General features: G+C 41.4%; 3 protein-coding genes and 1 pseudogene across 11 annotated transcripts in view; 3 read left to right on the top strand and 1 right to left on the bottom strand.

The window, feature by feature from the left end:
- Positions 1-12960, top strand: part of FAM89A (family with sequence similarity 89 member A) — an 18768-nt gene extending 5808 nt beyond the window's left edge. Inside the window, exon 2 of the mRNA XM_003893771.4 lies at positions 11783-12960. Within this exon, the coding sequence (XP_003893820.1) occupies positions 11783-12046 (264 nt within the window). The 3' untranslated portion in view covers positions 12047-12960. The remainder of the gene's footprint in view (positions 1-11782) is intronic.
- Positions 12961-31372: 18412 nt separating this feature from the next.
- On the bottom strand, positions 31373-52030 carry ARV1 (ARV1 homolog, fatty acid homeostasis modulator). Its single transcript, XM_003893772.2, has 6 exons — positions 51805-52030; positions 43429-43548; positions 41627-41780; positions 35951-36175; positions 34684-34830; positions 31373-31830 (listed from the first exon to the last, which is right to left on the bottom strand). Exons 1-5 carry the CDS (start codon positions 51976-51978, stop codon positions 34688-34690), a joined length of 816 nt encoding a protein of 271 aa, XP_003893821.1. The 5' UTR covers positions 51979-52030; the 3' UTR covers positions 31373-31830; positions 34684-34687.
- Positions 52031-52204: 174 nt separating this feature from the next.
- On the top strand, positions 52205-127274 carry TTC13 (tetratricopeptide repeat domain 13). 9 transcript variants are annotated; one of them, XM_031659252.1, is made up of 23 exons: positions 52205-52524; positions 70835-70929; positions 73781-73856; positions 77691-77761; positions 86688-86753; positions 88250-88342; positions 91204-91320; positions 92589-92699; positions 98254-98336; positions 100334-100475; positions 100739-100913; positions 103347-103503; positions 106862-106992; positions 107534-107666; positions 108562-108654; positions 111292-111375; positions 112207-112291; positions 116456-116562; positions 120345-120480; positions 121556-121635; positions 124413-124491; positions 124641-124720; positions 126498-127274. In XM_031659252.1, the coding sequence occupies exons 1-23, from the start codon at positions 52254-52256 to the stop codon at positions 126610-126612; spliced, it is 2580 nt and encodes an 859-aa protein (XP_031515112.1). In that variant the 5' UTR covers positions 52205-52253; the 3' UTR covers positions 126613-127274. The 9 variants fall into 9 exon arrangements, with proteins under 9 accessions (XP_031515112.1, XP_021787010.2, XP_031515113.1 ...); XM_021931318.2 differs by having other exon boundaries at positions 52206-52524; positions 116453-116562; XM_031659253.1 differs by lacking the exon at positions 88250-88342 and having other exon boundaries at positions 52206-52524; positions 116453-116562.
- Positions 127275-138325: 11051 nt separating this feature from the next.
- Positions 138326-138435, top strand: LOC116272516 (annotated as a pseudogene).
- Positions 138436-144179: the final 5744 nt, after the last annotated feature.

The raw sequence follows: 144179 nt of genomic DNA, 5'->3' as shown, positions 1-144179 counted from the left end.
GAGTTTCGTTCTTGTTGCCCCGGCTGGAGGGCTGGAGTACAATGACGCGATCTCGGCTCACTGCAACCTCTGCCTCCCGAGTTCAAGTGATTCTCCTACCTTAGCCTCCTGAGTAGCTGGGATTACAGACACGCGCCACCACACCCAGCTCTTTATGAATTTTTAGTGGAGACGGGTTTCTCCATGTTGGTGAGGCTGGTCTCGAACTCCTGACCTCAGGTGATCTGCCCGCCTCAGCCTCCCAAAGTGCTGGGATTACAGGCGTGAGCCACTGTGCTTGGCAGGAATCCACATTTTTAGCAAGCCCTTTAAGACTAGAGAAGCACATGAATCAGGGATCAAAAGCTCGAATTTGGTGTTAATAAACTGTGTGATATAGTTCTGATAAGCCACTTCACTTTTTTGGGCTAAAATCTCTTATTGGGAAAATGAGAATTAAATGCCATAAAGGGTCCTTTTGGCCATGGCAGTATTCTTTCTTTCTTTTTTTGAGATGGAGCCTCGCTCTGTCGCCCAGGCTGGAGTGTAGTGGCGCGATCTCGGCTCACTGCAAGCTCCGCCTCCCGGGTTCACGCCATTCTCCTGCCTCAGCCTCCCGAGTAGCTGGGACCACAGGCGCCCGCCACCACACCTGGCTAATTTTTTGTATTTTTATTAGAGACGGTGTTTCACCGTGTTAGCCGGGATGGTCTTGATCCGCCCGCCTCGACCTCCCATGGGATTACAGGCGTGAGCCACCGCGCCTGGCTGGCAATATTCTTTACCCCTCATGCCCCTGTGGTTCTTTCTGGTGCCTATAGAAGAAATTTGCTCTGTCATAACTTTTGGGCACAGGTGCGGGGCCTGTCACCAAGCAATATGCTTGGTGTCCCCAAGGACTTCACAGCTATACCTAGTTGCTGTGAATTCCTTGAATGCAGAGAATGGGAAGCAGGAAAGGAAGAAGGGTACAAGTTTGCTATTCTTGGGCTCAGTTCATCAAAAATTAGGCTGTCTGCAGCAGTTATTAAGATTTTCAAGCCACTGCTACCCTGTACTTTTCCTGACCCCATCCCAGTATCCACCCTATAAAAGCAAAACCTAAAAAAAGAATATCTAATGGTCTGTGTGTATGAAAGCTTGCCCATGTCTTTGGTGTGAGGTGGGGGACAGTAAGGGCAGTGTGTGGGTCGCTGCCTGGCTTTGTTCACTTGGTGCTATCTCCAAGTGAGGTTAGAGTTCTCGTCCCAAGATTTGAAGATATGAAGGATTGAAAGTTTTTTTTTTAATACCACTTTAAACTTTGCTTTATTACAGTACCTACCTGTAAAGTACTATAAATTGATATTTTTCGTAACTCACAAGTATCTTACAACTCTTCTCCTTTTTTCCCTTTTGTTTAAAGGTATGCATCTGTTCAGTGTAAATGTAAATGTGCCCCAATAATTGGCAGTGTGGGCACCTCTTCATCTGCAGATAGCCTCAAGTGAGCTGTAGGCCCGGCATTTCTGTGCCTGGCAGACACTGGTGCCTCCCCTGCTCTGGGTCCTGGTCTCACCGACACGGCTGTAGTCCCCTGAGACCAGGTGGGCAAGGATGTTTAGGGAGGGTTCAAGAAGGGGACCATGCCCCCGTTGCAGTTCACTCCCACCAAGCTGCAGATGGAAGTTTCACAGTTTTGCCCTGGGATTGGCTGCAGGAACTCCATGGAAACTTTACCCCCAACTTTGAAAAACCAAGCTTTTCGTAATCCCGTGGAGGAAACCAGACAGACCACAGACTCCATGCTCAGGAAGCGAGCCCCGAGGCTGGCTGCTCAGATATTTGCCCCCCTTGCCAATGTCATTCCCCATATGGAGCCCTGGCCTCCTGGCCGCCTTGGCCTTTGCCCACACGCTCCTGATGTTTGGAAGTGATGATTAGACAGGATTCGTAAAGGCTGCCCGTGGCTTCCTGTGGCTCGTTCCCCACAGACACTTAACACAGATGGTCACCGTCTCCCAGGAACTCTGGAGACAGAAAAACCTTTAGCCTGCTTTAGAAGTCTACAGAAATTCATTAAGACATGTGGCCTTTCCCGTTTTGGTGGGCACTCTCTGTTCACTTCCTTGATTGGCCCTGACAGCCATCAGCTGGCCTAGTTTTGCAGGTGTGCGCTTTCTGAGTCTCAAGGATTCGGGAGGGAGGCACCATCTTTGACCAGAGGAGGGATCTGGGGAGAAAGGAGGGCCTCTGTCCTCTGCCCAGGGCTCTCTAGTCAGGGGGTAATTGTTGGGGAACCCCAGGCCTGTCCCAGCCAGGAGAGCCTAGGCTGAGGAATAAGGTGACTGAGATGCACGTGAAAGTGAGTGTATTCTTAGGTCGGTGACTTGGTTCACCTAAATGGATTAATAAAGTTTCTCAGCTTTCATTTCCAATAAGGTAAATATTGACAGGTATAACTCACATAAACAAAAGCTCTTTGGGACTCTCAGTTGCAATTAAAATTGGATATAAAATATCCAAGTTAAACGCTGTTAAAAGAGAAGTGGCAAGGTGTTTAACATCCCTTATAACCACAGATGTGTGCATTAAGACAATAAGGTATCATGTTGTACCTCTAAGACCGATGAAGATAGAAAAGCATGATCCTGTCACAGTGAGGGTTTGGAGAAGTAAACCTTCTCATGCATTGCTGGGGGGTGGGGTGGGCCTAAAGTGCTGCAGGGTTTTTTTGAGCGCAGTTTGGTAATACCTCTGAAATTGAATATGTATGCCTGTCTTTTGACCCTGTAATTGCATTTTTTAAAAACTCCAAAATGGCCTTGTATTAAATAGCAAAGCAGAATTGCAATATAGTTTTAAGATATGTGTAACTTAGGTCACAAAAGCGATGTAAAATGTTTGCAGTATGACTGTTAAATCTTCATACAGCTAAAGCCAATTATTGACTTTTTTTATACCAATACAAACATAAAATCATTTTGTGATGAATAGTAGTCCAAATTGAATCACTTTGTTGGTAAATATCTTTCTTCCCATTACATTTTCCCATTGCTTTGGATCTGAGGCCCGGGATTGGGGAGGATTGGAAATGCGCCTCGGGCATTCTTCTCCTCTTGTCCTCCTTGTCCCCCACAATTTCATATTCACAAGTATATCTTAAAGAAGCATCCACACAAGTGGATAACAGCACTTGTACATGGATGCGTATTGCAGGATTTTTTTAAATAATAGTGATAGAATACTGTACAGTTGTTGAAAAGAATATGGTAACTATATATGTATATAGAAAGATGTTCACAGTGTAAAGTTACAAAACAGTATTTACCTGACTTTGTGTATGTGGTAACAGTAGAGAAGAAACCATATGGGTGTGCATAGTGCCTTGAGGAATATATGCTAAACTACTACAAGTGGATATCTGAAGAACCACAGTTTCAAAGTGTGGTCTGGGGACCCCTAGGGGCCCCCGAGATTCTTTCAGAGGGTCCATAATTATATGATGGTGATATTGACACATGTGACTTTTTGGTTATTGTGTAAGAAAATGTACCAACATTTGGAAGATCCTGCATAATTTATTGAATCCATTTTCCACCTTTTTCATATGACTAACGCTTGATATTAAAAGATCCATTCAAAGTGCAAGACTGATGGGTTTTAATGTAATAGAGTGTGAACATTTCATTGGTATAGTTCCAAATTCCACACTAAACAACAATCAACTAAAGGGCAGTAGCAAAGAGGAATATCCACGATTGTCTGAAAAGGCTATCGAAATACTCCTTCCTTTCCCAGTTATACAGCTGTGTGAGGCCAGATTTTCTTCGTTTACTTCAACCAAAACAGCACGTCACAAAGGACCAAACGCAGAACCAGATAAGCCAGACATGTAAAAAGATTTATGAAAATATTATTTGTGTTAACATGTAATGGGCTTCTTCTTCTTCTTCTTCTTCTTCTTCTTCTTCTTCTTCTTCTTCTTCTTATTATTATTATTATTATTATTGAGACAGAACCTCACTCTGTTGCCCAGGCTGGAGTGCAATGACAAGATCTTGGCTCACTGTAGCCTCTGCCTCCTAGGCTCAGGTGATCCTCCCACCTCAGCCTCCCGAGTAGCTGGGACCACAGGCAAATGCCTCCATACCCAGCTGATTTTTGTATTTTTTGTGGAGATAGAGTTTTACCATGTTGTCCAGGCTGGTCTTGAACTCCTGGGGTCAAGTGCTCCACCTGTCTTGGCCTCCCAAAGTGCTGGAATTACAGGTGTAAGCCACCATGCCTGACTCAGTTTTAATTTCTCAGTTTTAATTTCTAGTAATGTAAATATTCATAGGTATAACCCACATAAACCAAAGCTCTTTGGGACCTTCAGTAATTTTTAAGAGTGTTTGGAGACCAAAACATTTGAGGTCTGCTGTTTTATAACAGGGAATTAAGGAGAACTGGTTCATATGATTATGAACCATTTGAATTTTTAATACAATTAGAATACAATTAGAGTGTTTATTTTTACAATCAGAAAAAAAAAAAAAGAATGTACGAAGACATTTCTTAAAGAAAATGATCAATTGCTTTTCTTCATCTGTTCCCAGGACAGAACAAGCGGAAATGGGCTTAGTTTGTACAAATGTTAGTTTAGGTTAGAGATAAACAAGAATGTCCTTCTGAGAATTGTTAAATTGCAGAACTGGCTCCGTGTCAATGTGGATGCCCTCACTTGTAAGTTAGCAGAAAATCCAACCCAAACCGCTTTACCTGGTAGAGGAGTTTCCTGAAAAGTGTAGAGGTGGGATGTGCTTTGGGTTTAATGGGGCTTAATCTGGAGGCACAGTCATGCAATCTGGTTTATCTTCTGTGTCTGAATCCTGATGGCTCTTTAGAGTCTAGTCCTCAGCTTGGCAGGTCTGAAATATTAACAGGGGATGAAGCTGACCAAATGACATGAGTGTGTTTCTGCCCATTGGGAGGAGAAGGCTACATAGGAGACCACGTCATCAGAAGCTGTTTAGTGAGCACAGAGCTGGAACCCACCAGGAAGCTGAGAGTCCTTCAGGGTGTTTCTGTCAAGCTGGGTAGCTGAGCTCATAGGCCGTCTCCAACTGCATCAACACTGATGAAGTCTCTCTTTGGCTTTTTCTAAGCAGTATGAAGGGCAGCATCCTTCAGTCAACACATCCTTTATCAGAAATCAGGTTATAATCGATTAGATCTCTGCTTTCTTCAATTACAGCCCAGGCTTGTAGATATAAACTAGACATTGTGATTAGATTTGGGGCATTTACCAAGTCTTTAAAATAAATTTGTGAGCCATCTGTATATGCTTACTCATTCATTGTGTTTCTAAAAGATAACTGAAAGTTTTCTCATTGTTAATACATTTTCATAATAGAAAACTTAGAAAATTCAGAAAAGCCAGAAATAAAAATTGCCTGTGATCCAAGCAGCCTGCGATACCACTGCTGAGTCTGGGGCCTCTCTCTTCATCTTCCCTGCATAGGCAGTGCAGGGTGATGGTCAAAGCACCCGTTTCAGAGTCCTGCAGACCTGGTGTCACTCTGCCACTGACTAGATGGTCTTAGGCAAAGGCCTTTGTCATCTCTTTTCTTTTCCTTTCTTTTCTTTTCTTTTGAGATAGGGTCTTGCTCTGTTGCCCAGATTGGAATGCAGTGGTGCGATCACAGCTCACTGCAGCCTCAACTTCCTGGACTCAAGTGATCCTCCCACCTCAGCCTCCCAAGTAGCTGGGACCACAGGCATGTACCACCATGCCCAGGCAAATTTTAAAATATTTTTGTAGAAATGAGGGTCTTGTCATCTTGCCCAGGCTGGCCTGGAACTCCTGGGCTCAAGCAGATCCTCCTGCCTCAGGCTCCCAAAGTGATGGAATTACAGGCGTGAGCCTATAATCTGCACCTGCCGGTTTTTTGGTTTCTAAAAAAACTTAACATTTTTCATGATGTTTTGGTTTAAATCGACACAAATTTCCTTTGAAAGGTTCCTCTCATCTTTTAAGCCTTGTTTCCTAGTGGTCATGTTTCTATTGTCCTTTCTTTAAGTTAGGAAGAACTCTCTCTCCCATGCAGCCTCCAGAGACATTCAGAGGCTTTCAGTGACCTAACACCCAGCTGGGAGCCACCGCCCTGTCTGAAGTGTATTTGTATGTGGAGCCTACTGTTTTGAAAATTCCAAGTGAAAGGAAGCAGTTTCAAGGGTGGTTTGGGCTTGTTTGGTCCCATTGTTGGGAATGCTGTGGCTTGCGGGGCCACCTGCGTGTGTTGCGGGAGGGGTGGAGGGGAGCTCTGGGCATGGGAGAAGAGGATTGAATGATCAGGAAGGAAGCAGGAAGCCTGCACAGAGAGCGGAAGGACCTGCACTCGCAGTTTACAGCCATGGAAGCTGCTGATTGTTCTTGAATTTAAAGTAGAGAATAAAGGACCACAAATTGCAGGGTTTGAGCATTCCGTGTTTTTCTTAAATGAGCCTGTCTGCATTTTCAAAACGTGTGCTTTCAAAAGAGAGCTGTATTTTCTGAATCCAGCTGTGAATGTGGAGACTAGCCGTCCTCCCACGACATGCGGAACGCACCATTAGATGCAGGCTGCTTCTGCTCCGAGGGTGGCTTGCACGGTGGCTCCCCAGCCACTCCTTTTTCTGGAAGGGTGAGAGGTTCTTGTTCATGGTGACTTAACCTTGTCTTACAATCAAGTCCTTTTGGATGGTCACTCTCTCCCCTTCCTGCAACCAAGACCCACATGCCTTCGGCGTAGAGAGATTGACCGCCAGGTCTGCTCTCTGAAGAGCGCTCCTGGAGGAAACTTGGTTGGGTGTCTTTGGCCCTCAATGTGGTGGGAGGCACGCGAGGACTCTGTAGTCTGGTGCTTCCCACGGGGACACCTGGTGGTGTGCAGGGCACTCGGCGGCTGCCCATTCAGCCTGCACCTCTGTGACTGCCTGAGGGATGCAGCCGGAGATCTGTGGGTGCCAGCACCACCCCACTGCCAGGCCACTTCTGCAGCTACGTGTTCTCTGGGAGGGTGTCGGAGATCTCTGCAGCCAGGCGTTGTCACTGATTCACCAAATATCTGCCTGTCTGCTCTGTAAGTTTCTGGGCTGGGTACTGAGAGATCCAAAAGGGAAATGGTGTTTGCCTTCATGGAGCTTGTCCCGTGTCAGGAGAGAGAAGACCCGTGTGCACACTGATCACAGAAAGAGGAGTAAATGCCCTAAGACAGATGGAGAGGGCGAGGGGAAGGGGTGAACGAACTGGCTGAACCAATCACAGTCTGAAGAGTGGAGGGAATCAGGTACAGGGCGGGTGGTTGAGGAGCATTGACAGATGCAGTGGGGATGGGGGTGTAGTGGGGGACAGTCTGGGCTGTGCAGGTTGGGAGTCAAGGGCATAAGCCTGAAGAACAGTCAGACCAGATGGTGGAGTGCTGGCTACGGATCTTCCGCCTCCCTCTAGAAAACGTAAGTGTTGCTGTGTAAACCGCCACAGCTGAGGAAGAGGGGCCCGGGCTAGGAAGTCTTGGTTTACTGTGCAGCGACTTACCTCATGTCCTCCGAGCTGATTTAGAGGATTTCTGGTAAATCAGGAAGTTTAGTCTGGTGCCTGAAGGCAGTGGCATTGAGAGGCTGGGACGTGTGTAGGCGTGTGTGTGCGCGTGCATATGTATGTGTGTGCGTCTAATCCTTGTTAAATCCGTCTGAACTTTTGCCATGTGTTGGGTTGGGTAATAGGTGTGTGCGGGGCTGCGCTGTATTCCTAGGCGGGTCAGAATTCCTTTCGAGGCCAGTGTTCCACCTGATGACAAGGCAGCTTTGTGAGTCATCTGGGTGCTACAGTGCAGAAGTGTCCAGGGAGAGATCCTCTTTGCTTTCGACTCCTTGCCGGGTGCGTCACCTCGGTGGGCCTGGGAATAACTTGGAAATGGCACTGTCAGGAGAAAAGCCTGGAGCCAGGTGTCTGGCTGGAATGGAGTCATGGGAGAGTCAGAGCCTTTGAAACCTAGAAGCGTTCAAGCTCCTGTGTTTACCTGGGCCGACCTCAAACCATCCTAGGAAGGAGAAAATCAGACCTGCTCTGATACCAGGGTGCCTACTGCTACTTAGGTGTTTTTCAGTGATTCATTCCTGGGGTGAGAAACTGAGTCTTGGATTTACCCACTCTGCTGGTGTCAGAGGGGCTCAGCAGGGAAGTAGGTCTAGGATTCCAGATGAACTTCTTCCATGATTTTTGAGCACGTACTGATGTGACCCCCAAGAGGACATGGCTTTCTTGATTAAAGTTAATATTTCTTTTATTAAATCCTAGAAAAGATAGGGACGTCAGAGCTGGCCGAGTCAGACTCCTGGGGCATGTTGATGGTATCCAGATGCAATTCTGCAGAGGAATCCTGGAAGACAGGAGCAAGTCTAGAGGAAAGGCCACGGGTGGTTAGTGGGCAAGAGGTCATAATGAAAATAGTGGAAGAGCCTGAGATATTTAGCTTGGAGAGAAGACAGGGTTGGGTTTTGTTTTAGGGCATAGGGGTGGTGGAAAGTAAATGACCTTCAGATTAAAGGGTAGTTAGGAAAGAATGAAACTAGATCTGTTTGGATGCCCAGCCATCACACCCAGCATCAGGCGCTCTGTGGGGCCTCCAGGCTGGGAGGCTTTGACTTGGTATAAAATAATTGTATTGGTTTGGAGAGGAGCGCACTGGTTTGGAAGGTCCTCCTTTTGGGGTTTGAGGTAAGATATCCCAAGTCCTTTCCTAATTGAGAGTTTCCCCTTCCTCACGAGGCAGTGTCACTGGCACGTTGTCACCCTGCCTGACTGTGCTGGCTGTCTTCTGAGTGAAGGTGACCATCTGGCTCCTTCTCATGTACCACCTCAGTGCTGGATTGGGAGAGGAGCGGGAGGAACACAGTGGGACGGGGCGCTTCTGTTTTCAGAGCCTGGCTGCACCTACGGCTCCTTCCTGAGGCGAGTCTGCCCGCTAGCAGAGTGGAAGAGAAACCGTGGAAATAATAACAACAATGAGAATAGAGGCTATTGATTTTTTTTTTTTTAGTAGCTGAGCAATTTATCCACGGTTTCTCAGCTGGTGAGTGGCGGAGCCAAGATCTGAACCCAGGCAGGGAGGTAAGCAGGTTCCGAGCCTGCACTTTTAATTCCGTGCTCTTCTGCTTGGCTGGCCTGAAATTCCAAACTTACAGGATAATAAATATAAGTGGCTCGGGAAAATCAGAAAGATATTTGTGTCAAGATCACTGGTTCTTTGCTGGAACTGGGCATCAGTATCATCTGGGTACTTTTTGTGTTGTTTATTTATTTTTTCAATAGAAAATTCCTAAACTAACTGACTTTTCTTTCCCTCCCTCTCTCCCTTCCTTCCTTTCTTCCTTCTTTCTTTCCCTGTCTCTCCTTTTTTCAATAGAAAATTCCCAAACTATGGATAATTTTTAAAACACAAATGACAGATGTGCCGTTTCCCTCCCTCTTGACAGACACACATCCTATCGAACTCTAATCAAGAAAAAAAGCAAGCAGTGGTGTCTGCCCTAGGGTGTGGTGGCCTGGGCATCTCTTAAGTTGCCCATTGCTTGCCTATTCAAGGTATGTTTTTGAGATGCCATTGAATGAAGTTTGCCCTCTGAGTACAGCCCTGGAAACTGTCTCTCTTTTGCTTGCAGTTCATTTAGGACAGAGAAGCAACAGTTTATATAGGGTCACAAAGTGTTTGAGCTAGCCATAGATGAGCCAGCCCAAATCCCCCATTTTATAGGCTGGCAGAGGGTCGGGACCTCAACCAAGCCACAGAGGATGGCAAAGCTGGGCCTGGAGACCACGCTCCTGACCTGTGACTGAGGTCTCTTCCTAAGAAAGTTTAGAAATTCTAGTGTCATGAGTAGTTGTGGTAACAACAGAACCCACCTCTCTATCTGGAAGTCTTCTCGAGTGTCTTAGCGAAAGGTGTTCTGAAGGCTGGGCACAGTGGCTCACGCCTGTAATACCAGCACTTTGGGAGGCCAGGGCAAATCACTTGAGCCCAGGAGTTTGAGACCAGCCTGGGCAAGATGGCAAGACCCCATCTCTACAAAGAATTTCTTCAAAAAATTAGCCAGGGATGGTGGTATGCACCTGTAGTCCCAGCAGCTTGGGAAGTTGAGGCAGGAGGATCCCTTGAGCCCAGGAGTTTGAGGTGGCAGTGAGCTATATGGTCATACCACCGCACTCCAGCCTGGTTGACAAAGCAAGACCCCATCTCTAAATGTGTGTGTGTGTGTGTGTGTGTGTGTGTATGCTATGTAATAAAACATAGTTCTGATTTTTATGGTTTATTCAGGCCGTAGGAGAGAGACAGCCAGTGTTCACTTGGCAATTTAGAGTAGTTGGAGGATTTGAAGAATAAACCTGGAATTTAACACCCAATCTGTTTACAAGATGAACACTTTTTACCAGGCCTCAGCTTCCTTTTGTGAAAGCCCTGCTGTCTTATGTGTAAAATCTTACTGCTAGGTAAATGAGTCATTTTGGTAATTATAAAATCTGTAAATCCTCTGACACTTTCTGTGTGCTTTTCTACATGCACATACCCATGTATCTTTAGTGCTTTAGCCCAGGAGGCATTAGCCCTGTTTATTGAATGGATTGATACTGAATCTCCCTAGTAGCTCCATAAGAGAAATTATTGTTCCATTTTGCCATCAACCAAGGCACTGAGATGAAGGTGATAAATGCCTTGCTCAGTGGCCAAGAAGTTGAAGGCAGGTCCCCTGGTGTCTTCTTGAGTTTCTTCCCGTTGCCATTCAGAGCAGGGTCTGTGGAACAGCAGCATTGCACGGGATCACCATAGGGGCTTGGTGGAAGCACAGCCATCCAGTGGCACCAGACCCACTGAATCAGAGTCTGCTTGTTGAACAAGATCCCTGGGTGGTTCTCATTCACTTTAAAGGTTAAGAGGTGCTGATGCTGTTCTATGCTGCATTTCCAAGCGGCTTAACTGTTCTCTCTTTGGTATTGGTGTAAATGATGCATTTCCTGTTCTGATCCTGCTCTTTTCTCTGGGATGGGTGGTGGGGAAGGGAGGAACTGGAAGATAAACAAGTATATGACTTTTATAAATGTTCCTTGTTCTTTTGCTGCTTGTTTTTGTGGGGCTAGTTTTCAGGAGGCACTGTAGAGCCCTTCATCTTCCAGGGCTTTCTCGTACTCAGTCAGTTACTCTGGGGAGGGATCCCAGAACCATCTGGGATAAGACTGACCCTGCCTGGAGGAGAGGGAGGCAGTGTAACCTCTGACCACTGAGCTGCACAGAGGTGGGTACTCCAGGGGGATGTCACATTGGCCAGCTGCTGTCGCCGGCAAGGGGCATTCTGTTGCCCCTGGGAGTTGAGAATGACTGCATCGTTCAGATCCTAACACAGTAGCAGGGAAGGCCAATGTGGGTCTTCTCCGAGTCTAATTGGGAGAGAAGGTGACACACTCGTTTCTTGGCGTCCAAAGTGAAAGCAGGTGGGGCCACTAGAATGTGCAATGCTGTTGCTTCATCAGGCGCGCTCAGGAGGGCCAGGGTAAATTCTGCAGGCTCACCTAGTTGCCCCACAGATGCGATCCTCCCTGGACTCATTGAGTAACGTCTGAGGTGTGGGCATAACACAATTAAGGTGTTCTCAAAGCTGGAAATCCAAAGCATCCGAGTGATGCTCTGAATCATTCGCCGTGTGGAAGGAATGTGCTGGCAGGCGCAGATTGCCGGCTGAGTGTTCCACCGAAATGAAACTCAAGTGCTGACTTCTTGTTTTTTACCTCCCCACCCCTTCCCTCAAGGTTGGTCTCCGCCAGCTGGACATGTCCTTGCTCTGCCAACTGTACAGTCTCTACGAGTCGATTCAGGAATACAAGGGGGCGTGCCAGGCAGCCTCCAGCCCAGACTGCACTTATGCTCTGGAGAACGGCTTCTTCGATGAAGAGGAGGAATATTTCCAGGAGCAGAACTCCCTGCACGGCAGGAGGGACCGAGGCCCTCCTCGGGACTTGTCACTGCCTGTCTCCTCCCTCTCCAGCGGCGACTGGATTCTGGAGTCCATCTAGAGGGTCTTGGGAGGGATGTGACTGTTGGGAAGCCCTTCGTACTGGGCACACTGTCAGCATTTGCTGCTTCTCTTGCAAGAAAGCACCTCCGTTTTGGATGGTCCTCGGGCACAGGGGATGAGTGCTACCAGTTTCATTTGTAGGCAGGGAGTTCTCCGCGGACGCATGGTGGCAGTCTGCTTTGGTGGCAGCAGTTTTTGCTTAGGTGACCTAGAGGTCCTCAGCAGTATCCTCCACACCTTTCTATTGAGGTGCACCTGCTGGGGATTCATAGTGAGAATATAACAAGAGGATCTCGGTGAAAGGCCTCAGTGGGTGTTTTGTGTGAGGTGGCTTGTAGCTAGCTACTTCCTTGTGGATGGTAGGGTATTCCAATCCTCTTTGTGCTAGGGTTCTTGCTTCCAGTTTGGGATGTGTTAGAACCACGATTTCACTGCTTCCCTTCCTCAATATGCTCTGCAGCTTTTCTTGCTGTTTAATGAGCTTTTAAGCCTTTCGCTTCAGCTTTATTTATTTGTAAGCTGCATTACTAACTGCCCAGTGATTCGGTGAAGGCTTTTTACTGAAAAAGTTCACATTTCTAGTCACCCCAATCAACTGGCTTTTTTCAACCAAAAATTTATATCATTCTTTGTCTGTGAGGTACAAGAGGAAGGAAGATAATACAAAGACATGTTGAATAGTGAAAAAAAAAAAAAAAAAAAAAACTGGGGCAAGCCAATGTTCTGTAAAACTCACTGTAAGATGGCAAATGTTTTCATTTTTAAGATTCTGAATGTAAACTAGTATGCTAGAAAGCAAACCACCCTCCACTCAAACCAGTAATTACCTTAAGCCTTAATATATTTATTAAAATACTTTATGAGAACATTATACTTTGTAGGTTAAAAATGAGGATAAAATGCTAAACTATCTGTTGTCGTGTGTTATTTTATTCTGAGTTTGAAATCATCAACTTTCATGACTTGAATGCATTGAGTCCAAATAATGAAAGAAAATTACAGTTTGTTTTTCTGCCACTAAATGCATTTGAAAGAAGGTTGATCTGTTGAGCTTAAGGAATCATTTTAGCAAGAGTAGATCACCATTTACAGCTGGTTCTCAGTGCTCTCTTTTTTTTTTTTGTGAGACGGAGTCTAGCTCTGTCGCCTAGGCTGGAGTGCAGTGGCACGATCTTGGCTCACTGCAACCTCTGCCTACCTGGGTTCAAGCAGTTCTCCTACCTCAGCCTTCCGAGTAGCTGGGATTACAGGCGCCCACCACCATGCCCAGCTAATTTTTGTATTTTTAGTAGAGACGGAGTTTCACTGTGTCGGCCAAGCTGGTCTCAAACTACTGACCTTGTGATCCACCCGCCTTGTAATCCCAAAGTGCTGGGATTACAAGCGTGAGCCACCATGCCTGGCCACTCTTCTGTCTTTGAATGCTGCAGACTCCTTCATCTTTCTTTTGGTGCGATAATTGCTCACTAGAGCCTCCTTCAGGTTAAGGAGAGGAAGACATCTCAACGTCATGCATCGCCCAGTGTTAACCTGTCAAGTACACCCTGTGTCAGGAACTGGGGTGATATACAGGGAAGGAAGAATACGCCTGCTTATTTCCTCTGTTGAAAGGAGGTAAAATGAAAGGTGGCAATTAATTGCCTTCAGCACATAACTGGTCAGTGGGGACAAGAAAATTGAAAGCAGTTAAGACCAACAGAGTTAAGTTTGGGTCACTTGCAGGAACCTGTTCTTTGAGGCTGTTCCATGGTTACAGTGAGTTGAACCCTTAGATCAGCTGTTCTTGAACCTGACCACTTTAAGAATCACCTGGGGAATGTTTAGGAAAATACTGATGCCTAGGGCTGGGCGTGGTGGCCCATGCCTGTAATTCCAGCACTTTGGGAGGCCAAGGCAGGCGCATCAGAAGGTCAGGAGACTGAGACCATCCTGGCCAACATTGTGAAACTCTGTCTCTACTAAAAATACAAAAATTAGCCGGGCGTGGTGGCACTTGCCTGTAGTCCCAGCTACTGGGGAGGCTGAGGCAGGAGAATCGCTTGAACGCAGGAGGCAGAAGTTGCAGTGAACCGAGATCATGCCTCTGCACTGCAGCCTGGCGACAGAGTGAGACTCCATCTCAAAAAAAAAAAAAAAAAAAAAAAGAGAAAAGAAAGAAAAGAAAAATACTGATGCCTGAGCTCCAGCACCCCGCATCCCTAGTCTGGATTTAATTAGGAGTGAGGTGTGGGCACCTCTGTGGAGCGAGGAAGCCTCCCAGGTGATTTTAATGTGCAGAAATGTTGAGATACAGTCCTTCAGCTACATAGTGTTCAAAGCACTGTGTTCAAAACACTACAAAGTGTTGTGTAGATCAGACATGCAGAATCTCAAAGCACCCTGGCCCTGCTGAATCAGCCCCTGCCTCTTAACAAGATGCCTCTGATGATTCCTCTGCACAAAGCTTGGGAAGCAGCTTTCTGTCGGCTCAGTGCGTAGCACTTGGAGACCACTGCTTCGTAGAGGGCTACCAGGATCTCCTTCAGCACTGAGGAAGAGCGGGCCCCAGGGCATCGTCAGGAGACCCCAGTCCTCTCAGAATGGGTCAACAATAGCAAGGGAGCGAAGCTCCAAGGACAAGTTCAGGCTTGGGGGAACTCATGGTTCAGAATGGCTCCCTTCCCTGGGTTGCTGCCTCTGGGCTGTTCTGGAACTGCAGTGATTCATTGTGCTTTTGAGTTTTGGGGCTTTCTTCTCACTATTGCTGGATAGTCTGTCAGAGTTAGACGCGGAATGAGTTGAGGCAGGCCAGGGGCCTCTGCCTTGCTGCTGGGAAGGGCCAGCACATTCCTCGTTCCTATGATGAAGATGCACGTGTATACAATAACCACCACACTTCTTTATACTCCACTTAAAACACGTAAATAACCCCAAACTGTTACTCCAAGTATAATGTGAATACAGCTTGGCAAGGAATTTAATATTTACAAAACTATAAAAGGTTTTGTAGTATAATTTCTTTACAAAAGGTGTCACAAGGGATTAGAAAATAAATTCAACGATTGTCCTTTATTGCCACCTGGTATAAATCATATCGTTAAGCCCAGAGTGGGACTTTCTCTGCTATTCTTGAGGTTATACTCAGTGCCCAACAGAGAGATGTTAAGGCCATCCCACATTAACTGATGAAAGCTGAAAAAAACATGATTTATTATGTGAGGCAAAGTACATAGTAGTCAAAGCAAAGATTCTGTAGCTTTCTACAGCATGTGTGCAGTGAACCCAGAATTGTTAATAATTCAAGCCTTGCAATCCACAGATAAGGTGCAGTTCCTCTATGTCCCTAGTAGAATTCATATTCAACTAATCGACTTGACTTGTCGCTTTCATTTGTCCCAACCTAGGCTGATACCATTTTTTCAACTAATATTTAATTTAGCACTTCTCCGGGTCACATTGGTCCAGGCACCAAGAATAACATGAAGAGCCTTGGGCAGATGTGACAGTTACACAAACACCCCAACCCATATGGTTAAGTGTTACCATAATAACATCTGAGTCAGCTTTGAAGATGGATAAGTTCTTTACGAGGAAGAGTGAGAAGGTTGACAGAGTGGCATAATCAAACTCCCCTTCACAGACTTTTATGTCTAGTGTTGTATTTCATAAAACATTTTCATTGCTTTTTTTTTTTTTTTTGAGATGGAGTCTCACTCTGTTGCCAGGCTGGAGTGCAGTGGTGCGAACTTGGCTCACTGCAGCCTCCATCTCCCGGGTTCAAGCGGACATTTTCATTTCTATCATGAAAACACAGGTTAAATGATTTGCCGAAGGTCATGGCTAAATACAGGCAGAGCTAGAGTTCCTTCTCAGATGCAGTTTGTGCTCCGTGTACATAAGGCACAGGCAAGTGCTGCAATATGACAAATCTAGAGAGATTGTCGGGTATAACCCTTTAATCTTATGTGACAATGCTTTACTATTTAATGATTTATTGTGTAATTTTTAAGAAATCAAATCTTGCTCTGACTTCTATGCGGACAGGCCTAGTTTCTTTCAGAGCCTGTTGTCAGCAGTATATGCCAAGCGTGTGGATAATGGGGAGGCTCTATAGCATCTTAAGTCACCTCGCTGTGGGTGGGGTGGCCATTTCATGTCAACTTCCTGCCCAAAGAAAACTTTAGAAATCGAAACCTCCAAGCACGTACAGTCTTCTTGTCTTCATGATTGAGTATACTTTCAGCTCAGAGAGATTTATTCTATTAGGAGGTAGTAAAGGTTATGATAACCTCTGGAAGATAACATCTGGAAGTTGCCCCTGATGAACAGCTGACCCCTGCTTGATGACGATTTCATGGGTGAAAAAGCTACAGGAGTGTGGGTCTTCCGGCCACCTAGTGTGAGCCTTGGAAACAGCTTCACCAAACAGCCTGGCTGATGCCTCTCTTCTAGCCAATTGTGATAGGAATGCATTACTTTTCCACCGTGCCTCAGTCCTCCCAACTTCTCTGGCCACTGGTAAAGTAAGGACAAGTTCCGAAAACCCAGCTTCCTACCTAATTCTCCTGACTGCCATGGAGAACTTACACAAGCTCAGCATCTATAGAATGTTGAGCAAGGGTCGGGTGCGGTGGCTCACACCTGTAATCCCAGCACTTTGGGAGGCCGAGGCGGGCAGATCACAAGGTCAGGAGTTCGAGACCAGCCTGGCCACTATGGTGAAAACCTGTATCTACTAAAAATACAAAAATTAGCTGGGCAGGGTGGCAGGTGCTTGCAGTCCCAGCTACTCGGGAAGCTGAGGCAGGAGAATCGCCTGAACCCGGGACGCGGAGGTTGCAGTGAGCCAAGATCATGCCACTGCACTCCAGACTGGGCGATAGAGCAAGACTCCATCTCAAAAAAAGAAACAACCACAACAAAAAATGTTGAGCAAGGCCAGCAAAGCAATCTTAGCAAAAATAAAAGCATGAAACAATAGTAAGGAAGATGTTATAGCCTAGGATGCAGATGCCCGAGGCGAGGAGAGGACGGGGTAAATGCTAACTGGAAAATTATGTGTCCTCAATTTCAGGCAGCAGCTCAATGGCTCCATCTTCCTGTTTCCCATTCTGTCTCCAAGATAGAGAATCTCTAATAAGCTCAGTGAGGAATGGAGCCCCAGAAACCATTATATCAGGAAAGTAGATTTTGGTGGGAGGGATACTTTCATTAGAAAGAGGCACGGTAAAAGGAACAGTCACCATACAGTCAGACAACTCTCCCCAGTTCCCCCAGGGCACATTCTAAGATAAGGGAAATTAGGATTCAACAACTTTGATCAGTTCTGTTCTAGTTAAGGAAAAATAACCTCACCTTTCATTTTATTTCTTTTCCTGCCCTTAGGATGATGAGATGTCGGAGTAGGGCTTAGGGAGAAAGGGTGAAAGAGGAGACCATTTAAGATGGCATCTAAGCCTGGGCAACATGGCAAAACACCTTCTCTACAAAATATACAAAAATTAGCCAGGGATGGTGGTGCATGCCTCTAGTCCCAGCTACTCAGGAGGCTGAGGTGGGAGGATCTCTTGAGCCCCAGAAGGTGGAGGTGGCAGTGAGCCAACATTGTGCCGCTGCACTCCAACCTGGGCAACAGAGAGAGACACTGACTCTATATATATATATATTTTTAAGATGGAATCTTGCTTTGCCACCCAGGCTGGAGTGCAGCGGCGTGATCTTGGCTCACTGCAATCTCTGCCTGCTGGGTTCATGCGATCCTCCTGCATCAGCCTCCTGAGTAGCTAGGATTACAAGCACATGTCACCATGACCGGCTAAGTTTTTCTCCATTTTTAGTAGAGATGGAGTTTTGCCATGTTGGCCAGGTTGGTCTCGAACTCCTGACCTGAAGTGATCCACCCGCCTTGGCCTCTCAAAGTGCTGGAATTACAGGCGTGAGCCACTGCACCCGGCCTAAATAATTTTTTTTTTTAAGATGGTGTGTTAAAGTGGAAAGAAAGCTCGTTTGAAATTCCTAAGTCCAGCACAATGGTAGGAAGGCCACGGGGATCTGAGGTTGCAGGGCAAGCTAGCAATCCTGCCCATTTGTTTGGTGTGTCCCTGTGCATACATGCTTCAGGAATCTAGATGGAGAGGTCTGGAGACTGAGGGTGGGTGCTCGCTAACCAGGCTTAACTCACAGGTACTGTGATTACAAGCATGTCATGACCAGCAACCTCTCAACTGGGCACTCGTCCCTTTTGAGACTGTTCCCCAAAGTTCTTGCTCTGTTTGCCTTTTCTGGCAGAAACATGAGGAAAGGCAGGCTCAGCTCAATCCACCTCCAGTCATACACCATCACTAAGTGACTTCTCTTGACATGCTTCTATCAGACACACCCTGAATGACTGTCTCATTGGTCAGAAACCTGTACAGACTCAGCCACCCTTACCAACTTATTTTCATGTGCAGAAAGCTCGAATTGGAAGGAGCTCCAACATAAGACCTGGAAGTTGCACTTGTCTCCACTTGGTGCTGAAGAGAGAGTCCAAAAATGCCCCTATAGGGTAGGAACATGTTCTAGACCAGAGCTATGTTTTATCATACATTTATTAAATGCATTGATATTATTTATATACCCTTTGTTCCCAAACTTATTCCAGGATGCATTATAAAATTCACATAGCACAAAATGCAATTTTAAGAACTGGTTTTAGAATTGGGACAAAGGGAATACAAGGGCAGGACAGATAAGATGAAACTAGTTATAAAATCGTATAAGCAGCACTCACTGTGAGAAGGACAAGTAGTCGTATTTGTTTGCAGGACGTAAATGAGTCAGGTACTGACCTTGAATGCAAATTAAGGACCGTAGATAGATGGTAAATGCTCAGCTCTAGAGCAGGTGTTTGCTTGGTTTCTCTGCCAAAGGCATTCGAGTAAGGTGACTTCTGGAAAACAGGGAAGCGTTCGAGTGGCTTTCTTTAAATGTTGCAAGGGAATCTTTAGCATGGTATCAAATCCACCTCTTGACCAGTGTGGGGATCTCCATCACAGACATCCGGCCATAGCTCTGAGGGCAACTGGCTCCTGCATTTTGAGGCGCCTTTCAAAAACTTCCTGCAATGCCGTGAGATCTGCCTTTCTGTAACTTTGATGAAGCTGCAGATAAAGTGTTCTGCTCCTTGCAGAATCTTGCTCAAATTTGGGAGGGTGTGGATGGATAGGTTGGCAGGGATACTACTAGCCAGATGATTTTGTGAAAGGCTGAAAAATGCAGCTCCCCCAAAGCTCTCTGGGATTTGTAAGTGTGACCTTGCTTGAAAAAATGGTCTTTGCAGAGGTGATTAAGGATCTTGAGTTAGAAAGATTATTCTGAATTATCCAGGTGGGTCCTAAATGCTATCACAAATGTCCTTATAAGAAAGAAGCAGAGGGAGGCTGGGTGTGGTGGCTCACACCTGTAATCTTAGCACTTTGTGAGGCTGAGTGGGGAGGATGCTTGAGCCCAGCAGTTCAAGACCAGCCTGGGCAACATGGTGAAACCCCATCTCTTTTAAAAAAAAGGATTAGCTGGACATGGTTGGTGCATGCCTGTAGTCCCAGTTACTCAGGAGGCTGAGGTGGGAGGATCACTTGAAACTGGGAGGTCGAAGCTGCCACAGTAAGCCATGATCACACCACTGCACTCCAATCTGGGTGAGAGAGCAAGACCCTGTCTCAAGAGAAAGAGAGAGAGAGAGATTTGACTCACACAGAGATGATGTGAAGATGGAAGAGAGATTAGAATGATGTGGCCACAAGCCAAGCAATGGCAGCAGCCACAGAAAGCTGGAAGAGGTAAGGAATGAATTCTGCCCTAGAGCCTCCAGTGGGGAGTGTGGCCCCACCAACAACTTGATTTGGGCCCAGTGAAACTGATTTTTTACTTCTTGCCTCCATAACTGATGAGAATGAATGTGCTGTTTTAATTCACCCAGTGTGAGATCATTTACTTCAGCAGCTATAGGAATCTCATGCAGATTTCTGGGCACCTGTATGTTCTCTCCCCTCAGTCCTTCATCTGCCATGATGGCCATCATCACTCAGTTTGCACCATAGTCACTCAATCTACATCATCATCTTTCAATCTGCACCATCACCACTCAGTCTACACAATCATCACTCAGTCTACACAATCTTCACTCAGTCTACACCATCATCACTCAGTCTGCACCATCGTCACTCAATCTACATCATCATCTTTCAATCTGTGCCATCATCACTCAGTCTATGCAATCATCACTCAGTCTACACAATCTTCACTCAGTCTACACCATCGTCACTCAGTCTACACCATTATCACTCAGTCTACACCATCGTCACTCAATCTACATCACCATCTTTCAATCTGCATCAGCATCACTCAGTCTATGCAATCATCACTCAGTCTACACCATCATCACTCAGTCTGCACCACCATCACTCAGTCTACACAACCACTCAGTTTATGCTATCATCACTCAGTCTGCACTATCATCCCTCAATCTCTGCTATCATCACTCTGTATGCCACCATCACTCATTCTGTGCTATAATCACTCAATGTGCACCATCGTCACTCGATCTACATGATCATCACTCAGTCTGCACTATCATCACTCAATCTGTGCTATCATCACTCAATCTGTGCTATCATCACTGAATGTATGCCATCATCACTCAGTCTACATGATCATCACTCCATCTGCACAATCATCACTTAGTCTGCATTATCATCACTCAGTCTGTGCTATCATCACGGAATGTATGCCGTTATCACTCAACCTACACGATCATCACTCAGTGTACACCATCATCACTCAATCTGCACTATCATCACTCAGTCTGTGCTATCATCACTGAATGTATGCCATCATCACTCAATCTACACGGTCATCACTCAATCTGCACCAGTCACTCAGCCTATGCCATCATCACTCAGTCTGCACCATTATCACTCAATCTACACCATCATCACTCTGTCTACACCAACATCACTCAATCTACAGACCCAGCACATTATTCAAACTCCTCCAGTACTCTCAGAAAACTTCCTGATGCGTTCTTCTAGCTGACAAGCATCTTCTAGGGATACTGTGGGGATTAAACAAACTAATACTTTTAAAGCCCTTAAAACGGTGCCTGGCACAAAGTAGATAGTATTTATAAATATTTGTTAAATTGGATAAAGAAATAGAATCCTGTTTTGCCTACCAAGGTTCTTGCTTTTATAATGCTCTTCCTCTGTTGGATGTTCAGGAGTGAGGGAATATTTTACATTTAGTCTTGGCTTAAGAAGACTAAATGTAAAAATTCGCCTTCAGAACGTTCCCAATTTTATAACTAAAGGTTGTGGTTAGAAATGTTAGAGCCATGAGGTCTCATGAAGTCTCACAGGTGTTCCACTAAGGAAAGAATACAGGAAAATGCTTGTTTCCTACCACAGCTTCTTCCCTTGGAGAAAAAAGGCTAAGATTTAAAACCAGGTTCTGGTCATTTGAGTTCCTATTGATTTAAAATTCTTTTGTTCCCTATTCCCTGTATTTGAAGAACAGGATATTATCCTCTTTCTCAGTAAAGGAAGACAGACCCCGCCCCAACCCCGCACCCGCAGGGATCCATCATTAGAATACAAATAGGGACCCTCCATTAGACTAGGAGTGGAGACCAAGACAGACCCAATTTTGTCACTACTTGTGTGACCTTGAGCAAAGCCTTTAACCGTTTTTATTTTATTTTAATATAAAGTCTTACTCTCTTACCCAGGCTGGAGTGCAGTGGTATGATCATGGCTTATTGTAGCCTCCAACTCCCAGGCTCGAGCAACCCTCCCACTTTAGCCTCCCAAGTAGCTGGTACCACAGGTGGAGGCCACCACTCCTGGCTAATTTTTTTTTTTTTTTTTTTTTTTTGAGATGGAATGTCACTCTGTCACGCAGGCTGGAGTGCAGTGGCATGATCTCAGCTCACTGCAATCTCCGTCTCTTGGGCTCAAGCAATTCTCCTGCTTCAGCGTCCTGAGTAGCTGGGATTACAGGAGTGCACCACCCCGCCTGGCTAATTTTTGTATTTTTAGTAGAGACGGGTTTTTGCCATGTTGGCCAGACTGGTCTTGAACTCTTGACCTCAAGTGATCCCCCTGCCTTAGCCTCCCAAAGTGCTAGGATTACAGGTGTGAGCCACTGCGCCCCACCTCCTAGCTAATTTTAAAAATTCATTTGTTGAGATAGGGTCTTGAACTCCTGTGCTAAAGCGATCTTCCTGCCTCAGCCTCCCAGAGTGCAGGGATTACAGCATGAGCCACTGTATCCGGCCCTTAACCATTCTAAGACTGTGATTTTAAAAATGTCTTTTAACTTTTCTGGTTAATGCTTTTTGTCTTGCTGTAAACATCTAAAAATACCCTTTCTTTGGCTCACTATGATGTTTTCTTCCCAATTCGGTTCAAATGACTTCAAACACTCTGGTAGAAAATCTTTTAACAAAAGACCACTTGTCTATTTTCTATGTGACTTATTAGTCTATATTGTGCTCTCATAAATTGAGTACTTTTTCTACTGTGGCTCTTTGCTGTGTTGAAAACTCAAGAGCCAGCAGTGGGCTCTGTCAAAGCGTAACCACAGTGTGAAGAAAACTGATACATAATTGTGATTCCAAGACAGGTTTTCTAGGAAGGTTGGAGTGCATGTACTTTTCAATAAAGATAGGGCACCTAAAAGTGATTTAATTTTTATTACTTCAAGTGGATTTTCATAGAAATACATTTTGTTGTTGTTAGACTGCATCTCAATGTAGGAGGGTGGTCAGGAGGGGTGGTTTGGGAAATATAGACATCATTCTAAGGCACCAAGCATTCCCACCACCTTCTAACTTCCCGACATAACCAAATGGGCAGTTCTGCCTAATCTCAGGAATCATCTTTAAAACAAGCTGTAAAACGAAGTCAGGGCAAAATTAACAACTGTAAAATTTAGGTGGTAGACATGTGTTTTCATTGTACCATTCTTTCAACTTTTCCGTATCTTTGAAATTTTACATTAAAAGTGTTGAAAAGATTTAGGGCCATGAGTTCACAGTGTAGAGATGAGATGAACTCTCCAGGCTTGGGTGTGGGGAAGACTGTGGGGAGGTAATAATGAGTTACTTTCTCTTGCAGTCTACCTAGTAGGCCACTTGAAGGCAGCCTCTCTGCCTTCTTCCTGGGGTCTTACTCTTTCTTTCCCCACTTCAACGAGTGATATAAGAAATAATATGCTGAATGGAGTCTAACATTAGTGATGAATCAGATGGGCTTCCTTTGCAACTAGTGGGTCTAGGCCAGTCCTCTACCACATTCCACAGCCCTTAGCTGAACACTGCTCACAAACATCTTGCTGTTATTAGGGAAAGGGGTTCTAATACTTTTTAAAAATTTTATAATTTAATTTCAATAGTTTTTGGGAAAACAGGTGGTTTTTGGTTACACGGATAAGTTCTTTAGTGGTGATTCCCAAGATTTTGGCATGTTCGTCACTGGAGCAGTACATGCTGTACCCAACGTGTAGTCTTTTATCCTTCACTTCCCTCCCACCCTTCCCCCCAGTCTCCAAAGTCCCTTATATCATTTTTACACCTTTGTGTCCTCATAGCTTAGCTCCCACTTATAAGTGATAAGATATGATATTTGGTTTTCCATTCCTGAGTTACTTCACTTAGAATAATGGTCTCCAACTCCATCCAGGTTGCAGCAAATGCCATTATTTCATTTCTTTATATGGCTGAGTAGTATTTCCTTGTATATCACATTTTCTTGTAGATTATATATATGTAATCACTTTTTTTATTCACTTATTGGTTGATGGGAATTTAGGCTGGTTCCATATTCTTGCAATTGTGAATTGTGCCTCTATAAACATGCATATGCAAGTGTCTTTTTCATATAATGACTTCTTTTCCTCTGGGTAGATACACAGTATTGGGATTGCTGGATCAAATGGTTGTTCTACTTTTAGTTCTTTAAGGAATTTCCATACTGTTTTCCATAGTGGTTTCACTAGTTTACCTTCCCACCAGCAGTGTAAACGTGTTCTCTTTTCACCACATTCATGCCAACATTTATTATTGTTTGATTTTTTAATTATGGCCATTCTTGCAGGAGTAAGGTGGTATCTCATTGTGATTTTAATTTGCATTTCCCTGATAGTGATGTTGAGCATTTTTTTCATATGTTTGTTGGCCATTAGTATATCTTCTTTTGAGAATTGTCTATTCATACCTTTTGCCCATTTTTGATGGATTTTTTTTCTTATTTGTTTGAGTTCCTTGTAGATTCTGGATATTAGTCCTTTGTTGGGTGAAGGAGCTTTTTAGTTTAATTAGGTCTCATCTATTTATTTTTGTTTTTGCTGCATTTGCTTTTAGGTTCTTGGTCATTAACTCTGCCTAAGCCAATGTCCGGAAGAGTTTTTCCAATGTTATATTCTAGAATTTTTATGGTTTCAGGTCTTAAAGTCTTTGATCCATGTTAATATTTTTTATAAGGTGAGAGATGAGGATCCAGTTTCATTCTTCTACATGTGTCTTGCCAATTATCCCAGTACCATTTGTTGAATAGGGTGTTTTTCTCTACTTTATGTTTTTGTTTGCTTTGTTGAAGATCAGTTGACTGTAAGTATTTGGCTTTATATCTGGGTTCTCTATTCTGTTCCATTGGTCTACATGCCTGCTTTTATACCAGTACCATACTGTTTTGGTAACTGTGGCCTTGAACTATAGTTTGAAGTCAGGTAATATGATACCTCCAGATTTGTTCTTTTTGCTTAGGCTTACTTTGGCTATGCAGGCTGTTTTTAGGTTCCATATGAGTTTTGGGATTGTTTTTTCCAGTTCTATGAAGAATGATGATGGTATTTTGATGGCAATTGCATTGAATTTGTAGATTGCTTTTGGCAGTGTGGTCATTTTCACAATATTGATTCCTCTCATCCATGAGCATGGAATGTGTTTGCATTTGTTTGTGTTGTTGATGATTTCTTTTAGGAGTGTTTTGTAGTTTTTCTTGTAGAGATCTTTCACCTCCTTGGTTAGGTGTATTCCTGAGTGTTTTATTTTTTGCAGCTGTTGTAAAAGAGATTGAGTTATTGATTTGATTCTCAGCTTAATTGTTGTTCATGTATAGTGGTGCTACTGATTTGTGTACATTGATTTTGTATCCTGAAACTTCACTGAATTCATTTATTGAATTTAGGAGCTTTTTGGATGAGTCTTTAGGGTTTTCTGGGTATATGATCATATCATTGATAAGCAGTGACAGTTTAACTTCCTCTTTACTGATTTGGATGCTCTTTATTTTTTTCTCTTGTCTGATTGCTCTGGCTAGGACTTCCAGTACTGTGTTGTATAGAAGTGGTGAAAGTGGGTATCCTTGTCTAGTTGCAGTTCTCAGGGGGAATGCTTTCAACTTTTCTCTGTTCAGTATAATGTTGGCTGTGGGCTTCTTATGGATGGTTTTTATTACCCTGAGGTATGTCCCTTCTATGTCAACTTTGTTGAGGGTTTTAATCATAAATGGATACTGGATTTTGTCAAATGCTTTTTCTGAGTCTATTGAGATGATCATATGATTTTGTTTTTAATTCTGATTATGTGGCATATTACATTTATTTGTTTATTGACTTGCATACATTAAACCATCCCTGCATCCCTGAAGCCCACTTGACCACGGTGGATTATCTTTCTGATATGCTGTTGGATTTGGTTAGCTAGTATTTTGTTGAGGAGTTTTGCATCTATGTTCATTAAGGATATTGATCTGTAGTTTTCTTTTTTTGTTGTTTGTCCTTTCCTCATTTTGGTATTAGGGTGATACTCGCTTCATAGAATGATTTAGGGAGGATTCCTTCTTTCTCTATCTTTTGGAATCATTTCAGTAAGATTAGTACCAGTTCTTCTTTGAATGTCTGGTAGAAATCAGCTGTGAATCCATCTGGCCCTGGACTTTTTTTGTTGAAATTTATTTCTGTTTCAATGTTGCTACTTTTAATTGGTCTGTTCAGAGATTCTATTTCTTCTTGATTTAATCTAGGAGGGTTGTATATTTCTAGACATTTATCTGTCTCCTCAAGGTTTTCTAGTTTGTGCATGTAAAGGTGTTCATAGTAACCATGGACGTTCTTTTGTATTTCTGCAGTATCAGTTGTAATATCTCCTGTTTTGTTTCTAATTGAGCTTATTTGGATCTTCTCTCTTCTTTCCTTGGTTAATCTCACTAATAATCTATTAATTTTGTTTATCTTTTTGAAGACCAGCTTTTTGTTTCATTTATCTTTTGTATATTTTTGTTTAAATTTCATTTAGTTCTGCTCTGATGTTTGTTATTTCTTTTCTTCTGCTGAGGTTGGGTTTGGTTTGTTCTTGTTTCTCTAGTTCCTTGAGGTGTGACCTTAGATTGTCTGTTTGTGCTCTTTCAGACTTTTCGATGTAGACATTTAATGATATGAACTTTCCTCTTAGCATTGCTTTTGCTGTATCCCAGTGGTTTTAATAGGTTATGTCACTATTACTGTTTGGTTCAAATAACTTTTTAAATTTCCATCTTGATTTTATTGTTGACCTAAAGATCATTAAGAGCAGGTTATTTAATTTCCATATATTTGTAGAGTTTCAAGAGTTCCTTTTGGAGTTAATTTCCAGTTTTATTCCACTGTGATCTGAGAGGATATTAGATATAATTTTGATTTCCTTAAATGTATCGAGACTTGTTTTGTGACCTATCATGGTCTATCTTGGACAGTGTTCCATGTGCTAATGAAAAGAATGTATATACTGCAGTTGCTGGGTAAATGTTCTGTAAATATCTGTTATGTCCATTTGTTCTAAGGGATACTTTGAGTCCATTGTTTCTTTGTTGACTTTCTGTCTTGATGACCAGTTTAGTGCTGTCAGTGGAGTACTGAATTCCCCTACTACTATTGTGTTGCTATCTCATTTCTTAGGTCTAGTAGTAGTTGTTTAATGAATTTGGGAGCTCCAATGTTAGGTGCACATATATTTAGGATTGTGATATTTTCCTGTTGGACTAATCCTTTTATCATTATATAATGCCCACTTCATCTTTTTGTTGTTGTTGTTGTTTTAAAGTCTCTTTTGTCGGATGTAAGAATAGCTACTTGGGCTTGCTTTTGGTTTCCATTTGCATGGAATATATTTTTCCACCCCTTTACCTTAAGTTTATGAGTCCTTATGTGTTAGGTGAGTCTCTTGAAGAGAGCAGATACTTGGTTGGTGGATTTTTATCCATTCTGCCATTCTGTATCTTTTAAGAGGAGCATTTAGGCCATTTACATTCAACATTAGTATTAAGATGTGAGGCATTGTTCTATTCATTATGCTAGTTGTTACCTAAATACCTTTTTTCCCCATTTTGTGTGTGTGTTTGTGTGTGTGTGTGTTTTCTAGGCCCTGTGAGATTTATGTTTTAAGAAGGTTCTATTTTGGTGTATTTCAAGGTTTTGTTTCAAGATTTAGAACTCCTTTTAGCATTTGTTGTAGTGCTGGTTTGGCATTGGTGAATTCTCTCAGTATTTGTTTCTCTGAAAAAGATTTTTTCTCGTCTTCATTTGTGAAGCTTAGTTTTTCTGGATACAGAATTCTTGGTTGACAATCATTTTGTTTCAGGAGGCTAAAATATAGGACCCTAATCCCTTCTGGCTTTTAAGGTTTCTGCTGAGAAATTGCTGTTAATCTGACAGGTTTTCCTTTATAGGTTCCCTGATCCTTTTGTCTCACTGCTCTTAAGATTCTTCTTTCATCTTGACTTTAGATAACCTGATGACTGTGTGCTCAGGTGATGATCTTTTTTGTGTTGCATTTTCCAGGTGTTCTTTGAGTTTCTTGTATTTGGATATCTAGATCTTTAGCAAGGCCAGGGAAGTTTTTCTCACTTATTTCCTCAAATAAGTTTTCCAAACTTTTAGATTTCTTTTCTTTCTCAAGAACACCAATTATTCTTAGGTTTGGCCATTTATCATAATCCCAAATTTCTTGGAGGCTTGTTCATTTTTAAAAAATCTTTTTTCTTTGTCTCTGTCAGATTGAGTTAATTTGAAAGACCTGTCTTCGAGCTCTTTAGTTCTTTCTTCTACTTGTTCTATTGTCGAAACGTTCCGGTGCATTTTGTATTTCTCTAAGTGTCTTTCATTTCTAGAAATTGTGATTGTTTTTTCCTTATATTTATTTCTCTGGAGAATTTTTCATCCATATCCTGTATTGTTTTTTAAATTTCTTTAAGTTGGTTTTCAAGTTTCTCTGGTATATCCTTGAGTAGCTTAATAATCAACCTTCTGAATTCTTTTTCTGGCAATTCAGAGATTTCTTCGTTTGGATCCATTGCTAGGGAGCTAGTGTGATCTTTTGGGGGTGTTATAGAACCCTGTTTTGTCATATTACCAGAATTACTTTTCTGGTTCCTTCTTATTTGGGTAGACTATTTCAGTGGAAAGGCCTAGAACTCAAGGCCTGTTGTTCAGATTCTTTTGTGCCATGGGTTCTTCCCTTGATGTGGGGCGCTCCCCTTTTCCCTTGGGATGGAGCTTCCTGAGAGCTGGACTGCAGTGATTGTTATTGTTCTTCTGGGCGTATCCACTCAGTGGGTCCACCAGGCTCTGGGCTGATGCTGGAGACTGTCTGCAGAGTCTCCTGATGTGATCCATCTTCAGGTCTTCAAGCCATGGATACCAGTTCCTGCTCTGGTGGAGGTGGCAGGGAGTGAAATAGACTGTGAGAGTCCTTGGTTGTAGATATGCTTAGTGTGCTGGCTTTCTTGAATGCTGGTTATGCCAGTAGTGAAGTTGTCATGTGGACAGATTCAGGACCTCTGGTTAGCCAGGATGTTGCAGACAGTGGAATTAGCTGTTGTTTTCTCCTTCCTGGGAACAGGGTTATTCTGCAATGAGTTGCTGTAATGTCCTGAGTTGGCTGGCCTCTAGCCAGGAGGTGGTGGTTTCAAGAGAACACCAGCTGTGGTAGTAGAAGGGGGCTATAAGCTTGTCGTAAGTTGGCGAGGATAAATATTCAGGTTTCTCGGATGATAGGTGAGGCCATAAAACTCCCAAGAATTTATGTCTTTCGTGATCAGTTATCAGGGTGGGTAGAGAAATACCATGGTGGGGTTGGGCAGGGATAGGTAGGTCTAGGCTCAGACTCTCCTTGGGTAGGGCTTTCCATTACCATTGTTAAGGATGAGGGGGGGTTCTCAGGCCAATGGGGTTACGTTCCAGAAGGGATCATGGCTGCCTCTGCTGTGTCATCTAGTTCACCAGGGAAGTGGGAAATAGCTGGTAGTGAGAGGCCTCCCCATGCAGTTGGTGAGGCTGGTCTCACTCCTGCAGTGCCCACTCAGCCCTTGCCCCAGGCTGTAAGCTTCCCCACTAAGAAACTAAGCACAAGTTTCAGGCCTTACCCCTCCATGTCTGCCCACATTGTTGGTGGCAGCTCCTGAGCTCATATCTGCAGCAGTTACCATTTACCCACTGGATTCTGCTCAAGAAAATTCATGCCTTGTAAAAATTATTACAAATTTCAGTTGGAAGCTTCTTTCACCCTGTTTAAGACCTCCCTAATTCTGCTGTCTGCCTTCCCTGAGGGCTCCTGTGAGATGTAGTCAGGGATGGCTTTCCTGGGCTTGAACTGGAGACTGGGAGTGCCTACAAGGCTCTTCCCACTGCTGCTTCTACTTTTGTATTTCGTGCGGTTCCCTAAATCTGTTCCAGCTCTAGGTAGGGTTAAATCCTTCTTCTGTGATCTGGATTTTCAGATTCTCCAGTGGGGATGTGTGTTCAGAGGTAAGTTTTCCCTCTTTCACACATTGAGAACTCACAATTTTTTGCCTGTCTTGCAGAATTTGCAGTGGTGTGCTGCTTCTTTCAAAGGATTTGTAAATTATTTTGGCTTGCCTGGCATGTTCCTATGGTGGTCTTTGGAGCAAAAGTCCATGGTGAGTCTCCACACTGTTCTGTCTGTCCAAGAGGGAGTTGCATGTTAGCCCTGTCTCCCTGTCTCCTATCCATCTTCCTCCAGATCTACCTTTTTTTTTTAATGACTAATAAACACTTCTGTGGTGATAAAAAAAATGAGATTTATTAATTTATAAATGGAAGATGTGTTTATCTTCACTTGTCTAACAGATTAGACAGATTTGCAAAGCTATAATCATTGATGTATTACAGTTTTGGTCCTTTTTCTGACACTTTTTTTTTTTTGAGACGAGTCTTTTTCTGTCACCCAGGCTGGAGTGCAGTGGCACGATCTTGGCTTACCATAACCTCTGCCTCCCAGGCTCAAGTGATCTTCCCACCTCAGCCTCCTGAGTAGCTTGGACTATAGCTGTGTGCCACCACGCCTGGATATTTTTTTTTTTTTTTTTTTTTGTAGAGACAGGACTTTGCAATGTTTCCCAGACTGGTCTCAAACTCCTGGGTGCAAGTGATCTGCCCACCTCAGCCTCCCCAAGTGCTGGGATCATGGGCATGAGGCACCGTGGATGGCCTCCGACACTTGTTTTTAACTGACCTTTTCCTTTTGGTTGTATGCCTTTGAATCCTGTTCTCCCTCTCTCCCCTTAACACTTACAGATGGTCAACAGCCCTCTCTGTCCTGTGGCTGTTTTGAGATGTTACCCCAATTAATTTTTTCTAATCTTTGGATTCTTCTGTTTAACTAGCTGTGCTGGTTTCACAGTCCTTGGGGACAAATTACAAAAGGTTCTTCATAAACCATTTATATGACTTCCTAGTGTCACTGTGAAGCCCCCACTGCCGAGCCTCGTCCAGGTGTCTATGTACTTTCAGGCCCTGCACAATCTCCAACACACTCTCCACCCTCTAATTCAACATGTGTTCTTGTTCTCTCTAGCAGGGATACTGGAAAGTTCCTTTCCTTTCCCCTTCCTCTCCAAAGCCCTTCCAACTTCAAATGCTGCAATAGGTGTTGCTACTCTGTACTGCCCAAGCACCCTGTCCCACCTCTTCATTGCACTGCACTGTGATTCTCTACTCATACTTCTGAGTCCAGCACTGCCCAGTAAGCTTCAAGGGGACCATGTCTTATTCACTCCTGTAACCACAGGGTCTGCCACAGAGACAGCAGGTGCTCAGTAAGTATCTGTGGCATGAATAATAATGAAAGAACAAATGAATGAAACAGGGAGAGTGGAAAGGGGAGAGGTGTTATTTGTTTTTAATCACAGCTTTATTCAGATGTAATTTACCCTTGTAAAGTATATAACTCAGTGGTTTTCATTATCATTTATTTTTGGATCACCCAATTTTAAAGATTACCTTAATTACTGAATTGAAAATTTATAAAAACTCGGTTTATTCTGAAATACTTTATTAAAAGCGTTTCTACTGTAAGAACACAAAATATTTTAAGCCAGTAACAACATTTAAATTAAAAAGATACAAACATGTCAAAGGAATGAAACCTAGATGTTTTATTATGTGTGAATTGTGAGTGCTTACCTGGGCTTGTGTATAACATATACATCTTCACCTGTTGCATGTCATTTAGTCTCTGCAGCAACATTCTTTGTGTCCGTGTGGGTGTTTCTATATGTGACTGTGAATATCTGTATGTAAATGGCTTGTCTCTTGGGTGCATCTGTGGGGGTGGGTATCCACTGCTATTATCATTGCTTTCTTTTTCAGAAAGTGTTTCCAATCTTTGCTTCATTTTACTCAACAGAAATGAGGAGGTTGGTTTATATTTCATGTCTTTTCTCTTTCAGATACAGCTGGTCATGCCACAGATAGTAAAGATGAATAAAACTGTGAAAAATAAAGGATGTATTTAGAATGGCACATTCTGCTGAAAAATCAAACTGACAGACACTTACTAGGGCAAGTCCTGAGTTAAGGTGGATACAAAGGAACCCAAGGCATGCCTCTCCCAGCACCAGACTTCTGAGCAGGCTGGGGGAGTGAGGCATAAACACATGAAATTTTAATGCCAGACACAGATAAGTATAAAACATGAGATCATAAAAACCAGTGTAATGGCTTTCAAGTGATTGAAGATATATGACCTTATTTTCCTAACTATAAATTATAATTGACTGTTGGACAAGCAGATGCACTTATGAAAGCAGAAACAAAAGATCTGACCCTGGGGCAATGTCAGAAGTTCTTGGGCAAGTGACTGCTCTAGGTGTTAAGTTGAGCACTAGGAAGTAAACGGAAAAAGCACTGCAAACTGGAGTTTTTGGAAAGTCTTCACTTATTCCATGGAGAGGCAAAGCTGACCATATTTGGTTAGGTGGAGACGAGGGCCCTGCAGGACCCAAGGAGAGCATAAGGCAAGTTTGGAGAAGAGAGGACCTGTGGTGGATGTGGAACGTAAGTAGGAACATGCCTGGGGAGATCAATTAGGATGACATTATGGAGGGCCACGCTAATGCTCAGAGAAAACTAAAGACATTCTTCGGAAAGAGACAAGAAACTCCTATGTCAGCAATCAGAAATGATGGAAAAATTGAGAAGGCCCCAGGAATGGTGCTCCCTGAAGACTTACATGGCAGCAGTATGGGTTGCAGGCTGGTTTGGAGGTGTTAGAACCTTTAGGCAGGAGAGGGTGAGGTCTGAGTGAAAAGAGATGAGGAGCATTTCAAGAGAAACACTATCAGAAAAGGACTCTGCTTCAACAGGAGAGTGCAGGTGACACTGAATTCCATATCAGACCTGTGGACACTTGAGGTAATGGCAGGACCGTCCTGGTAGCAGGCAGGGGACCTGGCAGAGAGGGGAAGCTGGAGGTATGAGGCCTGGAAGGAAAGTGCACAGTTATGTGCACAGTGAGCGGGGAAGGAATAGGGCTGAGGACAGAATCCTGGCACAAGCAAAGAAGTCAGTAAAGAAAGATCTAACAGGAAGGGACTGGGTGTTCTATTTCAGGAGGAGCCAGGAGCCAGAGGTTTCTGGAGCAGAGCTGAGGGAGGAGGAGGACTCAGAAAACAAGTGGGAATTGGCTTCCTTGTGTTTTTTTTTTTTGAGACGGGATCTTGTTCTGTCACCCAGGCTGGAGTGCAGTGGTGCAATCACAGCTCACTGTAGCCTTAACTTCACGGGCTTAAGCAATCCTCCTACCTCAGCTTCCTGAGTAGCTGGGAGTACAGGTGTATGCCACCATGCCCAGCTATTGTTTTTTTTTTTTTTCTCCCTGTAAAGATGGGGTCTCACTATGTTGCCCAGGCTGGTCTTGATCTCCTGGGCTCAAGCCATCTTCCTGACTCGGCCTCCCAAAGTGCTGGGATTACTGACATGAGCTATTGTGCCCTGCTCTCCTTGTGAATTTTAGGAGCATAGGTTCAGGAGACTCTGGGTGAAAGTATGTTTTATAAAGAGAAAAGGTAGTGAAGAAGGAGGGGAAGCAGGCTTACATCAACTGTTCTGGAATGAAGAGCTTGCATGTACACAGGCAGAGGGAGAGAGCTGCTATACAAGAGAGAGGGTCAATGAAGCAGCAATATGTCTGAAGACCCAAAAAGGAGGATTAGCTGGGCATGAAGAGAGATTGAGGCAACAGGAGTGGAGGAGTGGAGGATGGCGTGTTAGAAGAAGCTTTACAGCCGCTACTTGCAAGGAGGATGTAACAGAGCAAGGAGGGAGAGACCAAAGCGCAGCCTCAACTCTGTCCCTCTGCTCCAGTGTTTTCCTCACTCTCTGGCCCAGCCTTCCGGGATCCTGCCTAAGGTCCTGCTTCCTAACACAGAGGCTGCCATCCACAGTCTGGCTGTGACTGGAGAGAGGGGGACACCCACAGGTCAGAAACAGCCCCAGAGAGGAAGCTGAGCACAACATGAGATAGGAAGGAGAGAAGGAGGAAAGAACGAGGGAGATCGAAGAGGACCTGAAGTAAAGAGGGAAGCTTAAGGAACTTGCGAAGGTCTCACTTCTCAGCAAAGTCAGAGCAGACACAGGGGACGACCAGAACAAAACAACTAAGGTATGGCCCTCTGATGGAAGGGTCACTGGAGGTGACTATGAAGGCACAGGAGCAGCATGACATCTTCTGAGGTTCTGTGCACTGGCAGAGGTGGCTGCGCAGGAAACACTGCAAGGCTCTCTAGGAGACAGGTGGCAAGACCCACCCAAACAGCCTTAGCAAAGGGTGTATGATGGAAGGCAAAAGGCTGATAGATGCCAAGGTACTAACAGAGAAGAGCACAATGCAGCCTACAGGTTCCAGGTGTGGTTAAAAAAGAGGCAAGGCGGGTCAGAAGCAGAGGAAAGTGAGAGGTCAAGAGACTAGAGGTGAGAAAGGCAGCAAAAAGCTGGCATGGGGGAAGGGAGGGTGGAGAATGGCTGGGAAGGGTAGGAGACAGTTTTAGAGTCTACAATCCTAGTAGAATGGGTGGGAGTGGAGGTGTTAGAAAAATTGTGAGGATAGGACCCTAGAAGCAACAAAAACATGGATGTTGATGTCCCAGAGGGTGACAAAAGGAACTAAAGAGAAGACCCCTGGGAGTCATGTACTAAAGTCCTCGAGGAAGATGAGGGTGACCTAGAGGCAATTAGACGCTAGAGAATGGGTTATGTAAGGGCACCGACTTCTTTTACAATGACATCTGTCTAATTTGAGAAGGCTATATGTCTGAATGCATGAACACCACATGCTTTCAGTACCTCTTCAGAAGTCCTGAGATTTATAGATGGCACAATCACTTCCAACATCCCATTCCATACTCTGGAAGAAGTAGACCATGATGCTTTCCAGCAGTAAGCCACTCACCATGGCCAAGAAGGAGAGCTTTCGGTTGATGTTGAGGGTCACTGGAAAAAAGAAGGCAGCCAATAAGTCCAGAATTAATGAAACGATATTGATATGTGAATTTTGGTGTAGTATGAATTGTTCTGTAAAGCTGTTTTTAGAAAAATCTATTTTTGTTCTTATTAATCTGTGCTGTTACCTTCTCCCACTTTTCCATCTACATGTTTTTAGAGAACCAAAGCCTCTGCTTACAACAAAACACTAAGCCCCTCCTCCTCAAATCAAGTGGCAGATTCCCATGAATATCAAAGGAGAAAACAAAAAATTCTAAGGCTATAAGAGAATAACGACAACAAAAAAATGATACTTCCAGTGTCACAGTTTGCAAGATGACAAGCGTTCTGATAAAAAGTATCAGGTAATAAGTGCATTTAAAAGAGGAATTCGGCCAGGCACAGTGGCTCATGCCTGTTCCCAGCACTTTGGGAGGCCAAGGTGGGCAGACTGCTCGAACCCAGGAGTTCAAGACCAGACTGGCAACATGTTGAAACCCTGTCTCTACAAAAAATTAGCGGGGTGTGGTGGCATATACCTGTGGCCAGCTTTTCAGGAGGCTGAGGTGGGAGGATCACTTGAGCTCAGGAAGTAGAGGCTGTAGTGAGCTGTGATCATATCACTGTACTCTAGCCTGGGTGACAGAGTGACACCCTGTCTCAAAAAAATAAATAAAATAAAAGTAAATAAAATAGCAGTGTGTACAATATATGGGGAAAATGAAGGCACACAGGGCTGCTCTTCCTGGTATAGCAGAAATTGTCCTGGATTGAGAGGCAGATACTCAGCATTCTCTCCTGACTTGATAACTGCCCAGCCATGTAACTTTGGACAAGTCACTTAACCCTCAGAGTCCCAGGAGCTCATTCATAAAATCAAATAATGGCTGTTCTACTAACCTCACAGGACACAGATGATGCATATGAGAGCATTTTGAAAACTATAAAGTATTACATGGGTAAATGTAACAAAACACTGAGTATCTGCTATAGAAGTGTTAGGTATTGTCACTATGTGATGAAGAATTCCAGTGTTCAACAGGTCATATAAAAACTGCACCCTAGAAACAAGGCTTTAAGCTTTTTATGGGTTGAAAGCTGAGAAGGCAGAATAAACACATAAACATACCTCTAATTGCCTGAAAATTTGATGTTAGAACAAATACTTTAATGAGTTTGAGGCACAGAGGTGTGTAGTCATGTTCCCAAATGACAGCTGGAATCAGCAAGAGTTTTCCGTAGCTAGATAATAATAATGCTTTCAGCAGCAAAATGAAGTTGGGCTTTTTTTTCGCCGTCATGGGCCGTTCTACCCACAGGAAGGTAAAAATGCCAATAAAATAGGCAGTCTGTTCTAAAGAAGAAATGGAAAATAAAAGTATGAATGTCCCCATCCAAAATATATCACCCTAAAAACAAATAAACCACAGTTCCAAATTACAGCTTAGCAGCTGACTTCATAAGAAATACTTTCTCAAGATCACAATCTCTTTTTCTTCTTCTTTTTTTTTAAATAAACTTCTGGCTTTTGTGTCAGATCCTGCTGGTATAATTTCAGAAACATTATCCACTGAAGAAAAAGTAACTCATTAGAATTGTAATCATCAACTTTCTGAAGTTCCTTGAAGGAAGTAAGATTCGGCTTAAACATCTTCAGTGTAAGAGCTCTCCAAAGAATAAAACAGGAGAATGGTGGCTTTTCAGCCTGAAAGATGGGACCCATCCTAAGAATGGGATAACACAGGAAGACATTTTTCTTTGTGCATTCTTCCACTATTTAAGTGCCTATTATCCACATGATTTTTAATATTGTTTTTGTTTGTTTGTTTGTTTTTGAGACGGAGTCTTGCTCTGTCGCCCAGGCTGGAGTGCGGTGGCCGGATCTCGGCTCACTGCAAGCTCCGCCTCCCGGGTTTACGCCATTCTCCTGCCTCAGCCTCCCGAGTAACTGGGACTACAGGTGCCCGCCACCTCACCCGGCTAGTTTTTTTGTATTTTTTAGTAGAGACGGGGTTTCACCGTGTTAGCCAGGATGGTCTGGATCTCCTGACCTCGTGATCCGTCCGTCTCGGCCTCCCAAAGTGCTGGGATTACAGGCTTGAGCCACCGCGCCCAGCCTAATATTGTTAATTGAGACTTCCTTTACTCATTTTAACGACATTTTAAAATGCAATTCCTTACACTTCCAGAAAGTATTCACAGGACAGAGTCCAGAGTAGCAGCAGCAATAGTTCCACTGTCCCCTACGGTCAGAACACAGCACAATCTGTTCAGCTTCTGCTAACTAGGAATTTAACATCTCTTTTAACTGTGCTGTAATTTTTATTAGGATTGTTAGTCATCTGATTACCCAACTGTATCCATTCTGAGTGGCCGGTCCCTCATTTTTTTTTTTCCCATATAAGCTATGTTATTAGCAGTTTAGGTGTCTGCAGAATTAGGTTTCTCTGGACACATGTATTATATTACAGCAGAAACAACTATCCTCTTTTTTGAACTTAATAAAACCAAACTAAAGAGGTTCCAAATGTAGGTGGATTAGGATCAATAAAAATAATTTAGGATGGTTAACCTCCATGAAATAGGATGTATTTCATGCTATCTCCCTTCAAAATAACTAAAAGGCTTGTCAGCTACAAGAATCTACTCAGGTAGATTGTAAAGCTTGGATTTTGGATAAAAATAATAAATAATTCCTTGAATGAATACATAGTGAATGAATAGCAAATAACAAGAACCATCTAACAATGGTAGGTTGACTCCTGTCACTGGAGACATTCAAAGCTACAACCTCTCTCAGGAATCTAGACGGAAAGATTTCTTGCACCAGACAAGCTAGACTAGATAACCTCCACATCTTTTAAATGTAGGATTTATGAGATTTACGGAACTACACCAGCCCTCAGGCTCTCATCAGTCAGGTCAGTTCAGTAGGAGCTGCTACCTACCTATAGAATACTCCAGTGTGGAAAACACTGAAGGGGGTCGGGAGACTTTCCTCAGTCTCAGCACTGATAGTGACCCACTGTGAGGCTTCGGGAAAATCTATACATCTATATTTCCGCAGCTATAGATGGGGGAACCCCTAACCTACCTACTTACCTCAGAGGATGATTGTGAAAATTAAATAATTCCTGTAAAAGCAGTTTTTAAATTATAAAATGCTTTATTTATGTAAGATATTCTTTTATTTTTTTGAGACAGAGTCTTACTTTGTCGTCCAGGCAAGAGTGCAGTGGCATGAACGTGACTCACTGCAGCTTTGATCTCTTGGGTTCAAGTGATCCTCCTGTCTCTGCCCCTCAAGTAGCTGGGACTACAGGCACATGCCACCATGCCCAGCTAAGTTTTGTAATTTTTATAGAGACAGAGTATTGCCATGTTGCCCAGGCTGGTTTCCAACTTCTGAGCTCAAGCAATCCACCTGTCTTGGCCTCCCAAAGTGCTGGTATTACAGGCGTGAGGTACCACGCCCAGCTAAGAAATTCTTTTGGACTATACAGTCTAATTAGGGATTAGACTGAGACACATAAAAAAAAGTTAAGTAACAGTAGAAAGAAACTTCTGATTAAGCATCAAAACGTCTACTACAGAGTAGTTGCTATAGGAATTCTAACCCATTTAAAAACAAGCCTGGTTTTTAATACTATATACAAAATATGGACATATAACAGTTTATCTTTAGAAATTTTAAGAAGGGCCAGAAGCAGTGGCTGATGCCTGCAGTCTCAGCACTTTGGGAGGCCCATATGGGAGGACTGTTTGAGCCCAGGAGATCAAGACCAACCTGGGCAACAGAGTAAGATACTGTCTTTACATAATTTTTTTTTAAAATTAGCCAGGCACAGTAGCATGTACCTGTAGTCCCAGCTACTCAGGAGACAGAGGCAGGGGGATCCCTTGAGCCCAGGAGCTCCAGGCTGCAGTGAGCTATGACTGTGCCACCGCACTCTAGCCTTGGTGACAGAGCAAGACCTTGACTCTTAAAAAAATAAAAATTAAAAAAAAATTTTAAGAGGCTTTGCTTTAAAGTTTAAAATCATATTAGGTTCTAATTCTTGGGCTAGATGATGTGCTCAAGGATGTTTTTAGTAGTATTATGCTTCATAAGATAAAAAGGCTAACATATTCTTTTGTATATTTCAAATATTTTAAATTGCCGCAAAGTCCAAATTGTATATAAAATTATCGATAGACTGGACATCATGGCGGTTAAGCTGTCATAAGCCTTAGTAATTAAATAATAATGGATGCGGAGATTTTTCTATGTATTTTCCATGGATATATCTCTAGTACCTAAAGTAGTAACTGGCACCTAATAAGTATTTTAAAAATATTTATTAAGGGAATGAATAATAATGAATAGTGAATGAATAATCACCGAGTGTAACTGATGGTGACTTGCTCAAGTTAGAGTGCGTACATGAATGTAGTATGCAATAATTCATTCAATCGGCTGAGCAAATATTTATTAAGCACCTACTATGGGCCAGGCACCTAAGTGCTTGAGCTACAACCATGAGTAAAACAAAGAGCTCTGACCTCATTCAATTGATATGTTAGTGGAGAAAGGCACTAACAAAAGATAATAACTTCTGTGATATGTTAAATGGTAAGTACCATAAGAAAAACAAAGTAGAGCATGAACAGGAGATCAGGAGTGCCAGGGGAGGTGGTAGCACTGATCAGGGTACACTTAATTGAGAAAGTGTCATTTCAGCAAACTCTTGAGGGGTGTGCAGGAGTCAGACATCTGGGCATTAGGGGGACAGGCATTCCAGGCACAGGAAGAGCCACTTCAAAGGCCTTAAGGTGGAAGTTTTCCAGTGTTTCTGAAGCAAGTTAAGTAGATGGGGAGGGTCAGAGTAGACATGGGAGACGACAGCTGTGGATAAAAAGAGAGACGTACTGGGAGGGGCAGATTCCAGTACAAGGCCCGCTGTAAAGACTTCAGCTTGCACTCTGAGTGCAACGGGGGGCTACTGTGTTCTAGCACAACAGTGACATGATCTGATTTGGTTGAAAAGGACTACTCCGTGTTCGTGCAAATACAAGCTGGCTACTGTAGTCACGTAGGTGAAGGATGAGGGTGGCCTGCATCAGGGTGGCAGCCCTGGAGGGAATGGAGAGTAGTAGTAGTGTGGCTGGGCGCAGTGGCTTATGCCTGTAATCCTAGCACTTTGGGAGGCAGAGGCAGGCGGATCATGAGGTCAGAAGCTCAAAACCAGCCTGACCAACATGGTGAACCCCTGTCTCTACTAAAAATACAAAAATTAGCTAGGCATGGTGGTGCACGCCTGTAATCCCAGCTACTCGGGAGGCTAAGGCAGGAGAATAGATTGAACCCGGGAGGCAGAGGTTGCAGTGAGTCAAGACGGTGCCACTGCATTCCAGCCTGGGTGACAGAGTGAGACTCCATGTCAAAAAAAAAAAAAAAAAAAGTAGAAGTACTTTGAAGGTGGAGCCAACGAGATTTCCTGATGACCTGACTATGGGGTATCAAAGAAAGAGGCACCAGGGATGACTGCAAGGCTTTCTGGTTAATGCAACTAAAAGAATGGAGTTACAACTGAGAAGGGAGAGGCTGTGGTAGAGGCAGAGAGATGAGGAGCTTAATTACGGGTATGGTGATTTATTAGATATCCAAGTGGTGATGTTGAGAAGGCAGATGGATGCAGAGTCTAGAGGTCTGGAGAAAGATCTAGATTAGAGATGGACATTTGAGAGTTCTCAGCAGACAGGTTATATGACCAAGAGAGCGAGGGCAGATAGAGAAAAAAAGAGGACAAAAGAAGACACACAGACCAGAAATGTGATATTGGAGTGGACTGGAGACTCAGTATTACTAAAGTAAGATTTCATTATAATCAAAGAGTTGAGAAGCAGAGGAGCATGGAACTAGCAACAAAATAGTCACAGAAATTAGCTCAACACAATTCTGACAATAGGAAAACAATAACTTATGAAGTCAAATTCTGAAAAGCACTTCCTGAACTTAAGGAATTTTGAGAAGTAGCCAAATTCCCTGCATGCAGTCAGATAAGTAACAAGTAACAAAAAATAACGAACCCTATAAAATACACTGCATTAGTATAATGGAATTAGTACAATACATTGCGTAATGTCTGGCAATTATCTCTATTAATAAAGATAGGACCTAGGTAACTTTCAGACTGGATAATCAAAACTTAAACATTAAGAATTTTATTGGCCAGGCACAGGGGCTCACACCTGTAATCCCATTGGGAGGCTGAGGTGGGAGGACTGCTTGAGCCCAGGAGTTCAAGACCAGCCTGGGCAACACGGAGACCCCCATCTCAACAAAAAATATAAAAATTAGCTGCAGGTGGTGCATGGTGTGGTGGTGCATATCTGTGGTTCCAGCTACCTGGGGGGCTGAGGCAGGAGGATTGCTTGAGCCCAGGAGGTCAGGACTGCAGTGAGCTGTAACTGTGCCACTGCACTCCAGCCTAGGCAAGAGTGAGACCCTGTCTCAAAAAATATATAATAATAAAAATAAAAGAATTTTTATCAACAATATTGTGCTTCAAAATATTTTATGAAACTTTCTAATCTGATAAGCACAACTATTTCCATACCATATATGTTGTAACAGATTTTTAAAAAGCAGGTGATTCAAACATACTCACTTCGTAGGTTAGTAGTGGTGGAGCTGAAAATTCCATCTCAAGTCCCATATTAACTAGCTCTTCTTACCAACGATTAAGACTACATGTCTTAGTTTTAACCAGATTAGTTAAGTAAGAATAGTTAACTAAGAATGGAAAGCGTGGCATCTCCTTACCTAAAGCAGCAACCGCAAACATTCTATAGAAATCCCATTCCTTAGCATATCTGATCAAGTCGTCAGGGGCAGTATTCTGGTTGGAATCTTGAAGCTGCCACCACCTCAGGTATGCTTCACAAAGCAAACAAAATATGCAGAGTTTTCCATGGATCTGATAGTCAAAGACATTGCCATTCAATTAGGTAACGAAACAGTTGCACTAATATCAACAGGTACAGAGTATTTGTGGCATCCCACCTAGTCACTTTTCAAATTCAGAACTGCCCAACTAAGTGGCTAATTGTAGTCATTTTGTAATCAGTGGGTTTTAATCAGCAATGTCCCCCAGAAGCACATGGGGAGATTTCTTCAAAAATTTAAATGTCTAAGCCCCAGTCCTGATTCAGAATCTTTGTAGTAAAACACAGACATCCATATTTTGCAACAGTTCTGGGGGGATTCTAATGTGCACCCCTAGTTAAGAATGACTGCTTTAAATAATAGTTCATCTTTCATTACACATTTTTTACTTCTGTCCTTTCCACAGAATCAAGCAAAAAACTTATGTGATTCATGTATATGTGGGAACAGCAATAAGAGAACAGATTTAATCTGAAGATTCTATGATATTGAATAAGCAACTATTAGTCTGAACATCAATTTTTAAAAAATACCTCTGCCTGGATGAGTATGATTCAATATATTAAAAGAGAACAAATAAAATCTGGAAGTTCTTAAGAGTCTGAAATTTTGGCTAAAATAAAAAATACTAAGCAACAAAAATTGTATTTTTTCTATGTAGTCCTCCTTCAGGTTGAACTTTCTCCATCAAAATAAAGTGAGGAAGAGGCTGGGCACAGTGGCTCATGCCTGTAATCCCAATACTTTGGGAGGCAGAGGTGGGCGGATCACTTGAGGTCAGGAGTTCCAGACTAGCCTGGTCAACATGACGAAACCCCATCTTTACTGAAAATACAAAAATTAGCTGGGCATGGTGATACATGCCTGTAATCCCAGCAACTTGGGAGGCTGAGGTAGGAGAATCACTTGAACCCAGGAGGTGGAGGCTGCAGTGAGCCGAGATTACACCACTGCACTCCAGCCTGGGTGACAGAGCAAGACTCTGTCTCAAAAATAAATAAATAAATAAAATAACAGGATGCCCAGTTAAATTTGAGTTCCATATACAGCACAAATAAATTTTTATTGTGTAAGTACGTTCTATGAAATATTAAGGATATTCTTATACTAAAAAATTAATTCGTGGTGTATATGAAACTCAAATTTAATTGACTGTCCTCTATGTTATCTGTCAACTCTACCCAAACTATTAAAGAGTTCACAATTCTATTCAACTTTATAAATCAGGATTAAACTTTGATTAAACTGAAAGTTATTTATCTTATACATTCCTTTAATAGCAAAGTATAAAATGCAATAAATTATGTTTTTAAAAACATTTTTCTTTTAATGTTTGCTTACCTCATTTAGGTATAATTCTCTCCCTACTTGGATATGTCTAATTGTATTCTGTTAAAAACCAGTGATGATTGTTTCTATTTACTAGCAGGTAATTCAGATTATGACTTGTCAGTTTCCTGCCAGTGACCACATTCTTAAACACTCATTGAGCATTATGCACCTTTTAAAATCAACATCTGTTATTTCTAGAAACTTCCAGATACGTTGCAATAAAAGACCCTCTTAAGTTAGAATTTCTTTTTCTCTTTTATAATATTCTTTAGTTCTGCTTAAAATTCTTATTTTTCAAAATGCAACAGCATCAAATAAAATTAAAAAATAAAATGATCACAACTTACATTTATTTGAGTATTGAAAAGAATATGTCTGTAGGCCTGAGCTTTGCACAATATAGCATTAATCAAGATGATAACAGGATCATACTCGATGTATTTGTCCACAGGTTTCTGGCAGGATTTCTGAAATAATGCAGGATAATATTAGAACAAGCAAATGTATACTTTCTGGAATCCTCAAGGATTTCAAAACAGCAGGGTCTATTTTGGACACATATAGCAATATTGCCATATTAGCAATTATTTATATAAACTTCCATTCAGATATAAAATGTTCGTCTACATAAGAAAGGGTTTCAGAAAGGACTAAATATAATCTTCTAGGCTAGGAATATTAATATTTTAACCTCATATTCAAGAAGCTAAAAATATATCTAATTTAAAGACTGAGTTTAGGCAGGAAAGTATTGTAGAAGATTTTACTTTCAATCTATACAGACTCTATGTCCAATTCTACTTTCAATTTGTAGGAATTATTATAAAATAAATACATTTATAATGCACTTTCATTGATAAATTATTGCCTCTTGGCTAGATGCCCCTGACTTTGTGGTTCTTGGCATATGATTTGGAGAAAAGTACTCAGTAAAGTTACCTTGTCCCCAGAACTACTGAGAACTGCAAGCAGGTAAAGAACGGGGCACAATTCCAAAGATCCTGAGGTGGCTGGTAACAGGGGAAGCCTGGGATTTTCTCCAGTAACATCAAGGATATGGAAAGAAAATGGTTTTTCTCTGCTAGAGTAGAGGCAATGGAGAGTGCTGGGCTGTGTAAGGAACTAGGTTGTGCAGCCTAGATCTAGGTTCCAAAATCAAGGCTCCCTTGGCTCTTAGCAGTTCACATTAAATGGCTTTCTTCCCCCCTGAAGGGTCACCAATTTAGAGTTCAGATTCTCTAGACACATGTGATTACAATGTTACCAAATTCCCACACCATTAGAACATAAAAAATGCAGGTATACACAAACAAGCTCATTAGAAATGTGACCTCTAAAGCAGTACTAGTCACAAAGTTGCATCAAAGCTACTATTCACTTTATAAAACTAGAGCAGTACTCCCATAGCCACAGTTTTGCTTTCTGCAGTTTGTAACCTGAGGTCAACAACATTCTGAAAATTAAATGGAAAAATCCAGAAATAATCCTAAGTTTTAAATTGCATGCTGTCCTGCTCTACTGCCCGGGATGTGAATCATCCCTTTGTCTAGTGTGTCCACGTTGCAGATGCTCCCCGCCTGTTAGCCATCTAGTTGCTGTCCAGGTTAACAGGATTAAGGATCGTCGTATTGCAGTGCTTGTGGTTCAAGTCACCCTTCTTTGACTCAACATTGGCCCAAAAGCACGAGAGTAGTGATGCTGGCAATTTTACAGCCAAAGAGAAGCTGTAAAATGCTTTAAGTGAAAAGGTGAAAGTTCTCGGCTAATAAGGAAAAAAACAATCTTATGCTGAGGTTAAGATCTATGGTAAGAATGAATCTTCTACCTGTGCAACTGTAAAGAAAATAAATTGTGCTAGTTTTGCTGTGGCGTTTCATACTGCAAAAATTAAGGCCATAGTATGTGAGAAGTGCTAAGATGGAAAAGGCAGGGCCAGGTGCCATGGTTCACATCTGTAATACCAGCACTTTGGGAGTCCGAGGTGAGAGAATCACTTGAAGCCAGAAGTTCGAGCCCATCCTGGGCAACAAAGCAAGACTGTCTCTGTCTCTCTCTCAAAAAAAAAAAAAAAAAAAAAAAGAAAGAAAGATGGGAAAAGTATTACATTTGTGGGTGGAAGGCATGAACAGAAATGTGTTCCAACTGATGGTAATCGGGTTCCGTACTACCTATGGTTTCAGGCACTCATTGTGGGTCCTGGAATTTATCCCCCAAAGAGAATGGGGACTACTGGAATGGCTACAATTCACACGCATAACATTTGGAAACTTTGAGGAGATAAAATAGAAGGGTTGCGAGTATAAAAACAGTCTAGGCTGGCCTTTTAACTACATTAAAGTGCTGGAAGAAAAATGAAGTGCACTGAAGAATACTGACCCTGCAATTCAAATGTAATAAAAAATTGGATGTGTTCCCAATTTACATAGTTTCTCCACTTCATTTGCGTCATTACAGGAATAGGTATGTTTTCCAGTTACCAAGTGATCCAATGACGGGAGATGTGCTGTTACCTCAAACTTAATTCTGCTTAATCAGGGCCAGGCGCTGTGGCTCATGCCTGTAATCCCAGCACTTTGGGAGGCCAAGGTGGGCAGATCACGAGGTCACAAGATTGAGATCATCCTGGCTAACATGGTGAAACCCCATCTTTACTAAAAAAAAAAAATACAAAAAATTAGCCGTGTGTGGTGGCAGGTGCCTGTAGTCCCAGCTACTTGGGAGGCTGAGGCAGGAAAATGGGGTGTGAACCCGGGAGGTGGAGCTTGCAGTGAGCCGAGTTCGGGCCACTGCACTCCAGTCTGGGCGACAGAGCAAAATTCCGTCTCAAAAAAAAGAAAAAAAATCTGCTTAATCAAACTGAGGCATAAGGAGTTAATATTTTTGCAGTTCTTTATCTGAGCAGGGAATAAGCCAGCATCTAAACAGAAGCCGCAGAATCAGAAATTCCATGTCCATGACAAAGAGCTGTTTGATAGGTCTTCCTTGGCTACTCACGGGGAGCATATCTCCTTCCTTTCTACGTGCAATATTGGGACACCAGAGAGGCTGCTTCATGTTAAAATGGAAACCCTAAGAAGTCAGGGGTCCTCTCTGTCCTTTAAATGTTCTCTAAAACCCATTTTTGGACAGCATCACAAGTCTAAGGCTGGGGATTTGGACAATACTTGGAAGGAGGCAGGCAGAAACCAACACCAAGAGACACAGCAGCTGTTATTCCTTTTGCATTCATCTGTTTGAAAAAAGTCTTTGGAGCTGCTATCGCATGCATAACAATCGCTCTCTTTTCTTGGCCATTGTATGGACCAGGAACTTGCAAGGTGCTGGATACTCACCTTCAGCCACAGTTTCTATCCTCAAGGACCTAACAGTTTAGAAGCAGAAGACAAACATGCCTCTATGATATGGTCTGATGACCACAGTTCATCAGACTGTGTAGCATCCAACGGCTACAATGGGATGAGCACAGGGTGATATGAAATCAAACAGAGGAGGCAGCTTCTGGTAGTATGTGATATCCTATGTGCTTTGCCCATTTCCCTTCTTAGCATTCAGCGTGTTTTATAAATGCTGAGAAGTCATTAGAATTCGCTGGTTCCCTCTCAGTTTACACCTCACTTTCCTTGTTCTCCCTCTGTTATTTGCTTTTCCCTTAAGTGCTGCTTGCAACTTCCTTTCCCTCTGCCTTCACCTTGAATGTAAAGAGAAAAACTACACACACACACACACACACACACACACACACACACACGCACACACGAAACAAACAAATGTAGATATCCCAAAACAGACCACTGGGAGTCGTATTTATTCAATTTAGTATATATGCTTCTTTTCTTTTCTTTCCTTTTTGAGACAAGGTCTCACTCTGTCGCCCAGGCCTGGAGTGCAGTGGCGGGATCTTGTCTCATTACAGTCTCTGCCTCCCGGGCTCAAGCGAACCTCCCACCTCAGCCTCCTGAGTAGTTGGGGCTACAGGCATGTGCCACCATGCCCAGCTGATTTTTGTAGTTTAGTATAGATGGGTTGGGGGCAGGGGGTGGTCTCACCATGTTGCCAAAGCTGGTCTTGAACTCCTGACCTCAAGTGATCTGCCATTTAGTCTCCCAGTGCTGGGATTATAGATGTGAACCATCATGCCTGCCCAGATTTAGCAACTATGTTTCTTATTTTGGCAAAATTGTTTCATTTGCTACTTTATAGGCAAGTATCCTGAAAAGAGAAAAATCTTCCTCTAAAGAATCCCTACAGCACAAGGACCAAGCATACTCTGGGAATTCAGGCTGCTTCCACTGCCTGTCTCAATATGGATATGACTTCCTCTGTCCTGCTGTGTTCTCCAATGCCTGACGAATCAGATCTCTTTTAGAATATAAATCAGCCAAACCAAATTTGTTCTTAAATATTCCTGCTGTTTCCTTCCTGTCATCTCTAGGAGCATTCCCTTCCCTTCTTTAAGTCTTTAAGCTCCTCAAGGATAGGGCCATGTCTTATTCATCTTCACATCTAGGATCCCAAGGGTGGGAGCCGAATGCTGTAGTGCTGAAGGAAATGGAAACTTAGGAGAATCTTATAGGAGTTTTGTTTTGTTAACATAATAATGAATGTATTAAATATCTGTGCACTTAAAATAAGCCAAGCCCTATAGTAAATACAGAGTACTGTATCTTTTTTTTTTTTTGAGACAGAATCTCACTCTGTCGTCCAGGCTGGAGTGCAATGGCGCAATCTCAGCTTCACTGCAAACTCTGCCTCCTGGGTTCAAGCAATTCTCCTGCCTCAGCCTCCCAAGTGGCTGGATTACAAGCACGCACCACCACGCCTGGCTAATTTTTGTACTTTAGAGAGACGGGCTTTCACCGTGTTGGTCAGGCTGGTCTTGAACTCCTGACCTCGTGATCCGCCTGCCTTGGCCTCCCAAAGTGCTGGGATTACAGGTATAAGCCACCGTGCTTGGCCAAAAGTACTGTATCTTTAAGCATACTTATAATAAATTGTGAAGAGCTGAAGCAGCAGGATTGGCTAAAAGCAAGGGACACATGATACATTAGACAGAAGAAAGAGAAACACAGAAAGGCAAGCTGGGAGGAATGGCAGTGAAAAAACAAGCAGAGCAAAAGGAGAGGAGACTGGGATGAAAAATACAGGTGAGCAATCAGGCTGAGTACCTTGCTGACTCCAAGTTTGGTAGGGAAGAGACCAAAGTATGTATGAGTAAGCACTTAGAAACTCTGGAGATTATGTCATAACAAATGGTCTAATGTCTAAAAACTTCTTACTTTTTGTATCTCAGAGGTTGGAGAGCCTTTAAAATAATTCGTCGCTTCATGGTTTAATTTTTTAGTCTGGCATTAACGAAACGATTTTTCCTGAGTGGTGCTATTATCGTCTAAAGTTTAGTATGCATTAGTATGATAGTGACAAGGCTATTACAAACTCTGTCTCATTATGGAATGACTGTGGACAATAACGAATCCATAAAGTACTGTGCCACCATTCAATACTCCAAATATAACTCCAAAATCCATCTCCTGGGAGAAAGAGTATGATGTTAGGGAACAAAGGGGAGGGGGGAAGTGAATGTTGACCTAAACAGCTATCCAATAATTATTTTGCCTTTCCATAAACAAAACAAATACCTGTTGTTTAGCAAAGGGATTTTGTTAGCTTAATGCCAACAAAAAAGAGATTTTTTGTATTTTTAAAGACTCCTAAAATGCATATACAAATACTAGCTTTTCTTCAGACCATATTCAGTTATGTGGTTATCATCTTCCAAATGAACCATTTAATTGGACCAGTCCAAAAGTTATTAAGTTTAGACCACGTATAAGATCTTGTTCTCTTCCTCCTACCTGGATGGCCAAGCATGTGCTAATCTAAAAACCTGGAAGGGATACATTTATTCAACAGATATTTACTGAGTGGCATCCACATGTCAGTCGCTGTTCTGAGTGATACAGCTACATTAATGAATAAAACAGACAGAATGTCTGTCCTTGTGTAAATTACTTTCCAGTAGGAGAAGATACACAACACTAAGTCAATTATATACAAGATTACTAGAAGATAGGCGTTATAGAGAAAGACAAAGCTGGGAAGCCTATCATACTTTTCAATAGGGTAGTCAGAGTAGACTCTCTGAGATGTTTGAAGGAGGTAAGGGAATTAGTCACGCAGATACCTGATAGAAGAGTGCTCCAGGCATTGTGCAAAGGCCCTGAGAAAGGAACCTGCCTAGTTTGAGAAACACCAGGAGGCCAGTGGGACTGCTGTAAAATAAGGAAGGGAAAGAGTAGCAGGAGACTACATAGGGCCTCATAAGCCAGTTCAGGGATTCTGGCCTTAACTCTGAGATGGAAAACCATCAGAAAGTTTTGGTCAAAGGAATGATATGATCTAAATTATATTTTTCAAGGATCAGTCCCTGGCTACTGCGTGGAGAGAAGACTGAAGAAGTGCAACGGTGATGTAGGGAGACCAGATAGGAGTTACAACAATAGTTCGGGTAGACATGATGGTGGCTTGGATGAGGATTGTAGCTGCAGGAGTAGTGAGAAGTAGTGGATTCTGAACATAATTTGAAGACAGAACAGGATTTGCTGAATAACTGAATATGGGATGTGAGAGGAAGAGTAGAAATAGGGATGACACCAAGGTTTCTTGGTTTTAGGAGTTAAAATGGTAAAGTTGCCACTAACTGTGATGGGTATATGTGAGCTGTCTATTGAAATCCAAGTGGACAAGTCAAGTAGGTAGTTGGACATTTAAATCTGGAGTTTAGGGAAGAGGTTCAGGGTAGAAATATAAATTTGGAAATTGTCCAAATGTTGATGGTATATAAAGCCATGAGACAGAATGAGCTCTTCCAGGGAAAGCATGCAGACAGAAGGAGGCCCAATGACTACGCCTTGGAATACACCATGATTAAGAGCTAAGGGAGGTGAAGCAAAAGCAGAAAGGAGATTGAGGGGTAATAGCCAGTGAAGTAAGAAGACAATAAGAAGAGCACTGAGTCCTGAGAAGCGCACACAGCATTTCAAGGAGGAGAAAGTCATGAGGTAAAATGCTGCTGATCATTAACCGAGAATCGACTACTGGATTTAGCAAAGTGGAAGTGGTGATCTTAACAAGAACAGTTTCTAATGAAATGTGGGTGCGAATGTGACTAAAGCAGGTTCAAGAGAAACTAGGAAAGGAAATAGACAGTACAAACATATCTTAGAAGGCCTGCTTTCTAACTAAGAAGAAAAAGAGCAGAAGCTAAAGGGGGAAGTGGCAGCAAGCGTATTTTGTTGGTGGTGTTGGTTTTATTTTTATTTTTTTGATGGAAGACGTAATAGTATGCATGCTGCTGGGCATGATCCAGCAGAAGGCAGAAGAAGACAAGAATACAGTAAAGAAATAACAAATGCCAGTATTGTGTTTATATTGGTTTATGTTGTTGCAAACCTGGTGGAAGTTCTCTTCTGTTTTCGCGGTGGCTCACGCCTGTAACCCTAGCACTTTGGGAGGCTGAGGTGCGTGGATCATTTGAGGTCAGGAGTTCGAGACCAGCCTGGTCAACACGGTGAAACCTGGTCTCTACTAAAAATACAAAAATTAGCCCGTTGTGGTAGGGCGGGCCTGTAATCCCAGCTACTCGGGAGGCTGAGACAGGAGAATCGCTTGAACTCGGGAGGCAGAGGTTGTAGTGGGCTGAGATTGCCCCACTGCACTCCAGCCTGGGTGACAGAGGGAGACCCCATCTCAAAAAAAAAAAAAAAAAAAAAAAAGAAGAACAAAAACGAAATAAGATTGCCAGACAGCATGAAAGGCCCACATGAGGTTAATGGTCACAAATTTGTTTCCCCCAGCAACGTACTGCTGCATGGGTACAGGGACAAGACCGGGCAATATGTTGGATTTAACAAGGGTTGACATTTTGACAAAGGAGGGAAAGCATTTGAGAGAGGAACAGGAAATTGAGGGTGTATGCACCAAAACGTTATGTGGTTGACAGATTATATAGGTATACACTCAGTTTGTCTATTCTCTTGTATATTACTACAGACCATAATTTACTAAAGAGATTATTAGAAAATCACAAGATCTAAAATGGGACAAAAATGTACTCTCTATTCTGTGACATGTTCTTTGCTAATTAATACCCCCAAAGAACCTCCAACTTTGTAGACTCTTTAAACATAGGATTATTCTCTCTTAATAAACTACGAACACCTTGAAATGAGAATTTTTACTTCCTCACTTTTGGGTTTTGTACCACCAACGTCTAGCATAGTGCTTTATACACAGCAGACATTCAATAACTACAACTGACGAAACCTTAAAAAGCATCGTAGGGGGATTCAACACGAGTTGTGGAGGGTAAGGATGGTGCCATCTCTCTGTCAAAGGGAGAAGAGCTACAAGGAAGTAGCTTTGGCATGAACCAAAATGTCAACCGAATTGATCTTTACATTTCTCTGCAAAATGCCCACATCTACCTCTGCCTGGCGGTCCGGTCCGTTCGCCAGCTTAGGTCGTACCACCCAAATATGCCCCAGGATGAGAAAAGCACTGTCGGGTAGCTGAGTTCTCTATCAGTACAGATATTCATGCAAAGACCCCGGGCAGGAATATCAACTACCGAACTAAAGACTGTATCAGAGGACCCTGCTCCTCGCGGTCCCCAAATCCCGCCGCGCCATTTTCTTCTCAAGGACACCCCACATCTGACAACTCACACAGATGGTTATCTTCAGCACACCGTGGTTATAGTCTCGGTACAACTCTTTGGCCTCCTGGTTGCATTCGATGCACCTGTACTGGCAGGAGGCCGAGGCAGCAGTAGGAGTCGCTGCCACCCCATCCACATTCCCTTTCCCCTGCTGCAGCCCGCTCCGCCCGCCGTTGCCCATTTCCACTCAACTGCAGCCCAGAACTTCCGATTCTGTGGCGGGTAAGACGTCAGACGCCAGACCGGAAGATTTGCGCCGCGCGGGGCTTTTGGGATTCGTAGTCCCAGCACCGGCAAGGTGGCCAAGGGCTGGTCGAGCTGGGACTACCATTCCCAGCACACAATGCTTCTCCCTTTGCCCCACCCCCTTGCCACGGTCCACCTGCCCGCCGTGGGTTAGAGGCGGGGAGGCCTGAGAGCCGGGCAAGGGCTGTCGCACATGCGCCTTGAGGGAAGATGGCACCTGCCGGCTGCTGCTGCTGCTGCTGCTTCTGGGGCGGCGCTGTGGCCGCCGCGGGCGCCGCCCGGCGTGTCCTGCTGCTGCTGCTGCTGGGGGTCCTGTCCGCCGTGCCGCGGCCGGGAGCCCTGGCCACCGAGCACTACTCGCCGCTCTCCCTGCTGAAGCAGGAGCTGCAGCACCGGCAGCAGCAGGAGGCCCCGGCGGGCGGCGGCGGCTGCAGCCCGCAGTCCGGGGACTGGGGGGACCAGTACTCTGCCGAGTGCGGCGGTGAGTGGGCGGCGGCGGGCGTCTAAGTCGGCCGGGGCCACGGGGCGGCGGGGCTGGGGTCCGGGGCCGGGGTACGGGCCGCCCGGGCCTCACGCCTCCGGCTGCGGCGCGCGATCCGCGGGAGCCGGCTCCGCCAGGGGTCCTGTCGGGCTGCTTCCCGCCGCTGCCACCCACGCCGCCGCTTGCCCTCCTGCAACCGCCTCTGGTCAGGGCGGCGAGTCGAGAAAAGAGCTGACGGCATGCTCCCGGGGCCAGGGCGGCCTCTCCTGAGTCTGAAGCGACTGTTGGAAGAGTGGCAGGGGAGACGGCAGGTGGCCCGGGACAGCCCTGTTCCCGCCGCCGGCCTCCCGAGGATACCAAGGGGGCGAGGGAGGGGCGGACGGATGAGCACCCAGCCCGGCGTCTTGCGGAGCCCGCCCCAGGAGGGAGACGCCTGGCCCATCTTAGGCCTGGAAATCAGGTTTCCTGATCTCCTGGGTTAATGTCTCGTATAAAACAGTTCCTAAAAATTCGATCCCTGGAATGGAAAAAAAGAGCAAGCCCTTCTTATCTGCTCGTTGACATCTTGCTTCCAGTTGTTTAAGATTAACCTGCGATCTGTCAGGTATCTCCCAGAGTGAAAGAAGGCCCCTGCAGGCCTTGAGCCTGGGTGTCAGTGCCGTGTGTGTATTGGAGCTACGCCAGCTCATTCATTGAGAATGGGCGCTATTAGCTTCAGTTTAATAAATAATAGCAGATGCCTCTGGAACGAAATACATGTGTACATTTTTTTTTGTTTTGAAGTTTTGTCGTGGGTCTTTTTACCCATCAATCCCCTCCCTTTCTCTTTCCCCATTCTCTATGTGAGTTCCCTTATAGTTTGCTTTGGGAAAGGCCTGGGTCTACCAAACTCACTAGGAGATGGTTGCTTTTAAGACTTGGCAGCGGTTTTCTTTAGCATTGTGTACCTGGGAAAACAATACCTTTTTTTTTTTTTTTAGTTGAGATGAGACATCAAGATTAGCACAATCTGATTTCCTTTTAGCACAATCTGACTTCCTTGAGGAAGTGTCACTCACTGAGAGGTATGTGACTTTTTTTATTTTACAGTAGGCGGTAGCTGGTAACAGCATAACACGGCTAGCCTTGCACAGTGGAAAACGAATGGCGTTTACTTGCCTCTGTCACTTTCTGTATCTCTGAGCTAGTGAATTACCTGTCTTTGTAAAATGCCTCCTCTGTAAGTGGAAAGCACTGTTCACCTAATTGTGGGGTTTTATTTTCCTCACGAGGGTGCTGTGAGGGAAATGAGAAGTAGCCGACATATATTGAGTGCTTGCTGTATGCCAGGTGCTGTTCTAAGTGCTTTAGGTCTATGAGCCTAGTATATTAGTCTGTCAGAAAAACAGTAACCACCTCATTAGATGGTGGCTCATTTTCTCAGATGAACAAACTGAAACATAGTGAAATTGTCATCTTCTTGAGATCCCACAGCTGCCAAAGGAGGAACCCATGTAGTCGGGCTCCAGACAAAACCTTTGTCTTCACTAAGTTGTTGTAGGTAGGCAAACCACATCTGTAGTATTTACTTGCATATGGTGCATGTTGGGTAAATTTCCGTTTCTCCCTTGGTCATGTGGTGCTTACTGGCTAAAGGAGCCCCAGCGTTTAGACAGTAGAAGGTATATATTGATTAATACTATGAAATCTATTGGTATTATTGATGTCAGTGCCTCATTTGATTCTTTGGTGTCAGGCTAACCACCAGTATTTAAGAACCCTTGTTCAAGCCAGCTCTGACTTGTATTATGATTTTTCCCTGGAGGATGAACATTGTATCATGAAGCTTTACACATAATTTATTTAGATGTTTCTACCTTCTTTTTCTCTCTCCCATGTAGTACTTATTTTTTCTAGCTTGGAATTTAAAATGTACTGTTGCAAATGAACGACCTGAGTCTTTCAGATCACCTCCTCTGGCTGTGTGAGTAGCTGCCAACAGGTGCTAAACGCGGGCAGCTGCCGCTGTGGTCACCCAAGAAGTCATTTCCAGAATCAACTACTTGGAGCTCCAGCTGTTTCCCTCAGCTTTCCTGGCTGCAGTATGTGACAAAAGCCATCTCTGTTGTTGTAGGGGCTACTGAAATACTTCTCATTTCTCCCTCTTCGCCCTGGACAACTGTGTAGAAGCTGGACCCTATGAAACCTGCTTCATTTCTTCTCTGTCCTAGGATGTGGGGATGAATTCAGGATTTACAACTAACCATGCCATAGCCTGAGGGGCAGCTGATGCTCTGTATCTGGAAACTCATTTGAGCAACATGAGGGTCTAGACAAATGTCAGGATCCAGAACTAGTCAGTTCTTCAGAATCATACAGACTTGGCTTTACTAAGCATTGATCATGCCATCGTCTCTTGCTTGCCTGTCCAGCCACAAACCTGTTCATATCAATCCAGCACATATACTGAGGACAAGCACAGCAGCACAACCACTTTTCAGAATCTTTCCCACAGCTTTCAGGTTCAAATGGCTGAGCTGATGCCTGCTTGGGTCTAAATTTAAATCTGCATAGCTCCTTACAAGCAGTATGTTTATTCCCTTGAGACAGAACTGCCAGTGATTGTACATACAAGGACAATGGCTGGTGGGAGCCCACCAGTCCAAAAACAACAGACTGGCAATGGCTGGCCCAGCTATACACACCACCATCACATGGAATCCAGGTCCCAGGGAACAGCCTAATTGTTCAGTGGGCTGAGTCCTACCCAGATCCACTGCAGAGGTTACAGGCATGGATGCCCCTCTGGTGCCATATGTCTCAGCCTGAGCTTTGCATGTTTCCCGTTCCCCCTTTTAACATTTTCTACTCCACATTTTTACCGTTACCTTTTTGATTTTTGATTTTATTTATTTTTACCTTTTTACTTGAAAAGCATATATAACCACAAATTTGTCTTCTCTGTTTACTTGTAGAGAAAATAATATTTTTAAAAAAGGAACACTGTATTGTACATATTTTAAAAATAAAAGTAAAATTCCTGTTGCCAAAGCCCTATCTTTAATTTGTAACTGTAGAAGGAAATAATGAACAGAAGTATTTTTCCAATTCTTTCCTCACTTTTTTAGTTATATCATCATAAACACTCTGCAATCTTTTTTAATCCTTTTGATAGTGAAGTAGGTGCTGTTGTTTTTTTCTATTTTTTTAGAGACAGGGTCTTGCTCTGTTTCCCCGGAGGTAGTTCAGTGGTGCTATCATAGCTCACAGCCTCGAATTGCTGGTTTGAAGCCATCCACCTGCCTCAGCTTCCCAAGTAGCTAGGACTACAGATGTGTACCACCATGCCCAGCTATTTTTTTTTTTTTCTGTAGAGACAGCGTCTGGCTATGTTGTGCCTAGGTTGGTCAAACTCCTGGACTCAAGCAGTCCTTCCACCTCAGCCTCCCAAAGTGTTGGGATTACAGGCGTGAGCCACCATGCCTGGCCAATGCTGTTTTTAATTCCCATTTTACAAACTGAGACAGAGAAGTTAAGGTTACACAGTGAAGAGTGGAGCCAGGATTTGAACCTGACCTGGCCATTTGTGTGTTATCTTCAGTAATTGTTGCATATTAGTGTAATTTCTTACTAATATTAATGATAAAGTCCTATACCTTCAAGCTTTGTTGAAAGTTACATTCTTAAATCACTGTTAGAATTTTGTATTTGACTACAAATACAAGGATGCTTCACCGAACCTAGTATTTTGAACTGCATGACTAGAATGGGTTTGTTCTTTCATTGAAAAAGTATTTGTATACCTACTAGATGCTACTTAGTATTCTGGACCCTGGTGATGCAGCACAGCTGACTGAGTTCCTAGTGTGGATCCTGTGTCTTGATGAGGGAAGAAATAAGTACAGTTACATAACATTTAACAACAGAATATGTTTTGAGAAATGTGTCGTTAGGCGATTTCATCATGGTGCAAACATCAAAGAGTGTTTACACAGACCTAGATGGAATAGCCCATTACACACCTTGGTTGTATGGTATAGCCTGTTGCTCCCAGGCTACAGACCTGTAGCATATTACTGTACTGAATACTATAGGCAGTTGTAACGTAGTGACAAGTGTTTGTATATCTAAATATAGAAAATGTACAGTAAAAATATGGTATTACTGTCTTATGGGACCATTCTCATAGATATGTGGTCCATCATTGGCCAAATCATTATGTGGCCCGTGACTCTATATAGTAGGGCCTGGTAATACATGCCTTGAAAATAAAGCAGTGTGACAGGATAAAGAGCAGTGTGCAGGTGCTACTTTAAGAGGTGGCCTGGGATGGCTTCTGGTAAGGAGACATTTGAGCTGAGACTTGGATAGAGTGAGATTTGGAGTGATCTTAGAAATATCTTAATTTGCCACTCTAATTTTATAGATCTAGTGAATTAAGGTCTTGTGAAATTGTAACTTGTTCATTGATTTAAAAATTCAGGTTCTCTGCTCTTCTTTTTTTTTTTTGAGATGGAGTCTTGCCCTGTCACCCAGGCTGGAGTGCAGTGGTGTGATCTCAGCTCACTGCAACCTCCGCCTCCCGGGTTCAAGTGATTCTCCTGCCTCAGCCTCCCAAGTAGCTGGAATTACAGGCGCCTGCCACCAAGCCCAACTAATTTTTTGTATTTTTAGTAGAGACGGAGTTTCACCATGTTGGCCAGGCTGGTCTGGAACTCCTGACCTCGTGATCCGCCCACCTTGGCCTCCTAAAAGGCTGGGATTACAGGCGTGAGCCACCACACCTGGCCCCTCTGCTCTTCTTACCAAAGCTAAACTATATCTCTTTCAAATGTAGTATGCATCATGTATTAAATTATATCTTTATACTCTTTACAGACAGTATAAGGTATATTTTATGGTTCAAGCATATGCATTTCTATAAGTTGTTTTAAAAATACTTTTTTTCTCCTTTTGTCTTGAAAATGTAGTAGTAACAAGAACAGTGAGTTTGTGAGAATCTTTTTTCCAATGCCTTCAGCTTTTTTTCACTGCTCTTGAGTGATGCAGCCCTGTACTTGATGTCTTAATTTTCTTTAGTTTGTTGAAATTAATGAACCCAGAATTGTGTTTGTTCTATTTTTTCCGCAGTTCTTTATGGGAAAAGGCATTTAGAGTCTGTCTGTCCAATTTGGGAATTATGAGCTGCCAGAAAAATAAGGAAGTAGCTGTGAACCTAGCTCTGTGTTTTTGACAAAATTGGTAACACTGAGATTGTCGGTGTATGTGGTAGCTTTCTTAATTAAGGAATTGGCCATTTAAATACGTGAAGTCAGTCTTTTCGCTCACGGCACATAGATCATTGCTATGCCTAGAGATGGGAGAGAATCAACAGAAGGAAACTTACGATATGAGAGCTATTTCCTTTTTTGCTCTATGAGGAAGTTGAGAACCACATTTTGTGCTCAGTCATAGCAACTGTGGTAACCATTATTGTGAGTGTATTTGGTCAATCCTTTCGTCTCCTGGCTCTGATTTTCTGTGTTTGTCATCGTACATAGTTTCATGGCAGACCTCTTCATGTCTTGTTTTTCAAGGCGTACCTGAGTAAATTTGCCAGGGCAACGTCGCTGTGCTCAGAGACTGAGGCACAGAGTGATGAAGAGATTGTGATCTTGCCACATCCTGGCCCCTGTGCCATTGCCAGAGGGTGTTTCCCTTTTACTCACTGAACGGCATCTTTCAGAAAATCCTCTGGTTTAGAAGTAGCATTTTATAGCTTAAGCCCTATGATGATGGCAGCCTATCATTCACTTTTTCACATATATCTGTTGTCATTAAGACTTACATCTACCTTTTAAAAGATCTACACATTGCTAAACCTGTTCAGCTTCAGGTGATAAGGGTTAATTATTATTTTCTAATCTCTGGGTGGAGGCAGAGGTTACGTGGCTTGGGTTTTAGAACCTACTTGGAGCATGACTGTAGGAAAGTCAAGGCCCTTCAATGTGCACCACTCAATGTACAGACAGCTTAGCTTCCTTGCACTCGATAAATACATGACTAACTTTTAAAACTTCTCCCTTTCACAATGGGTTGTTTTAAAGAGGTCATTTTATTTGGGCTCATCTTATCTTGCAGATAGAATAAATACACGATTTATCAAAGTAGCAGAATTTTAATACTTTTAACTTTGGGTGAATGCTTTCTGACATTTTCCTTTTCTTATGTTTTGGTTTTACTTTTTTATCGAAATACAACATATATACAGGAAAGTACATATGTCCTAAGTGTAGATAACTCAATATATTTTCATAAGCTGAACAACTTATGTAATCAGAAAGAACCGAAATCAATAGCTGTCTGTTTTTAAGATTGCCGATAGTCTCATTCCATGCTAACCCTGGTTTCATTTGGGAACTGTTTCGCCTTTCTTTATATCTGATTTAGGGTCCAGCACCATGCAGTGGACTTACACTGCACATGTGCTGGCATTCTTTCCATAGACTTTCACTTAGGAATCAGTTGGTGCATGTCAGGACCACCTCTACAAGAGAGGACCAGTTGTCTTCTCTTGCACCTTTTCCCTGCTGGTGTTTGCGATGTTCTCAGTGACTCTGTATTCCCTTGTCACTAATCTTTTCATGTCAGTGCCTGGCTCTGCTTCAGCATTCCCTGTGGAGTTGATGTTGTCTGCCAGTATGTGTGGGCTTATGAGAAAGCTTTTAGCTCTTAAAAGTATGTGTCACTTTGAGCATCTGATGCATCTTCAGTCTAGTGTATAAACTTACGCTAAGTAACTGCCCTTTGTAGGGAAGGCCTGGCCACCCGGTTTGTTGGTTAAGGCATCCTTCTTCTGTTCTGCTCGTGTAATTTGCTACTGTGCCTTTTTTTCCATCCTGTGCAGTGAATTCCTTTTCTTTTGATTCTTTACATGTGTTAATATTTGTATGTGGGTTAAGATACCTTTGATTCGATTACATTCAAGCTTTATTAAAAAACAAAACAAAACAAAACTTCTGTCTCTTTAAGATGGCTTTTGTGGATCCTTGGTTCCAATGGATTAATTATATGTTTACTTTATAATTTAATACTCAGCAGGCAGTCTCTATTTTCAGTTTGCTTTACGATAACACATCTCAGGTACTGATGAATATTTCATTTCATTAAATGAAGCATATAAATTCTTCAGAGCATTTTGTCTGTTATTACACTCTAAAAGGAATTTACCCCTTGGGACCATATTTCGGGGCCATTGAGCAATGTAGTATATGATGTCAACTGTGGTTGTATGTTTTTTTTTTTTTTTTTTGAGATGGAGTCTTGCTCTGTCGCCCAGGCTGGAGTGCAGTGGCGCGATCTCCGTTCACTGCAAGCTCTGCCTCCTGGGTCCACACCATTCGCCTGCCTCAGCCTCCCAAGTAGCTGGGGCTACAGGCGCCTGCCACCACGCCTGGCTAATTTTTTTGTATTTTTAGTAGAGACGGGGTTTCACCGTGTTAGCCAGAATGGTCCCGATCTCCTGACCTCGTGATCTGCCTGCCTCGGCCTCCCAAAGTGCTGGGATTACAGGCGTGAGCCACCATGCCTGGCCACCTGTGGTTGTCTTATATGTGCAAAAATTGATAAAAGCAAAAGACACTACAAGTTGATACCACATAGCCACCTGGCCTTCAGGTAGTTCTTCCAGCCACAAGAATTCTGCCTTCTCTTCCCAGGTTTACCCTGTACCTGGGATTAGGATTGTCGATAAATAAGTTGTAGCCTATCCAAGGGAAAAGCCCAGTCATCCTTGTATTCAAGTAGCTCAGTGTACAGTCTGTTATAACTAGGTGGTTGAGTGATAAGTGCTACCCAGCAGCTATTGATTTCCTTCTAAATTGGCCATGGGTTTGCTGCTTATAAGCTTTCAGTCAGTTTTCTCACACACATGGATGTGTGAGAAATACATGCTACTGCCAGTGCCACCTTCTCTCCTGCCTTGGAGGTGATGACTGTCATCTTATTTGACTAAGAAAGAAGCAGTGAGAAAACAACTTCCTTGCTCCCCACCACCCCAGCTGCTGGCCTGCTGGCAGATGGACTGGTCGATTTTGCTTTCTGTGCTGTTGTGGTGGCTGAGTGGCCGGCGCCTCTGCCTAGTTCAGCTCTCTGTTCACTGGCTGTCATTTCCTCTTGTCTTCCATCAGCATATAGATGGTCTTAATAACTACCATCCTGAAAAGACAAGCAACCAAGATGACCACACATCCCTCCAGCTGCTGCCCCATCCATCTACCTCCTTTTACAGCAGAATTCCTCAAAGGAGATGTTCATATGGACTGCCTCCACCACTCCACTCTCTCTTGGACCTTCTATGGTTAGCTTTTGTCCTCGTCACTGTGCCAAAACTGCTCTTCTTAAGGTCAGTTGTGTGTGAGGTTTAGGAGGAGAGGAAAGAAGTTTCAAGACACTGCTATACCTAAATTGTTCTTACTAGGACCCAGCATTGGCAGAAAGAGTTGTGACAAATGTACCGTGTTCTTCATTGCTGTGGCAAGACCTGGCTGTGCTATGTCTTTGTTTTGTGACTTTCAACATGTTCATTAACCTTGAGTTTATTTCCCCATGTGTACAGTGGGCATAGTGTGCCCTGTACCTACCTTGGAAGATGGAGAATCAAAAGAAATAAGGTTTGTGGAGGCATTTGGAAGCTGGGAAGTACTGTGAAGGCCAAGATAAGCTTAAAGAAAGTAGATAGAAAAATTTAACAGAAAAACTCTACGATTTTAGCCTATAAGCATATACTAACATTTAACAATCCTTTTCTATGCACAGGGCTTTATACCTTTATTCTTTACAGTAGCCCTGTGAAGGTACCTGGGGGTGGTTATTTCTGTTTTACAGATGAAGGAGCTGAGGCTAAGACGTACTAAAGGACTTGCTGTAAGTCAAACAGCCAGGGAAGCATCCGATCTGGGTTAGTCTGACTCCATAGCCCTGCCCTGAACCACTGTTACATTGCCTTCAAACTAATTAATTACATTTGAAGTCAGGGAAATACTAGAATTAATTATAAGACCTAGTTCTTTGAAAATACAGCTTAAGATTAGACAGTTATCTAGCAAGCCTAATCAAGAAAAGTGAGAAGAAACAAGTGTTTGGCTTGAGGAATAAGCAAGTAAATAAATATGAAAATCATTACAATAACTATGTCCAGCTTTATGGCCCAGATGTAGAACCTTTCAAAGAAATGGATAGTTCTTTTAACAAAAGATAAATTGCTAAGTTGATTCTCCCACTATCTCTTAAATGTTCATCTTCACCAGGGTCAGCTCTTCTCTTATTTATTTTTTTGAGACAGAGTCTCGCTCTGTCACCCAGGCTGGAGTGCAGTGGCCGGATCTCAGCTCACTGCAAGCTCCGCCTCCCGGGTTTACGCCATTCTCCTGCCTCAGCCTCCCGAGTAGCTGGGACTACAGGCGCCCGCCACCTCGCCCAGCTAGTTTTTTGTATTTTTTAGTAGAGACGGAGTTTCACCGTGTTAGCCAGGATGGTCTCGATCTCCTGAGCTCGTGATCCGCCCGTCTCGGCCGCCCAAAGTGCTGGGATTACAGGCTTGAGCCTCTGCACCCGGCCTAACTCTTCTCTTATTAAACGTAAGCTTCCTACGCTTTCTTAGAGATTGTACTTACAGTCTCAGCTTATCATCCACTGTAAGTTAATGATTATCCAATCATCACATCCATATCTGTAGCATTTACCTTTCTCTGGACTTTCTTAACTACATGCTAGACAGCCTCCAGCATAATCACTTGACTCAAACCCAAAGTTAGCTCTTGATTTCCCTCTAAAACCTCTCTTCCTCTTAAACTCCCTGTTTCCGTTGATGGCACCACTTCTTCCCTCATTGCACAAACTGGAAACCTGTGTCTTTTCCCTCTTTCTGTGCCTAACTCTTTCTCAAGGCCTTGTGCTTTTTACTTGCTGTATCCTTTAGACTGTGACCCTCTGTTTCAACTTGATGGCTGCTGCCGCCGTTCAGACTTTGCTCATTTTTACTGGCCATGGCCTCCCACCTGCGCCCTGCTCCCCTTGCCCCTTCTCTCCTCAGACACCTGTTAGTGATGTCACCTCCTGCTTAAACCCACCCTGCCTTCTTAGTTTAATACTAAGAAGAAAGGGAATAAATGAACTAGATACTGAACTTGAGCTGCGAGAAGAGGTAATAAGGGAAATTAGAAGGCCTGAATACAGCAAAGCTGGTATAAGTGAATTAGAAATAGAGCAGCAGTGGAATTGAGAAATAGACCCTAGAGTTGTTTTTTTAAAAAAGGATGTTTAAGAAGTTCTGGAGGTCTGTTTCACATCAGTGCACATATACCTAGTACTACTGAACCATACCACCTAAAAATGGCTAACGTGGTTGCTTTTATCTGATATGTGTGTGTGTGTGTGTGTGTGTTTTAACCACAATTTTAAAAAGCCCCTTCCCCCCGCAGGAGAACAAATTCTTAAGTGATTAAATAAAACAAAAAAGAAGAATAAAATAGATAAGTCTGATGAGGTGACCACAGAAAGAGGGAGCAGGTGCAAGCGTCATTTGTGAACGAGAGGCATGTGCGGAGCTCTAGAGGCCGTGAGAATGAAGAGACAACTGTGCAGAAATCTCTGCTAAGGAGTTAAACTCTGACGCAATGAAGAAATGTCCGGAGATGATGTAGAAGAACAAGATAGAATTCTGTGATGCATTTTCACATGGTTTCTGTAGTAATCAGCACTAATTTTACTTGTACAACGTAAGCAAGGAAGAAAACTAATGCTTTTCCTATCCAAGGAAATTTATACAATTTACGTACAGCTGGTTGAGCTGTAATTATTTATTATATTATGTAGTTATTCTTTAATATAATCATGTATGATAGTAATTAAAGCCATTGTGAGTATATATTTTAAGATTGAAGAACAAATTTAACCTCCTGTTGCAAACAACTATAGTTATAACTGTAGCAACTATTTCTCTATTGCAGACCTTAGAAGATGCATACATAGTTATAAAAATTTTAAGTAAAATATTAGTAAATTGAAACCAGCAAGCAATTAAAAGAATAATCTACCTCAATCAGAGTTTGTTTTAGAAGTACACAGATGGTTCAACTTGAAAAAATTAATTGGTTCATAAGCCAAAAGAGAAAAATCATAGAAACATCTAAATAAATCTCAAAAGGTGCTTGATAAAGGTCAGCAAGCTCTCCTGATTTAAAGTTTCTGTTAAAAAAAAAAAAAAAAGAATAGTTCTTTTAATACAGTGAAGTATATCAGTCTCAACTCATAGCCACCACAGAGCAACTTTCCACTGGATGTGGAGAAATGTTAGATGAAAAAGTTTTATCAAACGTTGATGAAATCTTAGTTATTAAATGAAGTATTAATGTCAGGAATAAGCAGGGGTGCCTGTTAATCACTGGCGTTATTGAGCACTTTTTGGAAGTTTCATCTAGTATAATAAGATGCTAAATGAATATAAATATTTTAAAAGACCTTGATAAAATTACATACAGATAATACAGTTATCAACTGAATAAATGGAGACATTAATAGGGCTGTAAAGAGTTCAATAATGTGGGCAGATAAAATATTCAGCACTAGGCAGTTAGACAAAGGATTTACCACGTGCTGGTATTTCTGCCTGACTGCTCTCCCAGTGCCGTAGCCTCCTATGGTGAAATTCTTAATTTCCTTCAGGTCGCCTTCCACTTATTCATGGCTAAGAGCACAGACTCCAGAACCAGACTGCCTCGGTTCAGGGAGGCCTCCACTGCTTTGCTAGAGGGTAGTCGCAGGAAGATTACTGTAAGTTCCTCGGGTTCATTTTCCTCATCTTTGAAATGGGGATTTGAAGGTTGCCTGTACAAGGTAACTATGTGTTAGCTGATATTATTCACATCCGCGGGAAGCTGACCAGGCCACGTCTTCCTACTGTGCTGTCATATGTAGCTTTCACACTGTTGTTGGTTTACGTTTCTTTGTGTACTTTGATTGCTATCAGTTTTCCCACAGGGAACTATAATCTCTATGTAGAAGAAGGGTCATTTCTGGTTTTGCTCAGTAGAGGCTAACACAGTGATAGGAACATAGTAGATGCTCAACAAATATGTATTGAATCAATGGTTATCAACCCAATTAAAAAAAATCACATGTAAATCCTATATAAAATGTATGAAGTGTCATGTAGTTTAATAAAATATTTTAAAAGATAAAATTTTATAAAGAAGTATTTATTCTCCTATTAATCTACAATTTTAATGCCATCCTAACACAAATCATAGAGAGATTTTTTGTTTTGGAACTTAAAAAACTGAAGTTTATCTGAAGGAATAATGTTTATATAAATAGCCAAGAAAGTTTTGGAATAAAATTGATAATAGCTTTGCTTTATATTAAAATGTATGTATTGTGTATCAAGATATCACCCTCTACCCCATATGTACAATTATTTTGTATCAATTAAAAATAATAAAAACCAAAAAACATTTATTGTGAGGCTACAATAATTGAAACAATGTGATACTGAAATCAAAGCAAACAGATCATTATAAGGGATTAGAAAGTGTAGAAACAAAAGTTTCTTATAGAGAACTAAAAATTTATTTTAAAAATATTAAATGAAAAGTGATATATAATCGTAAGTTTAAGTAATTAGGAGAAAATTTAAGTCAGGTGCAGTGATTCATGACTGTAATCCCAGTATTCTTTGGGAAGTTGAGGCGAGAGGATTGCTTGAGCCCAAGTGTCCGAGACCATTCTGGGCAACACAGTGGGACCCTGTCTTCACAAAAAATAAAAATGAAAAATTAGCCAGGTGTGGTGGTGCACGCCTGTGTTCCCAGCTACTAGGGATGCTGAAGTCAATGCTGCAGTTAGCCGAGATTGTGCCATTGCACTCTAGCCTGGGTGTCAGAGTGAGACCCTGTCTCAAAAAAAGGAAAATAAAATTTAATCAAATGGGAAAACATTTACATTATATTACTAAGTTAAGAGGACAGGTTACTAAGCAATGTATCTCATTCCATTCTCACATTATCCTAATGACGATAGTGGTAGGTAACATTTTTTTTGAGCTCTTTCTGTGTGTCAGAAACTGTACCATATGCTTTTCATATATTTCCTTATTTAAATATTACAACCACCCTGAGAAGTTGATACTATTATTGACCGTATTTTGCAAATGAAACTGGAAGATTACAATGGCTGAGAGCCAGGAAGTAGTAGCAGAGAGCAGGAATTCAAATCCAGACTGTCTGATTTCAGAATTACCACTTTTTATTACGTATACCAAAATTTTCAGTGGTTCTCAATGAATGATGCCATTCTAAATGATTTTTACTTATGTTCTGCAATTTCTGTATATTTCATATTTTCTACAATGAACATGAACGTGAAATACTACTGTAATTTTTAAAAACGTAAATATCCATGCAGAGATTGGACATTTGTTAGAGCTGTTGCTGAAGTTGCACTTAAATCTTAAAAAAATGTTTTTTAACTTATTCAAAAAAAATTTATGGGTACATGAATATTAGTTGTATGTATTTATGGAATACATGAGATGTTTTGATACCAGCATGTAATGTGAAGTAAGCATATCATGAAGAATTAGGGGGGTGTGCATCCCCTCAAGCATTTATCTTTTGAGTTGCAATCCAAATACATTCTTTAAGTTATTTTAAAATATACAATTAAGTTGTTATTGACTATAGTCATCCTTTTGTGCTATCAAATAGGAGGTCTTATTCATTCTTTCTGGGGTTTTTTGTAACCATCTCCACCTCCCCGCCATTCCCCTACTCTACTTCCCAGCCTCTGATAACTATCCTTCCACTCTCTATGTCCATGAGTTCAATTGATTTGATTTTTAGATCCTACAAATAAGTGAGAACATGCAGTTTGTCTTTCTGTGCTTGGGGTATTCCACTTAACATAGTGATCTCCAGTTCCATCTATGTTGTTGCAAATGACTGGATCTCATTGTTTTTTGTTTTTTAGACGGAGTCTTGTTCTTGTCGCTTAGGCTGGCATGCAATGGTGTGATTTTGGCTCACTGCAACCCCTGCCTCCTGGGTTCGAGCGATTCTCCTGTCTCAGCCTCCTGAGTAGCTGGGATTACGGGTGCCTGCCACCAGGCCCAGCTAATTTTTGTATTTTTAGTAAGGACGGGGTTTCACCTTGTTGGCCAGGCTGGTCTTGAACTCCTGACCTCAGGTGATCCACCCACCTCGGCCTCCCAAAGTGCTGGGATTACAGGCTGATCTCATTGTTTTTTATGGCTGAATAGTACTCCACATTTTCTTTATCCATTCATCTGTTGATAAACACTTAGGTTGCTAACAAATCTTAGCTATTGTAAACAGTGCTGCAGCAAATATAGGATTGCAGATATCTCTTCCATATACTGATTTCCTGTTTTTTGGGTATATACCCAGCAGCGGGATTGCTGGATCATATGGTAGCTCAATTTTTAGTTTTTTGGGGAAACTCCAAACTATTCTCTATTGTGGTTCTGCTAATTTACATTCTCACTGCAGTGTGCAAGGGTTCCCCTTTCTCCATATCCTCACCAGCATTTGTTATTGCCTGTCTTTTGCAATATACACCATTTTAACTGGGGTGAGATGATATCTCATTGTCATTTTGATTTGCATTTTTTGATGATCAGTGATGTTGAGCACTTTTTCATATGCCTGTTTGCCTTTTGTATGTCTTCTTTTGAGAAATGTCTATTCAAATCTTTCCCCATTTTTTCTTTGGATTATTAAATTTTTTCCTATAGAGTTGTTTGTGCTCCTTATATATTCTGGTTATTAATTGCTTGTCAGAGGGGTAGTTTGCAAATATTTTCTCTCATTCTGTGGGTTGTCTCTTCACTTTGTTGCTTGTATCTTTTGCTGTGGAGAAGCTTTTTTTAACTTGATGTGATCCCATTTGTCCCTGTTTGCTTTGGTTGCCTGTGTTTGTGGGTGTTGCTCAAGAGATCTTTGCCCAGACGAATATCATGGAGAGCTTCCCCAATGTTTTCTTGTAGTAGTCTCATAGTTTGAGGTCTTGGATTTAAGTCTTTAATCCATTTGGATTTCATTTTGTATATGGTGAGAGATAGGAGTCTAGTTTCATTCTTTTGCATATGGATATTCAGTTTTCTCAGCACCATTTATTGAAGAGACTGCCTTCCCCAGTGTGTATTCTTGGCACCTTTGTCAAAAATGAGTTCACTGTAGGCGTGTGGATTTGTTTCTGGGTTCTCTATTTTGTTCTGTTAGTCTGTGTGTCTGTTTTTATGCCAGTACCATGCTGTTTTGGTTACTATAGCTGGATTTAAATACTCTTAAAGATTTCCTTTAAAAGAAAGTATAGAAACAGATCCTAATGTCTGTAATGTATTATAAAGGTGGCATTCAAATTGATAATTTAACAAGTGGTGCTGGGACAACTGGCTAACCATTTGGAAAATAGATAATTAGGAATTTTTTTCAATACCTTATGCATGGATAGGTTTAGATGACTTAAAAATGAGCAAAGGATATAAGCGATTTACAAAAGAGGAGATACAAATGGCCAATAAACCAAAAGTTTAACTTTATTAGTGCTATGTTCAGATTGGGAAAGACAAAAAGAATGTCAGTACTCTGGAGGGAAATGGACCTTCTCAAACTGCTAGTGGGAATGAAATTGTTATTATATGCTAGGAAGGAAATGGGGCAATATATATGAAAAATATTAAAATTGTGTACACCCTTTGACTTGACAATTTTATTTGTTGGAATCTATTGTAAGTGGGTACATTTTCAAAATTATAGGTCAAGAATACTTACTGAAATACTGTTCATATTGAGAAAAAAGTAGGGACATCCTAAGTATCCAATGATAAAAGTATGGTTAAGTTCCATATTATGGAATGCTGTGCAGCCTTTTAAAATTATGTAGGTGTATATTTATTGAAACTGAAATGGATTCCACAAAAGAGAGGGATTGTTAGAATAAGGCCATGTATACACATTGCTTAGCACAGTGCCTGACATATAGTAAGTAAGCTAAGTTTTCTTAGCTTAGAAAAGGCAGGAGAAAAAGGTTATAAATGTGTAAGTTTCCAAAATATCTTTCGAGTCATTATTCTCCAACCGTCTGCCAGGAACCATTACTACCTTCATTCTTGTGGGACTAAAACCTTTCCCTGGGGTTCAGATCAGACTTTCTGCAGTCTGACCCCTCACCTTCCAAACTCATACTTTTTCTTTTCCAACACAAACTCCCTGCTCTAGCCAGGGAGTAGAAGTAGGAGTCTCCTCGCTGCCCTTTGCATTTCCTTGCCTTTGCACCTTCGTGTGTAACACTCGTCATCCTATCCAGAATACCCCTTCCCTTTCTCTGCCCCAGTCTAAATCCATCCATTCTCTTTTCTTTTCTTTACTTTTCTGTTCCTTTCTTTTCTTTTCTTTTCTTTTCTTTTCTTTTCTTTACTTTTCTTTTCCTTTCTTTTCTTTTCTTTTCTTTTTTCTTTTCTTTTCTTTTCTTTTCTTTCTTTCTTTCTTCCTTTCTTCCTTTCTTCCTTTCTTCCTTTCTTTCCTTTCTTTCTTGACAGAGTCTTACTCTGTCATCCAGATTGGAGTGCAGTGGCATGATCATGGTTCACTACAGCTTCGACCTCCTGGACTCAGGTGATCCTCCCACCTTAGCCTCTGGGTAGCTGGGACTACAGGCATGTACTACTACACCCAGCTAATTTTTTCTTTTGTAGAGATGGTGTTTTGCCATGTTGCCCAGGTTGGTCTCAAGCTCCTGAGCTCAAGGGATCGGCCTGCCTCAGCCTCCCGTGCTGGAATTACAGGCGTGAGTCACCGCGCCCAGCCTCCATCCATTCTTTTAAACCCTGCTTATACCTTGTGAAATTTAACATTGCAGCTTCAGTAATTATTCACCACCCCAGGGCTTCTTTGCCATATCATGTCTTGCTTCTTATTGTTAAGATGTACAACATGTGAGAATTTAGCTGAATTATACGTTCTTTGAGGACACAGACTGATTTTGATATTATAATTTATTCTCTCCCTCAGATGGTTCCTTGAACATAATTTAATGTTCTTTAATGACTGCTGAATTAGAACATATCTTTTTTTGCAATAATCTATCAAGGTGAGATGTTTTAATATAAAATTAACCATTTTAGAGCAAACAATTCAGTGGCATTCACCACGTGCAACCATCTAAAGTTGTTTTCAACACACCAAAGTAAAACCCCTTATCCATTAAGCAGTTTCTCCCATTCCCTCTTTCCCCTGACCCCAGCAATCACCAATCTGCATTCTGTCTCTATGGATTCACCTATTCTGGACATTTCATATAGATGGAGTCATATGATAAGTGACCCTTTGTGTCTGGCTTCTTCCATTTAGCATAATATTTTGGAAGTTCTTCCACTTTGCAGTGTGTATCAGTAGTTCATTTTTTGATGGTTGAATAGTATTCTACTCTGTATATACCACGATTTGTTTATTCATTCATCTGTTGATGGACACTTGGACCGTTTCTACCTTTTGGCTACTGTGATTAGGGCTACTATGAACATGAATACACAACACTTGTTTGAGTCCCTTTTCAATTTTGGGGTATATACCTAGGAGAAGAATTGCTGCATCATATGGAAATTCTGATTCACTTTTTAAGGAACTGTTTTCCATAACCGGTGTACCATTTTACATTCCCACCAGCAATGCACAAGGGTTCCAAGTTTTCTACATTCTTGCTATCACTTGTTATTTTCTGCTGTTTGGTTATAGCCATCCCAGTGTGTGTGTGAAGAGGTACCTTATTGTGGTTTGATTTACATTTCCCTAATTCGTAATTAGTAATGATGTTCAGCAGCTTTTCATGTGCTCAATGGCCCATACAGGTCCTTTGCCTGTAAATTGTGTTGTCTTAGTTGGGTTGTAAGAGTTGTTTATATATGTTGCATACTGGACTCATAGTGTGTATCTTTTTTTTTTTTTTTTTTTTTTTGAGTCAGAGTTTTGCTCTTGTTGTCCAGGCTAGAGTGCAATGGTGCGGTCTCGGCTCACTGCGACCTCTGTCTCCCGGGTTCAAGCGATTCTCCTGCCTTAGCCTCCCAAGTAGCTGAGACTACAGGCGCCTGCCACCATGCCTGGCTAGTTTTTGCTGGGATTACAGGTGTGAGGCACCGTGCCCAGCTGGTTGCCACTTTTAGTGTTGTTCACACCTATTCTTATTTTGGTTTTGTGGATTCATAGTTTCTGATTCATAATTAAGCACCTAAGAGCATAAATTAAGGTGTAGAGAATAACCAAGAATGCTTGCCTTTCAGAGTCATCCTTTTTGAACTTCCATGACTCAGACTGCGAACCCAAGGGATCACCACCCTGTGACTCCTTGCTTTCCCTCAACACTGAAAAGATTCTGGTATGTATCTTCTCTCTATGTTCTGTTTTTGTGACCTGAAGCCCAGTAATACTAGTTCCAAAAAGTGGAAGTCGCCTCTGTCAACTGGAAGTTGGGCCTCATTGAGTCTATATGCATAGGATAAAGATAGGTCGTCTGATATTTTGTCACATTGAATTATTATGACTTAGGCATTGGACGGTTGATCATTCAGGACATAGAACTTTTAATTTGCAAGTCTCAAGAAATAAAGGGGACATTATAGTTCAACCTTATTTCTAGCAGCCTTGTGTATTTGGAGGTATAGTAGACTCTTACTTTTCCAACCTTTGCATATGTGGGTATCTTTTGTATCTATGTTTTCTATCAGTACCAACTGAACTATACAGTGGACCTCTCCATTTCAGGGGTGAATACTTGACGGTAGGTAATGTTTGCGTCTGCCCTATCCATGTTAGTGTGTCTCCTCCTCCAGCCTGGCTGCCTCAAGGGGGATGGGTCTTCTTTTTGTTCACACTCAACTCTATGAAGCTGATTGTTCTTTCCGTGTACAAGTTTAATATATTTTTTTCTCCAGGCCTTTTCCTTCAACATCTGCATAGATACTCTTTGCATCTTCAGTTTAAAATTTCCTTTTAAGATTTTTTTTTTTTTCCAAACAAAGCCTTGCCTTTTCATGTCAGAACTACTGAAGATGGATTGAAACTGCAAACTAGAGATCGGCTGCTTTTACCTAACTCGCTGCATAGTAATCAACTTGATATATGGAACACTCTTGAATTAGACTTGCCTGAAACCAGAAGGGGCCATCTTGTAAAGCAGTGAGTTGGTCATCTCTGAAAGTGTTTAAGTAGAAGTTGGATAATCCCATCTTGTATAGGCAGTTAGATTCTTAGAGTTATGAAAGTCTTCTTACTGAGAGTAGTTAAAATATTTTCTACTAGTTGCATTTCCAGTTTAAGCTAGCACTAGCTAGTGTCCTATGGGAGAAAGCTCATTAGTCTTGGCCTTTCCTTTTCCTGAGGTTGAAATACGGGACTTAGACTATTCATTTATTGATCCAGTCTCCCAGTATTTATTTTGTACCTATTATGTGCCAGGCATTGCACTAGGTGAGTATTAGGAATACAGCAGTAAGCCAGATATTGTTGGTCTCTGCATTATGTACAAGGCATTGTGCTAGGTGAGTAATAGGAATACAGCAACAAGCCAGATAGCGTTGGTCTCTGCGCCATGACTTCTATAGTCACCAACCAAATCATTATGCAAATAAACATAAAAGTGTGATTGTACACATCATATGAAGGAATAGCAAAGGGTCAACATAATCTCCCTTTATTTAGGGGCATCGGGCAATTCAGCTTTCAGGAACTGAAACGTAAGCAGGGATGAGAAAGTTGGATTGAAATTAGTCTACTAGTGATGTTGAGCTGTGTGTTCAAACTTACTTGAGCATAGCTTCTCAACTCTGTCCAGAGGAGATACTATAGATGCAATATTAGAAATAGGAAAAATTCTTTTTCATCAAGAATTTGATTTGTTGTTTGGCCAGGCACGGTGTCTCATGCCTGTAATCCCAGAACTTTGGGAGGCTGAGGCGGGTGGATCACCTGAGGTCGGGAGTTCAAGACCAGCCTGACCAACATGGAGAAACCCCCATCTCTACTAAAAAAATACAAAATTAGCTGGGGTGGTGGTGCAAGCCTGTAATCCCAGATACTCAGGAGGCTGAGGCAGGAGAATCATTTGAACCTGGGAGGCAGAGGTTGCGGTGAGCCAAGATCGTGCCATTGCACTCAGCCTGGGCAAAAAGAGTGAAACTCCATTTCAGAAAAAAAGAATTTGATTTGTTTGTACTATCCTTCTCCTGCCCACTTTCTAATGAATACAAACAACTTGAAATCAAATATATTCTTCAGTGTACTCTTCAGGTTGCTTAGCAAACAATTTGTGGAATTTTATTTCTGTCCTCGTCCCAGTATCTTTTTGCAGAAAGGCTTGGCAAATGGTAGACTCTCCTCAAATATGAAATAAAGCAATATTTACAGACTCTTTTTCTTGGCTCTAAGCAATTTACTTGCTTTTTTCCCCAGCTTCACTGAGGTGTAATTGACAAATAAAAATTATATATTTACAGTGTATAATACGATTTTATATACATATATATAGTGAAATGATTGCCACAATCAAGCCATCTAAGCAATTATTTGGGGTGCAGTGGCACAAGCAGGGCTCCCTGCAGGCTCGACCTCCCAGGCTCAAGCCATCTTCCTGCCTCAGCCCCAACAAAGTAGCTGGGGCTATCGGTGTACATCACCATGCCCAGCTAATGTTTTTTGAACTTTAGTAGAGACGAAGTCTCACTGTGTTGCCCAGGCTGATCTCGAAATTCTGGAGCTCAAGTGATCTTCCTGCCTTGATCTCCCAAAGTGCTGGAATTAAAGGCGTGAGCCACCATGCCCCATCTATCTAAGCAATTTATTAAGGAGAAAAATCTTTTGCATCTGTGAACTTGTCCATAAACACTTGACAAAGAGGAAGGACTCATATTCTGATCACACCCAGCTGTATACCATCAGTAACACCCTTACGCGTTGTTCAATCTGCCACATCTTGAAGCTTTACCGGGTTCCATGTGTGGAAGCTCCCAGCTGCCTAGCAAAACTGGAAGGAGTTGATAAGAGTTTCCCTCTCGTCATCAAGGTTTTACTGAAAGCCATAAAGTGTAAAACATTCCCACAATAGTGGCATTTTCTTGCTTCCACTTAAATCAAATGTAGCCATAATTTTTTAAAATACAGATTTTAATACAAGTTTCCCTTCATTTGTGATAAGCTAAAATGTATGTTTCTTTTTTTTTTTTTTTTCCCAGAGCCAGGCCAAGTCTATTGCAGAACAGAAGAGATTTCCATTTGCCACTGATAATGACAGCACAAATGAAGAGTTAGGTAAGATTTGAATCTGGTAATATTCCTGTAATATTTGCCTCAAATTTTTGGTTAGATGCATAGCAGGAAGACAGGATGGTAAGGTGTGGAGAGACTGGCTTTGCCAATTTGAGCTGTTTGATCTTGCATGGAGCATTCAGCCCTTGTGACATTCCATTTATTATATGTCAAAAAAAAAAAAAAAGGTTTGGATGGAATAATCTGTTTCAGCTCTCCATTTCTATGGAAATTAATAATTATGGCAGTGAGCTCTTATGAGCTGTTCTGATTCAGTAAAAGGTTATTTGTGTGCTGTCATCAGATGTGAGCAATGAAGAAGTGAAAGCAGAATAGAATCTCAGACTACCTACTTTTCTGTGTAGTGAAATAGCAATGTTGAAGTTATTTTAACTTAAACTTTAAGTTATTTTACTCATTTGGCTAGTCATTTATTTTTGGGTCTAAGAATGTGGGTGTAGAAAAATTGAATTCATTCATATCTGCATGAGTCACATAGTTTGGTGTGTTCATTGCATGTTTTAAAACAGGCTGATTTTGTCAGTGTCAGATATGCACTGGGTGTGTTTCCCTTACTGTCTAGTGAGTTTACATTTGAAGAAGTGGAGACAAAATTGAATATAGGGCTGAGCAGTGCAACTGGGCAGTCTACTGAAGCACATGTTCTCGCATGGGGCCCAGTCACCCAAAGCACCTGCAGGAATTCTTCTCTATCTAATTTAGGCATAATTATTTTATGCTTACCATGGCCATACATGTTTGATATTAAGATTAAGTGCTCCTTATACTGGCTTCTTTCCTGTTAGTGTAGGGTCTTCCTCTGTGGCCCAGGCTGGAGTGCAGTGGTGCAATCATAGCTCACTACAACTTTGAACTGGGCTCGAATGATCTTCTTGCCTCAGGCTCCTGAATAAGTAGGATTACAGGTACACGCCACAGTGCCTGGCTAATCTTTTTTTATTTTTTGTGGAGACCAGGACCCCCCATGTTGCCCAGGCTGGTATCAAACTCTTGGGCTCCAGGGATCTCCTGCCTTGGCCTCCCAGAGTGCTATTTTGAAAATGCTGATTACTTTGTGGTGATATTCTTTGAGGAGGCTTTGATGACTGCCCTTTAAGACATCAGATCTAGTCTTTTCTGAAGTCCTTGGATTCTACTTAGAGTAGTATTTATTTATTAAATAATGAGTTGCCAGGTCTGTTTTGTTCTCCAAGAATAATCCTAGTAGACCCTGGGATAGTATAGCTCCTGAGCTGGCCTACGATCTTTTGTACCCAGTATTTTGTCTTGAAAAAATGGCATCTGTGAACATATACATTGCTCGGAGATGTGGGGTTGCTGGTGAGTAGAGATTTCTGAGAGAAGTCCAGTTATATACCAGCTTTTCCTTTATGTCTTTAGATTCCTACAGCAAAATTTAGATCCTAATAGTTATTTGTATTTGCACAAGATTTGGATTATGATTATTCTTTTTTTTTTTTTTTTTTTTTTTGAGACAGTCTTGCTGTGTCACCCAGGCTGGAGTGCAGTGGCCCAATCTCAGCTCACTGCAAGCTCCGCCTTCCAGGTTCATGCCATTCTCCTGGCTCAGCCTCCTGAGTAGCTGGGACTACAGGCGCCCACCACCAAGCCCGGCTAATTTTTTTGTATTTTTAGTAGAGACGGGGTTTCACTGTGTTAGCTAGGATGGTCTCGATCTCTTGACCTTGTGATCTGCCTGCCTCGGCCTCCCAAAGTGCTGGGACTATAGGCGTAAGCCACTGCGCCCGGCCGATTATTCTTTTATTAATAGATACTTCTGGTTTTGTTCACAAAATGTTGAGTTTTAGGTGGAGAGATCTGAAAACTGCATTTGATTTGAAGTGGAATTCAATCACTTCGATGTGGACAGCCATTTAAATATGTTCCTAAAGTACAAAATTTATCTCTGAAAATCATATTTATTTTTATGGCTCATTGATTGATTTGTTCATTCAACAGATATTTACTGATTATAGGATAATAAATAGGAAATAAAAATTTAGATTTGAAAGGAATCTTTAAGAAAATTTTCTACAGGCATATTAAGCAAGACCCAGACAGTTATGAGACGTGACTGAGGTCCCCATGATCACACGGCTGGTGAGTGGCAGAGCCAGAATCCGAGCTCAGATCTTGGCTTTCTGTGCAATCGTCATCTTCCTGCATTCAAAGAAGTACAAGTTTATGTTTTTATCCATGTTCATCTGACCATTAAGGAATTTCAGCACTTGGCCATCCCTCCAGTGCACAGTGGTTTGGGAACTGCCTTGAATTTTCTCAGCGTACCAGGCTCCCTGGGAGGTTAGGCTCCGGAGCCAGGCAGCTTGCTGCCTTCCTCTCACTCTCTGCTTATGGTCCTTGGACAGCTTGTTTAACCACTTTCTGCTTTATTTCCTTGTCTGCAAAATGGGGTTAATAATTGTACCTACCTCATTGCAGTGGAAGAGCAAATGAGTTAATGCTGGTAAAGGATATTACTATGCCTGTCACATATTAAGAATGCAATGCCTGTAACCACTGTGATTCTTGCTGCTGTTTTCACTGCTAATATTACTGCCCCCATCCCCTGCAACCCCTGCCAAAACTAAAGGTATCCTCTGGTTACCCAGAGGTTAGCTAACTGAATGGTATCCATTGTCAGCATTCTGAACATGTATTTGGGCTTAATTTATCTTTCCAAAGAAAGTAGGGCAAAAGGGCTCTCTTTTTATTTTGAAGAGTGCCCCCAGAAGTGCTTATATTATTATGGTGTTCAATTTGAACTTTATTTTTACTTTATTGATTTATGAATATATTTTAAACTCTTTCTGCATTTCATATCTATTTCTGCTTTGTTTAATGTTTTTACTACTTTTAACTGTCAGGAAATATAAGCTCTTAATGACAGTAAAAGTTTTCGTTGCCCGTCTTCTTGAACACTAATTTGGTCCTAAAGGGTATTGCAGTAAAGTTTTACAGAAAAGCTTTTTTGCAAATAAATGTTATCAAAATAGTTATGTTGAGTGATGAATAAAATGTTTTTCAAGGATTTTGGGGGGCCTAAGGGTTAAGCAGTCAGGGCAAATTTTATAGATGGTAATGTAATCTAGAATATTCAAAGATTGTTTTTTGGATGGGTGGCAGAATTTAGTCAGAATATTGCTGTGTTTTCAGAGATTGTCCTGGCTCTAATTTCAAAATACCACTCTCCTAAACAATGTGATACAAAATGATTCATCTTTAGTGTATATTCTGAGTAGTGTTTTCACTATATTTTGAATGGAAGAAGTAGGAAAAAGACTGTCATTGCATTATGGTGGTTTGTATTATCCACAGTTAAGCATTATGTTAATATATTTGAGTCCCTGTTTTTGTTCTTACTAGGTAATTGGCAGTAAATTCAGCACTCTCAGGAATTGAAATTTGTGATGCTGTTTGGGTATTTCTCATAACATTCACAGTAAATATCACATTGCCATGTTATGTGGACATTATTTAGGCTTATTACTAGCTTTTGTGATAGCTAGGAGACATCACAAAGGTTATTTGGGATCTGAAAATGAATGATGGGCTTAGAAAAAGATAAGTATCTCTTGTAGGCAGTTATTTTATAGATGACTTTAACAATTTAAATCTAAATGGAATTGGAAGGCTGATTAGCAAGTGCAGAGTGGTGAAAGTGGAAGAATTCAGTGACACCTTATTAACTTCTAGGTTTTCTTTAACTGCTTCCAGTGCTTGGAGCTGCTTTTGGAGATTTACCAAAGAAGTTAGTTATTGATTCTAGTTTGAGCTACTTTATTCTTTCCTTTAATATTTTTGTATTTTGTTTCATAGCTATTGCTTACGTCTTGATTGGCAGTGGTCTCTATGATGAAGCAATACGGCATTTTTCAACAATGCTTCAGGTAATTTTTCTTCTTATTTATGGAATTTCGAGTTTATGGTCATGCCAAAAATATGGACTAATGCACAGCTGAAGTGCTGTAATACAACGTGTTTTTAAATTATACAAGAAAGCGAAAGAAATTGGTATGGACTGAGCACTTTCTTGGTGCCAGGCCTTGTGACATGCTTTCATTTAATCTTTGAAAGATTTTAAATAAAACTTCATTTTAAATGAGAAAAAGGGAATCTAATCAGGTCAAGCAATTTACTCATAGTCTCCCGACCATCAAGTTGCAGAGATGGGATTCAAATGCAAGCTTTAAAAAAACATTAGCATCAGTTCACTTTCCTCTCTACCACAGTATCTCCCATGAGATATGGACACTGGAAATTCTTGAAATTCCAACTTATTTTCACACAGGAGTTGATCTTCATGATTAACTTAATTTCTACTCATACATATGTTTCTCACCTTAAAGTATAATTATGAGACTCCTTAATGAAGTATTCGGTCTTTACTGATTGGTGGCTGTGCTAAAGTCTAGTTAAGATAAAACATGCAAGCACTACATGTGTAAGAGTTGCAGAGAAGGCTGGTAGCTGCCCAACATCATTGGCCTTATATCTTGTATCATTATTTAACTGTATGCACTGTTGGTGCCTAACCATTTATTGATTGTTGATGTGTCTTTCCAGTAAAGTACAGTGAAGAAGACGTGGATTTTAGAGCTAGAGATGCCTTAATTCTAATCCACTGTGCTTCCTGCTACCAAGTTATTTAAACTCCTGAGTAATGGAGATAATAATAACTACCTCCAAAAAAATTCTTTTTTGGTTTAAATGAAATATCCTATTAAAGTACTTAGTACCTAGTGCCTGGCACATAGTAAATGCTTAGTAAATTTTGGCTAGTCAAAGTACTGTTCTGGTATATTCATCTGTGTTAATCATAGCAAGGGCCAACAAATACCTTACAGTCTAGCAGGCAGACTTAATTTAAATGATCCACTTTGAAATGTTAGCTCTGCTTTTGTTTTCTCTTTAAAAGTAAGGTTAATTATATTGATAACATCTTCATTCTCAAACAATTGATGAGATATTTTTAGTTATTACTTTGAGGTCTTTGGATCCAAGGAGCAGTGTATTTGGGTGGTCATGTGGAACACTATTCTTCAGTGGAATTTAAAGTACAAAGGGTAGATTATAGATAGTTTTAAAAATCACATTTCTATTAAGTATTGGCAATGTTATAAAAGGTAAGCAAACACTTTTACACAGTTAACACTTGATCCTGGCTTGAAAGGGAGGTTTTGATGCATTTATAGGAGCAAATATCAGTTAATTTAAGGCAACCAGGCTGGAGTGTAGAATCCAGCAGAAAATAGGAATTTGCAGATGTATTATTTTATTCAACTTTTTGAAAATGTTATTACCATTGTGGTTGAAGACAATATAATACTGTTAAAGAAAATATTTTAAATAATAAAAAATTTTCGAATTCTGCCACTTTAACATGTTTAAATTTTTTATTTATGCTTTTTCAAGGTATGCAGTTGTTTTATAATCTGAATATATGTACTGTTTTGTATTACTTTTTCACTTAATTCTATGCTATAAATGTTTTTCAGTATTTTTCTACAATCTTATTTTTAATGGCTCTATAATATGCCTTTGTTTTGTCCATTTATAGTTGTAAGACATTTCTCTAGCAGTTATGTTCAGAAAGTATATTAGCATTTTTCTCTTGGTGCAAAGAAGATAATGTATTGAAATGTGATACCGCATTTTCATCAATCTGTGATACAATGGGTTGCTTTCAGCTGGGAAATCTCTCTTTGAGAGTGTGTGGATTATAAGGTTGGACTGCTTTACTGGCATTTCAGACTATCGATGGGGCAGGGATGAAGGCAGTGGAAAGTTCAAATGCAGAAGAATGAACTGGGTGGTCATGTATAACATATTTTTATATAGCAGCAAGAATGCCCTTGGCTTTCCTGCTGGTGCTTTCCTCAGTGATTTCTCTTCCCTTACCCTTTACCTCAGTGCTTCCCAGCTCTTTCCACATCATGGCACATGTGGAAATAATATTTGCATGGCACATGGGTAAGCAAGAATAATTTGGAGGCATCCAGATAAAGCTTTGTGAAAATCTGTCACATTTTCTTTATATTTTATGACTGATAAGAAATAGAAAATTCGAAGATTCTACACTCCAGCTAGAGAGCAAGAACCTGTCTCTGAAAAAAAGAAAGGAAATACCAAGATTCGATGTTAAATGCTAACATTGTTTTCAAAAATTTTAATAAGAAACTTGATCCTACTTTTCTGGACAAAACTTTTCTATATTCGAGTTTATGTTTGAAAGTGATGCACACAGTCTCTGTTTGAGTTTTCTGTTGATTTCATCAAATTCTCGATAGCTAGTGTCATCAAGACACTATAAAAGTAGGTGGTAGCAAATGTCCAAAGAATAGTTCTTGCTTCTTCTCCAATTGACTGAAACTCCTTTTTTCATCATGAATCATAATTTGCATAAATCAGTCTCTTTAAATTATATATTACACATATGATTATTCTCTAAATCTAATTACTCTTTTCTTTTTTGTTTTGTTTGTTTTTTCTTTTGTTGGCAAACGTAGTGATAAAATTTCTTGCAGTATGAAATACATTTTTATCTCAATCATACTTTTTCATATCCAATATTTCAGAATAGTGATAAAGCTTTTCTTCAAGTATATACAGATGTTGCTGTACTACTTTTCATTCTTCAGGTTGTTCCTGAACTAAATATCACTTGAGAACCATTTTTCTCTGTATATGCTAATACATTTTTACCTGTTCCTTGCAGGACCTTCTAGATATGCAAAAATTCAGTATTTTTAAGCCAGTAAATGTCTTTTAACAGATCTACAAAGTGGTAGCTATTCATGTACAGATTTTTTGTTTTTTTTGAGTTCATTAACTCTTGGCAAATTTTTTTTTTTTTTAAATGAGACAGCTCATGAACTCCAGTATGAAGCAGCAGAGCATGGAATATGATTCTGTTTATAGAATCAGGCAACAAATGGGGACTCGGGGGCTTGGATTTTATTAGAATTGCTATTTTGATAAGCTCATTTAATATGAATTTCAAATCTACATATAAAGGGTACTTTAACTCCAGAATGACTTTTTGATATAAAGCTCTTATACCTTTCCTGTTGTCTTGGTTTCACCAGCAGGTGACAAACCTGGGAAATATTTCCATAATCCTCGGTGTTTCAAAGTGTTTATTGGAATGTGTATTCCCTGTGGTTTGATTTTCCTTTACAGAAGTATCAAGGTTTCTAACTGAGCACAATGACAGGGTTTAATAGATGTCGGTCTGCATTGGAAACTCTTGATTTTTAAAGCTTATAAGTTAGTGTTGCCTCTATGCCAATGCCCTGAAGTCACTTCCACGTGTGTCAATGCATCAATAATAGTGTTCTTGAGTTGAAAAGTAGAACTTTTTCCTGATTTCTGTGTTGCTTTGGTCCCCATGCAGGGATGGGTATAACATAAATGCTTCAACAATTTTATGAGGCAATTTGGCCTTTGCTTCATTGTGTGATCTTGAGCTCATCTGATTTTGATCTGATTCCAGTGGAACTGAACTTGTAAAAGAACATTATTTCTTATTTTACATTAGCATACAAAATTGAAAACATTCCTCTGCACAGAATTTTTAATAACATCCTTTATGCAGATACATGTGTTCATCACTTAGGTGAAATCTAATCCTCTTTACATTGCTTATCTACTGACTGTTTCGACTTGTTTGTTTTTAGATCCAGTGACTTTCCAGTTTTAATAAAAAGCCGGCCTTATAGTGGTAAATACAGTAAATACTGTAAAATTTAAAGTCACTATATAAGTAATAAAATGAGAATAATATATTAGACTTTTTTTTTGAGAATTGAGACATCTAAGTAGACACAACACCATTTAGGCAACTGTTATACCATGATTTTGCAGTTGCATAAAGTAAAATTGGAAGATTGAAGTATTCATTTTCATTTCACTCTTTTTAAGTTTAAGAGTATAGAAACTTTTTAAAGAAACTTTTGAAAAAGTTTCTGAAAACTTTATAAAGTATAAATATTATAAAAATATTTTGAAAAATTGCTCTTCAGAGCCTAATTTGTTTTTAGAAATAAACATTGGTTTTTATTTGGAAAAACCCAGAAATTTACTATGGCATTCCATAAAGAAAAGTTTTTGGCTTTTTAGCTAATGATAGAAAAAATAATAAATAAAGTATCAACTTTTAAAAGTAATAAAATCTGTTACTTAAATTTAGGAACGCTTGATACTGGACTGTAGATATAACAGCCACAGTAAGTATATGTCCTTCTTGACTGTTAGGAAAAAATTCTAAAAAGAAAGAATAAATTGGGCCGGGCGCGGTGGCTCAGGCCTGTAATCTCATCTCTTTGGGAGGATGAAGTGGGCGGATCATGAGGTCAGGAGATCAAGACCATCCTGGCTAACACGGTGAAACCCCGTTTCTACTAAAAATACCAAAACAGAACTAGCCGGGCGTGGTGGCGGGTGCCTGTAGTCCCAGCTACTTGGGAGGCTGAAGCGGGAGAATAGTGTGAACCCGGAAGGCAGAGCTTGCAGTGAGCCGAGATCGCGCCACTGCAGTGGGCCACAGAGTAAGACTCCGTCTCAAAAATAAATAAATAAATAAATAAATAAATAAACAAACAGAAAGCATAAATTGAATACAGAAAACCTAAATACTTTACAGATAAGCACAGTAATCAATTCAGTGCTGTAGTAATGATGAGACCATGGGGTGACTTGAGGGGAGGCCCATGCGAGGGGCTCTGTTGTGGGGCACACATCCAATCCTGCAGTCAAGATGATGATGGCTACCTTTAGGAAGTTGTCAGTGTTCGGATATTTCAGTTGTTGCAAACTTGAATGACTGGGTTTTTTTTGGTTTGTTTCTTTTTTGTTATTGTTTTAAGTTTAAAATTTTTATTGCTACAAAAATGTTCTAGCTGCAAGAGCTGGAGGCCCACCATACGTTAATCACTGTGGTATATCTGTCATAGAGCTTTGCCTTCCTGTTATCCTGGATCGGGCTCTTGTTTTCCATTGACTGTACCCCACTATTATTAGCCATGTTGTCCTGCTTGCTTCCCCTTTGGGAAGAACAGGCTTAACAGAGCTGACTTTGATCTGGTAGGTGAATCTCTTGTCTTCTGTGTTGGTTTTTGCTTGCTATTCCTAGTAGGTGGCAAGAATAGCATGGCTTTGTGTGGTATTCCTAGTGCATGGAACCTGAGGTAGCTAACAGTAGGCCCTTAGTAAATAATCGTGGAATGAGTGGCTGACATCCATACAATGTACAGTGGGATAAAGGAGAAGGAGCATATTTATTTTCTAGGGGAGTCTGCAAGGAATCCACAGGTGGTGTTTGAGCTTAGACTTAAGGGATGAAAGGAATTTCACGGGGACCAAGGCAATGGGTGAGTGTTTCAGACAGAGGGGATAGCATTTGCAAATGCACTGCATTTGGGAAAGCATCTTGTATGTAGGGAATTATTAAATAGTTCTGATTTCTGGGGTATGAAATGAAGCTGGGTGTGGTGGCTCATGCCTGTAACCCCAGCATGTTGGGAGGTTGAAGCAGGAGGATCGCTTGAGCCCAGGAGTTTGAGACCAGCCTGGGCAACAAAGTGAGACCTCCATCTCTACAAAAAAATTCTAAACTAGCCTGAGGTGGGAGCATCACCTGAGCCCAGGAGTTTGAGGCTGTAGTGAGTTAGGCTTGCACCACGGCACTCTAGCATAGGTGACAGAGTGAGACCCTGTCTTTATGAAAAAAAAAGAAAAAAAAAAAGAGGAAGGAGATGAGACTGAACAGTAAGGCAGGAAAATGATTAATATTTTCTGCAGAGCCATTTAGATGTTAATTTTTTTTTTTTTTTTTTTTTTTTTTTTTTGTGGGTTGCTGCCCTTTAGTGGGTCCTGAAATTAATTGACAAGTTAAGATTAACACTTTTTTTTTTTTTAAGTGAAATATGCTGGACTAGAGAATATCAGATTCCATAGTGTACAGTAAGTCCTAGGTGTAACCTAGTGAAACTGTTTTCTAATACGTGTGTGTATATATCGTGCACATGTGTATGTGTGTCCTGGGTTGTAATGTAAAATGTATTTCAGTGATTTGGAGTTGAAAAAGTTTGAATGTCACAGTATTAGGTGTTGGGGAGTCACTGAATAATTTCAATTAGGGAAGTGATATGATGAGACCTTAGTGTTAGATAACTCTTGGTGTGTATCTGGAGAATAGATGGGAAGAAATGAGAACAGGTAAGGTGATCACAATATCCTAGGTGAGAGAAGAAGGCTTAGAATAGAGTAGTGGCTGATGGAGTGGGCGGGTGGATGCTGATCTGTTCAGGAGGTGAGATGGCCAGGATTTAGTGAGGGGTGTGTGAGCTGAAGAGCAGGAGGATACCAGAGCACCAGCCCCGGCCTTGGGTGTGCGGGGATGCCAGTCGTATTAGTAGAATAACTGCTTATTTACATATTTTTCTGTTTCACCTCTTGGTCATCTGGAGTAAAGTTTTTTCTCAGTTAGGAGAAAGCAGCTCAGATAATATATTTTGAACCATAACAAATCTGAGCATAGGTTTGGTTCTTCCTGGAGATCAATGTTACCTTAAGCAAGCTTGTCCAACCCATGGGCCAGATGCAGCCCAGGATGGCTTTGAATGTGGCTCAACACAGCTTTGTAAAGTTTCTTAAAACATTATGAGATCTTTTTTTTTTTTTTTTTTTTTAGCTCATTAGCTATCATTAGTGTTAAAGTATTTTATGTGTGACCTAAGACAATTCTTCTTCCAATGTGGCCCAGGGAAGCTAAAAGATTGGACACCCCTGCTCTAGAGGATGAGCTCCCTGGGCTCACTGACTCCCACACCAGCCTGGCCAGAGTTCTGTTCAACCATTGACTGTTCTGTCTTCTGGCTTTTTTGCTACAGAAAAGCATGAAGCCAGTATTACTTTTAATTCCTCAATAGGTTCCCTTTTTTCCTGCTCCCCTTTTCCCCCTGACACCTGTATCCTTTCTCCATCCAAACAACTTATTCTGCCTTCCTTTAAGCCAGGAAAAATATTTCAGCGTTTAAAGTGCTTATCTCTAGGGGGCAGGCTTATAGGGCTCCTTTACTTTCTGCTTGGTACTTTTCTTCATTTTCTGAAATTTTTACAGTGAAACATGTATTACTTAAAACATATTTTTTTCTGATTATAAATGAGCATGTCTGTTTTAAACAATTAACAGGAATATAACAATGTATTAAGTACAATGGGAATATATCTAGTAATCTCACTCCCCAGAGGAAATTCCTGGTAGCATTTTGGAGAGTTTCTTTCTGTGCACATAATGGCTCATACAATCATGTATAAGTATGATTTATGAAATGTAAATACCATCTTTCTATAGGTCTATAACATGTACTGTTCCCCGCCCCACTTAGCAAATAGCATGGCGACCTCTATGCCAGTTACGTATAAGCTATAACCTATAAATCCAGAACTTTGTAGGGGCCAGGGAGGTAACATGAGCAAAGAGAGTTGGCACAGTGTGGCTGCGATGGGTAGGCCCTGTGGTGAACTGATGGACTTGTACCTCTCATCTAAAGAGACAGCCAGTGCTTAGCTCTAGTCAAGTATTTATTGCTGTGTGAGAATGCCAACATGTGGGCCTATGTTTGTTGAATCTTTTAATGTTCTAAGAGAAGCTAGAAACCTAAAATTGTTTAGTTTAAATTTTGCAATTTTTCATCCACCATGTAGTCCAATCTGCTGTCTGGGTTGTGGCTAGTGATATGCCAGTTTACCACTGGATATAGATGCATCTCATTCTATTTGAGTAGCTTTTAAGAAAATTTAAGTGAGTGTTATCTTCTCCTTTATTTTTTCCCATTTACTCATCATTGAAGTGGATGTGTTCATTTTCTACAATACTGGCAGATACCCTAGCTCAGATATGAAACTGAACAATAGATTAATCTATCAAGTTTTTGCAAAGTTTCTTTCTGGAGAATCCAGTGCTGTTCTATGAAATCCCTTAGCAGTGCAATACTTCCACCCAGGACCTTATAGCCAGAGGTGGCTGTTTATTCTTCTTTCTTAACTGGATAGCAAACCATTCAGAGAAGTAAAAATTGTAGAGGCTAAATGTAGATGAGAGGCAATTTCATTCACTCACCAACTAACCTGTATGTAAGGACTCAATGGCCAGGGTCAACAGATGTTTTGTCCTTGGTCCTAATAGGTGTTTCTTCCACCTATTCTGCAATCTGGATTGCAGAATAACCAGAGAAAGCATGGGAGCAGGCTACAAAAAGAGTCTGGTTTTTTATTTTGACCCATTAGTATGAAGGGTTGGATTAATTTCCAACAGATTTCAGCGCAGCCTCATTTCTAGTTCGTCATTGTATTGGCACTGAGTGGTTCTTTCCTCTTCAGGTTATTTCATGGATATATGAAAGGAAACACACTAGTTACAGGCATTACCCAATCCTTTGCTCACATCTCTTTACCCCTCTGAGCCGCCGCCTTCTCTGTAAGACATGATTGCTGATGCTGCCAGAGTTGTTGAGAGGATTGCATTTTAAATAGGATGACTCTGTGAAAGAAACCAGCATATTGCTCTGTAATGTTGGTTCCCTTCTCCTTTCTTTATTATTTCTTCCAACATGAAACTTTTATCACATTTCATTCAAATGAGCTTTAAGAGTATAGACTTTTCAGGTTGGAGACTGCATATTGACTTATGAGTGGTGGTAGCATAACGAAGTAGAGCTGTCACTTGTGGCATTAACGTGCTTTAAGCAGAAACTGATTTTTTGTTTTGTTTTGTTTATGGTTTTTGACGTGTTTCTGTTTTGGTCTGACTAGGAGGAGCCTGATCTGGTTAGTGCAATTTATGGCCGAGGGATAGCCTATGGAAAGAAGGGACTACATGTGAGTATGTAATAGTTACGATTGCCATAGCGCCTACATGACCTGACACAGACCAGGGTTTTGCTAGAACTGCTACTGTTCATTGACCCTTGATGGCATGTGGAGTGGTATCTATCGTTCCAGTTCACAGATGAGAAAATGGCAGCTAGTAAGTGGTGGACTGGGGATTTCCACCCAGATCTTCTGAAGTAAACTTTGATAAACTGGATAGACTAAGAAAAGCATGAGAACCTGCTTGCATTCCTAAGAGATATTCAATGGTCCAAGTGGAGACTGGGCATCAATAGTGAACTAGGACTTAGAGTTTGAGTTCCTTTCACAATTATTAAAGGTTGATGAAAGAACAAAAGGTTTTTTTTAAGTGTGTAAAATTTATTTTTATTTGTTATATTTTATACTTTTTGCACATAGGTATAATATATTTGTAGCTGTAATCAAATTATTCCCCTTATTTCTTTGAGGAAGGCTGGAGGAGGACTATAATAATCATATTTTACACAAGCAAAGGTACTACGGTATAAAAATGAAGACTCCTGAAATTATATAGTAAATCACGAAATGGTGTAAGTTCAGTTTTCCAAATTTTTAGTCTAGGACATTATATGCAAACTTTTTCTATTGTCTTATTGTATACTAAAAATATTTGTGTGAAATTGTGCTTTGAGAGAGCAATACAACTTTTGCAACTTTTACATTAAAAATATTAAATGTTTAACATGTTTATTTTATTACAATTTATAACATATTACAATTAATATTGTACTAACCTTGTGCTGGCCCACTGGAGAAACTTTGTGTATCTGTATACTTCTGAGACATAGAGGACTGAGAATGAATTCAGAATTGGGAATGATGGAAGTGCTTAGGGAGGAAACGATATTTTACTCAGAGCATCAATAAATGACCAGGTTGAAGTTGCACTAGTAAAGTTCAGAGCTGCCTCTTCCTAATTCACATCTTTTAAAATTATACATCTTGAGATTAAATTTGCGTGTATATTTAATAAAAAGTTACACATGCATTTTTAATGTAAAAGTAACATGCAAATGTTAAAGAGAATTTACCTAAACTTCTTAAGATATAGATTTATAGGCTTATGTTTTTGATAGATACTATCTTGACCCATTTCTGTTCCCCCATTGCCACTGGTCAGCATCATTTCACGTGCTGGTATCCACATACTCATCCACTGAGATTTGTTGATTCCATGTTTAAGTAGATTAAGTTTAGATAATATCCTGCCATCTGTGGAACTTGTGATAGGTAGCCGGGTCTAACATGTTATTGTTGTGAGTAAGTAGATAGACTTGAGTGAGTTAAATAATTGTAATATCATGACTGATTTGACACGGCACATCTCTTACACAGAAGTGAAGTTCATATTTATTTTTAAACAATTGGTTATATCGTTACTAAATTATTAGTTTTCTCAGAAAATCTTTTCAGCCTGGTTTTGAGTAACAGTATGTCTCATACTAAGCTAATGCCTTTTCAAGGACATTAAGAATGCTGAGCTTGCTCTGTTCGAACTGAGCCGAGTAATTACCTTGGAACCAGATCGTCCAGAGGTATTTGAGCAGCGAGCAGAAGTGAGTGTGGTTTTCTTTTTCCCTCTGTCGTTATTGGAATAGTTGAATCTCAATATTTTTCCTATCATTTTATTACTTGTAAATTTTAATGCTCCCTTAAAACTCTTATGTTTTTCTATGTAGGTACTTAATGCCTTTAAGCATGGTTGAAATTACTAGAAAACTATGGACCGAGTGATATTCCTGAACTAACACAGAAGAGTAATATTTAGTATGAAAATATGTGGTTATGATGTGTACTACTTCTATAGATATTCATTGAAAAACATAACACATATTTACTGTATATGTGACCTACTCTAGCAAAACTTGATATGACTGTTTGTCAAACTAGAATTCACAGCCCTTGGAAGTGTTCATTCTGCTGATGTGTATGTGTGTAAGCACTTACCTGTAATTCTTATGAGATAGACCTAGCTGCGTGGACACATAGATCAAGTGGATGATTACAGCCACATCTTAATGGAACTTGACATAGAGACAGATAACATGTGGTGAAGATGCCGCGTAGTACTGGCTCAAGTAGACACAGGAGGTGCTTCTTTGAGAAGAGAAGAAGGGGAATGTTAGGAGTGTTTGCTGAGGCCATCAGAGGAAGCGAGGCTAGAGCTGATGCAATCCCATGGTGTAGTGGGGACAAGATGGAGGAGAGTGTTCAGCGCAGGGAAGAGAGTCTGTACAAAGGCATTCTGTTTTATGTTTTTAAGTGAAATGTGTTTATTTTACTTTCTGAAAATAATAAGCTATCTAGGCTTGATATGTGTTACTGTATTTGGTCTGAATAAAACAACTTTTAATCACCTGATATGATCTCATGGTTGAACTAAAGAAAAAATTACTTTTTATTTTCTCTTTTGGGAGAGAAAACTAGTAAAGGAAGTGCTAAGGGTGTAAGAATTTAAAAACTGTATTTATGATATTTTTGTTCTCAAGATTATTGTGTCTTACAGTTCAGTCTCTTAAAGTGAATTTTTGTTTTGTTGGGGATTTGGCTTGAATAAAATCTTTCTCAATGAAAGATTTCATTTCTTACATCTTACCTATTTTGAATTGTAACCCTAAGGGTTAAGTGACTATAGTTTATCACTGCTTGAGACTTGCTGGTATTTAGTTGGTGTTTAGTGGCTAATTTGGTGACAACTTTGGTGATCATCTGCTTCTGGGAGAGGGGACTGATGCTTTTTCCCCTATATTACTCTGGTTTGTGTTAAAATCTGGTAAATCATGAATTAAATTAAGTATATTTAGGTAAGAATTATTTAACAGGTCTTTACAATTCGCATATCTAATAAAAAGCTACTGTTTATCAGAATGGCATTGGTAATTAGAAAAATACTTTTTAATTGTCTTATGTATAATAATATTCTCTTTTTCTGGCATTATTGGGCAATAATGTTACTACATACTGAATTTTCCAGCTAAATTATAACATACCATTTATATATGTCAGAAGTCATTTTATGAGAAATCTTTCACTTTCATGCTTTCTGAAATATTCTATATTTGATGAACATAAGTTAACTTTTTAAAGTTACTCATTATTATGCATATTGATTGTTGTGCTGGGATATGATAATTCAGTTATGTACCTAGGGGTTGATAAACTCAGGAGGGATGATTTTCCTTCCAAAATACAACCCCAGCCCACTGTGCTTTTTGAATTCTCAGGCTTATATTCAATTTCTTTCCTCTTTCTGAACTATCATGCTTACTACTGGTGGTAGGCCTGCCCGAATCCTCTCTCTCACTGATTTTAGAGTAGGAAATTATAAAATTTGGTAGAAATAACCTGTCTAATAAGGATAGAATAGGCTGGGCGTAGTGGTTTATGCCTGTAATCCCAAAATTTTGGGAGGCCAACACAGGAGGATTGCTCAAGGCCAAGAGTTTAAGACGAGCCTGGTCAATGTAGTGAGACCCCTACCTCTGCAAACAAATTTTAAAAAATAAATTAGCAGGGCATGATGGCATGACCCTGTAGCCTAAACTACTCAAGAGGCTGAGGTAGGAGGATTGCATGAGTCCAGGAGTCCGAGGTTACAGTGAGCTGTGATTGTTCCACTACATTCCAGCTTGGGTGACAGAGTGAGACCCTGTCTCTAAAACAACAACAAAATAAACCCTAATTTAAGGACGTTTATTCAGGATAAAGTGCTGGGACTTGATTGCATGAACACTGATACCCACTTTGGATTTTCTTATGTCTTTTTGGTTTACTTTTGCATTCTGAACTGTCTTCTGTATTTTCATGTTGCCTGAATACAACTGATTGCTGGCTCAAAAGAGCTTTTCCAAACAGGCTTGCAGATATTTTTCCTCCTACTCTGCAGATCATGACTCATGAGTTAAAAGTTGTTACACAAAAGGGCTTAAAGAGCATCTGGAATCTTAGAAGTTGTCATTCAGCTTTTCTTACCATAGAGGACAGAGCTAAAGTCCATGGAGGACTCTAATCTGTGTCCAATAATTTGTCTATTTTAATGGTTCAAAGTTATCTTTCAGGTTAATTTTGACATCTTTGTGTATATATGCCAAATTTTGATTTAAAAGGTAAAGTCAAGAAAAAAAAAAATCACATTGTAAGAAAAGTAACATCTGGTACAACCCAGAATGTGAAATAGTGACAAGGCAGTTGCTGCAGTCATAGTTCATCAGCCTCCTGCTTGACTGGACAAAGACTAGTGGCACCTCAGGTGGTTGACTTTGAACACCACCACATAGTATATGGGGTCAAGGATTGCAGCCTGCTGAGAGTAATTTTGTGAGTGGAGTAGGGTGAAGTGGAATTGAAGAGTCAAAAACATTGGGATTTTAGGGTTGGTCATTGGTATTTTTCCTGATTACATGTTTGGGATTTCTAGATTCTGTCCCCTCTGGGACGAATTAATGAAGCAGTGAATGACCTCACTAAAGCTATCCAACTGCAGCCTTCAGCACGGCTGTACAGACATCGGGGAACCTTGTACTTCATATCAGAGGTGACTTGTTTTTGTCTTGAAGTATTTCTTTTTATGATGATGAAAATTTCATTTTTCCCTTGACCTCAGAAAGTGACTCTTTGATAGATTTGGGCTTTGGCTGTTTAGTAATATATCTGTGTCATAAGAGTTATAGGCTGGGCGCGGTGGCTTACACCTGTAATTCCAGCACTTTGGGAGGCCGAGGCAGGAAGATCGGGAGGTCAGGAGATCGAGACCATCCTGGCTAACACAGTGAAACCTAGACTCTATTAAAAATACAAAAAAATTAGCCGGGCGAGGTGGTGGGCGCCTGTAGTCCCAGCTACTCGGGAGGCTGAGGCAGGAGAATGGTGTGAACCCGGGAGGCGGAGCTTGCAGTGAGCAAAGATCCTGCCACTGCACTCCTGCCTGGGCGACAGAGTGAGACTCCGTCTCAAAAAAATAAATAAATAAATAAATAAAAGTAAAGAATTATGAAAGCATTTTCTGTAGCTGAAATTAAACCCAGTGGAGCACATTAACTACTAAAAACATTTTCTTGTTTGAGCTGTCAGCAATAACTAATTCTGGACTGGCATTAAAAAAAGAGAAAGATAAATTTAGTTTGTGGATTGTATGTCAATCTTTCTTGCAAATGTCATCATAGAGAAGCAGGTGTGCATGTTGTCAATGTGATTATTAAACTTAGAGGTACAATTTGAATTTCTTTGGGTTTCACAACCCAAGAAACATACCCTGAACTAGCATGGCTTTCCAGACTCTAGCTTCTCTATGTAAGTGACCCAAGCCTAACAAGGTTGTCTTTTATCATCAGAGTGACATTTATGATTGCCACAATTATTTCTGTGGCTTGTAGTACTTTAAATAACAATTTTCTGTGCCAAAGAAAATATATTAAAAGAGTCTCAGCATAACACATTTTAATGTTAATCTGTGGCACAATTATTTTGGAACTATCCAGTATGATAAAATGCTAGTACCAGAAATTTCTCTAACAGATTATTACTATAATACTATTTGAGATAAATTTTTTTGTAGTTAAGACAGAGTGCTTAATTAAACCTTTGTGAGTTTTTCTCACAGTTGCTTTTCTTAAAAAGCTCCCAACTATTTGAATGAGTAGCATAAGCATTTAACCAATATATAGTATCATAAAATGTTTCCTTTGAAGCCAGAAAGGGTGGAGGATAAATTGAGATATTTTTTCTCTACCAGCCAAAAATTAGGAAATGTTCACATATCTAATAAATACTATTTTATTTTTCCCCCCACTCTCCTTTTTGTAGGACTATGCAACAGCCCATGAAGACTTTCAGCAGTCCTTAGAACTGAACAAAAACCAGCCTATAGCTATGCTATACAAAGGTTTAACTTTCTTTCACAGAGGACTTCTGAAGGTGAAAGTGTTGTGCATATGTGTACCATATGATGACTCTGCTTCTCTTTTGTGGGTGGGAGGAATTTCTTTTGCTTGATGGCTGATCTGATGTAGAAGGTAGTCTGAATCAGCATATTTATTATTTATTGAGCTTCTACTCTTTGCTGGGTTCCTGGAGGGAGATACAGAAAGAGAAAGGACCAAAGGTTAATAAGTGGGAGAAATGAACTTTACCTTTATAGAGGATACAGTTTGCAAAGCTTTTTCCACATATAATTTATCATATGGTAAACATACTCAAGAACATAATATAAACAAAGTGCTTCGAAAATGTAGATAAGAAAGATTCACTGGAACTGCAGAGTTAGAGAAAGTTCCAAAGAACTGGTGGACTTTGTCCTGGAGCTGGAAGACTGAGTAGGATTAGGGGGTGGAAGTGGGAGAAGAAAAGCCCATCAGGCAGAGAGGAAAGCGTGGGTGAAGACTTGGGGAGATGGAAATATGGGCAGTTCACAGAGTGGGAAGTAGTTGGGTGTGGTTTAAGGGAGATGAAGCTGGAAGGTCGGTGGAGGGCAGGTCCTTATCCTGGAGTACTGTGCTAAGCATTTTGACTCAAATTTGCAGGCCAGAGGAGCTATAAATTCTAGATTGCCAAAATGCATAGGTTCCAGCACTGAGACCAAATCTGTAATTTAGAAAGTCGATTCTGACAGCATGGTGGCTGAGGAGATGGGGGACAGAAGGACTGACCGGGTGACATTGTTTGGGTCTAGGTCAGTGGGCATGAAACTTGACCCAGCTCCTTGAGAGACCACAGGGACAGGTTGGGAGACCCTTCTGAGATTCACTGTATTGGTATCACTTGAGGACTGCCTCTCTGGGCAGAGGAGGTAGAGGGAAACAAGAAAGCTATCTGAACTGACTGAAAGTTTGGGCAGAAATGTGGCCTGTAGCCTGGCCCTTCCTCCTGCCCAGGCACTCAGTTCCATGTTCTGAGTCTGTGCGGGGAACCCACCATGAGAAGGCTTGTGCCAGAAGCCGGGGGCCTGGAACCTGATGAGGAGCTGCCTCTCTCACCTGGGCTTCCTTAGTGCCACTCAAGGCCTGCCACATAGTAGGTGCTCTCACAAAGGACACATCCAAGCTACCTGATGGAAGACAGACAGGCCTGAGAACGAAATAGAGTCAGCCTGCACAACTGAAAAGCGATTCGTTCTGATAGGAGCCCCAGAAGGTGGTACTTAACGAGAACTTTGAAGGCTGTGAAGAAATTCAGTAGTGTGTGGCAGGGATGTGTATTCTGACAGAAAGAACAGACATTTTATTATTGAAAGTGGTTTGAGGATCTGACATACATATATTTGGGTTGTGGGGAGAGTGTTTACCTGTGAAAAGGCTGCACATTGCAAATCCTCAGTGTTAAGGACAATGCCTGTCACATAGGAGGTGCTCAATACGTATTAGTGGAATAATGAATTTCAAGGACAGAGCACTGAAGTTGGTGTTAAAAGGTCTTGGTTTGAGCTCTTGCTCCAGGCTCCATGGGCAATCAGTTTCTCCTTCCACGTCTGTAAAGTGGAAACAATTCTACTTTCTGCCTCTTGGAGTGATCACGAGGATTCAATAAAATACTCCATGTGAAAAGTACTTTGTAAGCTTTAAACAGGAATCGAATATTAATTATTATAGATTATTTTATCTGTGAAAATTAAAAATTTTACAGATTCTAAAAGAAAACTCCCATTCCACTAAAAGCCAAACCAAAGGAATTTTGCAGATTCTATTTCATAAACCTCACATTCCTTTTGGAAGTATGTGGAGGATGCTCCTAATAAAGACCTCTCTCTCCCCTCAGGATTCAGACTGGCAGCCGTAGACTTTGAGAGCAATTTCTTAAAACATGCTTTGAGCAGCTGCCAGATAGACTTGTCCAGTTTATTTTGTATCTACCCTCTGTTCCTCTCATCTTCTCTGACAGTCACCTTAAATTTAAAAAATTCAGAACCTCAGTACTCTATTCAAATATCTCATGGAGGAGAAAAAGATTACAAATACAAAAAAAATACCAAACTATTCATATTAAGAGGTTGAAAATATTTTTAAAAGTAAGCAAATGCAAACGATTTCACTTTTAATGTTGTTACTGTAGAGCCAGGTTTTGGAACGTGGACGGGGCTCTTTGGGGTATTTGAAAATGAGAATTTTTCAGAAAAGAGAAACTAACCACAGTTCAGCACAAGAACTGAAATTCACTTTGATTTACTTTAGATCTGCGTGATAAGAACCTAGAAACAGTGCTTTCATTTTGAGCGTTAGAAGCCCCTCAGCAAACTAGTCCTACCAAGTTATTTGGTGCTCTGTCGTTTTCACCAGGCTCATAAGCGCAGCATCAGCAAGTATAATAGATGGGAACTCTTGCTTTGCGTTTTTATCGATCTGCTGTCTGAGGAGGTTAGAGTGGTTACTTACTGTCTCCTTCATCCCAACGGCATCCCCATGAGGTATAGGAGGAGTGGAAGGTGTCCCCGTTACACAGATTGGAAAACTGAGTTCATAGTGAAATGGCTGAATTAATAAATGAACTTTGCTTAGATTTTTTTGTTTCTCTTGTTAACCTTAGAGACAAGTATTAAATGGACCAATAAGTTTGAGCTATTTTTATATCCTAAAGGTGGTCTCTCTTGGCCAACAGCAATTTAAAAATTAATTAAGTGGGTGATTGCTTATTTACTATATGATGTCATACGTTAGAAGTATATTAGGCAATATTGCGAATTTTATGACTATCCAATTCAGGGGTTATATGAGGCATTTTGGATCTTCCTAGGGAAACAACAAAAGCTTTTCTATTGAATCCCATTGTTTTATCTATGTTATAAGGATATTTCACAAACCATGTGTCCCAAGCACCATCAGCCTTCACTTTGAGAGTTTTCTGAGAGTGTTCTCTTAGTTAACAAGGAACAGCCCTAGGGTGGTGGTTGCCTGTCAACTAGTAAGAAAGATGGGGACTGAAAATGGTGGGATGGCATTTGCCAAGCAAATTAATTCAGAGCCAGTTCATGTGCTTAGAGATTGATTCATTCAAACGTAGTTTCTTTGTTCCCAACGCCTTAAAATCTTGATTCTACTATGTCCCCTCTTTGGCAGAATGAGGTAGAGAGCTGTGCAGTGATTAGACAGGAACCCTGAAACCAAAGACTCTTAAAAGCTGAAGAGAAATCAGACTTTGAAGAACTGTGGCGTCCAAGCATGCTGTAAGTGGAGTGGGCAGCCCCCTGGGCGTCTCCACCTAGCTGTCCACAAGCACTCCAGACTTAACACGCCCCGATGGGCTCGTTATTCCCTCCTGCCCCACCCCATCCCCACCTGCAGCTGCCCTTTCTCTTGTACTTCCTTACTTGGTTAATGCTCTCGCCACCCACCCGAGCTCTTCAGCTTAAAAGCTTCCTACCCTTTCTTCTCCCTCATCTCCCATACCCAGGCAGCCACCAAACTCTGTTGTAGTTTGCCTTTCAAAATGTCTCCTGAGGTTGACCCTTCTTTTCTCTCCTCAGAGACAGTTTCTTAGTTTGAGCTTTCATTATCTCTTGCTCCAGCTACTGCAGCAACTCCCTCATTTGGCTCCCTGTCTCCATTCTCTTCCCTCCCTAGTCTGTCTTTGTTGCTGCTAGTAGTAATCCTCTCTAAAAAGTACATTTCCTGAGGTCATGCACCTGTGTGAAGCCCCCTAGTCCTCACTGCCTGCACAGTTTGGCCCAGGAGGCCCTTCCTTTCCTGGCCCAGCTTTCCACATTAGCCTGGTCTCCCATCTTTTCCCTCTCCCCTGTACCCAACCATGCACCCTGCACTCCTGCCTCACTAAATTTTCCACCATTTCTGAGTGATCTATGCCACTGTACAGTACTATTTCCCCCTCCAAAATGCCCTCTTTCTTTACCAAATTCCTTTTCATTCTCCCAAGACCCAACTCAATTGTCACTTCCTCCCTGAAGCCTGTTCTGTTACCCCAGGCTCAGTTAGTGGTTTCTTTCTCTTCATTCTCAGAGACTTACTTATATCTCTATTGTAGCTCTTAATTTGTATTCCAATAACCTGGTGACACAATTGGCTTTCTAACTAGACTCCATTCTTAGAGGACAGAGATAATGACTGGCTCATCCTTGCCTCCCCTGCACCTCACACTGTCTCTGGCACATAGTAGGCGCTCAATACATGTTTACTGAATTAAGAATATAGTGGTAAACTCTTAAAAGATCAAGGTTACACTGTGGCAAGAAGCCTAACTAAAAGTGATCTTTAACATTTCTTAAATGTTAAAGTTTATCCATTCCCATCTCTCTACCCAACCGTAGATGTTCAGCAGGAGTCCTTAATGAGTAGATTGTCATCCCATTGTTGCCTTTGAAGAGTTTGCACACCAGCCTCTCTTGTCCTGCTGTCTCCCTTTCAGAGAAAATCAATGTGCAGGGAATGAATGCCTTTTTGAAAGCAATTAGAATTGTACTGCTTTTGCAAAACAATTTTGTGTGCCTTACCAAATCATTAAATATTTATTGAGTGCCTACCATGTGCAAGGTATGTGACATCTTCAGTAGTTTTCTTCTATGAATTATCTAATCATGTGTAAAATTATCTAAAGTCAAGTCTTTTGCATTAAAGCTATTAGAGATCATGATGCCTTATAGCAGGTAACTTTAGTAAGTATGTCTTTTCCTTAGGAAAAATGTTAGTAAGCTATATAGTCATAATTTTTTTATTGCAGTGTATGAGTCACAGTGAAAAGTACATTTAACATTGGTTTAAGCCTAGGTTGTTTCTACTTAAATAGAATGGTTCATTTGATTAATAGTTTTCATAGATGGAGAGGGAGTTAGGCAGTAGCCAAGTATACCATGCATTTCCAAGGACAGCTTCCCAAAGCACAGCGCCTGCTTAGCAGTTCTCACTGTCTTAGCCTCAGACTTGGTATTAGGCAGATGGAAGCTCACCCCAAACACCTGCAACTTAAGGTTTTTGTTTTGTTTTGTTTTACTTTTTCTTTTTCCTTGTAGATCATGGGAATCCTTCAGATGGTGAATCTAGGAGCCTTTTTGCTTGTTTTATAAACAGTTTCACATTGGGCTTTCTTTTTTGTCTCTCGGTTCAATTTTAAATGTTGCCAGTTATGATTGTTTTAAATTATTTCACACAGCTGTTAGGCTTGCTTTTGGTCCTAGGGCCTTTATTAATTAAGGATATGATATTAATAATATGAAGGTGAAATGATTAGTATTCAAAGATTTAATGAAGTAGCTAGTAATAAAGTAGGTAAAATGGAAAGCTGATTTCCCATTGTAAAGGGGAGAAATTTAAGGCTCGTATTTTTCATAGTAATGCATTTGTTTACTGAAATTAAAGCCTTCTGACTTATAGTTTATTGCATTTTCTGCCTGTCTTTTTTTAAAGTCCTCCTATTTAAAAGAAAATCTGTCAGACTATGTAGGATATATATTTAAATCCTTTTACGATTTAAGTGAAACTCAATTTTAACAGTTATGCAAATGAAATAATTTTCTGTACACTTTTTACAGGAAGCTATTGAATCCTTCAAAGAAGCTTTGAAGCAGAAAGTTGATTTTATTGATGCATATAAAAGTCTAGGGCAGGCGTATAGGTGAGTAAAATAATAACAGTTGGGGTAGGAGGGAGGCTGAAGAGTGGGGAGACAAGATAGCTTCACATAATATTTTAAAAGAAATGATATTTCTTAACCAAAGGAGATGGGTATTTTGAATTGCACAAGTATGTATAGATTTGTTGATATTTTCTCTGGAATGCAGAAAAAAATAGTGTCAGAGGATGTCATGATGCACAGTATTCTCTCTTAACTTCAGTGTGTGTGTTGGTCTAGAAAACATTCGTCCTTCAAGGATTGTTGTTTTGAACAGTGGCATTATAAACTGTTGGGGTATAGATGCTGTTGCTACTTTCTTAGACAATAACTAAGGTAAATTTCCTATGATCTTTTTGAAAAGTCCTAGAATGAAGGGATGGAAAAGTTGTGATTATAATGTACATCTATTGAGAATGAAAAGTTGTAACTAGAACTTGGCTTCCTGACCCCATGCATTGCCCTGATGAATAGAGCTATTGTGACTTTTGGCCTAAAAAAAAAAAAAAAAAAAAAGTAGGCCAGGAGAGGTGGCTCACACTTGTAATCCCAGCACTTTGGGAGGCTGAGGCAGGCATATCACTTGAGGTCAGCAGTTCGAGACCAGCCTGGCCAACATGGTGAAACCCCACGTCTACTAAAAATACAAAATTAGCCGGGCATGGTCGTGGGTGCCTGTAATCCCAGCTACATGGGAGACTGAGGCTGGAGAATCGCTTGAACCCGGGAGTCAGAGGTTGCAGTAAGCCGAGATCATGCCACTGCACTCCAGCTTGGGCGACAGAGTGAGACTCTGTCTCAAAACAGGAAAAAAAAAAAGTATATTGTGTTATGAAAAGGAAGTAGGATGACATGAGTGAAGGAGCTCATGACTTAGTTCTGCCTTGGTCGTTCTGCAGGTATGAGTGCTTAACTTCTCTGAGCTTCTGGCTTCTCACTTGTAAAGGTGCTACAAAAGCTAGAAAAGAAAAATAGCGACAGAAAGTCCCTTTATTAGGTACCTTATTCTGGAAGGATTATATTCAAGAACTTATTTATCTGATAGTTTGCGGAACTCTTATACTAACTTGGAAAAAGTGTGTCTGGATTTGTTTGGGGTTTAAGGGATGATATTTATGCTTCCTGTCTCACAGAATTTTTGAATAGAAATTGAAAACAGATTTGAAAGCACCTTGTAAAGTGCTGTATGAATGTAAGCAGGAATTGTATTTTTTAAAAATGTCCATTATATATAGAGAATTCGGTATAGAACATTTTGAAGTTACTTCTATTCTTTGTAATATATAAAAGAATGAACTGCCAGGCTCTGTGGCATGTGCCTGTGGTCCCAGCTTTTCAGGAGGTGAGGTGAGAGCATCACCTGAGCCCAGGAGGCTGATTTCAGCCTGTGCAATGCAGTGAGACCCAGTTTCTAAACCTATTTAAAAAGCAAATAAAAAGCAGATTGATCCATAACAACCATTTCCATTCTGGAATGGTTACAATTCTAAAATACACTTCTTTTTTCAGAATTCTAAATTATATAATGATTTACTAGATTTTAAGCAAAGCAACTTTGGTGACCAAAAAAAAAAAAAATGCATTTTTAAGGCTATGAATTTGATTGAGAATGATGAACTGTTTATGATTATAATTGGTATACTTTTTTCCAAATGGGAAAAGTATGTTTTTATCCATATATTAAAATTTACACACAGTTCTTTAGGGTTTGGGACTCATTGTGAATAATCAAGGAGAGGGGTTTGAATAAGCATCTGCCTTTGGAAATCAGCAGATGAATTTTCCCTACAGAATTTCAAGAGCTCTGTGGTTATCCTATAAGCTGGTAAGATTTAGAAGTAAGTAGAATGTAATGTGTCAGAGGCTATAAAAAAGTAACAAAGGGAACACCTGCATCAAGGTATCTTGTTTACATATTGGTCCATAATTCTGAGGATAGCTTATTCTGTGTGTTTCCTGTAATGTCTATACTGTATTCATAACTATTATTAAATACCTAGAGAATTGGGCAATTTTGAAGCAGCCACTGAGAGCTTTCAAAAGGCACTGTTGCTCAACCAAAATCATGTGCAAACCCTCCAGCTCCGGGGAATGATGCTCTACCACCACGGCAGCTTACAGGAAGCCCTTAAGAACTTTAAGGTGAGCATCCGTAAATAAGTACACAGTAATTGGAATTCTTGGATTATTCTTCAGTGAAGTTTAGTGAAATGAATAGAGAAGGGGGACTGAGAATAGTGTTTCTACTCCAACAAAAAGAAAGAGAAGAAATCATTGCCCTTGTCTTATAGACTAGTTTACAGGTCTGGTTTAACCTGGAGGGAAAACTAATTCCGGAGTAAAGAATAAGGCATTTCAAAGTTTTCTTAAACTGTATTGATACTAATGCAGCATTTTGTCCTCAGCGGTGTCTGCAGCTAGAGCCGTATAACGAAGTGTGCCAGTATATGAAAGGGCTCAGCCACGTTGCCATGGGACAGTTTTATGAAGGGATAAAAGCACAAACAAAAGTTATGCTGAATGATCCTCTCCCAGGCCAGAAGGCTAGCCCTGAGTATCTTAAAGTGAAGTATCTCCGAGGTAAGTCAGAAAATCACAGAATTGTTGGATTTTCATGCTCAAAGCTGTAGAAATCATATTGCTTGACTCTTTTATGTTCCATATGAAACAGTGGAGTCTGAAAGAGGCTAGGTGACTTGTCCACAGCCACGCCTTGTCAGTGCTAGTGTTGAGACTAGATGTTTATATCTTCGAAAGATCAGTCGAATGCGTTTTCTACCACTTTTAAAATTTTTACTTTCTAAAGTTAAAACATTTTTTACCTAAGTTGAAAAGCCATATTTTGAACTAAATGTGACAAGCATCTGGAGTATTTGTGTCTCATCACATGTTATCCAAGAATACAGGAAGGGCAGGAAACTGACATTCTGTGAGGTTCTTACTGTTTTTTTTTTGTTTTGTTTTGAGACGGAGTCTTGCTCTGTCACCAGGCTGGAGTACAGTGGTGCAATCTCAGCTCACAGCAAGCTCCGCCTCCCGGTTCATCCCATTCTCTTGCCTTAGCCTCCTAAGTAGCCGAGATTACAGGGATGCGCCACTATGCCCAGCTAATTTTTGTATTTTTCATAGAGACAGGGTTTCACCATATTGGCCAGGATGGTCTTGATCTCTTGACCTTGTGATCCACCTGCCTCGGCCTCCCAAAGTGCTGGGATTACAGGCGTGAGCCACCATGCCCAGCCAGTTCTTACTGTTAAATGTGAACTTGGTATATTTGACTTGTCATTCCTTCATATCAAAATTCTCATATATTTTGGAGAAATATGACGTGAGGAAGAAAGCAAATCTTGCAGTTACCCTTTTATTAGTTGTAGTTTTACTCGCCTTTTATCTCCTGTCTCTGAAGATAGTTTCTTTTATTAAAGCCTACATTTTCTTTTGCTATTGTGAGCCCTTTATACCATGACTGTCCAAAAGAAAAAAAAATATAATGCTGTGTGTGTAATTTTAAATTTGTAGTAGCCACATTAAAAAAGTGAAAATCAAAGAAGTGGAATTAATTTTAATAACGTATAATTTTAAATTCAGTATATCCAAAATATCAGTTCAACATATAACATAATTAATATGAAACTGCTATTCATTAGATACTTCACATTATTTTTTGTGCTAAGTCTTTGAAATCTGGTGTATATTTTATGCTATAGTACATCTCAATTTGGATGTTAAATTTTCATTGGAAATACTTGATCTGAATTTAGAATTTATAATATTTATAGTTGAAAAAGTAGGTTCATATGTGCAAGTCATTTCAAACATACTGAAGTTTTCTAATGATTGAATCACGTATCAGTTTGTAGGTTTAAATTAATTCAAATGGTGAAACCCCGTCTCTACTAAAAAATACAAAAAAACTAGCCGGGCGAGGTGGTGGGCGCCTGTAGTCCCAGCTACTCGGGAGGCTGAGGCAGGAGAATGGTGTAAAAACCCAGGAGGCGGAGCTTGCAATGAGCTGAGAGATCCGGCCACTGCACTCCAGCCTGGGCGACACAGCGAGACTCCGTCTCAAAAAAAATAAAATAAAATAAAATAAAATAAAATAAAATTTAAAACTCAGTTTCAGTCACCCTAGCCTCATTAAGTATCCAATAGCCAGGTGCCTTGGGGCCACCTATTAGGCAACATCTTTCTTTACCCTGAATTACAATTCCCTTTTTTCCTGGTTTAGTAGAGCTTGCACTTGTGAATTATAGGCAGAAGGGGCAGGCGCTCTGTACTTTGGGTTTTTTCCTACAGTGCTTTCATAGAGATAAGCAGCAGTCCATTAGTCGGTTGGTGAAATCATATATCCAATTAATCTATATACCAGTTGACAGAGTACCAGGCTCTGTCTGACACAGAACTTGGATTCTCAAACTCTGGAATTGAAAACAATGAGATTTTTAGTGGTTTTCCTGGAAAGGTGATTAAAATTTAGCCAAAGTAGGCCAGGCGTGGTGGCTCACGCTTGTAATCCCAGCACTTTGGGAGGCCAAGGTGGGGGATCACGAGATCAGGAGATCGAGACCATCCTGGCTAACACAGTGAAACCCCGTCTCTACTAAAAATACAAAAAGTAAGTCGGGGGTGGTGGCGGGCACCTGTAGTCCTAGCTACTCTGGAGGTTGAAGCAGGAGAATGGCACAAACCTGGGAGGCAGAGCTTGCAGTGAGCCAAGATCTTGCCACTGCCCTCCAGCCTGGGCGACAGAGTGAGCCTCTGTCTCAAAAAAAAAAAAAAAAAATTAGCCAAAGTAGAACCAGACTGACTGACTTATATTTGACCTTGTTATCTCAAGTCAGTGGCAGGTTACCTCTATCATATACTAATAGTGACTTACTAAAATTTAGAAACTCTTTTTAGAATTCTTATAATTGAAGAACAGCTTGTTACAAAGTATTTGTATAGCAGTTAGACATAAGAAAGTTTCTTTAGCAGTATTTGGATGTGTCAGATCTCATTTCCTTTCTGCAGAGTATTCTCGATATCTTCATGCACACCTTGATACCCCCCTTACGGAATATAACATTGATGTGGATCTGCCTGGAAGCTTTAAGGACCACTGGGCTAAAAATCTGCCTTTCCTCATAGAAGACTATGAAGAGCAGCCAGGGTTGCAACCCCACATAAAGTAAGTGCTTTAAATGAAGATCATTTTTTTTCCCTTTCTCAAAACTGAGCTGTAAGCTGGGCATGGTGGCACGCTACCCCCTGCTACCTGGGAGGGTGAGGTAGGAGAATTGCCTGAGCCCAGGAGTTCAATCAAGCATGCTATCCTTGTGCTTGTGAATAGCCATCCATCACACTGCAGCAACACAGCAGAGACCCCATCTCTAAAAACAAAACAAAACAAAAAACACCTATAGCAAACATCATTTTAACTAATGAAATGGTAGATACATTAACATTAGCATTGGGAGTCAAACCAAAAAGCCCAGAATCAGTGCTTCTCTGTAATAGTGAACTATAAGTCCTAGACAGTGCACAGAGAGAAGAAAAAGAAATCAGTGATATGGATTAGAAAGGAAAATAGAAAGCTGTCATTGTTTGCAGATCACATAATTTTCTACAAAGGAAACCTAAAAGATCTACAAATTATAGGAAATGATGAGATTTAGCAAGGTCATTGTTTATAATCAATATACAAGAATCAGTTACATTTCTATATATGAATAACAAAAATATCATTTATAATAGTAACAAATACTTAGAAAAAATCTTACAAAATCTGTATAAAACCTGTATGGAGATCACAAAACTTAATTGAAAGTTACTAAGCAAACAAATAAATGGTGAGAAATACTGTGTTCATGGATTGGAAGTTCAGTAACATTAGAAGGCCATTTCTCTGCAAATTAATTATAGATTTAATAAAATGCCATTCAAAATCCCAAGTTTTTTTGAGGCACTTGTTGAGCAAATTCTGTAAATTCTATGGAAGTACAAAGGACCAAGAATAATTAAGATACTCCCAAAGAAGAGGATACTCAGGCTTGAAGGGGAAGGTTCTCATCCTACCAGGTGGCAAAACGTAATATAATAAGGAGCAGAATGGTATTGGTGCAGGGATAGACAATGTACTAAAGGAAGAGAATACATACCTTAGATAAATGGTAAAGGTGTGTTACAGATCAGAATGGGACTGGTCAAGATGTGGGGGTGGGCCAATTAGGTTATTTTATGGATAAAATAAAATTGATATTTGCGATGGCATAGTAATCTAATTCCAAATGGATGAAAATCTGAAGTACGAATGGCAAAATATTTTAAACTTTAGGAGGAAATATAAACGAAGATGTTTATGACTTTGGGGTAGACAAGGATTTATTAAGAAGCACAAAGCATAGATTTGAAACAAAAAGATTGATAAATTGGACTACATTGAACCTAAGAACTTCTGTTCAACAAATGACACCATAAGGAAAGAAAAATAAGCCCAAATTGAGTAAAGGTACTTGCAAACTTAATAACTGACCAAGAATTAGTGTCCAAATTTTCGAAGTGTCACTACAAATTTAAAAATAAGAGACAACCAATAGAAAAGTGTGCAAAAGACATGAACAGGTAATTTTACCACAGGGAAAACATGAATGATAAACATGAAGAGATACTTCATAAATTAAGGCCTCATGAGATTTTTTTCAGCCACTAGATGAGCAAATGTCACAAAATCTGATAATAGTAATATTGGTCAGAAGGGAGATTATGGAGAACTTTTATACTCCTGATGAGAGTATAAGTTGCTACAACCACTTTGGAAAGCAGTTTGTCATTATCTAGTGAAGATGAATATTCTCATACTTGATATGAGATTCTGTTCCTGTGTCTATTCAGAGAACTTTGTACTTGTGCACATATCTACCAGGAGAGACTTGAACAGGTCTACCAGCAGTATTTGTTCACAGCTAACACTGGAAATGAACCCAAATGTCCATCAACAGAAGAATGGATAAATGTGATACAGTCACAGTCACACAATGGGATATTATACAGCAGTATAAACAAATGACTCAGGCAACAATGTGGATTAATTTTTAAATGTAATGTTGAATAAAAGCAGCAAGTCAGCAGGCTGTGCTATTACATATTTTTTTCTCCCAAAGTTCATAAACAAAACTGTAGAGTATATTGTGTGTGTATATGTGTGTGTGTGTGTGTGTCTGTGTGTGTGTGTAACAAACCTAGTTTTTAAAAAGGTAAGTAAATCAGGAGCACAAATTTCAAGAGACAGGAGGATGGGATAGGAAAGCAGCATACAAGTAGATACAACTGCATGAATTACTCTAGTTCTTAAACTGGGTAATTTGACTTTGTGTTTTCTATGTGTCTCAACTATTAAATGAATAAAAATAATAAAAAAATTGATTGCTCATGAAGTTTTGTATGTTCTCTAACCACTCCTTTTTTGAGAAACATTTCTATGCACAAAAGTGTTAACATAGCAGGCCTATGACTGCTGTCCTTAGAAAGGACCGCTTGCAAGAGTGACCCTTGGTTGGTATCTGGGAACTTGGATTTCGAGGGGATTCCTACCACTCCCAAAACTAATAGGAGTAGTTCTCTGTGCCTAAACTGTTTGTTCAAACAACGTGGTTTCTATTGAACACGTGCTTTCCTTCTGGGTATCTGGAATTTGGGAACTTGCCAGGCAGAAGGTGTCTATAACCCTGGCCACTGAGTCTTTAATGAGCTTTCCTGGTTGGCAGCATTTTACGCGTGTTCACAACTAATTGCTGGGAGAGTTTAATGTATCATATATGACTTCCTTGGGAAAGGACCCTTGGAAGCTTGTGCCTGGTTTCCTCCAGACTTCTCCCAATGTGCTTCTTCCCTCTGCTGGTTTTGTTTTGTGTCCCTTTGCTGTAATAAATCACATGTGCTGTGATTTATTATAGCAAAAGGACACAAAACAAAAAATGATACTCACTATTGTGAGTATCATTATGTGCCAAGTCCACTGAGCCCTCCCAGCCAATTTCTGAGCCTGAGTGAGAGTGGTCTTGGAGATCCCCAGAACCACCTATAATTTAGAGTTTCAGTCTTCGTTATAAAAGCATCAAGCAGGTTGGCAGCTAAACAATAGTATTTCCGTGTACCATTCCAAGTATACTTGTTCTAATACAACTTGGGCAGGAGTGAGGAATGGACAAAGGGCAGAGGTTTGGTTGCTTGTTGAAAAAGGCAATCCATTCAGGTATGTATTCTGGAGAAGTTTACAAAGCAAATAATGGAAAGAGGTGTCTTCTGAATTGCACACTAGTTACAGTTTTCACTGTTACTAACCAGCATGTGATGGCAATTATGCACATGCTGTCATAAAGATTCCCTTTTAAACTGAGGTGTAGTTGGGTGCAAAGGACTGAAGTAAGGATTATGTGGTCGTAGACTGCTTCATTAGTTTTCCAGTGGAGGAGGTGACTGCTCTTCAGGTGGAATTGGATTGCCAAATATCTGTTGAGAAGTCCTTATCATGTACATGTTTCTTCCAGAGATGTGTTACATCAGAATTTTGAGAGTTATAAGCCTGAAGTACAGGAGCTGATTTGTGTGGCTGATCGTTTGGGATCCCTGATGCAATATGAAACACCTGGTTTCCTGCCAAACAAGCGAATACACAGAGGTATTCTGGAAACTATCTGAAAATGAAAATATTCCTGGCATAAGAGCAAGGGTGGTTAAACCGTGTCGTGTGTTTTAAAAAATTATAATTTATTGTACTTGTTCACATTCTCCATGTGATCAGAATAGAAATGTGTAGAGTCATTCAAACTGAATTCTGAAAGAAGACTCCTTCCATACTTGGCTTTTTTGCTATTACTGTAGTAGAGACTAGAATATAGGTCTTAAGTCCTTACTTAAAATCAGACAGCTGATCCAGGGAGCTATTTCCTTACTCCCTGTGTGGAAGAATGCAAACCTCCACTTGGATTAGTAGGAGGCAGAGTTGGGAGTAGACAAACTGAGCTGTCTCTAGTTAACTCTGATGGGTTTTAATTTTAGTAGGACCATCATGACCGAAACATGTGTTGGGTCTTCTTATATCACCAATATAACTGACCCTTTATGTGTTAACTATTGACTTATCACTGAGACTCTGTAAAGTAGGTGGAACTCAGTCCCTCTAAAGTATACTAACTCTTCTCGATATTCCTTTCTCATAGCTATGGGTTTGGCTGCCTTGGAGGTCATGCAAGCCGTACAGCGTACATGGACCAACTCGAAAGTTCGAATGAATGGAAAGACACGGTTGATGCAGTGGAGAGACATGTTTGACATTGCGGTTAAATGGAGAAGGTAACTAACATCTCAGTGAAAATAAACTGTAAGTCTTATCATTGTCAAATAACGTCAGTCTGTTTTAGCTAACAGGCTATGAACCCTGTTTTGCTTGCTAACACCAGGCCTTCTAAGTTAGGTTTTCCTCTCTAAAGTTTGTCAGAAATTGTTGGCATCTTTATTCTTTGACATGCACTTAACTAATATTTTCAAAATAGGAATTGATTGGCTGGGCGCGGTGGCTCATGCCTGTAATCCCAGCACTTTGGGAGGCCAAGGCGGGTGGATCACGAGGTCAGGAGATCGAGACCGTCCTGGCTAATACAGTGAAACCCTGTCTCTGCTAAAAGTACAAAAAATTAGCCGGGCATGGTGGCAGGCGCCTGTAGTCCCAGCTACTCGGGAGGCTGAGGCAGGAGAATGATGTGAGCCTGAGAGGCGGAGCTTGCAGTGAGCTGAGATGGCGCCACTGCACTCCAGCCTAGAGGACAGAGCGAGACTCCATCTCAAAAAAAAAAATAGGAATTGATTGTTGTCACATTTCCAGTCACCTGTTTACCTGAAGCATTTTAGAAACAGTCTCTTTGAAAGAACAGATCTATTACCTGTGGTACCTTTGAATGAACTTCACTGGACCAGTCCCTTTATAGTTAATGGTGTGCCTGGCCATGAGCTAGTTTAGAGTAACCTTTGATATTCGTTTGCATGACAAAAACTGTGCTCTGCTCCTAAACCTTTACCTTTACCTGGCTTCTCGCCCAGTCTAGCTGGAACATCTGTTTGGAATTTGTAGGTATGAACATCATATAATGGACTAGCTGTTGCTTTACCCCCACCTTTGCAAACACTTCTACATGTTTTATTTGGAATGCTTCTGAACACTTCTGGTTTTATAAAGGTCTCTGTTTTATAGGATTGCTGACCCAGACCAGCCTGTGCTGTGGTTAGATCAAATGCCAGCACGAAGTCTTAGCAGAGGTTTTAACAACCACATCAATTTAATCAGGTATGAAGCTTTTGTGCATCTTTCTTCTTTTCCTAGGAGTTTCTCAAGACACAGGCCATGGAGACCAGGAGTGACCCATTGCTCCTTTCCTGATGACTTTTTGACCGGGGAACATACACCTACGTAATCCTGCCTGCATTCCTTTCCTGTAGCCCAGCTGCAGAAAGAAACATAGTATGTGCCATGCTCCTTCCCCAGGCCCTTCTGTCTGGTATAGAGCACGACCGAAGGGTAGATTGCAGATGTTTTCCTAGGGCGTCAGTCTTTAAGGTGTCCTAAAACATCATAGAAAATGATTAGATGGAGAATATTACATTTACCATAATATTCTGTTAATAATACTACATGGCTCTTGACAAGTCTCTCGTTGTGGAGGAAAAGCTCCCTGTCCCACCTCAACACACAAAGGGTTTGGATAAATAACACTATCTGGTAACTAAGCTGCCATCTGGGGAGGGCAAGTCAGGTTGGCTGGAAAACTTCTGTTTTGTCCAGAGCCTCTGCTAGTTGGGGACATGGGTGAAATGCTCACTTCTTTACCCTTTCTTTATGTGCCCAGCTGCCTTCTAAATAAATGGTGAACAAATGTTAAAGAATATCAGTTTCAAGGGGACCTATATTATCAGCCCATCTTTTAATGAATTTAATTTTAGATAAAATGTATAAATATGGTAGTTGTGTCACCTCTAAAATGCTTCTAGTTCAAGGAAGCTGAATTAAGAAAATATTATTCAGGCCAGGTGCAGTGGCTCAAGCCTGTAATCCCAGCACTTTGGGAGGCCGAGGCGGGTGGATTATGAGGTCAGGAGATCGAGACCATCCTGGCTAACACGGTAAAACCCCATCTCTACTAAAAATACAAAAAATGAGCCCGGTGTGGTGGCAGGCGCCTGTAATCCCAGATACTCGGAGACTGAGGCAGGAGAATGGCTTGAAGCCGGGAGGCGGAGCTTGTAGTGAGCCGAGATGGTGCCACTGTACTCCAGCCTGGGCGACAGAGCAAGACTCTGCCTCAAAAAAAGAAAAAGGAAAATATTCTATACACCTTTGACATTTAAGTTTGGGTTTTAATGGAAATATAATTTGTATGTATATATTTTTTTAACTTCTAGAAAACAAATTTATTTTCACCTTGTGACTTGTATATTCCTGTTTCTCATGGAATAATTTGTGGTGTAGATAGGTAGACTCAAGCAACTAACTTTAATTGAAGACTACTGTGGATCAGCCAGTGTGCTGTGTGTGCTGTGTGATGGGGATACAGAAGGGAAATACAGCCCCACCTGCCAAAAGCTCACAGCAGACAGACCAGCAGACAACTTCTATGCAGTGTGTTAAGAGTGAGGTGATCACATGCACAGGATGCCATGGGAACCTGGAGAAGGGGTGCCTGATTTAGCCTTCTGGTGCTACCAGAGCTATTTGGAAAAATGGAAAACAGAGAGGTGGGGTGATTAACATGGACCAATGGATGAGTTAGGTATGGTCAGAAAACTGTGACTAACTTGTTATGCCTGTTAGTGAGTTTGCAATTAAGGGAGTATCAGGAATTGAGGCTAGAAAGATAGGCAGAAGTCAGAACATAAATCATTCTATAGTCCAAGCTAAGGAATTTTTTCCCCTGAAGACAATGGTGAGCCATTCAGAGATTATAAGCAGAGAAGTAACAGGAACAGATTTACACATTGGGACGATCACCTTGGCAGCAGATGACAAAATAGATTGGAGAGGAGGCAGGAACCTCGGAGGTAAGGGAGGAGGTTGGAAAATTGTGTAGTTGTTCAGGTGGACAAGTGCAAAGGTCTCGAAAGCTGTATGGTAGTGAGTTGGAAAGGAAGAGCTAGACTCTTAGAAGGTAGAATCAGGAGCACTGGCAATGGGCTGCAATCAGAGAGGGCATGGAGTTAGAGGAAGGCCACCTTCCCTCTCAGGTACATGGTGGTTCCATTAGGCAAGAAAGCACCAGAATGAAAAGTAGGTGAACACATTTAGTGGGGAGGCTGGGAGAAGTGTGGGGTGCAGGAGGGAATTCTTACTTGACAGTAACCTTTGAGGTTTGGGATGCCTGGTGGGAACCCAGGGAGTGATGTCCTGGGAGCAGTCAGCTGTGTCATGTGACTCAGCATGTTGGCTGAACATGGAGTTCTAGGAGAGAGTGTGAAAGAAAAAGATCAGAAGGGATAGAAATGTGAGGAAATGAATATTCAGAGTGGGTAGAGGAAAGGAGACTGCTAGTGAGCTGGAGAGCAAGACAGGGTGTTCGATAATGCTGTTGGGAAAACGGAGGAGGGGGCAGCACACTGCCCACAAGTGATGGGGTCCGTCAGAGGACGCTGATATGAAAGTCTGAAGCTCACTTCAGTGCTGGGGGATTTGTCTTCCCATTGTGACTGATCTGGTGCCGAGTTTGATGGCTCTCCTGCCAGGATAGCCCCCGTGAGCTGCCAGGCGGTCTTGCTAAGACGGCGCTTTGCTTCTCCACTCATTGACTATGAACAAGTGAATTTCCCAGACTTTTTTTTTCCTACATTATTCTCATAGTTTCTTATTTTTTTAAAATTAACTTTGAAATTAGATGTTGGCTTAAGCATATTCTTCTATAAAAATATTCTTAATTTTATTATTTTTGCCTTACAGGGGTCAGGTGATCAACATGAGATACCTGGAATATTTTGAGAAAATACTTCATTTTATTAAAGATAGAATTCTTGTTTATCATGGGTAAGCCTTTAATTTTCTCCTTCTTAGTAATGAGTTGATTTCATGTATTTTATATTTGTTGTACTTTTGAAACTTGAGAACTAAGCCTGTTGACAGGCTAAACAAGGTCTATCAAATTTTTACATAGTGTTTAGAATCATAAAGGCTTTCATAATCACTTTCTTTTTAATAACTCTACAAAATCCATAGACCTCAACTGAAGTGTTTTTAACTTTATATGCACTATTGTGACTTTTCTAGTCTCTTTCTTCTATAAAGCAGGATGTTTCTTTGGATTTATCTGTTAGGCATTTCACCTTTAATACTTATTCTCCTTCACTTGAAAGGCAGGATGGTATAGACAAAACAGTGAGCAGAACACTAGGGGAAAAAGATCTGAATGCTTAAATATCACCAAGTAAATATAAAATTAGTGGGAAAACCTAGCAGAATACTTTCATTTGAGCAGCTTTAGAAAGGAAAAAAGCAAAACAAAACATCTACATCTAATTTTAGAGCTGGAACAGGAAAATCAGGGTTTCAGAATCAAACTCATAACCATACATGTTCACACAAACACTGGCTGTTGATCCATTCTGCTTTTTCCTGTTTTGCCTTCTAAATGTTTCCTTAATTCTCATCTGCTGCTGTTTCCTTAATTTTCATCTGTAGTACAAAACTCATTAGAATTGAACTATCCCATTATTTAGAAACTTTATTTGTGGCCTACCATTTTGAATATTAAGCTACTCAAAATTGAGGTCAATTTATTTAACTTAAAGATAATAGCATGATTAATTATTACAATTCTGCATTAATCTCAGTTGCCATCTCTCTCTGTCTCTCTTTAAGAGCTAACAATCCTAAAGGATTGCTGGAAGTTCGAGAAGCCCTGGAAAAGGTACACAAAGTAGAAGACCTTCTTCCAATTATGAAGGTAACTTTAACATCAGCATGGCAGTCCATGTTTTTAGAGGAAAAGAAAACCAACAGCACTTTTTAAAAAAGAATTCAGAATTATTAAATGCTATTTGAAATCACTAGTATGAACACATTCTGAAAAATAACCAAAATAAAAGAACATACAGGCATCAGACTCAGCTTGCGAGGAAGCAGTTAATATAGAAAAAAGAAAACTTAAAAATACTTATAATTGAATTCTGCTTCTGGCCACAGCTGAGTAACTGGTACTCAGCTGCCCTTCTACATGATTGCAGTTATAAAACTGGACAAAATATAAGTCAGTTATTTTCAGGCACTGGCTCATTACAAGACTCTGAACCTCACTGTCACCCCTGGTTTCTACTGGGAGTATTTATTAGACCACTGCATGGTAATGTGGAGCCCAAGCAGAGTACAGTGGTCTTGCTAAGCTAAGGAGGTAGAGAGTGGAGTTTGGGTCTGCCAAAGTGGCTGGAATTTGCAGAGCAGAGTATAGAAGAGAAGGAGGCCATGTAAGCTGGGGAGTGTTCAGGGGTCAATGTGAGCACTCCTTTTCATGCTTGACTAAGACCTTGATCATGAACATGCAGTGAAAGACCGTGAGAGGCTCAGCAGAGAGTAACTGCTGTGGGGAAGAAAGCTGAGCAGAGGTATCAGAGGTGTATGTGCTGAGAGACATTGGAGTTTCAGCCTTGCCAATGTGGATGGATCCTGTGAACACCTCAGGCGTTTAGTTAAGACCTCAGAAAGGACACGCTGTAAAAGTAAGACCACACTCTACAGTAAGGCCCACAACCTAGGACTGAGAACCATTTCTAAATAGACTGCCCTAACAAAGAATGAAACTAAGTCTAAAGGATTAAATGGATCTGCTAGTGATTTTACTACCTGTCAAAACTCAGTACCCTTTAAAGGAAGGCAAAATAACCTATACTCTTTAATTACTAGAGAAGTAAATGCCATTGTTTGAATGTGTTCCCCCCAAAATGAATGTGTCGGAACGGAATCCTCAGTACACACATGTTGGGAGGTGGAGCCTAATGGGAAGTGTTTAATGGCAGAGGCCTCATGAATGGATTAATGCCGTTATAAAAAGGGCTTCGGGGAGTGACCTCTCTTGCCATTCCACCTTCCGTCATGTGAGGCAGCAGTAAGAAGGCTCACATCAGATGCTGGCACCTTGATCTTGGACTTCCCAGCCTCCAGAATAAATTTCTGGTTTTGTTTTGTTTTGTTTTGTTTTTGAGACAGAGTCTTGCTCTCTTGCCCACATTGGGTGACAGAGTGAGACCCCATCTCCTTAAAAAAAAAAAAGATAGTATGATCCAGGTATACCAGGCAAGTGCTAATGAGAAGAAAAGTATGTGTGGCAATATCAATAATGGAAACATTTGAATTCAATGGGAAGAACACTACAAGGGACAGAAATTATTTGACTAAAGTATAATCCATTAAGAAATTATAACTGTGTGAACCTTTCCTCCATCTAGGAGTAAAACTACCCCAAAACATTCCAACAGCAGTTAGAATTGCTTTTCCAATTAGTGATTTGAACACTAACATGGAACTTCAGTAAATGTTTTCCTTGTAGCTATAGTAGATGAGATTGATTCATGTAAAATTTAGGAAATTTGTATGAATAAGCAAAGTGTGTCCATTTCTAAGGAATACCGAGGAAGTAGCATGTCATGAACAGAGGTGAGCATCTGACCCAGGACCCACATCTGCCTGGCTGGGTGTGGATGAGCCTATTTTACAGTTATTCCAGGTTTTTGTCTGCTGAAGACCAAATATTCTGGCCAGACCTACCTTGGAGAGTTTATTGTGAGGGTCTGATGCACTAACACAGCGGCCCTCAACCTTCTCAAACTCACTGTGTTGACTCAGTAAACATGTTCAGATGCCCCCTTTACTTACTCTTTTATTGCACTAGGATGAACTTCATAGAGAATATGTCTCACCTACTAAAAAATGTCCACGCAAAGTCATCTCAGTATCTCAGTTCACACAATGTCCACACAGTGTATCTCAGTATGTGGAAATTCGGGCATGCCTTCTCTAGAAGCCGGAAAGCAGCAGCCAGTGCTTCACACCTGCACATAAAATCATGGTGAATGTGACAGTTACAAGTCCGTCAGCCCCATATCTGTGAGTTATTTGGTGAGCTACGTTGTCATTCGCAATGTGGTTTTCTGAAATGGTAAACCACGCTTAGCAAAGCTCCAAGCTATATATAGTATACTCCTTAATGTATATGCTATTTGCATTCCTGGCAAATTCAGTGGTATGAAAACTTATAATAAATAATCAGTGTTTAAGTGCAAAACAGTCTGGTTCCAGGCCCACATATTGATTAAATGATAAACATGTTCTTCATCTACATGAAAATCCAGTGGGACATTAGAAAATCATACATTATGTGTGACAATCCCCTGTACTGTGGGACATATAGTAATCTTGGCTCCCAACTCTCCAATCCCTGTAACAATCAGTCTCCCATAAATTCCCTCAGTGCCCCACAGGGGGCAGAATGGCTTCACCACAGGCCCTGAGATGTAGCATATAGAAAGGAAACTGGAGTGTGTGCGAGGGCTCTTCAGCTGCCTTCTTGTGGGTATTCTAGTCAGGCATTTAGATGTCCTGTGGTATTAGGCAGAATACAGCATCAGCTTAGGGAGATTTTAATATTTTATATGTCTTTGTTTAAGAAGAAAAACAGAGTGGGCTACAAGACTAGTCACTTAGCATGCAGCCGGAGAGACGCGGCATCGCCAGTCTCAATGCGCCTCTTGGTGTGAAGTCCCAACTGTTTGGAAGATGTAAGATGTTTGTTCTCTGTGGTGCGATGACATTCCACTTCAGCATTATACATCCAGCTTTTACCCAGGATTACGGATATATTGGTACTTTGCAAGGCACACACAGCGGAATATACAGCAAGATATCTCAGTGTTTAAAGTGCTTGGTGAAATGCACCAGGTCAGCTTCCACTGAAAGGCACAACGGTGCTGTTGATGAAAAACCAAGTTAACGTGTATGTCAGCGCCCCCTAGAGGCGGTTTGTTAGCAATTAACGCGGACTGGAATTCACCAAGGCCTTTGGGCCCACATTCCAACTCTGCGGCTTCCCTGCTGGCTGGGACTCAGCCAGACTTTGCCTCACCTAGTTCGTTTCTCATCTGTAAGATTGAGACCATACCTAGTGCTATCAGTATGTTGTGAGGATTAGATGAGAATTGGCACATAGTGTGTTAGCGCATTTCTTCTGAAAGTAGTTTTTTTGCATGAAAGATGCTTGCCTGTTCAGTGCCTGCTGTGGCCCTGATGGCCTGTGCCACTCATCCTCTGGCTTCTGGGCTGCTGGTGACACCTGGTGCATCTTTCTGTTTCTAGACAAACTCTCCCCTCATGAAGCAGCAGCCTCTCTTACGTTACTGTTGCTTCTCTTAACTTCCAGTCCATCAATTTTTTTAAAAAGGCAATATTAAGTTAACTGAATTTGGGGGTCATTTTCTGAAACTTGTTTATTGCCATTGCAGGTTTGTCCCAAATGTTTTAAACAGAAAGCTAACATCTGAAACTGTGTTCATACACTTATCACCCCGAAGGCCATTCTTAACTCTGAGTAATTCCTTTAACTTAACCGACTTCTTTGTGGCCCACAGAGTTGGGTGGGTGTGGGTGTGGGTGTGAATGAAGTTCTGCAGTTAGTGGATATAATCCTGGCTACTATTCAGAAAAATCAGACTCTGCTTTGAGCACTAGTATGAGAGTTGCATTTTTGAGTTACAGGATGTTAGGTGCAACTGTTCTGCTGTGATCCAAAGTTGCTGCCTACTAAGATGGGCATGAGAAAACATTCAAAGGGAGCTCTTAGAAGTGAGCAGTGCCCCTTCTTGATGAAAAGAACCTGTGAGCTTTCGGTGCTGAGGTTCTCTGCTGGCCTCTGGTGGGAGCTGTGGGGAGCGTAACCTGGGCTCTGTTGGGGCCTGAGGACAGGCAGAGATGTCCTTGGCCACCAGGACACTATCTCTTGTATCGGATGACCTCCTTGGCTTTTTAAAAACATGTAAGGTAGAGCCAGCGCTACAGAATTGCAGTTGGGGTTTACAGTGAATGAAACACTAGTAATGTGAATTTTCTTTTTCCCTGAAAGCAGTTTAATACTAAAACAAAGGATGGGTTCACCGTGAACACAAAAGTTCCCAGCCTTAAAGACCAAGGGAAGGAATATGATGGATTCACAATCACGATTACAGGAGACAAGTATGTGCGCTTCTTAATGTGGTGTAAGCTAGAGACGAGGCAGGAATGGTGCCTGTGCTTATTGTCGCTGTAGAGTTTTGTCATGTTGAACTTTTGCTCCATCCTGAAATGAAAAGTATCAAGGTCCAGTGAGCAGTTATAACCAGTTATTTTTTAAAATGTGACATCTAAAGTATTATACCAGCAGATACATTTTCTGACTGTCTAAATCTAAGGACTTTCTAGATGCTAAGTATGATGTAGTTTGTGGAAGACATTCTTCTGGGTTTTTGAAGTTCCTTGGGGGGCGCGAGGGAGGCTTTTACTAATAAAATGAAAAAAGATGAGCAGTTGGCAGATTGAAGTCCCTTGTAGATTTAAATATATATATATGTAAGCCTATCTATCTATCTATCTATCTATCTATCTATCTATCTATCTATCGAGAGAGAGAGAGAAACAGCTTTAATAATTAATGAGTAGTATAATCTTATAGAAAATTTAGAATATACAGATAAGCAAAATTAACAAAATAAAAATCAAGTTATTTTCTTTAAAAACTGAGGTTAGACTGTTCCACTATTTACCCTTACCATTACATTATCACAGTCATTTCCCCAGTCATATTCTTAAAAGTATTTTTAGTAATTGCATAATATTCCACTGTATAGATGTAGAATTTCTCTGATCTTTTTGTTATTGACCACTTAGGGTATTTCTCATTGTTTTACTTTATAAATAGCACTGTAGTAAACATTTTTGTTAACTCTAGTTTTATTTACATCTGAAATCCAAGCTTTGTCTGTCAGCCTCCATATTCCTTGAATTGTGGGTAGAATTGCCTTGAGCTGTGCACGTGCACACCCACACACACCCCCCCCCCCCATACACACACCCCATCTTCAGGTGCATAGCCTTGGGAAGTGCCATGCCCTCCCCCTGGTTTCCACCTGCTCAACAGTAAGACTGTGACTCACTTTCTGCAGCCCCTCTGCCTCTTGGGCTCTGACTTTCTCACATACTTTTCCTCTAAGCTACAAGGAGCCACCTCTTCAAGTTTCACATCAAAACTTAAACAGGGTGGGGCGCGGTGACTCACGCCTGTAATCCCAGGACTTTGGGAGTCTGAGGTGGGCAGATCATGAGGTCAGGAGATCAAGACCATCCTGGCTAACACGGTGAAACCCCGTTTCTACTAAAAATACAAAAAAATTAGCTGGGAGTGGTGGCGGGTGCATGTGGTCCCAGCTACTTGGGAGGCTGAGGCAAGAGAATGGCGTGAACCCAGGAGGCGGAGGTTGTAGTGAGCCAAGATTGCGCCACTACACTCCAGCTTGGGCGACAGAGCAAGACTCCGTCTCAAACAAACAAACAAACAAACCAACAAAAAACAACTTAAACAGGTCTTCATGAGTAAACACCAGTTCAGCAATTTCCAGATTTCGGGGCTTTTCTATATCTTTGAAGTCTTGATCTTCACCTCAAGCTTCTTATCAAAGTACGTTCCCAATAAAGATCATTCTCCCCTGATTGCAGGGTGTGCTATTTAATGTAAAAAGTGTTCTCCTCCCTTTTCACACATCCATGATATGCATCCTCAGATCAGATTCCCAAACAGAAATGAAATTACTATATAAGTACAGTTGATCTTTGAATAACTCCAGGGTTAGGCGGATTGACCTTCCCACCCCTAGCAGGCAAAAATTTGCATATAACCTTTGACTACCCCCAAATTTAATAGCCTACTATTGACCAGAAGCCTTACCAAAAACATAAACAGCTGATTAACACATATTTTATATGTTATATGTATTACATTTTGTATTCTTACAGTAAAGTAGGCTAGGGAAAAGAAAATGTTATTAAGAAAGTAGGCTGGGTTCAGTGGCTCCCGCCTGTAATCCTAGCACTTTGGGAGGCCAAGGCAGGCGGATCATGAGGTCAGGAGTTCGAGACCAGCTTGGCCAATATGGTGAAATCCCATCTCTACTAAAAATACAAAAATTAACCAGGCATGGTGGCACGCACCTGTAATTCCAGCCACTCAGGAGGCTGAGGCAGGAGAATCGCTTGCACCTGCAAGGGGAGGTTGCAGTGAGCCAAGATCATGCCACTGCACTCCAGCCTGGTGACAGAGTGAGACTCCGTCTCAAAAAAAGAAAAAAAAGAAAATCATAAGGAAAATAAACTTAACTATGTATTTAGTGGAAGTGGATCCTCATAAAGGTCTTCATCCTCATTATCTTCACGTTGAGTAGGCTGAGGAGGAGTTGGTCTTGCTGTCTCAGGGGTGGCAGAGGCGGAAGAAAATCCTCGTATAAGTGGATCCATGCAGTTTAAACCCATGTTGTTCAAGGGTCAACTGTACATGAAATTTCTCCCCCTGAAATGTGACATCCTTCCTCAATTGCCTGCTTCACTCCACTTATTGCCTCCCTTGCTCTGGGCCTCCTGACCCCTCGAGACGACTCTGCCTGGCATCCCATCTCCTGTCTCCTGCTTCAGCAGCGCTTCACCAATGTTGCTAAAGCAACTGGACGTTCCCCTAGCTGGACTTTCCCCTAGCTCCACAAATCTCTCCCCTCTCCATACGCAGCCATTTCCTGTGGCTACCCAAACCAGCTTCCCTGCCAGGCATTCACAGCCTCTTACAAAGTGGCCTCAGACATTTCCTGCTTGACCTGGACCGTTTCCCTGTTGGAACCTGGCCTGCTAGTCCGACTGGAATGCTTGTTCCCCAGTTCACCTCTGCTTTCTGATGTCTGGGTCTCTCACTCCCATCCCGACCCACATTCAGGCCACTTCTCCCATGAGACCTTTCCTGCTTTTTTCTAGTTGTCCAAATTAGATTCTTTTTTTGAACCTCTGATGAGCTACATTATGACCTGAATCATAGTTTCATAATAATTTGGGGCCCTTGGCCAGAAGTGGTGGCTCATGCCAGCATATTGGGAGGCCAAGATGGGAAGATTGCTTGAGGCCAGGAGTTTGAGACCAGCCTGGGTGACATGGTGAGACTCTGCCTCTGCAATGGATTTTTAAAAATAACTACAGTTGCGTACCAGTAGTCCCAGCTACTCAAGAGGCTGAGGCAGGAAGATCACTTGAGCCCAAGAGTTTGAGGCTACGGTGAGCTATGATCATGCCACCGCTCTCCAGCCTGGATGGTAGAGCAAGATCCCATCTCTAATAATAATAATTTGTGGCCCAGTTTCTTCCTTCCTTCCTCAATCAAGGCAGCAGCTGGGCTTTTCTTTGTAGGCTCCAAGGACTAAATGCAAACTTTGCTAGTGGCGTTATACAAAAAATGCCTGTTGTATCAAACTTATATCCTCCATAGAACCTAAGTGGACCTTAAGCTCCACTTTTTTTTTGTTTTGATAAAAAACAAAAACATGTTGTCGTCCCTGAACTATCTTCCTACACACAGTTCTTGCTTGTGACCTTTAATCCTAATGGGGTAGCTTAGAAAATATTTACTGGTTGTTTATATGCATTCTTTACTGTGTGTAATTGTTTTCCACATATTAGCTTAATTTTGTGTAATAAGTACATGTAGTTAGACTTAACTGTGAGCAAATGAGTTACTGATCACTTAAAGGTGAGGCAACTATCACATTTTGTGAAGAAATAATGCATTCTCATGACACCTGCCTTGCTTGTCTGTAGTTAGAAAGGTAAGGCACATTCTTGTGTATGTTTAGTGCCACATCAGCATGCTCTTTGGTTTTTAAAAAAACTTTCTGTGTTTGGCTGTTTGAACTTATAATGTATGCCTTTGACACTTATTTTTGTATTTTCAGAGTTGGCAATATATTATTTTCTGTGGAAACTCAAACCACGGAAGAAAGGACACAATTATATCATGCTGAAATAGATGCGCTTTATAAAGATTTGACAGCAAAAGGAAAAGTATTGATTCTTTCATCAGAATTTGGGGTAGGTTTCTCTTTGTTTCCATTTTTCTGTTCTTCTCATGATTCTTTTTAAAACTTTTTGAACCTCTGCCCTTTCATTGAGATTGTACATCTTATGCTTGAAATTGGGTTGAATTGACCTAAAAAATATTTCTTATTTCTTATAGGCAAAAATTCTCGTATTTAGTAACTACAGTAATGGGGAGGATAATAAATTAATAATTTAGTACTGTGCTACAACATTATCATAAGTTTGAGCTTTGACAAGATATAAAAAAGTTGGTCCATAATGAAAATGACCTGTTCTTCACCTTTTCCTTCCATTTTCTTCCCTTCATTGTGGTTGTTGCTTATAACCATATATTTATAATGAGCTTTTGAATGTAAACTGGATGATGTATTCTGATGAGTTAATGGCAAGGAAAGTACAATGAAGTTGTGTATACTTTGCACTTAGTGGCCCTTTCCTGGTCTGTGGCTTCCTCCCTTGGTTGTCCGCCTGGACTCGAGGTGGCGTCGTTGCAGGCAGCAGAGTATGGTGGACATTCTATCCCCACCACGCCCCCTCCCTGTGTTCTGCAGTGGACGGATGCCCCTTACCCTTGAAAAGTCACCTTATTTCTCCAACATTTAATCACTGCATCCATATAATTAAACATCTAAGTTTATATACATAATTGAGCATCATCCAAATCTCAGTGCAGAGTAGGGGAAGGGGCTTACACAGATCATTTGGAGTAAGGATGCATGTTGTTTGAGGAAACATATTTGGTGTTAATAAATGCCTTTTAAAATTTTAGTCACAATATATATTTTGACATTTCAAATAACATTAAAGGAGACTGAGATTTTTATGTTTATCAAAGAGTTGCAGTTTAAGAAACAGCTGGGAAAACATTGCTCTAAATTGAACTAAATTGGAAAAAATGATACAAAAGGGTATAGAATATTCAAGAATTTGAAAAGTAGGTTCTTATGGGAGAGGAAGAAAACAATCCTTTTCTTGTTGTAAATTATTCTTGTGTGTCCTGTCACCTAATGAAAAATTAGTTCGTAATCTAGTATTTAAGTTTATGAGCCTGTGTCTTTTTTTCTAGGAGGCTGATGCTGTCTGCAACTTAATATTATCCTTAGTTTATTACTTTTATAATTTAATGCCACTCTCTCGAGGATCCAGGTAAGTAATATCCTGTCATTAAAATTATTTTAAATTGAGAAATGTGTTCTTTTTTGCTTATCCTTCCTGTTATGGATGTAGGTACAGAGTACACAAAGAAATGGTAAGGAACTCCCTATTTTTTTTCCAAAATCTACACGAAAAAATATTTCCTTAGTCTATCACATCATCAAAAGAATTATAGAAGACAGTTCTAACATACTGTGCTTACGTTTAATAGGATAGGGATTCATCCATTCAACACAAGTTCATGGGAAGTTTACTGTGTACCATGCACCGTGCTCAGTGTGTTTTGATTTTTTGTATCTGTCAGCCTCTTACTGAACCTCCTCCTCCTCTCCCTTTTCCATTTTGGGCTGTCAGGCGACCCATAATCCTCATGTTTTATACTTTGGGGCCACCAGTCACTCTGTACCATTTTTATTATTTTTGATAAATTCTTGCTACTTGTATATCAGGAGTTTTTTAGGTATCATTAAAACAAGGGCTATGACTGTAGAGTTTTCATTTCATTCTCCTTTTCCCAGTACTGTGTGCAGTAAATCATGTAAATGGCCTTTTGCCATTGCTGGCACATAGTTGAACTTAAGATGTTTTGGCTAAAAATAATACACTTGAATGTCTTTATCTTTGATTAATGCTTTAGGAAGTAAAACTCCCCTAAACGTGATAGTAAATTTGGTTATAATATTTAAGACTCATTGAAATGAAATAGAAACATAAATGTTATCTTATCAGCATAATATTGCTAGTTGTGTCCACTGAATAAGTGATGTGAGGCTTGTACACATCACTGCCTGTGGGCCCCACGTGCAGCACCGTGCTCAACAGCCAGCATCTGTCCTTTGTCCTTTGTCCTTGCAGCGGTTCTGCTGGCTCCTGTGTGACATTGAAGGAAGTGCAGCTCTGATTGTCCTCAACTCTCCCTCATCCCTACATCTCTTCAGTTCTAAATAGTCTGTTGGTTGTGCTTCCCACACTTCTGTTTCTCTCTTCCCTATACCCGCTGCAGCTAGCTTTGCTCCTGCTCCTCTCTGTGCCCTGCGGCTCTCCAGCACCTTCTGAAAACTATGGGCTCAAGCCGAGCTTGGCAGCACGCACAGTGCACAGTGCCAGCCCTGCCCTGCCCCGGTTTGCCTTGGCTGCAGCACCGCTCTCTTCCACTGCTCTTTCTCCTCCCCTTGGCTCTCCACATGGGCTATCCGCCACATCTCCTTGCCTTCTCTGCCGCTTTCATCTTCAGCCCTGGGGCCCTGGAGGATGCAGGGCACATGTCTTTAGCCTCTGAAGTCTTCCCTGCTGGAGAACCCCATGAATCACCTTGACTCGCTTTTCTTGGTGTCTGCCTGTGGCACTTGTTAGCTTTCTCTGAAGGTGCTCATGCCATCCTTTCCCCCTGCTAGGATGCATTATCTCATGGGTGAGAGCTGTCTTTATCTTGAGCCGATTTGTTTTGGGAAAAGCACAACACTGTGGTTATAATAGCGGGTCCCATGGCCTTTTGCCAGCTCCTTCCACCCAGAACCAGCCAGCTCCCTCTCTCCCCTCACCAAGAGCAGAAGCACAGCACCTTGCAAACGCCTCCTACCCCAGACCTGCACATTCACAGCTCTATACTCATTCTGGAGTGACAGGGCAGCAGACCTTGCCCCACGAGCCTCCGAGCGAGCAGGCAAAGGTATCCCACAATCTCCTGGCCTCTAACAGCCACCTCGGAGCCCTGGCAGTTCACACGCACGCCCAAAGCTCGAAACCATCTATCCGTTAGTACATTGTGAGAATGTATTCTGCATTTCTTCCTTGAAGGCCAGCATTTCTAATGCTTAAAAAGTAAGACTAACATATGTATTTGTATTTATTGTATACATGCATTGCTGGAGTGCAGTGGCACGATCTCAGCTCACTGCAACCTCTGCCTACCAGGTTCAAGCAATTCTCCTGCCTCAGTCTCCCAAGTAGCTGGGACTACAGGCGCTTGCTGCCACTCCTGGATAATTTTTTGTATTTTTGTTAGAGATGTGGTTTTGCCATGTTGGTCAGGCTAGTCTTAAACTCCTGACCTCAAGTGATCCACCTGCCTCGGCCTCCCAAAATGTTGGGATTACAGGCATGAGCCACTATGCCCAGCCTGATGTTTGTGGTTTTTTTTTTTTGTTTTTTTTTTTTTTGAGAAGGAGTCTGGCTCTGTCGCCCGGGCTGGAGTGCAGTGGCCGGATCTCAGCTCACTGCAAGCTCCGCCTCCCGGGTTTACACCATTCTCCTGCCTCAGCCTCCCGAGTAGCTGGGACCACAGGCGCCCGCCACGGCGCCCGGCTAATTTTTTGTATTTTTTAGTAGAGACGGGGTTTCACCGTGTTAGCCAGGATGTTCTTGATCTCCTGACCTCGTGATCCGCCCGTCTCGGCCTCCCAAAGTGCTGGGATTACAGGCTTGAGCCACCGCGCCCGGCCGATGTTTGTGTTTTTAGTAGAGACAGGGTTTCACCATATTGCTCTCAAACTCCTGACCTCAAGTGATCTGCCCGCCTTGGCCTCCCAAAGTGCTGGGATTACAGGTGTGAGCCACCTCGCCTGGCCAGTAAATACATTCTAATAGTAAATAGTAAAGTATTCTTAAATAAATAGACATATTTTCATGTTAAATGAAACATTTAGTGTTTTATTCGAAAGAAATTTTGAATAAATTTTATCTTTCATGATGGGAAGTCCATGGTGAAATTTACCATGGTAAGTATCGACCGTTCAGGATGGATTGACCACTGTTCTTTATTTAAATAGTGTAATCGCTTACTCGGTCATCGTGGGAGCGCTGATGGCAAGTGGAAAAGAAGTAGCAGGAAAAATTCCCAAAGGGAAGGTACGTTGGAGGGGAAGGGAGACATGCTTGGTTGTATGTTAAGTCCCAATTGACAGATTTTTATTTTAAGGTACGCAAGTTGCACCGATCTCCAGCCGAGCCTGTGTCCTCCACATTTAGTAACGTTCCTAAATGTCTTTCTTTTTCAGTTAGTAGACTTTGAAGCTATGACAGCCCCTGGTTCAGAGGCCTTTAGCAAAGTCGCCAAAAGCTGGATGAACTTGAAAAGGTAACTACTTGAGGGGGGTCCACACAAGGGTATCATAACTGGAGGAGGAAAGGGAGTTTCCTGTTACTTTGGAGCTCCGTGAAAACTGGAATTGTTATACTCATTTTTATAAGTTAATATGTAGTAAAATGAATTTGATCCACTTTTTCAAGGTTAAAGTGTTTTGCTGTTGTATAAGATAACCTTTTAAGGGTGAATGTATGGATAAAAATGGACTATGAAGGCCAGGCACGGTAGCTCACACCTGTAATCGCAGCACTTTGGGACACTGAGGTGGGAGGATCATTTGAGGCCAGGAGTTTGAGACCAGCCTGGGCAACATAGTGAAACTGCTCCCCTCTACAAAAAAAATTAAAATTAGCCGGGCATAGTGGTGTGTGCCTGTAGTCCCAACTACCTGGGCAGCTGAAGCAAGAGGATCACTTGAGCCTAGGAGTTTGAGGCTGCAGTGAGCTATGGTTGCACCACTGCACTCCAGCCTGGGTGACAGAGTGACACCTTGACTCTTAAAAAAAAAAAAAAAAAAAAAAAAAAAAGAACCATGAATAAAAAATTTAAAAAGTAGTTGGCGAAAGAAAATTACCAAAATCTTATTTATATGATCAGGTATTCACTTCTTTTGGCCTACTTACTCTTCGGCTCAGTATTCAGGAGTGTTTGAACTTGTAGACAGAGCCCATTTTACATTACGCTGAGTGGTAGCACTTAGCCTACTTAGTGCATTTTATTGCAGCCAGGAATTTTATAGCAGCCAGGAATTATCCCTGACGGTCACTGTGTGTGAGGAGTCTAGCAGACCGTGATCGTTCTTGGCCCTTGTTTCCAGAAGCACTGGAGAGGACTGTGTGAATTTGAAGTGTGTGAAATTAAACTCATAGATGCCTCAGTAGTTAATGAAGAATAAGTAAGCCTCACTGTTCAACCTTCGTTATTCTTGCCCCTTCTCCTGCTTTTTTACATCCCAACCACCCCCAGTTTTGCCTTTCACATCTATTTGACATAGCAACCACTCTATTGCTGGGTAATTTATATTCTGTTTAAAACAGAAAAATTTGTGCCTGTAGTCCGCCATTGCTCAATTTGTAATTTAGCTTTGCAATGAAAGCTTCTAACAGTTACACCTTGTCCTGGTACATTCTTGTTTCAGGTTTATTAGTTTGCACATGTTTTAGTAATACGACCCCCAGGCCAAAGGTCTTGCTTCTGTTTTTACATAATTGTACAATGTGAATCTTTTGAACATTCTTTAAGGAATTGTACAATGTGAATCTTTTGGACATTCTTTAAGGAAGGAATAACAATGCTACCTTACATCCTGCAGTTGACACTTTACAGTGTACCTCGAAATACCTTATCTCATTCAGAGCTCATGGTAACTCTGCGAGTTAAGAACACTGTCCCTGTGACAGATCAGGGAAGTGCAGCCTAGAGAAGTAAAGAAAGCTAATAAGGAGTGAAGCTGGACCTGAAACCTGTGTCTTTTGATTCCAAGCCCAGCATGCACCACAGCTGGACATGTAAATCAAGAGTTTAATTTTCTTTTTCAAAGCTCTGGTTTAACTTCCAAGCAACTTGTCACACGTCGGCTGATACCACAGGCCATTGTGAGAGGAGCCATTCTGTTCACAGCTCCTCCCTGCCTTTCTAACATTGTTTGATATTACAGAATGAATATAATAAATATAATGATAGGAAAAAATATAAGCTCTGCCTTTTTTTTTTTTTTTTGCAAATTTTGTTAATTTTCATACCGCTACTTTGTGTTTTTCTTTTTCAGTATTTCACCTTCTTATAAGACTCTTCCGTCAGTATCAGAAACGTTTCCAACGTTAAGATCGATGATTGAGGTGCTAAACACGGACTCTTCTCCACGTTGTCTTAAGAAACTCTAGTTCTGTTGTATTTATACAAGTAAAGGGCCGGACCTCTTGCTTCTTAAGTTATTTTTTAAAACATGGAATTATAAAGAAATTAGGTCCTCTATTACTTTTGATACCAATTTTTGATAGGAATTGAATACTTGAAATCATTTTCTTTACTTTTCTGAACCATAACGAAAATCATGAAAGAAGCTTTCGGGGGAAAAAGCTACTTGACTTGGAGGGAAAGTGTATTAGCCAGCAACCTGTTGGTTTCCACTTATAAAGTCATATAACTCCTTTCTTACAGTAAAAAAGACCATTTTCCTCAACAACTAAAAAATAATAATGAAGATGAACAAAAACAAAAACAAAACCAAACAAGAGTGTTTGTATTCCTTTAGAGATTTGAATATTTTTCAAACTTTCTTTTTACGCACATTGTGATAGAGCATCTTTTGTTGACTCACGTAACCTCCATGTGTGGGTCCTTCGTTTTATTAGAACCGTGGAAGAAGGTTCCTGGGCCATCAGTATGTGTTGCAGAGCTCACACCCAGGAACACTTATTTTGAACAATACAGACAGTATTTGCCAATGTCCCAAATGCTGAATTATTGAACCATGTTTTTTTTTCCTTTGTTGAAAAAAATAAACCGGGGTGATTTCTATAAATCACCAGTTTTTGGCACTGGATTATGTATGTGTTTGTTTTGTGAACCAGTTTCACTTTCAGGTATGAGAACATTCAGAAAATCTCTCTCGTTTTTTTTCCCAGGCACGGTAAATGACAGTGAGTAAAATGGGTTAATTAAAACTGCTGCTGTTTCCAAATGGCACCATCCATTAGCAAGCCTGCTCTTCTCTCCCTTCTACAGGACGCACCTTCCATCTCTTCGCTTGACCACTTCTCCCTGTACATTGTAATTTCTCTTGGACCACTTCTGTAGTCTCCTGACTCATTTTCCTGCTACTGCTCTGTTTAAACCCCACAGCCTCCCTTTGTCCTAAAATGAAACGCAGTCTCTTGCTGTAGCCTAGCTGACGTGGCTCTGTTTCTCAAATTGAATCTCTTACTCCTCACACTCCCCTTTGTTTGAACCATCAACTCACCTACCCTTTTCCTTCCTTGAGAACCATTCAGTTAACTTGACACTGTCCAATAGAACATTCTGTGATGACGTTCCAGAATGTTCTATGTGCTGCCAGTATGGTAGTCAGTAACCTCATGTGGCTACTGAGCACTTGAAACAGAACTGGTGTGCCTGAGGAGCTGAGTTTCACATTTAGTTTTGATTAATTTAAATTCAAATAGCTGCATGTAGCTAGTGGTTATTATATTGGTCCATGCAGCCTACAGAGTTCGTAGTGAGACTTTAAAGGTTTTTGCACAGAGATGATCTAGAATGGTGGTCTCCCAGGGTAATTTAATATCATTTTGAATTTGTGGTTATAGACTTGCCTGAGTAGCTAAGCTCTTACTATGATCCGTTTTTATTCACAAGAGTTCTGATACCAGATGTGTGGAGTTTTCCCCTCACACCAACCAATTCTCCAGCTTTCCATATATCAGCTGGAGTGGGGAGGGATCCTGCAATTCACATCTGACACTAACTTCCTGTAGTTAAACAGACCCCAGAGGTTAAGGGCTAGTCTCACAAGACTGCCCCCTTTTCAGATGCCAGTTGGAAGTCATTGCCTCCTGTACTCCTGACTGATTGGCTATAAGTTGGGGGTTCCCATCACACCCTCCCACCTCATGTCTGATAATTTGCAAGAATGGCTCACACAATTCAGGGACACTCCTTACTTACTATTACTGATTTGTTATATCGGATACACATCAACAGTCAAATGGAAGAGGTGCACAGGGCAAGGTATGGGGGGCAGCATGGAGCTTCTATGCCCTCTCCAGGCCCACCACCCTCCCTCCACCTCGATGTGTTCACCAGCTAAAACCCCCAAACCTTTTCACTTAAGGTTTTTTATGGGGATTCCATTGCATAGGCATGGTTGATTAAATCATTGGCAGTTAGCTCAATTCTCAGCCCCTCTTTTCTCTCTGGAGGCTGGGGGTTAGGACTGAAAGTTCCTCTAATCACATGGTTAGTTTCTCTGGCCCCCAACCCCCATCCTCCAAGAGTCATCTCATCAGCATAAATTCAGGTATGATTACAAGATGCTTATTAATAACAAAAAACACTTCTCACCCTGATCACTCAGAAAATACCAAGAGTTTTACGAGCTCTGTGCCAGGAACTGGAGGGCAGAGATCAGATACAGCTTTCTTATTACCTCAGTATCACAGTTCTATTGATAAAATTGCTCCTGTGAATCAAGATGTTCAAACTTTTAAAAAACTAACTTGAAAAAGTCTACAGCAAAATTTGCTAGTACATTAAGAACTTTAGTGTGGAATTTCTTTGGTATAGAAATGAGGGACAAGAAACTGCCCTCCAACTCTGTGATCATTACTCTCTGATAATTTGCAAATATGGAATAAAATTGATGTGCCTCAGAGGAGAGATGAGCAAAATCACCTAAAGAAACCCAGTGTGTCCCAGACCAGCAAAATCTGAGGGTTCATGAATACCTCTTAAGATGTCCGTAATGGAGCCCATCATTCCTTCAAAGTCTGTTCCTCCGCATGCTTCTCTGTGTCAGAAATGGCTCCCTCTTCACTCAGCAGCTTCCGCCAGACACCCAGGCGGCCTCTAGGGTCTACACTGCCCTCCTCCAGTTTTAAATCATCACCATCCAGTCCGATCCTGTTTACCTCTAAGAATATCCCAGATCCATTCATGTCTAACTATCTCCATTGTTACCCCCAAGCCCAAGCTACTTAAAGCTAAACTAATTAAAATTAAACTAAATCGAATGCTTGTTTCTGTCTCTCTAGCTGCCTTTCAAGTGCTCAGTAGCCACATGTGGCTAGCAGCTATCTGATTGGACAGAGCAGACATGGGACAGCCCCATCACCACAGGACATCCCACTGAGCAGCACTGCTGTCCTGAAAGCAAACAGCTCAACCCAACACACTGCTGCATCCCTGTGGTCTTAAGCAAGGGTCCAGGGGCTTTTAGGGTCAAAACCACAGTGTTTGGTGGCAGCATGGGGGCACAAATGAGAGAAAGAAAAAAAACTTCTAGACTGGCTTAAAACGTTTCCTTCTGTTTTCTGATCCAAGGGGTCTGTGGTTAGGCCTGGGATCTCCAGCTTCACCTGAACCTCACGTGATTCACACAGAAGTGGTCCAGGAACCACACTCGAGAAACATCAAACTAGAATATCATGAAAATCTACCTCACTGTACCAGAGATTTTTTTTTTTCTCCCTAACTGCCATCATGAAACCAAGTATGTTTTTGAATATTAGAGCTGTGATTAGATTTATAATAGTCCTTTTTGCTTCAAACTGTGTTCCCGTAAATATAGAGTCCCTTTAGTTTTATATGTTGTAAACATAAATTTTACGAGTTAAACTAGTCTACAGAAAGTTGGATATACAAAATGAGATCACACTACACTGTGCTTAATTTTTAAAATTTACTTTTTTCAGTTAACACATAATGAATTATATGTCAATAAATATATTTGTAACATTTTAAGTTGGATATACAAATATATATGTAAGTAAGTCTTGAACACAGGGAGCTTGGTTGAACAGAACTTGGTTCACAAGCTTCAATTCCTACTGGGAATAAAGAATTTAACTTGGGCCCATTCAAGGTGACTCAGACATGTGCAGTTTTAAATTGCCTTAAGTTCCCAGCCTCCTTGCCTTCGCCCTTCAGGGAACAGTCTGATTTCCTGAGCCGGTAGTCTCGGCCGCCCTCGGGCCTTTGCCCGGATCCTCCGCACTGAGATTTAGCTCGTGTTCCCTGTGCTAGGGTAGCAAGCCTTGGTCGGTCCAGCGTCTACTGTTGTTTGACCTCTACCCGCTCGGGTCCGCTGGCCAACAGTGCATGCGCTGCTGCTTCCGCCGCCTCTGTGCAGCAGACTTCTCTACCTCCAGAGCCCTGGGCTGCGGTACTGAGCATGCAGAACTCGGAGCAAGTGCCCTGCCATTGTGGAGGCCCCCCTTGGGCCCCTTACTCTATTCTATGACACACTGGGCTTGGGCTTCCCGCCACCTCTCGAGGGGTGGGGGGTTGCAACCGGATGCTTCTCTCCCCAGGGTTTGGGGCCCTTTGGGAGCTAATGTGTTTTAAGCACTTCCTGCGGCTGGCATTTTTCTTCTTCTTCTTCTTTTCAATCCTGAAAACGGTGTCTCGCTCTGTCGCCCAATCTGGAGTGCAATGGCGCAATCTCAGCTCGCTGCAACCTCCACCTCTCGGGTTCAAGCGATTCTTCTGCCTCAGCCTCCCGAGTAGCTGGGACTACAGGCGCCCGCCACTACGCCTGGCTAATTTTTGTGTTTTTAGTAGAGACGGGGTTTCACCATGTTGGCCAGGATGGTCTCGATCTCCTGACCTCGTGATCCACCCACCTCGGCCTCCCAAAGTGCTGGGATTACAGGCGTGAGCCATGGTGCCTGGCCGATTTTTTTTAAGCTTTGTACATTGTTTTACTCATTTAATCCTTTGAAGAGGCCTGTGAGATAAGCACTAGTATTATCCCCGCTTAGGTGACAAACGGGCTCAGGTAGGGGAAGTGACTTGCCTGCCATAGCTCTTGAATGCTGCCTAGGGTGCTTGCCACGCAAGGTTAAGTCCTCGGTGGAGAGTGGTGGTGGGGCCAGCGGGGATTTGACTGCCACATTATTGGCCTTAAACAAATAAGCCCTTCTGTCAAGGAGCTTGATTGCTTTCAGCCATCTACCAGGTAGAAATGACACCATATTACCCAAGGGGCTTCCAGCAGTCATCCATCGGGGGCCACGCGGATTGGCTTGTTGTATAACACAACTCTAGAGATAATGTCAGAATGAACAGATTTGTCAAGGCTTATGTATAAGCCCAACAAAAACTGGAAATTGTCACTTACTAGGATCAGAATTTAAAATAATACATATCTGTCCAAAAATAGATTCTGAGTCAATGCATCTTTTAGTAGGCTTCTAATGCAAAGAACTAGAACAATTTTTATATGCAAATTAACTCCTTGAATTACCAGTTTGGTGTAGAAGTAACTTCTAAAGTGAATATAGCACTTTCTGTTTCAGGTAAGTACATAAATGTTAACCATCCAGTTTCACAGCTGGATAAAAAAAAATACAACACGTAAGAAAAATATGAGTGGGAGAAGCAACTAACTGATCAAGTATACTTGTTTTATACAGATGCCTTTCAATGCTCATAGCACTTGAGAGCTAAGGAGTTCTCAGATCATCTAGTCAAGCTCCTGTAATTTGCCATCGAGGAAGCTGGGACAAAAAGAGGTTGAGTAGCTGCCCAAAGGTCAAACAGGGAATGCCACGGAGCTGGTGGTCAACCTAGGTAAACACCGTCATTGAGCGAAATGCACAAAAATACTTCAGACAGCTCCCCTGCCAGGACTTTGCTTGTTCAGCCTAAACAGCTCCTTCTGTGGCTCCTCCCACCTCTTCATACTCCTTAAAATGAAATAACTGTTCATAGTTAAACATAATAGTCCACATGTGGTCTGTCCAATAAAATCTTTTTACTGAAATACAACACACATATGAAAAATGCGCATGTGTGTGCACATTGGTGAATCTTCACAAACCTAACATAACCAGCTTTGAGATCAAGAAACAGAACATTACCAGCACCCCAGAATGTATATAAACATATGTTTATATGTATAATGTATAAATATATGTATATGTATATGTATAAACATACATCACATATTTCATACAAACATATTTCATATAAACACAGCTACATACAGTAGCTCTTGAAGGCAGCTTTGTCACACTGTTGACCCAAGTCAACTAAAAATCTCTAACTTCAGTCTTCCCTAGCAGCTGTGTCTGTTAGTAAAGCTTTACCATTTAATCTTTTTACCTCCACCAAGTGTCATCTAATATCAGTCCATTCTTATAGCTGTTTTCTTTTGTATTATGAAATCTGATTTTCATCCAGTATATTATCACCCTGTTTATTTTGTGTCAGCCATAAGTGATTTCTGTTAAGATTAATCCAATAAGAAAAATCACCTTATCTCAGGCTTACTCCAGCCTTTACACCTCCAATCTTTTTTCCAGAAACACTCCTATCATTATAACAATTGATATTATATTTCTGTTTGTGATTTTAAAAATTATCTTCTATGAACACTTCTATTTTTTTTTTTTTTTTTTTGAGACGGAGTCTCGCTCTGTCGCCCAGGCTGGAGTACAGTGGCGCGATCTCAGCTCACTGCAAGCTCCGCCTCCCGGGTTTACGCCATTCTCCTGCCTCAGCCTCCCGAGTAGCTGAGACCACAGGCGCCTGCCACCTCGCCCGGCTAGTTTTTTGTATTGTTTAGTAGAGATGGGGTTTCACCGTGTTCGCCAGGATGGTCTCGATTTCCTGACCTCATGATCCGCCTGTCTCGGCCTCCCAAAGTGCTGGGATTACAGGCTTGAGCCACCGCGCCCGGCGAACACTTCTATTTTAAGAGCCTTTACTTAAAAGTAAAATCTTGACTTCGTAATCCTTTTATTACAAGAACATTTTCATTAAAATAATCTTCATTCTTCTGTTCCTATGCTACTTGACCCTTCTACTTTCCCTTTCTGTATCTGTTACACTTTTTCTTACTCTGCCTTCAGGGCAGCTTTAACCAATACTCTGATTTTGGTAATGTGTGTGCATAGGAGCACAGCTCTGGCCCTCCGAGTGAGATGCTAGCTTGGCCATTGAGCAGACCAGTTCTGTGCTCCACATCCTTGGGAGACCAAGAATATTGAAATTACATGCTGGCATATTCCTTCCAAAAATTATTTGAGCAATTGAAATGCCTTAGATAAGGGGGGAGAAAACTTTTGTCAAATTCTTCCCATCAGATAGTATAAATGCACTGGATTCTTACATAGTGACGTGCCTTTTTCCAGTAGTCCAGATTGTTTTTTTCTTTGCTTTGTTCCAATTCAAGAGGTTCTCATGAATTAGCATGGACTACGTGACAGTTGCACGAGATAACTTTAGATATGCAGGTCTAGCCACAACACGTAAAGCATGATGCCAGTTCTTTACACTGGCAACCAAATGGACATCAAATGCTAGAATTGCAAATAATTTTTATATTTAAAATTGAAATTATATTTTTAAAATAAAATTTAGATTTAAAGGTTTGATTTTTAATTTAATATTTGTAAACTATAATCTGCACACTGCCTTTAATTTTAATAGATCGTATTGAACACTTAAAAAATTTTTTAAAAACCAAGTTTAAAAATGTTTACATTTATTTAAATTTTTTGAAAATATATTAGATCTGGCATATTTTTACTACAATTACATCTTTTTAAAAATTCTTTTTAATCCATTACTGATGATAGAGCACAAATTCAGTAAAAATCTTGAATATAACCACATTAGTGATTTTGCTGAAATGAAGGCAAGAATGATACATTTTAAGGAATTAATGTGATTTTTGAATCATGCATATCTTTATTACTCTGGCTGATGTCAGAACCTATCGAGAACACCAGATGTGTAATAATGATTAAATTTGCTGGTCTTTGGCATTTTGCAAACTTTTGAATATGTTAAGCCTGTAGCTTTACACATGTTCCATATCCATTTTTTTTCTTATGAAAGTATATTTATTAAAGTAAGAAGACAGGATATGTTTTATTTGACAATGGATTTATAACTTCCAAGTTTTTAGATATGTGATAGGTGGGTCCATTTATATTCTGGCCCTGGACCCTCAAAATGTTTCAGCTGTGCTGGATGTGGGTTCTGCCTCTCCTTTCTGCTCCTCTCTCCATCTGCAAACCTGTTCTCCTGACATGGTGGGTGCAGGGCTACTACCAGTGTTCAGCTTTGCACCGGCGACCTAAAAACAGCCCATCCTTCGCAGTTCTAATCCCAGAATCTCAGGGAAAGGACTCGTGATTGGGCCAGCTTAGGTCAGGTGACCACTTGGACCAATCCAGACTGCCATAGGGTAGAGTCATATGATACCCCTTGTTTAAATCATAAAAGGGATGGTGATTTCTGGATTAACCATCCCTTCATTGTATATTATACTTTGGCAGAATGTAATTGCTTTATTTGAACAGACTTCTCTTTTAGTGGTTTCAAGTCATGCATTCACTTAATGTTTCTTTTCTTATTGTACATAATTTCCAGAGCTAAAACTTTCCAAACCTAGGTTACAAGGAAGACAGCCCTAAACCCCAATTTGCTCAGAACAGTCCTGATTTATGCCTGCTGTCCCATTGTAATTATTAATAGTGCCACTTTCCATTCAAAAGTATCCTGGTTTGGATAATCATTCTTATGGTACCCCTGACTGTAAGTGACCTTTTGTTTGGTGAGTGTGAAAGTTCACTTGTATCCCTGTTTGGTCCACATGGCACCTTCCTCCCAGACCCAGCAACTACTAGAGACCAAGCTGTGTCCTAGATGTTGGAGATGTTGAGTAAGACAGTAACCGTTTCCAGAAGGAGCTCACAGTCCTAACAGCAGAAATTGTACAAATTATGTCATGATACAGCCTAAGAAGTCTGGGTAGGAACAGAAGAGCAGGGAGTAGCTCTGCCTGGGGAGACTGGGAAAGACCCCAGAGAGGATGCAACATTGGACCGGGTGACATGAACATCCCAATTGTTGACTCTGGCATATTAGAATATACCTCTTATTTTTATTAGCTACATAATCCGAGGCTAAGATGTTTGTTATTCATAAAGCTCACAGAAGATTACTGACTTGGGAGAACCCCTCAGGGATGCCTTTACGACCACGAAGTCAGGCCACTTCATCCCCAGGTTGAGTCTTGGAGTAGGCGTCTCAGGTGTGCATGCAGGTATCAGGAGAAAGGAGGGGGAAGTGCTTGTGCCATGTGTGAACACCAGAACGTCCTCAAGTCCCTGGCAGAGGGAACTGCAGGATTCCAGAGTCAGGACTCCCTGATGCTCTAGAAAGAGCTACAGTAATGACCAGCTGTAGAGTATTCAGTCAGGACACGTGGGCTCCAAAACCAACCCTGCCGCCTACCACCAAGCAAAGCATTTAATCTCTCTGGCCTTACTTTACCTGGAAAAGGAAAGCGTGAAACTACGTCATCTACAGTGTTTTATCGGCTTTACAGTTTTGATAGATTGTATAGTGGACCAATTACAAATTCTTAAGTTTTCTCTAACTTACTAGCCAATTTGAGAAGATTCAGAAAAACCAGAGCTCATTTAAAATAGTTTTTCCTTTTTCATGCTTTTGATATAACCAAAGCTTTTATACTGATAAAGACTTATCAAAGGATCTCTGCATTTTGAATCCCATGTGGGAGATGTAGGGATAATTAGAGAAACCAGCCAAGAAACGCTGGCCAGTACAGGCACAGTGCCTCATCCCTGTAATCCCAGCACTTTGGGAGGCCGAGGTGGGAAGATTGTTTGAGCCCAGGAGTTCAAGAGCAGCCTGGGCAGCATAGCAAGACCCTGTCTCTACAAAAAATTAAAAAACTATGCAGGCATGGTTGTGCATGCCTGTAGTCCCAGCTACTTGGGAAGCTGAGGTGGGAGGATCATCTGAGCTCAGGAGTTTGAGGTTGCCATGAGTTATGGTCATGCCACTACACTCCAACCTGTGTGGCAGAGCAAGATCATGTCTCAAAGCAAACAAACATACAAACACATAAAAACTGGCCAGTAGAATAATACGGTTTCTGGCTCTTGCTTTCCCCATACCAGACTGTCTTGGTCACAAGGGCTGGAATAATTTCATAATGTGAACTTTGCTGTTTTTTCCTGCCTCCTTAGAGTAAAAAAACAAAACTCAGAAGCACTCTCAGGAAAGCCTTTCAAATTCCTTTTTGTTCTCTGGCTCCCAGTGACAGATACTTACTCTGTCTTTAATGTCAAAAGCTGGAGTCATAGCTTTGCACTATTTGATCCCTCCAGAAGCACAGCTGGGAGAGCAGCTGTCCCTGCAGAGCTGCTTCCTCTTGCTTGTTGGTAGAGCTACGATCTGCTTTGTCTAGGATTTCTTTCTGCTGGATCTCTCACTCCTCTCTCTCTCCACTTTCTCCTGCCCCAACCCAAGTTAAACAGCTCTTATGTGTTTATTGGCCACTTGTATTTCTTTTCTTTTTTATTATTTATTTATTTATTATTATTATTTTGAGATGGAATCTTGCTCTGTCAGCAAGCTGGAGTGCAGTGGCGCAATCTTGGCTCACTGCAACCTCCGCCTCCAGAGTAGCTGGGACTACAGGTGCACGCCACCATGTCCAGCTAATTTTTTGTATGTTTAGTAGAGACAGGGCTTCACCATGTTGGCCAGGATGGTCTCGATCTCTTGACCTGGTGATCCGCCTGCTTCGGCCTCCCAAAGTGCTGGGATTACAAGTGTGAGCACCACGCCTGGCCTTTTTTTATTTTTTGGAATCAGGGTCTGTAGCCAAGGCTGGAGTGCCATGGCATGATCATTCCTCACTACAACCTTGAACTCCTGGGCTTAGACGATCCTCTTGCCTCAGCCTCCTGAGTAGCTGGGACTACAGGCATATACCATTACACCTAGTTTTTTTTTTTTTTTTTTTTTTGTTTTTTTTTTTTTTGAGACGGAGTCTGGCTCTGTTGCCCAGGCTGGAGTGCAGTGGCCGGATCTCAGCTCACTGCAAGCCCCGCCTCCCGGGTTCACGCCATTCTCCTGCCTCAGCCTCCTGAGTAGCTGGGACTACAGGCGCCCGCCACCGCGCCCGGCTAATTTTTTTTGTATTTTAGTAGAGACGGGGTTTCACCGTGTTAGCCAGGATGGTCTCGATCTCCTGAACTCGTGATCCGCCCGTCTCGGCCTCCCAAAGTGCTGGGATTACAGGCTTGAGCCACTGCGCCCGGCCTACACCTAGTTATTTTTTAAAAACTTTTTGTAGAGATGGGGTCTTGCTCTTTTGCCCAGGTTGATGTCCAACTCTGGCTACAAGCAATCCTCCTGCCTCGGCATCCTGAGTAGCTGGAATTACAGGCATGCACCACCACACACAGTGAGAGGGTTTGAATGTGTGTCTCCTCCAAATCTCATGTTGAAATGTGATCTCCAGTAAGTTGGAGATGGGATCCAGTGGGAGGTGTTTGGGTCCTGGGGATGGGTCCCTCATGCGTGGCTTGGTGCCCTTCCAGTGGTAATGAGTGACTTCTCGCTCTCTTTGTTCACATGAGAGCTGGCTGGTTGTTTAAAGGAGCCTCTCATCTCCTCCTCCTCCCTTCTCTCTTGCTCCCTCTCTCATCATGTGAAGTGCTTGCTCCCTCTTTGCTTTCTGCCATGACTGGAAGCTTCCTGAGGCCTCACTGGAAGCAGATGCCAGCACTGTGTGTCTTGTACAGCCTGCAGAACCATGAGCCAGATAAGCCTCTTTTCTTTATAAATTACTCAGCCTCAGGTATTCCTTTATAGAAATGCAAAATGTATTAATATACCCAGCTAAGTTTTACAACAATTTTTTAGAGATGAAGTCTCACTATGATGCCCGTTCTGGTCTTAGAACTGCTGGCCTCAAGCAGTCCTCCCACCTCAGCTTCTTGAGTAGCTGGGATTACATGCACAAGCCACCAGCTTGTATTTCTTTGTTGAACTGTCTTCATGATCTTCAGCTGTTGCTTTCGATGTATTAAGAAAGATTTGAAACACATTATTTTGTGGTTCATAAATGTGAAACACACTTATGGTTTTTCATGCTCATGTGTGAGATATCCCTCCCTCAAACCTTGTGACAATATTGGCACATTACCTGTCGGACATGAGAAGGAAAAAGAGAAATATTTGAAACACACAAAGAATATAAATAATGATACACAAAAGCTACGTGAAGGAAGCAAGCTTCGCCAATGCAGTTGGAGCCCTCCGTGCACTCTCCCCCGATTCCCTGCCATCCCCAAAAGGTAACTGTGACCCTAAGTTTTGAGATCACATGGCCCATCCATCTTTTTATAATTTCACCATAGATGTTTGTTTCTCTACCATTTCCTTGTGCTTATGGATGTATCTGTAGCAATTTGCATCATTAGGAAACATCCTCTAGAGTCACACTTACGATAAAATAGCTTAACCACTGTAGCTCACTACTGATGCTAAAGACCACAGGCTCTTCAGCTCCCCCATGTAATGGGAATTAACACGGGGCCAAGCAGATTTCCCAGACATGGCTTTATTTTGGGGCTTGTACTCCAGTAGAAGGGAGACAGTGAAGGTGCAAGGATTCTCCAGGTAGCTCACTGGAAAGAGCTGGTAGGACTTTTTGTAATCAGTCAAAGCATGGGACTTGGCATCAGGGGTAGGGTGTGCAGGCTGGGCTGGGCCAGGCACATGAGGGGAAGGGCGTGCAGGTCAGTGCACCCTACCTGGTTGTGATGGCAGGGGCTACCTGGTAGTCTGGCCAGTAGCAACAAGGCTGTACATCAGGTTTTCAGCATTCCTTTCTGGGGTGGGACATTCGGGAACCTTGGTTCAATATTTGGATCTCCTAAGGTCAGTTTCTGGAATTCTTAAAGTAAAAGGCATAAGCATTATGACAGCACAGAAGAACACTATAAAATGGCTATTTTCCCCGTATGACTAAAGCCTCGGTGTTGGCAGGCGTAGTGTCAGTGAGGTAGTGGTGTGGGTTTTGTGATCAATGGGACGAGAGAAGAAGAAAAAAGAGAAAGCATGTGAAGGAGGAGCCACAGCCCACTTTTATTCTATCCCACTTACTCTAGTTTTATTATTTTTTAAAATTTTCACTATGTTGTCCAGACTGGGGGATGGTGGTTATAGCGGTTATTCACAGGCACAATCCCACTATTGATCAGCACAGGAGTTTTGACCTGTTCTGCTTCCAACCTGGGCCAGTGCACCCCTCCTTAACCTGGGTGACTGGGTGACCCCTGCTCCCAGGAATTCCCTGGTACTGAACTTAGTACAGACACCGAATCTGCATAGCACATTCCAGCCCAGAATGCCTGGGCTCAAGCGATCCTCCCGCATCAGCCTCCTGAGTCACTGGGCCTACAGGCACACCCAGCCTTCTATTTTTTTCAATCATTTGAAAAAATGATTAGCTCATTTTTTTGTTTAGGAAAAACAAAAATAGCTCATTTTTTTTGTTTAGGAAAAAGCATATTGGTGACTGGCAAAAAGATGATTCTCAGACCATCACATAGGAGACAGGAGTCATGGTGTCTATGTAACAGAGATGAGAAACAGATTCTGCTATGAAAACCTTTCTCTACACTCTTTTTTCAATGTTACAAGTGTCTTTCCAATACAAGAAAAAGAAGAAGGAATGAGACGGTATACGGAGCACTGACTACATAAGCCTGTCTGTTTCCAGCTCATTCATTCATCCCATCTATCCAACTAACAAATGTTTATGGAGAACCCACCATAAGTGCCTGGCGCTGAGCTAAATGCTGGGGAACAAGAATGAGAAAGACACAGTCTCTGCCCACTCATAGCCAAATTAGGAAACAGACAAATAATAATAATGAAAACAATAATGATAGCTCCTGGTTGGTGAGCACTTACTATTTGCCAGGCACTTGCTAAGCATTTATTTATGTTATCTCGTTGAATCTTCGTGTGATATGCATGGAATGGGAAATAAAACAATACCTGTGGGCAAATGGAGGAAGAGAAAACATAAGAAAATGACCTAAGGTTGAATGGTGGGGCTGGGATTTGAACCTAGGCAGTCCGACTCCAGAGCCTGGGTCTTTACCAGCTTCACCTACTGCAGAAGAAATGAATAATTATGATTGAGTGAGATAAGAGCTGGGACACAGGGGCAGAGGGACCGCGGGGCACTGACATCCTGCAATCCTTCTTTGAAAGTGCAATCTTAGCTCCCTGCAGCCTCGAACTTCTGGGCTCAAGCAATCCTCCCGCGTCAGCCTCCCGAGTAGGGAGGACTACAGGCATGCACCACCATGCCAGGCTAAATTTAAATTTTTTTTTTGAATACAGATGAGGCTTGTCATGTTGTCCAGGATGGTTTTGAACTCCTAGGCTCAAGCTATCCTCCTACCTCGGCCTCCCAGAGTGCTTGGATTATAGGTATAAGCCACCATGCCTAGCTTAGTATACTTTTGTTAGTTTTGTGTTAGAGCATTATAAATAAGCTAGTCATAAAACCTGGGGGAAAAGGCATCCACCAACTTGGTAACTTAGGGCCACAGAGAGATCACTGATGTCAAATAGGGTGGTTCTTTGCCAGGTGTCACTTGGCGGATCCCTGAGGGGCTGCAGAGCGACAGAGGAATTTCTCTTTTAAAAATGACGTGAGGGGCCAGGTGTGGTGGCTCACGCCTCTAATCCCAGCACTTTGGGAGGCCAAGGCGAGTGGATCCCTTGAGGTCAGGAGTTGGAGACCCACATGGGCAACACGGCAACACTCCGTCTTCTACTAAAAATACAAAAATTAGCCAGGCGTGGTGGCACGCACCTGTAATCCCACCCAGCTACTTGGGAGGCTGAGGCACAAGAATCGCTGGAACCCAGGAGGCAGAGGTTGCAGTGAGCCGAGATCGTGCCACTGAATTCCAGCCTGGGTGACACAGCAAGACTTCGTCTCAAAAAAAACCAAAACAAAACAAAACAAAAAAACCAAAAAGTGACTTGAGGAAAGCAACCAGAGTTGTATGGTCCAGCCAGACTTTAGGACTATTGCCTTGGTGTAGTGTCAAAGTGCCCAGCTTCTCAACAAACAGCTGGTTAGAAATCATGAGAAGCTAAAGATGGCAAATTAACAAAAGAGCAAATCATGGAAGGTTTGAGTATGAGGACTTGTGAACAATGGGGAAATAACTTCTGTCATCCATACTATGGGGTGTGGCTACAAACCCCTCAGAAAAAGAATGAGGATAAACTTCCTGCAGAAACCCCCTTCCACTTTCTTCATGCTTCAGTCCTTTTCTGGACAGACCTCTTACCAGGAAGTAAGGATTTAACATTTAGTTGCTGACATGAGTTTAGATGATGGCAACAGATCCCTAAGTCTACCTCCTCCTCACAAATGGGCTTGGATTACTGCAATTTACAGGAACTGTTCTCTGTTTCAAATTAGTCAGAAAAATTACCCTAGCCTCAGCCTCTCAAAAGGAAAATTGCACTTGTACTCAGGTCCTGTGCCTATGCGCATCAGCTATGATGGACAGCACGCACCCAGCCCTGTAAATCCAAGTTAAGTCTCTGCTGATACCTGGCAAATACTTGTTGATACACTTGCTTCTTTCCCTTTGGTAGCAATCAACGTTAAACAGTGGACTGTCTTCCAAGCAGGAACCATATCCAGAAGGCTCCTCTGTGCCAAAATTCAAGACGTTTAAAATGCAGAGATGATTTTTCTGGAAATAGGTTTCAAAATCCTTAAAAATGTTCACTCCTTTATTATTAGGTAGAACTCTTTGGATGGCAAGAAACCTATTCAAGCTAACTTAGGCAAAAGGAGTGCATTTCCTGCAATGGCACAGCCTGGCCTCAAGCAAGGACAGGAAGTGGATATCTGTGGAGAAGCCAGGAACTTTGAGTCTCTCCCTCAAAATCACGTTTCAAAAGAATAGGATTCTCTTTTTCTCTTTCAATCCCTGCTGCGTAGAGATTGTCTGGCCTGTGTCTGAGTCGCAGTTTCAGGTTCCTAAGTAAAGTCCTCTAATTGGCCCTGGCCTGTTCCAAGGGAGACAGGGTTGCATGGTACAAAACCAGCCCCGGTCACACACCGAGGAGAGGGAGGTAGAGTTCCAGGAAAGGTGGGTTTTCCTAAGGGTCTTCCTTCTGGTGTCTGTAAAAGCCCCCAAATATAGGTTTCATTAAATAAATTATGTATCCTTTTATTTGGAATACTATATGGCATTTAAGTAGAATATTTAACAAAGTTAGAAAAAAGTTCATAATATTGTTGATTGAAAGGGGAAAGTTATAGTGTAATATTTATTTTTATTATAGAAGGATAACTTTCTTATATAAAAAGAATTGTATTATTATTTTTTGTATATATACAAGCATGTGGAGAAAAGACCAGAGTGTATATAACAGAACGTTTGCAAAATTATATTTTATTTGTGTCTTCTCCATTTTGCACTTTTTTTTTTTTGAGATGGAGTCTCGCTCTGTCACCCGGCTGGAGTGCAGTGGCGCAATCTGAGCTCATTGCAAACTCCGCCTCCCAGGTTCAAGTGATTCTCCTGCCTCAGCTTCCTGATTAGCCCACCACCACACCCGGCTAATTTTTGTATTTTTAGTAGAGATGGGGTTTCACCATGTTGGGCAGGATGGGCTCGATCTCTTGACCTGGTGATCCACCCACCTGGCCTCCCAAAGTGCTGGGATTACAGGCGTGAGCCACCATGCCCGGCCTATTTTCCACATTTTTAATGACATTTATTATTTTGATCATCAGAACAAAGTTAATTTTTAAATTAACTGACAAAATTATCTGAGATGGAAGAAAACTCATAATTTATGTTCTGAATTTGATATTTTATAATTTTTGTTTTTAATCTGAAGAGACAGGATCTTGCTGTCACTCAGGCTGGAGTGCAGTGGCACGATCACCGCTCACTTCAGCCTCCAACTCCTGGGCTCAAGTGATCCTCTTGCCTCAGCCTCCCAAAGTGCTGGGATTACAAGTGTGAGCCACCGCACCTGGCAAGTACTTTAATTTCTGAAGACAACATGCAAACGAATGCAATAAAGGTTACCTAAATAAATGCCTCTTTTTAGAAATAGTTTGGAGAAAATAATTCAATACCTCTTATTTATAGTTTTGTAATGTTCTTTTTAAATGCTTCTTACAATATATTGAAAGTTAAGATCTTTCAAGGAAAGATTTTGAAAAGTGTCCTGGTCTGAAGTCATTATGTTTTAGAAATCACGTTTTTAAAACATCTTAAAAAGCCGTGTCTTTAGTATTCGGTGCAAAATTTAAACATTGCCTGCAATTGTGGAATAACAATAATCCTAATGATAGACATGATTGAAAAAGGTGGCCGGGTCCAAAAGAGAAACTTCTTTCGGGGAAAATGGCCATCCCATCGTTCTACATAAACTGCCAGTTTTTCTTTAGCGTGAAGTGAGAGGCTTGAGGACAGGGAAGCATCCGAAGGGAATTTCTTAGTTGGTCATTTCCTAGCAGAGAGGTTGAGTTAGGTGCTTCTCCCTTGATATGGTTCGGATCTGTGACCCTGTCCGAATCTCATGTTGAGTTGTAACCCGTGTTGGAGGTGGGTGGGGTCTGGTGAGCGGTGATTGGCTCATGGGGACCGTTTCCCGGGGTTTAGCACCACCCCGCCACTTGTTACTGACATTCGGCTGTTTGAAGATGCGTGGCCCCTCCTCCTTTTCTCTGCTTGCTCCGGGTCTGGCCTGACTTGCTTCACCTTCCATTACTTTCCTGAGGCCTCCCCCAGCCATGCTTCCCGGGCAGCCTGCAGATCCATGAGCCAATTCAGCCTCTTTTCTTTGTAAATTACCCAGGCTCAGGCGTTTATTTATAGCTGTTTGAGAATGG

Source organism: Papio anubis, chromosome 1 (assembly GCF_008728515.1).
Source record: "Papio anubis isolate 15944 chromosome 1, Panubis1.0, whole genome shotgun sequence".
Classification (NCBI taxonomy): Eukaryota; Metazoa; Chordata; class Mammalia; order Primates; family Cercopithecidae; genus Papio; species Papio anubis.
The sequence above is the reverse complement of the archived record's forward strand: the minus strand, read 5'-3'. Positions and strand labels throughout refer to the sequence as shown.

What these genes read in the sequence shown, in the direction of transcription:
- ARV1 (XM_003893772.2), bottom strand. Translation starts at nt 51,978, where the DNA reads ATGGGCAACGGCGGGCGGAGCGGGCTGCAGCAGGGGAAAGGGAATGTG. An exon ending in TGCTGAAGATAACCATCTGT is followed by an intron (nt 43,549 to 51,804) that starts GTGAGTTGTCAG and finishes GCATTATTTCAG; the next exon opens with AAATCCTGCCAGAAACCTGT. An exon ending in AAATTTTCAGGCAATTAGAG is followed by an intron (nt 34,831 to 35,950) that starts GTATGTTTATGT and finishes TCTTTTTTCCAG; the next exon opens with TGACCCTCAACATCAACCGA.
- TTC13 (XM_021931318.2), top strand. Translation starts at nt 52,254, where the DNA reads ATGGCACCTGCCGGCTGCTGCTGCTGCTGCTGCTTCTGGGGCGGCGCT. An exon ending in ATTTTTCAACAATGCTTCAG is followed by an intron (nt 77,762 to 86,687) that starts GTAATTTTTCTT and finishes TGGTCTGACTAG; the next exon opens with GAGGAGCCTGATCTGGTTAG. An exon ending in ACCTTCTTCCAATTATGAAG is followed by an intron (nt 112,292 to 116,452) that starts GTAACTTTAACA and finishes TTTCCCTGAAAG; the next exon opens with CAGTTTAATACTAAAACAAA.